This window comes from Aphis gossypii, chromosome X (genome assembly GCF_020184175.1).
Source record: "Aphis gossypii isolate Hap1 chromosome X, ASM2018417v2, whole genome shotgun sequence".
NCBI lineage: Eukaryota > Metazoa > Arthropoda > Insecta > Hemiptera > Aphididae > Aphis > Aphis gossypii.
The window spans coordinates 62,097,535-62,241,713 of record NC_065533.1 but is presented as its reverse complement, the minus strand read 5'-3'; the positions used below and the strand labels follow the sequence as shown (position 1 = coordinate 62,241,713).

Here is a 144,179-nt window from a genome sequence, read left to right as displayed (position 1 = left end):
ACGTCGTGGACGGTAAACAAAGGGATGCACAACACGGGTCGCACTGCGTTTATAGCTTAAAATTTAAATACCATTTTATAACGGACGAGCGACTGCACAAACAATACAAAATCGCGAAGTTCGCGACTACATGTTCGCACTGCGTAGAACGGACGTAGCCATGGTGGCTAACGAACCAAAAGAAACAAAATCGCCAGCATGGCGCGGTGCGTTACAGCGATCAGCTCGGATGAGCAAAAGTTAACAAAACGTAAGAAAAAATGGCAGTGTGTAACGCCGATGATAGGATACCGGATCGTAGACTCACGGGTAAAAACTAAAAACACTAAAAACGGCTAGCTTATATCGTGAGTGATGGGTCCAAAGGTTGAACAATATGCGTTGTATCGGTGACAGCGCTTTGGCGACACAATGTTGTGGCATCATTGCTTCAAATTGATGAATTCAAAAATATTAAGTTTTATATCCAACAGTCACATTCCTGTTGTTTTGATCTTTGAGGTCGGCGAACGGAGACACGGAGTATGGGTTATATCATAATGTTAGACACTGCACACTGGTATTGAATGGGAGATTCGTTACTAGTGTATGGCAAGGCCACACATAGTGGTTGAGTCGCACAAAAAATTCAAAAATTTTTGATTTTTACTGCAACTACCTGATACGCGGTTTAACTGCGTCATGTCACGATTCAACCGCTATGTGTGGCCCCGACCTATAACTTGTATGCTACTAAACTGTCGACAGTATGTTACATAGATACAGTAGCTAAATACAGTATTTTTAGTAATTTCAATATAATACCCATGTTTATTTACATTCCTATTTTACTTGTTAAACTTACCAATTTTCTTTTGTCATTGGTTTATAACTTATAAGTAATATTATTTGTAATTATATTATAATATAATAACCTGCTTAGCTACTTATTTTGTTTGCAGTCATCTAAAATGTGATTACTTAAATTTAAGCTGTATTCTGTTCTACTTATTAGGACAAGGACTTAAATACATTTGAATGTTTTCTGAAAATGTTGTTGTTTGCTACTAGTACCTGATAAAATTTTTAAATTATGTTTGTAGTTAAATCTTAGTCTACAAACAATTTTGCTCAAGTGGTTAAAAAAACTCTTTACAAGCAAAAATAAATATAATACTAACTAAAGTTTATAATTTTATAGGAAATTACAATAAATAAATTTGAGTTTTTACTGATAATTTACGACACTTCACATTATTTAGAAAAGTGTAAAATGATTTTAAATAATATAGTATTATAGTGTATATAGTGAATTTATCTCCAGCATAAATTGTTATTACCTACAGGTTTAATAATTTATGTGGAACTATGTATAATATGTAAATCACCATACTTTATAAAAATAAAAATAAACAAAATTCTATGAGTAATGAATTGCTAAAAACACAGTATGATTGCATAATATCAAAAGTAATATTTTATTAGCTATAAATTTGTATTTAAAATTAACATGAAAATCAAAAAAGTTTAAACATGATATTAAATATTTTATATGTAAATTCAGCCAGAAAAAAAAAAGTAATGCGTTTTACTGTTTATATAAAATAGAAAATAAATACATTAATTGTTATTGTTTTAAATAAAAATCTAAAACAGTTTAATAAGAAATGATCATTTTTTTTTATCAATTTTATGAATTATTTGTTTCTTTATTTTTTCCAAATATCACCATATTTGCAGGTTCTGAAACAAAATAATTATACATAATTATAATAATATTTTGAGTTAATAATAAATGTCAACATTTATAATCTAATACAAAGCTCTATAAACTATTTAAATTTAATAAATTAAGCAAACATATTAAGGGGATTCGATACCGACCATTTCTATCTTTGTCCAACACGTGCGGAACATAGATATTTAGACATGTTATTTAATGTATCAATTGATTTAGTTAAGTCTTAGAAATTTTAAAACAGATTTGAATTGGTTGTTAAGTTTACTTTACACGACCTACCCAATTTTTTTTTGAATTAATTTTTTTTGAATTTAAGGTAATAAAATCAATAATTTGGGAAAGTCTAGGTCAAGAAGACTTAACGACAAATGCAAATCTGTTATTGGATTTATTATTACTATACTAAATAAATTTGTACGTTTAGCGAAAACACGTCTGAATTTCTATATATATATATATATATATATACTGCATGTACAAGATAAAGACAGAAGCAGTTGGTATCAAATTCTCTCAAGTATAATAATTCAATACTTGTTATAACTAGGGTCCGATTTGCAAGAAAATTCATTATTTATAAGTGTAATAATGTATTCAATTTGATGAGAATAAGAAATATCAACAATTTAGCAAAGAATGCACAATAATATTTATGGTGCATATAAAATAAAATCATTTTATCTAAGAGAATTAAGCATATTTAAAAAAATGTAACAGAAAAGTATTTTATGTTTTATACTGGGATTTTTTAATTTTTGATAAGTTGCTAATTTTAATAATAAGATTTTTAAGTACACAACTGCTTTTAACATGAATATGGCTTAATTATTTTATTATTAACTGGAAACAGGCTACTTTCCCCATGTCAGTGGTTAATAAGGGGAAAAAAGGTAATTTTGATAGACTAAATAATGATTTAAAACAATAAAAATAATTTATTTTTATTTTACTTATGTTAACCAAAATGAAATGTTTTTAATATTCATTAAGGAAACAGTCTAGAATATTTTGAATAAAAACATATTTTTTAATCATTTTAAGAGCACATTAGATGTATATTTTATGATCTAACTAATGCATAAATACATATTATTATTTAATTTGTTTTTAACAAGTCTGAAGAATTCACATTTTTAAATAAATCTTTAGTGTAGAAATTAGTATTCAATAGATGCCTAGTTATACATAATTAACTTATTATTAGTTTTAATATGTTGAGTGCCTTAGGTAGTATTAGATGCACGTTGCTTGTATTACTCAAATTATGTCAAATCAGAACCATGATTAAATATTAACATCACTTAAATACCCAAGCAAATTAGAAAGTCATAAAGGTGCATATACAATTAGTCAACAGGTTAACGTCAGAGTTGTTGACCAAGGCAATCAGTGTGTTAAATAAGGTAATAGTATTAATAGGCGCAATTAGGCGGAACTTGGGGGGTCTTAACCTCCCCTAAATATTTGGATAGCTCCCTCAATTATTATTATTATTTCAGATATTATCAATGTGCACATTCCATAAACAAAATATACACGCATTGCATTTATTCTAGCCCCCCAAAAAATTAACCCTAGTTGTGCCTACAGATAATACTCAATTTTTCTTATAAATGTATATATATAAAGAAAAATATGAAATTAAAATATATAGTATATTTTTATAAAAATTCTACATACGATCTGGCCGTATTTTTCCACAATGTGTCCAGCCACTTGGCAGTTCAAAACCAAGATTTCGCCACTCAGCTTCAGTCATCGTACGGTCCTTGGGTAATGTCTTACTAAATTCTTCTGATATAGCTACAAACCTGTCATAGGTGGAAGTAAACAATTATTCAAACACAAATGATAAATTGACGCCATTTCAATTAAAAATATGTTACATTAAAACCATGTAAGTACCTCAAATCTTGTTTATCCACCTTCTCATATATTCTTGAATAAAATAATATATTTTGCTGTGTTGACATGATGAACGACAATTTAGTGAAACGATTAACGGACGACTGCTCTGACTAAGAAATATCGAAATAATAAATTTATATACGTACACTCAAACACAAAAGACGTATATAACACTGAACACGTCACACACAGTTACTTCACGATTATTTACTCCGGTTGGAACGTGGAGATATTACACTATGGGTTGGAACTGCAGTTATTAAAATAAAAAAACAGTTTAGCCGCTGGTAATAGAATATACAAAAGCGAGTATAATGTTAATGCACTATAACTACGCTGACAGACACCAGTAGCCAGTATTCGTTAGTTGTTACTTGTTAATCGTGTAGTTATTAATCAAATATATCAGATATAGACGTGTAACGTACTATCACAGACTAAGAGATATACTGAACTGGTATCCAAACAATTTCGGTGGATCTCATATTACGTCTGACGTTATCATAGTGGTAGGGACTAAACTGTTACTAGCGCGCACGGTGGTTTAATTTTAAACTACTGACAACGAACTAATAAGTATATTGTGAATAGTTTAAAATTAAACCACTATTCGCGCTGGTGATAACGCCAGACATTTGCGAGTCCTACTCCCTACTCCCCTCACCTTATCGATACCAGTCCATTATATTATCTTGGGCCGTGGTTAAGTCACACATTGTCATCACAAAATAAAATTCTTTTCGCATAAGTAAATTTTAATATTTATTAATACGAACTAAGATATAATATATATATATCAATGGTTAGGTTAGTGTGTGATATTTATGAAATATTTAAATCAAATAATAATGTAGCGCGACAGTAGTGGCGCGAAGCTAAGTAAAAAAAAATAAAAGCGGAGCGGTCACTACCATACTATATACTACATTACACGAGCCTGAGTTTGCCCATTGAATGTGTGTAAATTTGCCCACTTTCTTTAGCCAGGGCTACAGGCCTAATGAATGAACAGATTGGTCTGTTTGTGGTATCAATAGATCGGTCATGATATGCAGATTATACCTTTGTCCTTTTTGAAAAAATTGGTTGAATAATATTCTAGCAAAGAAGTCAAGTATTTTTGAGGTTTTTAGTTATAACGTTTCATGCAGCAGCGCCAGTGACCCTCTCTATGCCATATACGTATACGTGACATTCAGCGTGTATTCGCCGGCGCGCCGTGATATTGTTATATTATATAATGTTATTATCGTAATAACCACGTGTAATTATTGTTGTATTCCGTTGTTGTAGGGGGCCATGTGGATCGTCGACAATTAATAATTATTTATTTTGAACAATGGTTACGGGGTGAGGGGGGGGGGGGTTAAGATGCTCTTATATTATAATAATGGGGAAAAAATTGAATATAATTAAAAAAAAAAAAAAGTGATGATAACATTAAATAAACAATCATAATAATAATATAATAAATAAATAAAAACATAAAAACCTGTAAATTATATTACATGCTGGTACATAAAAATATGTTATAAAAAACTACTGATATCCCAACTTCGTCGAACTCCGTGTAAAAAATTGCTAAGTCAAAAAAAAAAAAAATAGCCATCCTTAGCACTAAAAAGATGTGATATCATTAATAATTGCTAAGTACACTAAATTTAAAAAAAAAGTTATTTATAAGACTTAGGCATTATAAAGATCTGATATCATGAATAAATTCTAAGTAAATTAAATTTGAAATAAATGTATTCTATCTCAATAATTTATTTACTTTGCGAGAATTTATTTTATTTATAAATTAATAATTAAGACTTTTTTAAAAACAAATTTAGTAACATTTGTCATGGAAATTTGTTAAATAGTCCAATTACGAACGGACATGTTTATTTTTCGAAATAAATTCTATCAAAGTAAATAAATTATTGAGATAGAATACATTTATTTTAAATTTAATTTACTTAGCATTTATTCATGATATCAGATCTTTATGATGCCTAAGCTTTATAAATGACTATTATTTTTTTAATTTAGTGTAATTAGCAATTATTAATGATATCACATCTTTATAATGCTAACGATGGCCATTTTTTTTTTTTTTGACTTCGCAATTTTTTACACGGAGTTCGACGGAGTGTTTTTGTTGGAATTATTAAGTAGGTATAATAATAGTTAAAATAAAATAGATAAATTTAAATTCACTGTCATTACATGTTAATAATAATAACTAATAAGTATATAATATACTTAAATATACTCGCATAACAATACTAGGACCGTCGACAAAAACCAGTTAGCAGATGTAATGCTATATATATATATATATATAATCATCGGACAACGTTTTTCGACGAATATTATGATACAACAATCTCGGTACTAAACACGTTTCACCTGCCCGGTCAACATTCCAGGGTAGAAAGAGAAGCCAAATACATATGTGTGTGATGTATATATATTATTACACACACACACACACACACACACACACACACACACACACACACACACACACACACACACACACACACACACCTACACTAGCACTCGGAATTTTGCTCGGCGAATCCGTCCACTTCTCTCGAGTCGCTATATACACATACACAGGTCGGTCGGTGTGTGCGTGCACCGCACGAAGTAATTGGTGACCAAGCGCGCGTTTATTATTATTATTATATGCTACTTGGCCCGAACACCAAGGGGGGTAGAACACAATTCCGTACCTACGGTCCTCATCAGCGTACCGGATCGTGCACATTTTAAGACACACGATTCCGTACGTTTTGTACCCAAGAGTGTAATGCAATGTTGCCAGATTTCCATATGGTATTAGTCTTTTTGACTTAGGCCGGGGCTATATACACGTCGTTTTCCTCCGCGTTTCGTACGTTACGCATTCCGCGCCGTTTTCCGTCGAATTGAAAGTTTATATCGGAGTAGTTAATAGTACACGACGGACGTAATCCGTGGCGGAAAACGCCGTGTATGGCCCCGGCCTTAATTAGAGCGTTTTATATACGTTTCGCTTATACTTAACTATAAGTACCTAAGGGTCCAAACACACGATTATATTTTGCCGACCGGTCGCCCTGTTTCTCCAAGTACAGTGTGCCGGAGCCGGCGTCCGGCGTACTGGGTGAACTTACTGATTCCAACGAAAAACGGTACTGTCAATTGACCACAATCTAACTCTATGTATAAAAAATCGGACTGTAAATCCGGTCGTCTGTTTAGTAACATTTATATACTTGACGTACAACAGTGATATATACCTATCAGATAAGTTTTTGTTGTACATCATAAGTATATAAATATTTATCAAGTATTATATAATTATTATTTTACAATTTTACAATTTTTTATACGTATATATTTTTTATATTTATACAAATTGACTATAAATATTAAATAACGACATATAAAATATTCATCAAAAATTTGTAACAAATATCAAAGCATTAAATTATAATTATTTTTTTACATTTTTACAATTTTACAATATTTTATATTTTTTTTATATTTTACACAAATTGACAATATATATTAAATTGCAGAATTGCACAGACTATCGTACGTAATCATGTTGTTTTTGGGGTGTTTTTGATAATCTATTGTTTGATCAAAATCGTACGGAATCGTGCTTTACTGCACCAAGGGATCCGCAATCTTCATACTTCCCTTTCTTGTTTATTCTTAACCTTGAAATACTGGAACGTTGTCGATTAAGATTAGACTTATACTTTACTTATAAGCTTTTTTTCAGGAATAATTGATTGTCCTGATTTCTTATCTCACTTTTCCTTTCCTGTTCCTACACATAGTACTCGAACTAAATAAACATTTTATATGAATATGAAAATTACAAACTACGCTAAAAACTGTCCCAGCAACAGAATAATGCAATTCTCTAATGAATTAAATATTGATTATTTTTGTCTCACACTCTCACCACACTTTCACTTTTTCAAAACTTATTGTAATTTAATTTTTAATAATCTCTCATAACTATGTTATATGTACCTACTATAATATGTTATTTTCATTTTATATTTAACATTATGTTGTATATGCATATAGAAATATATATATATGGTAGGCTTACCCATACAGGGCATAAGAATGAACATAATGCATAAGAATGTGTTGAATCAGGGTATATCGGTAGTGTAACCGAGTCGGTTCCCACGATGGCCTACGTGACCGTTCCGGCCAAGTCAGCACGTTCCAAAGGCCATGGATGAACCGTTGCTACAGCCCCGTCGGGTGGCAGGGCAGTTGTGAAAGGTCTATCGAGTGTGTAACTAGGACGTTACGGAGCAGAACCTCATTATATTAGGATTGGTATATCGTATACTAGTTATAAAACTTATAGTAGCCGTAAATAATTGAAATCAACAGTATTAAATGTTGTTGAGAGCAAAGGTGATGTGTGTGTGTGTGTTTTTGTATATAGGTAAGCGTAAAGACTTAGGCTGGGGCTATACACGGCGTTTTCCGCCGCGTTTCGTACGCCGCGTATTCCGCCGCGTTTCCCGTTGGATTAGCTATACAAGGCGTATCCGTCGAGCGTATTCCGCCACGGATATCTGTACAATATCTAAAAAATTATGGTGCAAACTCGACGTTTTCCGTCACCAGTATAGCCCATCCTAATTTAAAACAATGTAAAATTAGGAGTTTGCGTTTTTATTACTTCGACGTTCGTCCGCCAAAACGCAAGCCGGCCGGCGTTTTCCGCCGCGGATTGAAACGCGGCGTATTACGTCCGTTGTGTATAGCTACCACTCCGATATAAACCAACGCATTTTCGATTCGACGGGAAACGCGGCGGAAAACGCCGTGTATAGCCCCATCCTTAAAGGCAGTAATCGTGTTTGGGGCGCCCGAGAACACGTTCCGTTGACCGGTACGATGTACCGGTGTACGTTAGGTACCTAACCTATAGGTACCTACGTGCTTTATAAACCATTGTCACAGCAGACGGTCGACAAAATACACATTAAGGTTAAGGTACAAGACGATATTGTAGTATTTTATAACACACGAGTGTAGGTACATCATTATGTAGAAGTAGAATATATATAAAATAATATATAATGCATAAAAATATAGATTAGGAAATACTGCGCAGTTTTTCGACTTGCAGGAGAGAAACGTATTGTAATAATACATTGCAGGATGCGTATTTTAGTTGTTCGATTTCATTTTTAAGCTGAACTGTGACCCAAATCGTACACGTGTGACAAGCGTTTCCGTCCCTTTTGTATCCTAAGTGATTTATATGGCTTACCGTCATCCTCGCCCACAGACCACTCAGACCTGCAAACCTACTGCAATCGAAATAAAAGAATAAACGTTAATAAACATAGAATATTGGAATATACTCGAAGAGACGGTTTTGCCACCAAAATACGAGACCGCGTCTACACTACAGCTATCTGAAATGAAAATTATATTTATCTAATTCGAGTGTCATCATGAAAATATAATAACAATTGCTCTGTTCGAAATAAAAAATTAAAATGTCCGCTGCACCGTAACTGCGAATGCATTGTGGTAATTTTATAATACATCACCTCAACCTTTACTCCGCACATTTCTTTTTCATTTTTTTTTTTTTTTGTTTAAGTACAATATATTGTGTAAATGAAGGTTAAAAACAAATAATATTAAATAATTATAACCGGAAACAGCATAATATAAAATATGTATCACTAACATTATTAGGTATTATACCAATCATTTTAAATTTAAGTAGAAATAACTAAAATCTATAATTATCTAATAATAATAATAATAATAATAATAGTGTATAGACGATATAGAAACAAGTCGAATATTATGTCTTTAAATTGTCTCATATAACATTATTTGATGAATTATAGAGCAGAATATTAAACTACACGCGTAATTTAAGTAACGAGTACGAGTACCTATACTTTAATAAGTAACTTCTGTTGACGTTGTAGAAATAATAATATAACAAATATATTAAAACGTTAACCTAGCGACGGAGTCCTGGTATCGCGGTCTTAATTTCAATATCATACACAGCACAGTAAATCGGCCAAACAAGCGTCTACTTCGCAAAGGTCCCCCGACCCCCACACAGCCACACTGCAACGGTGGCGATATAGCATTAAAATGGGACACAATTTTGCCGCCACTGTTGCATTACGTTTGTATAATAAACGTTTTTGTATTCATTTTTTTACTTATTTAATTGGAAATGGAAAATATTTCTGTGTGCCAGCGTAAAATTTCTTCGATTGACTTATTACAAATGACTTTCTGGTTCATTCCAATGTAAGTACGTAGTAAAAAAATTTAATAAAAAAAAAAAAAAACTAAAAATATATTTCAGCATGCCTTACATGATTTTATAACTGTTTAACATTTTAGCGGCTTCCGTAATCTATAATACGGATCTATCAGTAAATTTATGAATTCACAAGTGGTAATTTTATAAAATAAACACTATTATCAATAACGACAGCTTAACTAAAGCTAAAACTACTATGAAAATATTCATTAATCTTAAAATAAATACATTTCATCACAATTTAAACTAAATGATTTTTTTTTCATAAAACTTCAATGAAATAAAAAATAATAAATTTATTAAAGAAGCATTCAATAAAATGAATAATTATAATAATAATATAAGCAATTAGACCAACTAGATATGTTATTAATTCACTTACTGTAGATAAAACGTATGAATTCATACATCCACGGAACAAATATTTATTTGTCATAACTCATAATAATATAGTATTTATAATAGATTTTATAGCAAAATGTTATTTAAACAAGAAGTTAAGATTCTTGTACACATTGATATACCTAATATTATGCAATTATTAAATACCGTTCACAACATAAAAATATTTTTTCGGAAGTTAATAATCAGTATACATGTAGTTTGTTTATCTTACATTTTTCTACACTTATACTTTGTATACCTACTACACATATCTTATTTTATAATATATTCATTAGTTATTAGTATTAACATCATTTAAATAATCGAATGTATAATTGTATTGAAATAAATCACCTTATTTGTAAATTCAATTGTAATTGTTATTTTCAATGTAATTTATTACAAATTTGTATAGTTGTGTTCTATAGGTCTAATATATCTAATAATCTAATAGTGTATCTAATACACTTATTATTTTATGAAATAAGTTTAATTTTAACACAGTAAACAATATATATTATATAAAAATTATGTTTAAATGTTTTTCAAGGGATTTTTAATGATGTTTATACAAAATTAGAAGACTCTATTTTTGATATTTAATTTTCAGAATCCATAAAAATGTTTTTTTTTCACTTATTGATTTGTGAATAATTGATATAATAATTAATTATCAAAAATCTTACCTTATTTGTTAATATATTCAACTCTCCTCTTTAACTTGTATAGGAGGTGTTTTGGTCTAAAACCAGTCAAGTTTTTAGATTTAAAAAAATTTTTTTTTACTCACAACTGCAACTAACATGTTTTTATGGTAATGCATGTCTATTTGATAATTTTTTAAAATATAAAACTATAATATCTAATCATATTATGTGTAAAAATTCGCAATTATTAAATTTTTAATCGTTAACAAATCATTCAATATTACACAATTGAAACTTTTACCATTGATTTAAGAATAAAATTTAACATTAGCAATAATAATTATTAAATTCACCGTGTTACTAGCGGTACATGTAATGTGGTATAATAAGATAAACTTGTGATATGGAATGGTTTCTCAGAATTTATTGAAGTACCCTAGTAGAAGATTGGATATAATTTTCATACAACATTTTTATTTTTATAATCAGACTTTATTTTCTCAAAACATGCACTTTAATTTTAATGTTAAGAAGTAATATAAAAATAATAAAAAAAACATATGTATGTGTCGTAGGCATATAGTCAAAAAATTAAATTCTTTTACTATACCTATTCCTACGACATATATAATTTTATTAATAAAAACAAGTATAATTATTAGTGATGGGAAATTTATTTATAAAAATGAACTCGTTCATGTTAAGTTCATGTAATAGGAACACATTCTTTCCCATCACTGGTAATTATACTTACATTTTATGAGACCATTTTGTAATTCCTTCATAATATCTCAACACGAGTGTATGACAATTTTCACTAGCATGTTTAGTCTTAACAAGTGTTGTTTTTTCGACACCTTCCCACTTCATTAGGAAATACAGAATGTCATCGAGATTCTTAACTGTGATTATTTTTTCAGCTTTGAGTCCATATTTGAAACCATTAAGAAATATGGGCTCCTCATCTGACATTTCATTAAGTTTCTTCATCATTGTTTTCTTGTCCATGATATTCTGTTAAGAAAAAAATGTAAATGTATTTAATAATTTTATTAGTATTTTCTACATGAACTAACAACTAAAATTATTGGTCTGATAATTTAATCTTTATTTTTAAAAATTGAATTGTATTATAGGCACAAATTAGGTACTGAGAGTTTAGGACTACATGATCCACTCGTTCTATTATTCAAATCACTAAAATCATTACAATTTTTTATTCAATGAATGAAATTTTAAGATAGCGCTGATTTGCACTATAGAAATAAAAAAAATGTAAAACTTGATAGTGAATATTTTGTAGATAGTACCTAGATACTGACTCAGTTTACGCATTGTTACTTAAGTACATTTTAATATCTTATTGTGATTTACCTATTGAATATAAGACGGTATTAGATCATATTGGTATTTTTATAAAATATTAAATTTTCATAAAAAAAAAAATTACACACAATTTAAAAAATTAGCTTTGATTATAAGTAATAACGAATTGTAAACAAGAAAACAATGTAAACACCCTAGCTCAATTTCATATGGAATTTTCTAAACATTTTCAAAAATAAGAAAATCACAAGTTCAAGTACCTATTATGTATAGCAAAACATTTAAAAAAATCCAATTTTATTAGGAAATAGGTTTGAAAATGTATTATACAAGATTCTTCATCAGTAATTCATACTGAATCTGTAAACATATTATAATATTGATATTGAGAAATGTCAGATAACATTGCTGTAATGATTTATACATTTTGAAAGTATCATTGGATTAGATACTTCATTAATTATTTATTTATGCGTTCTGCTCCAAAAATATTGGTAGATAATATAAAATAATATTATATTTGTTTTGTCTTTTTATGTAATTGTGACGGGTGTCCTATGACATCTATTCAGTGGCAAATGTTTACTCTGGAGTATGGGCATGCTCATTTACCATAATGCATTATAATTTATAGTTCTATTTAATTTATAATTGACAAACAATACATAAATTTGTATTTATATAAATTAATAAAAATGCATACAATGGCCACACACTCTTACATGTAAATTATATAAATCATTGTCGGAGCACGACCCACATTGAGCATGCTCAGGGCGGTTTGTACTGCGGCTGATGGTTGAGCGAGTCTCAGAATAAAAAATATTTTACAGCAATAACAAGCGTTGCATAGCTTGCGCACACAGCTATCGCATGCTCTATCAATGAATGCTACGATCAAAATAAACATAAATTTAATAAAATAAATAATAACTTGATTTTTACATGTAGGTAAACAATTTTTAATATAGAACCAGAAGTTGTTCATCCGATACAATTGGAAACAGAACACCGTTTGGGAATTTGTAATGACAAAGGTGAAAGATAAGCAATATATGCATTATGCAAAGCCAATCAACAACTACAAGTAGAACAACGGTTTTGGTTAAACAATAATATTTAGGTATGCCATATCAAGAACTTTCACGCAAACTAGTAGAATATTGAGTAAAAAACACAAGACAATGTTGTATACATGGAAGGAAGTGGCATTAAAATAAGCAACAATACCTGCTATAAGAGTGACTATGAAAAGTATATTTTCCAACTTCAAAGACTGCTCAAATTATGTCGGCCAGGTGCAACAGATTATTGGCCAAAAATCTGGATACGCTTGATTTTCTTTATAAAAAATATGTAGAATCACTATAAACACAACTAAATCAACTTGTTAATTTTTAATATTATTTAATAAAAGAAAAGTTTTTTGTATCTTTCAAAATAACATATACGAGTGACAGGTCGTTCATGAACGAGTCGTTACAAACGAATGAGTCCGACCGGGGAATGATCAGGAACGATTCCACGCGATTATTTTTTTTTTCGTTCCATTTCGTTCCTACCTTCCACCCGTTAAATATACATCTACCGTGACTGAGACCCACTGAGATAGATAAGAATATACTTATAGTATATTTACTACTACTATAGTATATTTTTATCTATCTCAGTGCACGAGAGTAACAGGTAGACAATTACATACGTTAATTCCTACATATGTGATATGTAAGTTCCTACACGAAAAAAAAAGGTACGTATGTTACTATGTTAGTTCCTACACGATGGAAGACAGGTACATGTGTAAGTTCCTACAGAGTAAAAAAAAGGTACACGTTTAAGTTCCTACACTAAGTATATTATAAGTTATCAATCCACGTCTATAAAATAACGCATGCGAAAGTTTTCATTCGATTTTAATTCAAATTTTTATCATCAACATCAGCATATTTTTAAAATTATCGAAATTCTCAAATTATTTCAAGTTAATACATACATAAAAATAAGAACAACTGAGAGTAATTTAGTAATTAAAATAAGTCAAAAACATGCCGAAAATAAAATTGTATAAATCAAAAAATAAAAGAATATTTAACTAAACAATTAATCAATATGACACGTTAAAGCTATAAGCTTCAGAAATAAATCTCATAAAATAAAATATATATTTTTTTTTATTGTTTTTATATTAAAATTATTAAATTGATAATATTTATTAGGTTAATTATTAAAATTGTATAGAATGCACTGCTTTATATTTTTTACAATAAATGATAAATTATTATTATATTACAATTATTATTTTTAAAATTATTAAATATTATAAAGAACTATTATTTATTATAAGAATAAAGGGTTAAAATGTATGACAGTATTATAATATGATTTAACTGATATTAGATTGATAACTTATAATATACTTAGTGTAGGAACTTACACGTGTACCTGATTTTTACTGTGTAGGAACTTACATATGTACCTAATTTTATCGTGTAGGAACTAACATGTGTATCTTGTTTACCTGCCAGGTCTAGTGTAGGAACTTACATTCGCCCATTTATGAAGATTGTTTAAATCATTTTATGACTCTAAATATTGCTATGGCTATTTTATTAAAATATAAATATGCAAGGCTATAAACAAATATGAATGAATATACATCAGTTATGCCAGAAATGTCTTACATTATTTTGTTAAAAACTTTGAAATAATTTATGGCAAACATTTAATATCCCACAATGTACACAATCTACTTCATATTGCTGATGATTATGAAAAATTTGCTCCTTTGGACAATATAATCGCATTTTCATTTGAGAATTTCATGAAAAATATAAAAAAAAAGTTGAGAAAACAACCCCTTCAACAGGTTATAAAATGATTCAATGAAGAATTTAATCAGGCTGAAGAGTATAAAATAGGTCAAAAAATTATTTCTTCAAAGTAATCTTATTTTAAAAAAGAGCATTAAAATGGGCTAATTTTAACAAATTTGATTGGACCTCAATATAGTATAGTGCATTTAAAAAATATGGTTATAAAAACAACAAAAGCTGCTGACTGTTATGTCTTAATTATTAGCAATGATGTTGTTAAAGTAATAAATATTGCATATTTATATACAATGTGTATTATCGGCAACAAATGTTCATCAAAAAAACCATATTACGAACAACCAATCAATTTAGAAATTTTTAATATAATATATGAAGTAGACAAATTATCAGAACATACCTATATGAATTAATCATTTTGAACTTTTGAAGAACTTCAAAAAAAAATTATGCTAGTAGATACATTGGACAAAAAAAATAGCTACCTATACGTATGTATTATACATACAAATCATTGTTAAACATAACTTTAATAATAATTTATTATAATTCTTTTTCTTCTGTAGATCAAACAAACATGTGGTCAATTGTTTGTTTTATTGAAGAAAATACTGTTGTATGTGTCCCAAACTTTTGAATTTTTTGGCAGCAAGATTATTATCTACTAATGTAAGTAATAAAAAATTTATAATTTATATTATATTAATATAAAAAATTTTATTAGTTTTATATTAAGTAATCTAACCAAAGCGTACAAAAATTTAAAAAAGTTGAGGATACTTCTGAGATATCCACATTTGAAAATGACATTAGCGAAGAATATTCTAAATCGTCAAGATCTGTTAAAAATTATTCCAAATGTATACTGTTCATAAAAAAAAAAAAAATGATGAAGGTAAATGTTAATAGAATTCCATCAGTTCTGAGTAGTCCGCTTAAACAGATTCCTAAAGCTACAGGTAATAAATAGTTCTGAGTAGGTATAAACACTTACTTTAATATAGATATTTCTAATAGTATTTTTTTTTATCATTTTTGAAGGTATTAATAACGAAAAAAATCTAAAAATTATGGTCAGGAACAAGTCACAAGTCACTAATGAACTTAACACAGCCAAAGGTAATATTAAATAACAGAAAAATGTGATAGAATTAATTGTAAATAATAAATAAGGTATAAGTTACTTATTTTTAAAACATTTTGAATGTTAGATAACGGTAGTGATGAAGAGTTTGTTGTAAATTCTGATGGAGATAACTCTGCTCCATTTAGTCAGCAATGCAATGGCTACAAGTATTCAGATTTAAAATCAAGTATTTACAAATTTGTTCAAACAATTACCTAATACATAATTAACACCTCATAGAATCATTTTCATTTGGCTCTGGGTAAAAAATATTTTGTAAATTCATTCATCATCAAGTAGATATAGGTAGGTAATGATCATAGAATAAACTATTATATTCTATAATCGACGGTATGAGTAATAAATAAAAATTTTATATAATTTTAATCAAATAAACGATAACGATAACGATACGATTACTTTCATTGACAGGAATCTCTGTAAATAATCGCAGTTTTTTATTCGGTATATATTTAATGTCGGTATTTATTTAAAATAATAATATTTATCCGGTATTATCACTATAGATTAGAGTAGTTACGTCCAGACGCAAAACATGTGTTATATTCATCGAGATATATAAACTAATAAACTATATATTGTTACTATACAGTCATAGTACTGTATAGTTTATGTATGTCGATGGTTAATATATTTATTACACTGACCATGGCTAAGTAAATTATTTAGCTATGATGTTATTAACGATATTTTGGCGATACTGTCGCCTGCACTGCCTCGCCGAGCGATAACAGTCCGGCCCAACCGCTTTTTTATCGTCATGTATATTATAATACGACTACGGGCGGGGGAGGAGGGGGTGTTTCTGTTAGTCCGTGCGACACTGCGCATCGCGCGTTCGCACGTGTTAGTGTGTTTACCTGACAGTCCGGACACTAGTTGATAGTGATTGTTTGTCGCCTCCGGGACGCGTGGTCCGGCGTACCTGCGTGTAGTGTAGACGCTCTTTGAGTTTTTTTTTTTCTTTTTTTTTTTCTTTTTTACAGGCTAATGTAGTGCAGTCTGTGACATTTCTCATGCTTAATTGTTTGCGGTACATTCATCGCTCGTGGGCAGGTGAGGTTAGGTAGAATTCTTAACGATTTACATTTGTCGTTTGAGACGGTGAGCAGTGGACTGGTGTGATCGTATTTTACTTATTTTAGTCGAGATTCGCGACTCGAAACCAATCAAATCTTTTAGCCACAGGTAAATATGAATGATTTTGTTTTATTTTTTACTTTATGCCTATCGTTATGTTAAATCTTTCTATGATTTCAACTGTGGTCGCAGTGTTTGCCATATGATCTGCGTACCGAATGTATTTCGTGCACGCGCTTTTGGCAATTGTATTATATCTTAACGGGCCCGCAGTCACTTACGTTTTACAACTAAACACCACAATGGTTGCTTAGTGTTAATTGTTTATTTGGTATGTCTAAATATACGTTCCTTAGCAGATTTCAATAATGTAGAACAAACAAAAATACAATAGACACATTATTTATTTATCATTTACAGATTATATTTGTGAAATATTAACTACTTACCTAATTATATTATGGTGAGCAAAATCATATATTAGTTTAAGTATTACTATATCTTCCTGAAAATTCATAAGTTCTAGGTTACTTACTGGTTATTCTTACTATTCAATTCAGTATAATATGCTTACGGAATAAAGGGAGAAATCTGTTATATTTCAGATTAGTGTCTTATTACATAAATATAGGTATATAATTTGTCGTATACTCCGATTACTCGGACGTATACCAAAATAAAGTAAAACCAAAAATGATGTGAAATACTTTATTTAACGCGACGTCCAGTGGTAATCGAGTCGTACGATCACCACCAATGACCCCTTTTCTGCCTTAACCATATCTCTTATATACTAAATTTACAATTGAGTAATTATCGATTGTATTATACTAATTTACACCTTAACTTACGTAATTATTATTTTAACCTAATTAATAACTAATTTTATTTACATTTCTTACTACTATGTTTTGATTACTATGCTAACTAAAATATAAAAGTTTAACAACACTATATTTCATAATTGTTATCTTAACCTATTTAAATTCTATTTTTTATTATTGCTTAATTATTAAAATTCATTAAATCCTAATACAATAATATCATATTGAGTATTCAAAGGATTAGTATTTTGTATACTTTTGTATTTTAATTTATGCTGGCCTTGTTAATGTTTTTAATTGAAAATCAGGGCTAACTAATAATGTAAGGGGGATCTGGAAAATGTAGTTTACCTGGTCATGGTAAAGATAAGTACTACTTCGAGTGTTTATAACTTAAGAAACTGTATTGTAATTAGTGTTATGATAGTCAGTTCAAATCCTGATAAAATTTATGTATAACGTAAAACTTCTAAGTTAGTTTTAACACATAAAATCTAAGTTTTGAGTGTCACAATAACTTCGATATACCAATCTGAATACTTTGCTAATGAAGTTAATGTAATATAAATAATTATTGTGTACTTAATATTAATTTTATTTACCTAATGTATCATTTAATACTGACTTATAAGACTTAACATTAATTTTTTTAATTTTAGAATTGAAATTTATGATTCAACATGCCATTCACCGGAGACTCTGAAGACTCTGATGTTGTGGAGTTGTCATCAGATAAAGAATCGATAACACCCCAGACAAATAGACTTCCTAATCCCAGAGACCGCTCATCGTCACCAGTTACAAATTGTTCAATTTGTCTTGATGGTTTAACCAATAAATGTTATACAGATTCATGTTTGCATTTATTCTGCTTTGAATGTTTAAAACGATGGTCATTTGTAAGTTTAGTAAATCCTTAATAATGATTAATTTTTATCATAATATTATTGTCTTTAATATTTTAATTTTTTAAATAAATACTGACTATATTATACAGTTTAAGTTGGAAAAAATACTGTTTTTGTATCAATTTAAAAATGAAAGTTAGTAAATTTTTTTGCTAGGAATTTTCCTTTAATTATTACTACAATCTATTTTAATAACATCAAATGTTTTATATGTAATTAAAAATAGTTTAAAAGGTTTAATAATTAAGTTTAAAAAATAAAAAGAATAAATTTAAATAAAACTTTAGAAAAAAATGTTTATTGCCTGAAGTCTTGATTAGATACAATCAAAAGAAATATATAGTTTTTTAGTTTATTTACTCAATACAGATAATGTGAAAATACTTTTTGATTAATTAGGAATTTAATTAAAAGTTTTATGCTCTATATCTTAATTACAATAGTCATAGTTTTATATATTTATGATTTAGTACGAACCATCTTGTCCATTATGCAAGCAAAGATTCAACACAATTTTTCATTCATTTGATGACCAGGGTGACCATCAAATATATAATGTTCCTTCAAGATACCTCACAGAATTTATTTTGTAAGAAACACATAATTTTATAAATTTTACTTATTTTGTTTATTTTTATTTTTGTATTATAATGTTTGTTTTCTAGAACAAGAGCAAGAGAGACACCGTCAGGGGCTGATATAGCATTGAATGTAACGATGGAACTTCTACGTATGCATGTGATAGAGATACGTAGGTCGTCGTATGACTCTAATTCATCTGGCTCAAATAATGGCAATGATCAATATAATGTGATTGGGAATTTTATACGTCAATTACCAACCCCACACATAAGTATGTAATATTTATTATAATTTTCTTGAGAGAACAGCACTCCCACTAGTGTCATCCTCATCTCACAAAGGTACAAAAGAGCATAATGTGAACATACGTTTACAATAATCCATTTTACTTCGTTATTTTTAAAATTAGAGTGAGTTAAGAGGATGTGTCAACGTAATATTTTTTTTCTCTCTCAGACCCATGGGCAACATAGATAAAACTTTCACCTAAAAATTTTTTTTCTGAGTAATCTTAGAGTAAAAACACCTATTAGAAAAACTATAGAAGATAATATTTTTGAAGTATGACATATCAGTATTATATTTTATTGTTATTTGATTTTGTATTTGACTTTCAAAATAAAATTAAAAAGTTTTGTAAATTTAAATGATGTTTAAATTGTTTTGAGACAATATTTAGAGAATTGATATGTCATACCTTCAATAATATTATTCTCTATCATTTTTTTAATGGGTAATTTTACTTTAAGATAACTCAAAAATATAAAAAAAAAAAAATGATTCTTTGTAAATGCGTTTCATCTGTTGCGTATGAGTTAGCGAGAAAAAACAAACAGTGCGCCGACATCCTCTAAACCTATTATAAAATTTAAAAATGTAGTGTAACTTGAAGGGTTTTATAAATATTTTAATTTTGAAGCAAGTTTTATCATTTTAAAATGTACTATCAATTTACGGTTTTAAAAAGTTCATTATTTGCTTTGTAATTTAAGATATAAATAAAACCCTATTAGTATCCCTGAATAATAATCTTATCTTTAAATTTCTAAAGAAGTCAATTTATTTTAATTTTTAAATTACAGACTAAAATGGATTATTGTGTATGTAAAATTAACCATGTTTTTACATTTGTAAGACTGAGACAACACACATGGGTTGCATCCTCTTAAAATTATAAATTTTATTTGTTTATACAATTCAACATTCTTTTTAGCGATAGGTCAAGTATTGAGAGTACAAGTGTATTCTGAAAATGCGTGGGCTCTACCATTACCTGATCCATTTGGCCATTTTAGAGAATGTGATGCAGCTTACTTTCGGTAAATCATATTATACTTAATTTTGTTTTTTTATTTAAAATTTTACTCTTAAATAATAAATAATTTTAAATATTATTTTTTCATATGCATACTTCAGATATTATTGGTAAAAATGCATCTAAAAAATAATTCACAAAGACTTGATTTGAGTTATTATAGTTGGGTCTTTTGGTGGAAGGTTTTTACCTCTGTCTGATTTTATAGTATTTTTTTATTATTTTTTTTTTTTTTTGCTTCACATTTTATAATTTATGTTTAACAAAAAAAATGTATTCTTTCAGAAATAATCCAGCTCAAGTCCATAGATTACAACCATTCATCGCTAGAGATCTTATCGCCATAAAGAAAGCTGCAATACTAGCCGGTGACCGCACAAATATATCTAGGATTAATGTTATTGCTGTGGCAAATATGATATTACAAACAGTAACATCCTTTGACATAAGAGAGGGGTTTATTGTTAACAGCTTAATACCTCTTCTGCATGAGCGTACATATCATTTTTGTCATGAATTTTATAATTTTGCTAGTAGTCCATATGACATGGATGACTATGACCGCAATGTTCGATTTACTTTTGAATTTGAGACTGCACCTCCACTTAGAGAAAATGTAAAATAAATAAAATATTGAAAGTTAGGAGTTAAATAATAGTATTACTTTAAAATAAATGTATGTATATTTTTAGGTATCTAGTGATTTATCAGCGTTTGCATCACCACCACTAGCAATTCCACTGGAAAGTCCTGTTACAATTGTATTGGATTCGGATGATGAAGAAAGTCAATTGCAAGAAGTTATCATAATTAGTGATGATTCTGATGATGATATGTTAATAAACTTAATGGATACTTCTAGTAGTGATTCCGATAATTCCGATTTTGAAATTCTATCCTTCCATCCTAGTGGATCACTGAATTCTGCTTTAGTAAACCAACCATCTACATCTACTGGAATTCGAGATTTATTAGATCAACCATCTACATCTACTGGAATTCGAGATCCATTAGATCAACCAAGCTATATGGTTAGGTAAGTAAATTATTGTGTTATATTATTATTTGTAATACTGTATATTTAAATATGTATGATTGTATTATTTTTACAAATGAATAGGCGCAATTTAAAGAGACGGAGACTTAATGAAAGGTTCGATGCAGATTCTTCATCATCTGATGAAGACTGAATTAATGCTACTTGAAGTTCTGAAACTGATCGTATGAAATCTTGAGATATTAATAACAATAAAAGATACCAAAAAAAAAAAAAAAAATAGAAAATTAAATAATGATTCGAGGTCTGAATTCGCAGCATCAACAGAAATCATTCATCTTCGGTGATACAAATATAAGACCAAATAACAATTTTATTCATACTGATATTGTACTATAAACTAATATTCATTTGTTAAAAGGAAAAATTTTTGTAATTATCTGACCGTGGACCTTAAAAATATTAATACTATGAAGCTTTTTTATAGTCACCACAAAAATCAGTTACTAGTTTAATTAAATAAAGCTATAATACTAAAGAGTTATGAGCGAAAAGTAATAAATAAGTTATTATTTATATGTTATAAATAACTTAACTAAAATGTTATGTTTTACTATTTATTATAATTTAAAATGTATGTATTGTGTAATCACAATAGAAGTTTTAATTGTCAGTCTATGTAAACAATAATAGACAATTTTTGATTTTATTTAATTAAACAATTTGTGTGATTGACCCTTAAAAATAATACAAATGAATCATATTCTTATGATTAATATGTTATGTATAAAAATGATTTAATCATGATTTTTTTTTTAAATTATAAACCTATTTTAATTTTTTAAAAAATGGCATTTTTATATTTATTAGATATTTAAATATGTTTTATTCTTAACTGTGTTTTTTACGCTGCAATAATAATAATAAAAAAAGTATGTAACGCTCTGCTGTACAGTAGGTATGAATCGCGGACGTTTCGTCCTCGGATGTTTTGTCCCCGGCAATTTTTAAGATAGGACTTTTTGTCCCGAAGAGTTATAAGCCATAGGACGCTTGGTTCCCGGCATACTTTGATAATCTAAATACATTAATTTTAAATGAACAGTTTGATGTTTAAATGACAATATTATAAAATTTCAAATACATACCTAATCAATATTCATGCAATATACCCAATAACAAATAGTCAACATTTAAATAAATCACAATTATATTAATTCGTATTAAATTTCTTAAAAATGAATAAATGTATAGGTCAACAGTTCAAAATAAAAATAAAGTTTTTATTTTTATATTTTGTAAATATAAGTTTGAAGTACACATAAAAACAAAAATTTTGATAGCAAAGTTAACGTAATACGATAATTTATCCCAGAGTTATGTCAAGTTAAAATGTGTAGTCTTTCAATGTTATTGGTATGGAAGTTCAATTTCTTGCCATACAGGAGTGGGGGTAACGAAAAATACGTCGGCCCGTTTTTACATCATAGTCCGCGCTCCAGTATATTTTTATCTATCTCAGTGCTGAGACCTAAACAAGGCGTAATATTGTACAACTGAATAGTGAATCCTGATAAAAATTACAGATAAAAATCCTTCGTTATCTCGATTGACGATTATCGAATATTGATTATTACCACGGACTAAGATAATAAAAAATAAAATAAAATATTCTTTGATTATTTTATTATATTTTTTGATAATTAGGCTGTCATATAGTATGCGGTCTACCGATGAATTTACGAGTATAATATACGGTCTACCGTAAATTAATTAAAAATTAAATCATAATATTATAGTATAATTAATAATTATTATTGTAGTAGTAATAGGGTAGAGAGCCTAGATAATAAGAGAGTGGCCAACTCGGTGATAACTTTCTATTGGTCGACTGTGATCAGTTTCCCTGGACGCCGTTTTTCGTTCAAATATTTAATATTTATTAATAACCTCATATGAAACACATGTAAAAAGATAATTTAATTAATTTGTAATTAAATTTTTAATGTGCAGGATAATAGGCATTATTTATTTTATTGAAATACATATTACAGGACTTACTTAGTTTTTAACATAATAATAAATATTATTTATATTTGGGTCACTGAACTATACTAGTACCTACATTGAAATTTGAAAGTAAGTTATTAATTAATATTTATTATCTACTAGATTTAAAATTAATATTATTTTCTAGTGCATACCAACTAAATGCAATTATTTAATTAATAATTAATAATTTCTCCTCGCAGAAATTGATGTATAATGATAAAAAACCGGATTTATATGCATTTTAAATTTAAAAATATGCATGCAAACATGCACTAAAAAAATCAAAACATGCAAAATACAATTTCAATTATTATTACATTTTATATTTGATTTTTTTTTTTTATAAACCAACCTAAAAATGTTTCTTTTTGTTAAAAACAAATATCTATAACTAGCATTTTCTATACATGAAAATGTTTTCAAAATATTTTTACTTTTGAACTATTTATTAATAATTTTCAATTTTTTTATCATGTAAATTAAATACAAATTATGGGACTGGATCCTATTAACAACTCAATGGTAGCATTACACAAAAATAAATATGTATCTATAGTTTTTGAATACTGTATCATTAATCTTATGCCTATTAATCTAAAACATACTAGTACAACAGATATGTTTTAGAATTTTATGTGTGCACGGTGTAGGTACTCCACTTATTAGATAAAGAAAATTATATATATAGATTACCCACATAAGTTGAAACAAATCCTAAACAGTAATGATTTTTGGAATACGATAATGAATTTGAGTAATACATACTCCACTGCCAAAGCCTAAAATACATTATTTTCCCAAAATATATGTTTATCACACTATAATACTATATACTGATACAGTTATACATTTATAAACTCTTTAACCATAACTTATTATTTTTATAATAGCCCATTTATAAATATTTTCAGAAGGTTATTTGTAGAACCAGAGGTTGTTTAGGTAATCAAATAGTTTAGTAAAGAATTACATAGAAAAAATCTATTCAGTACAGAACCTTAAAATTTACTTCTACTACTAGTCACTTTACAGGCATATTATCCCAAACAAAATGACATATTCGCAATATTTTATAATTAATAGACTGAGGTTTATTATTGATCAATGATGTCAATATGTATAAAAGTTAATACAGGATAGGTTAACTAACCTAACCGACATAGGCGTAACTTGGACTCTTTTCACAATTTCACATGGAGGCAAAAATATTTTTTGTAACAAATGAACATAATATTATGTTTAAGTCAGTGGGGGCAATGCCTTGCCAATTTTTGGCCTGGGGGCAGTTGCCCTCATTCGCCCCCACCAAGTTAAGCCTATGCTAACCTAAGTTAACCAAATGATGTCTTACATAATGGTTAATTATAAGAATATTTAAGAAATAGAAAAAGAACATATTCAGATGACTGTTTTAAAAAGGTAGCAACATTACGACAGATCAATAATTTTGCAAAGATAACTTTTACATATACAGATTTTACTAAATATTGTAATAAACTACCTTTAATTATGAGAACAATAGAAGTAGTTATGTTCAGAGTTAATTTACTAAATTAATTATTAAATCAGAGCTATTGGCAAAACTGGTAATTAAATAACATTAAAGTTGGTTAAATTTATTTGAATTTAATATTATTTATGATTTAGATTTGTATAAACTGTTACCAGTACATTATTGTAATTTAAACTTCATACATATAAAATAACTATAACCATTTATATCATTAAAATAAATAAAACAATTTTTATCTGAATAGTACACACATTTTATTATTGCATAATATATTAAATTTAATATTGTACAAGATAGTAAAAAGTTTGATATGAAAACTATAAAGGAAATTCAGTGATTGGTAATTTAATTATTTTTTCTATAAATATTAACTTTAGGGAGATTTATATAATACTTTAATTTTTATTATGCATATGAGGAATGAAAAAATGTAAATTAAATTTGTATTTCAAATTTATTTCTATTAATGACCGTACTTCTGGAATTCCCATTCTCTATTATCAAGTGGGCATACTTGACGAGTTTTTAACCAACGAGATATGCAGTGAAAATGAAAAGCATGATTACACACACCCCATGCAACAGTACATTCTTCACTAGTAGCTGATGTTTGGTTAGCTTGACATTCAATACAAAAATCCATGATATGATTACGACAAATGGCACAATTGTCTACAACAATGTCCCAAGCCCATAAAGCCACAGCATTCCACTTCTTTACTTCAAATCTTTTTTTTTCTCCGCGACTACTGGTGCTCGATGATGGAGCATCAACATCTTCTTCATCAACTTCCATATTTCTTATAAACAATAAATGTATAATTATTTTAATGTTAAAAATATTAACTACTGTATTCAAATATTTAAAATAATGAATTTGAAATTCTTTAAAATAGGAAATCCTTTTTAATTAAGAATTTAACCATAATTTGCGCATAATCCTACATTTTAAATAATTGAGATGTTTACATTAAAATAATTTGTGTAACTTCTTTTAACAAACTTAAAACAAACATCCAATAACATTGAAGAAATTGGCTGTTCTTAGTTCTTACTACTTAGAATGATTGGGAAAAATTTAAAATTTGATCCATGTAAAAACAATTTTAAAAACATTTCTCAATTCAAGCATTGTTCTTAGTAGAAATACAGTTTAATTTTAATCTTTTTTCCAAAAAAATCAATAATATTTTATTTTATAAGCTAACTTTGAATATAAAATACATACTTAAGATAAGCATTATACACCCGAAATATTGATTAGATCATGTACCTATTATTTCTTTAATTAAATTAGAAATTTGATCAATATTATTGACAACAATCTAACCAAGGTGATAATTAACCATAATTGGTAAACGTGCAAACCTATACCAAATTTTTACAACAACCTAACTAACTAACTAACAATTTTCTTTCTTATTTGAGACAATCCTATAGTTAAAAGGAAACAACAACCTAAACGAGAAGTTGTTTATTCAAGATAAAAAAAAATTATCATGTCAGTTTAAAAATAAAAGTTAAACTCGTTAATAATGGATCAGCAAATTAATTCTTCTAAGGTAATTACACAATCCAATGTTTAACCACAGTAAAAATAAATATAAGTATAATGTTTGTACTTCAAAATAATATAGTTGATAGAAATGGAATTAAAAAATTAAGAAAAATTACCTTCAGTCTTTAAAAATTGAAAATAATTCTGTAATCTGTACTACTTAAATATTATGATTTTATTTTTATAAAATAACAGTCACAACTTTTTCAAATGTCCAGCCATCCAGGACTCCAAAATCAGCCAAGCAGCGACCAGGAGACAGAAAATATTATTTTGTTTAATAATGATGATAATGCAAAATAATTAATAAATATAACTTTAAAAAAAAAATTGTATTATCTATGATATATTTTGTTCCACGATCTTATATAATAATCACGAATTACCGCGAATGACCGTGCTTTACACTCCTTTTGTGAAGAACACCTTGAAACCAGCTGCTGGTAAATAAATTATATGACGGAGGTAACAATACAATATAGTGATAAACTGATAACTGATAATGATAATAACAGATATAAATTATTATTTTAAATAAAAAAACCGATACTTAAAGTGAACGAAAATAATAAATACACAATAAACAACAAAAAATTATATTCTAAGATTCTTGAAACAGTACCTGATCGCCTACAATACAATTCAAAACGTTATTTCTTCGACATTCGCCAGTCAAACAACATAATATGAGCAACCACGAATGGTGAACGGTTGTTGTCAAATAAACAAATGGTAAGGACTGAGGAATAAGAATATAATTTTTAAATATATAATCATTGTTTTGTTTGTTTCTGATCACGAGTAGATAAACGTGTTTCTGATAAATAATATTATTCTTTCGCCGTCGTTGATTAGGCCTGTTGCCTGTAGCACGTTACCCTTATAGAATACTCAAAACGCCGACGGGAATGGAACCGTGACTTATCCTAACTCATTATGTTTTTTTTCTTCATTAGGTATTATTATTCTGTATATTTAGAGGTAAATTAAACCCTTACGTGAATGGATTCCATAACAGGATATCGGACTATCGGAGCATGTAGCAACATCTCGAAAACCTCGGACAGGCCTGATAAATACCAACACCATTTACATTCTACAGAGAGAATCAGCAACTACCGCAATAACAACTACTAAATGTTTTTCACGCAAGTATGACTCAGAAAAATAAATGACGACATAACTGAATAAAAAATTTGGTACTAGACTATTAATAGCTTAACAATTATATTATTAAATTAACTAAAGGGACCATGTAAACACAAATTAATCATATTCTGTTTTAGATAGTAAAGACAAACAAGTGGATATTTCAGGATTATCCAAACAGCAGTAAAGCAGTAATCAAGGAAAATATACATCGAGCAGTGCCCAACAACAAGAACGAAAGCCATAAGAAAAAGAATCCCAATATGGTGTAAAACGAAATCGAGCCAATAAGCAGAATACCATTTTATTTTTTTAATACAAAATCCGTAAGATTAACCCAAACAATTTTATTGTCCTATTTAGATATGACATAACAAATAAAACTATAAAACATAACTAAATATAACAGAACTTTTTAAATAACATTTTTATATGGAAATTTTACAAATTGAAAACAATATTTTTATCATATATTATATGTATATATACTGCAATAATTTTAATTTTGCTAATAATTGATTCAGTATACGTCTCACACATTAAAACCTTTTACAATTCAATTCAGATATAAATGGAGGCAAAACATAACATAACATTTTATATAATATTTTTACATAAGATTTTTAAAAATTGAAAAACATTATTTTTCTTTAAAATTATAAGTAGTTATACTGTAACAACTTTTATATTGCTAATAAATAATTCAGTACTAAACTCACACATTAAAACCTTTTACCATTCAATTAAAATATATATGGAGGCAAAACATAACATAACATTTAATATAATATTTTTATATAAGATTTTTAAAAATTGAAAAACATTATTTTTGTTTAAAATTATAGGTAGTTATACTGTAACAACTTTTATTTTGCTAATAAATGATTCAGTATTCATTGCAAATATTTAAGTCTTTTACCATTCAAATAAGATATAAATGGAGGCAAAACATAACATAACATTTTATATAATATTTTTACATAAGATTTTTAAAAATTGAAAAACATTATTTTTCTTTAAAATTATAAGTAGTTATACTGTAACAACTTTTATATTGCTAATAAATAATTCAGTACTAAACTCACACATTAAAACCTTTTACCATTCAATTAAAATATAAATGGAGGCAAAACATAACATAACATTTAATATAATATTTTTATATAAGATTTTTAAAAATTGAAAAACATTATTTTTGTTTAAAATTATAGGTAGTTATACTGTAACAACTTTTATTTTGCTAATAAATGATTCAGTATTCATTGCAAATATTTAAGTCTTTTACCATTCAAATAAGTTATATATGGAGGCAAAACATAACATAGCTTTATAAATATTATTTTTATATAAGATTTTTAAAAATTGAAAAACATTATTTTTCTTTAAAATTATAAGTAGTTATACTGTAACAACTTTTATATTGCTAATAAATAATTCAGTACTAAACTCACACATTAAAACCTTTTACCATTCTATTAAAATATAAATGGAGGAAAAACATAACATAGCTTTATAAATTATGTTTATATAAGATTTTTAAAAATTGAAAAACATTATTTTTGTTTCAAATTATAAGTAGTTATACTGTAACAACTTTTATTTTGCTAATAAATGATTCAGTATTCATTGCAAATATTTAAGTCTTTTACCATTCAAATAAGATATAAATGGAGGCAAAACATAACATAACATTTAATATAATATTTTTATATAAAATTTTTAAAAATTGAAAAACATTATTTTTGTTTAAAATTATAGGTAGTTATACTGTAACAACTTTTATTTTGCTTATAAATGATTCAGTATTCGTCTAACACATTAAAACCTTATACCATTCAAAAAAGTTATAAATGGAGGAAAAACATAACATAGCTTTATAAATATTATGTTTATATAAGATTTTTAAAAATTGAAAAACATTATTTTTCTTTAAAATTATAAGTAGTTATACTGTAACAACTTTTATATTGCTAATAAATAATTCAGTACTAAACTCACACATTAAAACCTTTTACCATTCTATTAAAATATAAATGGAGGAAAAACATAACATAGCTTTATAAATATTATGTTTATATAAGATTTTTAAAAATTGAAAAACATATTTTTTTTTCAAATTATAAGTAGTTATACTGTAACAACTTTTATTTTGCTAATAAATGATTCAGTATTCATTGCAAATATTTAAGTCTTTTACCAATCAAATAAGATATAAATGGAGGCAAAACATAACATAACATTTTATATAATATTTTTATATAAGATTTTTAAAAATTGAAAACATTATTTTCTTTAAAATTATAAGTAGTTATACTGTAACAACTTTTATATTGCTAATAAATAATTCAGTACTACACTCACACATTAAAACCTTTTACCATTCAATTAAAATATAAATGGAGGCAAAACATAACATAACATTTAATATAATATTTTTATATAAAATTTTTAAAAATTGAAAAACATTATTTTTGTTTAAAATTATAAGTAGTTATACCGTAACAACTTTTATATTGCTAATAAATAATTCAGTACTACACTCACACATTAAAACCTTTTACCATTCAATTAAAATATAAATGGAGGCAAAACATAACATAACATTTAATATAATATTTTTATATAAAATTTTTAAAAATTGAAAAACATTATTTTTGTTTAAAATTATAGGTAGTTATACTGTAACAACTTTTATTTTGCTTATAAATGATTCAGTATTCGTCTAACACATTAAGACCTTATACCATTCAAAAAAGTTATAAATGGAGGAAAAACATAACATAGCTTTATAAATATTATGTTTATATAAGATTTTTAAAAATTGAAAAACATTATTTTTGTTTCAAATTATAAGTAGTTATACTATAAAAACTTTTATTTTGCTAATAAATGATTCAGTATTCATTGCAAATATTTAAGTCTTTTACCATTCAAATAAGATATAAATGGAGGCAAAACATAACATAACATTTTATATAATATTTTTATATAAGATTTTTAAAAATTGAAAAACATTATTTTTCTTTAAAATTATAAGTAGTTATACTGTAACACTTTTATATTGCTAATATATAATTCAGTACTAACTCACACATTAAAACCTTTTACCATTCTATTAAAATATAAATGGAGGAAAAACATAACATAGCTTTATAAATATTATGTTTATATAAGATTTTTAAAAATTGAAAAACATTATTTTTGTTTAAAATTATAGGTAGTTATACTGTAACAACTTTTATTTTGCTAATAAATGATTCAGTATTCATTGCAAATATTTAAGTCTTTTACCATTCAAATAAGTTATAAATGGAGGCAAAACATAACATAGCTTTATAAATATTATTTTTATATAAGATTTTTAAAAATTGAAAAACATTATTTTTCTTTAAAATTATAAGTAGTTATACTGTAACAACTTTTATATTGCTAATAAATAATTCAGTACTAAACTCACACATTAAAACCTTTTACCATTCTATTAAAATATAAATGGAGGAAAAACATAACATAGCTTTATAAATATTATGTTTAATATAAGATTTTTAAAATTGAAAACATTATTTTTGTTTCAAATTATAAGTAGTTATACTGTAACAACTTTTTTTGCTAATAAATGATTCAGTATTCATTGCAAATATTTAAGTCTTTTACCATTCAAATAAGATATAAATGGAGGCAAAACATAACACAACATTTTATATAATATTTTTATATAAGATTTTTAAAAATTGAAAAACATTATTTTCTTTAAAATTATAAGTAGTTATACTGTAACAACTTTTATATTGCTAATAAATAATTCAGTACTACACTCACACATTAAAACCTTTTACCATTCAAATAAAATATAAATGGAGGCAAAACAACATAACATTTAATATAATATTTTATAAAATTTTTAAAATTGAAAAACATTTTTTTGTTTAAAATATAGGTAGTTATACTGTAACAACTTTTATTTTGCTTATAATAATTCAGTACTACACTCACACATTAAAACCTTTTCCATTCAATTAAAATATAAATGGAGGCAAAACAAACATAACTATTTTATATAATATTTTTATATAAGATTTTTAAAAATTGAAAACAATATTTTCTTTAAAATTATAAGTAGTTATACCGTAACAACTTTTATATTGCTAAATAATTCAGTACTACACTCACCTCACACATTAAAACCTTTTACCATTCAATTAAAATATAAATGGAGGCAAAACATAACATAACATTTAATATAATATTTTTATATAAATTTTTTAAAAATTGAAAAACATTATTTTTGTTTAAAATTATAGGTATTATACTGTAACAACTTTTATTTTGCTTATAAATGATTCAGTATTCGTCTAACACATTAAGACCTTATACCATTCAAAAAAGTTATAAATGGAGGAAAAACATAACATAGCTTTATAATATTATGTTTATATAAGATTTTTAAAATTGAAAACATTATTTTTGTTTCAAATTATAAGTAGTTATACTATAAAAACTTTTATTTTGCTAATAAATGATTCAGTATTCATTGCAAATATTTAAGTCTTTTACCATTCAAATAAGATATAAATGGAGGCAAAACATAACATAACATTTTATATAATATTTTTATATAAGATTTTTAAAAATTGAAAAACATTATTTTTCTTTAAAATTATAAGTAGTTATACTGTAACAACTTTTATATTGCTAATATATAATTCAGTACTAAACTCACACATTAAAACCTTTTACCATTCTATAAAATATAAATGGAGGAAAACCATAACATAGCTTTATAAATATTATGTTTATATAAGATTTTAAAAATTGAAAACATTATTTTTGTTTAAAATTATAGGTAGTTATACTGTAACAACTTTTATTTTGCTAATAAATGATTCAGTATTCATTGCAAATATTTAAGTCTTTTACCATTCAAATAAGTTATAAATGGAGGCAAAACATAACATAGCTTTATAAATATTATTTTTATATAAGATTTTTAAAAATTGAAAAACATTATTTTTCTTTAAAATTATAAGTAGTTATACTGTAACAACTTTTATATTGCTAATAAATAATTCAGTACTAAACTCACACATTAAAACCTTTTACCATTCTATTAAAATATAAATGGAGGAAAAACATAACATAGCTTTATAAATATTATGTTTATATAAGATTTTTAAAAATTGAAAAACATTATTTTTGTTTCAAATTATAAGTAGTTATACTGTAACAACTTTTATTTTGCTAATAAATGATTCAGTATTCATTGCAAATATTTAAGTCTTTTACCATTCAAATAAGATATAAATGGAGGCAAAACATAACACAACATTTTATATAATATTTTTATATAAGATTTTTAAAAATTGAAAAACATTATTTTTCTTTAAAATTATAAGTAGTTATACTGTAACAACTTTTATATTGCTAATAAATAATTCAGTACTACACTCACACATTAAAACCTTTTACCATTCAATTAAAATATAAATGGAGGCAAAACATAACATAACATTTAATATAATATTTTTATATAAAATTTTTAAAAATTGAAAAACATTATTTTTGTTTAAAATTATAGGTAGTTATACTGTAACAACTTTTATTTTGCTTATAAATAATTCAGTACTACACTCACACATTAAAACCTTTTACCATTCAATTAAAATATAAATGGAGGCAAAACATAACATAACATTTTATATAATATTTTTATATAAGATTTTTAAAAATTGAAAAACATTATTTTTCTTTAAAATTATAAGTAGTTATACCGTAACAACTTTTATATTGCTAATAAATAATTCAGTACTACACTCACACATTAAAACCTTTTACCATTCAATTAAAATAAAATGGAGGCAAAACATAACATAACATTTTATATAATATATTTATATAAGATTTTTAAAAATTGAAAAACATTATTTTTGTTTAAAATTATAGGTAGTTATACTGTAACAACTTTTATTTTGCTAATAAATGATTCAGTATTCGTCTAACACATTAAAACCTTATACCATTCAAATAAGATATAAATGGAGGCAAAACATAACATAGCTTTATAAATATTATATTTATATAAGATTTTTAAAAATTGAAAAACATTATTTTTGTTTCAAATTATAAGTAGTTATACTATAACAACTTTTATTTTGCTAATAAATGATTCAGTATTCATTGCAAATATTTAAGTCTTTTACCATTCAAATAAGATATAAATGGAGGCAAAACATAACATAACATTTTATATAATATTTTTATATAAGATTTTTAAAAATTGAAAAACATTATTTTTCTTTAAAATTATAAGTAGTTATACTGTAACAACTTTTATATTGCTAATATATAATTCAGTACTAAACTCACACATTAAAACCTTTTACCATTCTATTAAAATATAAATGGAGGAAAAACATAACATAGCTTTATAAATATTATGTTTATATAAGATTTTTAAAAATTGAAAAACATTATTTTTGTTTAAAATTATAGGTAGTTATACTGTAACAACTTTTATTTTGCTAATAAATGATTCAGTATTCATTGCAAATATTTAAGTCTTTTACCATTCAAATAAGTTATAAATGGAGGCAAAACATAACATAGCTTTATAAATTATTTTTATATAAGATTTTTAAAAATTGAAAAACATTATTTTTGTTTAAAATTATAGGTAGTTATACTGTAACAACTTTTATTTTGCTTATAAATGATTCAGTATTCGTCTAACACATTAAACCCTTATACATTCAAAAAAGTTATAAATGGAGGAAAACATAACATAGCTTTATAAATATTATGTTTATATAAGATTTTAAAAATTGAAAAACATTATTTTTGTTTCAAATTATAAGTAGTTATACTATAAAAACTTTTATTTTGCTAATAAATGATTCAGTATTCATTGCAAATATTTAAGTCTTTTACCATTCAAATAAGATATAAATGGAGGCAAAACATAACATAACATTTTATATAATATTTTTATATAAGATTTTTAAAAATTGAAAAACATTATTTTTCTTTAAAATTATAAGTAGTTATACTGTAACAACTTTTATATTGCTAATAAATAATTCAGTACTAAACTCACACATTAAAACCTTTTACCATTCAATTAAAATATATATGGAGGCAAAACATAACATAACATTTAATATAATATTTTTATATAAGATTTTTAAAAATTGAAAAACATTATTTTTGTTTAAAATTATAGGTAGTTATACTGTAACAACTTTTATTTTGCTAATAAATGATTCAGTATTCATTGCAAATATTTAAGTCTTTTACCATTCAAATAAGATATAAATGTAGGCAAAACATAACATAACATTTTATATAATATTTTTACATAAGATTTTTAAAAATTGAAAAACATTATTTTTCTTTAAAATTATAAGTAGTTATACTGTAACAACTTTTATATTGCTAATAAATAATTCAGTACTAAACTCACACATTAAAACCTTTTACCATTCAATTAAAATATAAATGGAGGCAAAACATAACATAACATTTAATATAATATTTTTATATAAGATTTTTAAAAATTGAAAAACATTATTTTTTGTTAAAATTATAGTAGTTATACTGTAACAACTTTTATTTTGCTAATAAATGATTCAGTATTCATTGCAAATATTTAAGTCTTTTACCATTCAAATAAGTTATATATGGAGGCAAAACATAACATAGCTTTATAAATATTATTTTTATATAAGATTTTTAAAAATTGAAAAACATTATTTTTCTTTAAAATTATAAGTAGTTATACTGTAACAACTTTTATATTGCTAATAAATAATTCAGTACTAAACTCACACATTAAAACCTTTTACCATTCTATTAAAATATAAATGGAGGAAAAACATAACATAGCTTTATAAATATTATGTTTATATAAGATTTTTAAAAATTGAAAAACATTATTTTTGTTTCAAATTATAAGTAGTTATACTGTAACAACTTTTATTTTGCTAATAAATGATTCAGTATTCATTGCAAATATTTAAGTCTTTTACCATTCAAATAAGATATAAATGGAGGCAAAACATAACATAACATTTTATATAATATATTTATATAAGATTTTTAAAAATTGAAAAACATTTTTTTTTGTTTCAAATTATAAGTAGTTATACTGTAACAACTTTTATTTTGCTAATAAATGATTCAGTACTAACACATTAAAACCTTTTACCATTCAATTAAAATATAAATGGAGGCAAAACATAACATAACATTTAATATAATATTTTTATATAAAATTTTTAAAAATTGAAAAACATTATTTTTGTTTCAAATTATAAGTAGTTATACTATAAAAACTTTTATTTTGCTAATAAATGATTCAGTATTCATTGCAAATATTTAAGTCTTTTACCATTCAAATAAGATATAAATGGAGGCAAAACATTACATAACATTTTATATAATATTTTTATATAAGATTTTTAAAAATTGAAAAACATTATTTTCTTTAAAATTATAAGTAGTTATACTGTAACAACTTTTATATTGCTAATAAATATTCAGTACTAAACTCACACATTAAAAACTTTTACCATTCTATTAAATATAAATGGAGGAAAAACATAACATAGCTTTATAAATATTATGTTTATATAAGATTTTTAAAAATTGAAAAACATTATTTTTGTTTCAAATTATAAGTAGTTATACTGTAACAACTTTTATTTTGCTAAAAATGATTCAGTATTCATTGCAAATATTTAAGTCTTTTACCATTCAAATAAGATATAAATGGAGGCAAAACATAACATAATTTTTAAATATATTTTTATATAAGATTTTTAAAAATTGAAAAACATTATTTTTCTTTAAAATTATAAGTAGTTATACTGTAACAACTTTTATATTGCTAATAAATAATTCAGTACTACACTCACACATTAAAACCTTTTACCATTCAATTAAAATATAAATGGAGGCAAAACATAAATAACATTTAATATAATATTTTTATATAAAATTTTTAAAAATTGAAAAACATTATTTTGTTTAAAATTATAAGTAGTTATACCGTAACAACTTTTATATTGCTAATAAATAATTCAGTACTACACTCATACATTAAAACCTTTTACCATTCAATTAAAATATAAATGGAGGCAAAACATAACATAACATTTAATATAATATTTTTATATAAAATTTTTAAAAATTGAAAAACATTATTTTTGTTTCAAATTATAAGTAGTTATACTATAAAAACTTTTATTTTGCTAATAAATGATTCAGTATTCATTGCAAATATTTAAGTCTTTTACCATTCAAATAAGATATAAATGGAGGCAAAACATTACATAACATTTTATATAATATTTTTATATAAGATTTTTAAAAATTGAAAAACATTATTTTCTTTAAAATTATAAGTAGTTATACTGTAACAACTTTTATATTGCTAATAAATAATTCAGTACTAACTCACACATTAAAACCTTTTACCATTATTAAAATATAAATGGAGGAAAAACATAACATAGCTTTATAAATATTATGTTTATATAAGATTTTTAAAAATTGAAAAACATTATTTTTGTTTCAAATTATAAGTAGTTATACTATAAAAACTTTTATTTTGCTAATAAATGATTCAGTATTCATTGCAAATATTTAAGTCTTTTACCATTCAAATAAGTTATAAATGGAGGCAAAACATAACATAGCTTTATAAATATTATTTTTATATAAGATTTTTAAAAATTGAAAAACATTATTTTTCTTTAAAATTATAAGTAGTTATACTGTAATAACTTTTATTTTGCTAATAAATGATTCAGTATTCGTCTCACACATTAAAACCTTATACCATTCAAATAAGTTATAAATGGAGACAAAACATAACATAGCTTTTTAAATAATATTGTAATATAAGGTTTTTAAAAATTGAAAAACTTTATTTTTGTTTAAAATTATAAGTAGTTATACTGTAACAACTTTTATTTTGCTAATAAATAATCAAGTATTTAACCTACAATTTTAAAACAAATGTCATTCAATTAGGTAATGAATGGAGACTAAATATAATATATTTTCTTTACTTATATGTTCATATAGAATTTCTAAAAATTGAAAAACTATATTGTTATCCTATATTGTGTTCGAGCGAACGTATGAAATTAATACATTGTAATATGCCTCACCGCCGACCGATACACACACATTCAAACAGTCACAATGTACCTTTTGAATTTTATTATTGTTATTTATGGTTAATTTTTATCTGTTCAGTGTATTATATAACAATGTGCCAAGTATTATTGTAATATTTATTATCTCTAAAGCTGCTGCCGCGCCGGTTAGGCGAGCTTCGCGTTAACACGGCCGCCGTGATACTTTTGTCTCTCTCCGCCCGACGTCGCAGTTAGTCTGCCGTGCATAATTCTATATACATTATACATTTAACAAACGCCTATACGAATATAATTTAGTTTTATATTAATATTGTAATATTATACTTTTACAGTTCGCTAATTTATATTATTATTGTAATTCGTACTGGCGCTAATCGCCATAATATATTATATTGCCTTACCTTTCTTTCTATGTACACGTATGCAAATCGCCGCGTCGTTATTCAATTATTATTATATTTCATTCCGTGTTAAAATTTGTTGCCATATATTTATTTATTTGTTTTATTGTAATTATATTAATTGTCGTTTGTGGACCTTATGAGTGTGTAGGTAGGTAGCAGCTGGCCAGCAGTTCTCCGTCAATCTGTGAGTTTTATTTTTTATTTTTTCTATTTATTACTATTGTTACCTATTTGTCTGTATTATTGCGTATATCTTCTGTTGTGCCACAAGGGCTTCTGGGCTTATATACATTTATAATTATTTTGTCGCGCCATAAGGGCTCATTATATTTATCTGTTGGGCCAGGAGGGCCACTTATTATTACGTTCTGTCAGGCCGTACAGCATATTATTTATATATATTTTATATATCGTGTTTGGTCATAAGGGCTGCCTTTTATATTAATATTAAAGCTTTACAGCTCCGCAGCCTCATCAGCTGACATATATGATTATATTATACTTATACTATTGTTTACCAGCTATATAGCTATAATAGCTGCTTATAATATTATTATTTATCTCGTTCGGCCATAAGGGCTTTGATATATTAATTATTATATTTGTATACGATTATAATATTGTGTTGCTGTGATGTTTATATATTTGTTAATTTATTATCGACATCGTGTATTGTACAGCAATGAATTATTTACCTGCAACGTGTTATCGTTTTATTATTATTTATTTGTAAGCACATACATACATATTATACACCGTCACACATTCACCATACACTAAAGCACTCTCCGGTCTTGCTCGGCGACCCCATCCATCTCCTTTGAGTCGCTATACATACATCCAGTGATGTAGTCGTAATTTGTTTAGTGAGTATAAACTCTTAAATGTGCTTGGTAAATAAACTTGGGGGACTTTTCCCCCACAACCCCCACAACCGTCAAATATTTACTATACTTTAATATATTATTAAAGCGTGGGTTTGTATGTATTTATTGTAATTACAAATTTATTCTGGTTGATAGTATAATATGCTAACTGCTAAGTGATCAAAAAATTTGTTTCTTGACATAACGATTTAAAAAACGAAACTTTTAAATGCATATTTTTTGCATTATTTTCTATTTTAGGGCTTATTTTAAAATTTTATTTGTGTATTCATCTTTTAGCGCATGTATTTCGATGTTTTGTTTTTAAACATTTTTAAATTTATACTATTGTTTTTTTATGATATAAGAAAAAATTATTACATATTTATACTTTTGATTAAAATAAAAATAAATTAATAGGTATATAGGAATACTTGTAGGAATAAACAGTTTTTCCAAAAATGGCCTTAAATAGGGCTTAGATCAATCGGGGAAATAAAATAATAAAATATCGATTACGACCATGATTGTCGATTGACATTATTTTATATGATCATCATTTTTTTTAGCATATTATTTATTTTTATGATTATTTTAACATTTTAATGTAGGTGTATATATTAATACATATTTAAGCCTTTTCAGCGCATGTTTTGTTGGTTTTTAATACATATACCTAAATTCACGCTTTAAAATATAATTCAATTTTTTATTATTATATCTATATTATGAATTGATGACACATAGATAGTAAGTAATTATGTAATATAAACAGCTGTTTTAATTATATGAAAACCGTAAAATCAATAAGGTTAGGTTATATTTATTTATTAATTCAAAATCATATATATATCAAATTTGGTAAGTATGTAGAATAACTAATGCAATCCCATACGGGCCTACGCGTATACCCGCGTATCATGTGTTATTCTATAAGTATACGCACTTCAGAAAAACTGAGAAGTGGGTATACGCCGGGGCGAATGTAAGTTCTTACACGAGACCTAGCAGGTAAACAAGATACATATGTTAGTTCCTACACGATAAAATAAGGTACATATGTAAGTTCCTACACAGTAAAAAACAGGTACACGTGTAAATTCCTACACTAAGTATATTATAAGTTATCAATCTAATATCAGTTATATCATATTATAATACTGTCATACAGTTGACCCTTTATTCTATATAATAAATAATTCTTTATAATATTTAAGAATTTACCTAAATAATAATTCATAATTTATTGTAAAAAAAAATATAAGTAGTGCATTTTATATAATATTTAATAATTTTAAAAATAACAATTGTAATATAGTAATAATTCATCATTTATTGTAAAAAATATAAAGCAGTGCATTCTATACAATATTTAATAATTAACCTAATAAATATTATCAATTTAATAATTTTAATATAATAAAACAATAAAAAAAATATATATTATATTTTATGAGGTTTATTTCTGAAGCTTATAGCTTTAAAGTGGTCATATTGATTAATTTGTTTAGTTACCTAAATATTCTTTTATTTTTTTATTTATACAATTTTTTTTTCGGTATGTTTTTGACTTATTTTAATTACTAAATTACTCTCAGTTGTTCTTATTTTTATGTACGTATTAACTTGAAATAATTTGAGAATTTCGAAAATTTTAAAAATATGGGGATGTTGATGATAAAAATTTGAATTAAAATCCGAATGAAAACTTTCGCATGCGTTTGTCGTGTGTATTCTATCAGAAGATTGTTTAGCCCATATTTTCGGTGGAAAAATACTATTATTTGTAATATAACTAAATTATATAAATTAAATTAGATAGATAGCTTATAAATTATATATTATACAGAATAAAGGGTTAAAATGTATGACAGTATTTTATAGACGTGGATTGATAACTTATAATATACTCAATGTAGGAATTAACGTACTATGTAATTGTCTACCTGTTACTCTCGTGTAGGTACTTACGATTCCCCATACGCCGTACACCCGCGTATATGCTCCACTACACCACTGGCCACTGCATACATCACACACACACACACACATATAGGTCGGTCGGTGAGCAGTGGTGTATCGTGTACCTGTAACGCGCGAAGTATTTCGGTGACCGGGCGTCGCGTAGTATTGTTGTTCGTACCCGACCCGGCTACTGTGTATACTGTAACAATTTTTATTTCACTAAAAAATAATCATGTATTCAACCCGAACTTTTGAAATAAATGTCATTCGATTGAAAAAGGAACGGAGACTAAATACAGCGTAACTTTATACATAATATTGTTATGTGAGATTTTTAAAAATTGAAAACAATATTTTCATTGTATATTATACGTGTTTGTATAATATACTGTAACAACTTTTATTTTTGTAATAAGAAACTCGGCGGTATTCATAGCCCATACTTGAAACGTATACCACTAGAACAAAATAGAAATGGAAAATGAACATAATATTACACTATAAAAAATTCGTTTTTATGAGATTTTTAAAAATTGCTGTATCATAATTAAAATCATAATCGTGTACTAATCATTATTATAATAACATTAAAAATATTATGTTTATATGAGATTTTTAAAAATTGAAAAACAATTTTTTGTTAAAAACTATGTGTAGGTATACTGTAACAACTTTTATTTTGCTAATAAATAATCAAGTATTGATCTCACAGTTTTGAAGCAGTTTCCATTAGAATAAGATTTAAATTTAAAATAAATACAATGTTAAATTATAAATAATATGGTTAAATGTTAATAACCATTTTTTTATATTTTGCTATTAAAAATCAAGTATTTATTTCACACATTTGTGACATTCTGAACATTTGAATCACTTATTGTCTTCACATTCCACGAGAAAACGATGTACTTATTGCCTATTCACCATTGTCGTGTAAATTTGTAATATGCTCTTTGTGCTCTAATGCAAATGTGCCAGACAGTTTTCTAATCTCATGGGTGGGATCATTATAAATATTTGAATTAAATACTCATAATGTCATAAATTTAGGAAACGGATTTAAATGCTCTAAAATGCTATAAAAATGAGCTCAATAAGTACATTGTAATGCACTCATAATAGATTTTTTTTTTTTAATCCTCTTAAAATTATTTTTAATTAATTTGTTTTATTATATACATTTTTGGAAGTGAAACTATACGCGCGCTGGGATTAAATTTTCAAGGCTACGACACACGAGCCTTTGGACGAAAATCTCTCACGATTTACAAAGCTATGGCTGTATATATATATTTGTCATTATGATTATCGGCGGTCAACGGCGTCGGTGCCGTGTTCTGTTCCTGAATCGGCTAGCTGGTGCACTCCGGTGCGTCACAGAACACGGGACCGGCCTCAACATTCGCTACAAGTCCGGCGACTCGTGTGCTCCGTGTTTGTTTTATTGTTAAGTATAATAAGTAATCTGATTTAATTTTCATGAATAATAATTTATAACAATCAAAAAAAATGTACATATTATGTTGGACACACTAACGTATTCGAAATCAATAGTTTTGTCGTTTAAATTGATTGTTAATGACTATAATGACTAATCGATTGGGAATTAAATAACTGTTACTATCACATCATGTAGTATTAATAAATTTAATTATTTGCAAATTGGTTATTTATCGTTTTTCCGAAAATATAAACATTATCTTTGCTTAATTGGGCGTAGAAAACGCTGTACGCATTTGTAAATTATAACCGATAGTGAAATAATAATTAATATTATCACCAAATTCAATTTGAGTTGTCGTTTAATAGCAGTTTCCTTTGAATTATTGATATTATTATATTTGTCTAATAAGTATAAAAGAAATCACATATTGTATCGAGTCCTTAAGAATATAATATATTTCTATAACTAAGTAAATTTTTTCAAAAACGCTTAAAAATGTTACAAATTAAAATTATATCGTATACCTACTCGATTGCATGTAGAAATTGACATAAAAAAAAAAATAAAATAGTTTTTATGTATATTATGATATTATTTATTTTTTAATTTAACTACTTATTATTAATATAAACATTATAATTTCGAGCCATATACCGATAATAACTAATAAGAATCACTGGAAATATATATTTTAACCTATAACCTGGAACGCAATTACGTATATTTGGATGATTAGTATTGAGATGTGTTAATATAACACGAGGTTAACTTAAATTGGTGATATTTACCACTAATAGACACCCGCAATGTAGTATAATGTGCGCGGGTGTGACGCAATTGTGGATTTTTTACCTTTTTCTTTTGAGAAGAACGATTGTACTTTTTCTCCTAGTTATACTTAAGAAAACACAACATTGTGATTGCACATTTTGTGCACATAGAAAAATAAAATTTATTATAATGTTGGTTTTAAAGTATTTCACAACATTGTGCTTTAAATATCATAATGTCTATAATGATTTGCTTACGCTATACCAAAACTTAGTATAATAATGTAATATAATTAAATATGAATAAAGTATGCACATTATATTAGGATTGGTATATCGTATACTATGTTATAAAACTTATAGTAGCCGTAAATAATTGAAATCAACAGTATTAAATGTTGTTGAGAGCAAAGGTGATGTGTGTGTGTGTGTGTTTTTGTATATAGGTAAGCGTAAAGACTTAGGCTGGGGCTATCCACGGCGTTTTCCGCCGCGTTTCCCGTTGGATTAGCTATACAAGGCGTATCCGTCGAGCGTATTCCGCCACGGATATCTGTACAACATCTAAAAAATTATGGGGCAAACTCGACGTTTTCCGTCACCAGTATAGCCCATCCTAATTTAAAACAATGTAAAATTAGGAGTTTGCGTTTTTATTACTTCGACGTTCGTCCGCCAAAACGCAAGCCGGCCGGCGTTTTCCGCCGCGGATTGAAACGCGGCGTATTACGTTCGTTGTGTATAGCTACCACTCCGATATAAACCAACGCATTTTCGATTCGACGGGAAACGCGGCGGAATACGCGGCGTACGAAACACGGCGGAAAACGCCGTGTATAGCCCTATCCTTAAAGGCAGTAATCGTGTTTGGGGCGCCCGAGAACACGTTCCGTTGACCGTTACGATGTACCGGTGTACGTTAGGTACCTAACCTATACGTACCTACGTGCTTTATAAACCATTGTCACAGCAGACGGTCGACAAAATACACATTAAGGTTAAGGTACAAGACGATATTGTAGTATTTTATAACACACGAGTGTAGGTACATCATTATGTAGAAATATATAAAAATATATATGCATAAAAATATAGATTAGGAAATACTGCGCAGTTTTTCGACTTGCAGGAGAGAAACGTATTGTAATAATACATTGCAGGATGCGTATTTTAGTTGTTCGATTTCATTTTAAGCTGAACTGTGACCAAATCGTACACGTGTGACAAGCGTTTCCGTCCCTTTTGTATCCTAAGTGATTTATATGGCTTACCGTCATCCTCGCCCACAGACCACTCAGACCTGCAAACCTACTGCAATCGAAATAAAAGAATAAACGTTAATAAACATAGAATATTGGAATATACTCGAAGAGACGGTTTTGCCACCAAAATACGAGACCGCGTCTACACTACAGCTATCTGAAATGAAAATTATATTTATCTAATTCGAGTGTCATCATGAAAATATAATAACAATTGCTCTGTTCGAAATAAAAAATTAAAATATCCGCTGCACCGTAACTGCGAATGCATTGTGGTAATTTTATAATACATCTCCTCAACCTTTACTCCGCACATTTCTTTTTCATTTTTTTTTTTTTTTTTTTTGTTTAAGTACAATATATTGTGTAAATAAAGGTTAAAAACAAATAATATTAAATAATTATAACCGGAAACAGCATAATATAAAATATGTATCACTAACATTATTATTATACCAATCATTTTAAATTTAAGTAGAAATAACTAAAATCTATAATTATCTAATAATAATAATAATAATAATAATAATAGTGTATAGACGATATAGAAACAAGTCGAATATTATGTCTTTAAATTGTCTCATATAATATTATTTGATGAATTATAGAGCAGAATATTAAACTATACGCGTAATTTAAGTAACGAGTACGAGTACCTATACTTTAATAAGTAACTTCTGTTGACGTTGTAGAAATAATAATATAACAAATATATTAAAACGCTTAAGGCCTAAGGTTAAACTAAAAAACCAACTAACCGTTTGAACTCAATAGATTGTAATATTATATTATGTATTTAACAGATGGTATGTTAATGATGGTGATGGCCGTTGAACAAGTAGCTACCCACTGCCGACGAAGTCTAATGTCAAAAAAAGTACATAGCGACGGAGTCCTGGTATCGCGGTCTTAATTTCAATACCATACACAGCACAGTAAATCGGCCAAACAAGCGTCTACTTCGCAAAGGTCCCCCACACAGCCACACTGCAACGGTGCCGATATAGCATTAAAATGGGACACAATTTTACCGCCACTGTTGCAGTACGTTTGTATAATAAACGTTTTTGTATTCATTTTTTTACTTATTTAATTGGAAATGGTAAATATTTCTGTGTTCCAACGTAAAATTTCTTCGATTGACTTATTACAAATGACTTTCTGGTTCATTCCAATGTAAGTACGTATTAAAAAAATTTAATAAAAAAAAAAAAACTAAAAAATATATTTCAGCATGCCTTACACGAGTTTATAACTGTTTAACATTTTAGCGGCTTCCGTAATCTATAATACGGATCTATCAGTAAATTTATGAATTCACAAGTGGTAATTTTATAAAATAAACACTATTATCAATAACGACAGCTTAACTATGGCTAAAACTACTATGAAAATATTCATTAATCTTAAAATAAATACATTTCATCACAATTTAAACTAAATGATTTTTTTTTCATAAAACTTCAATGAAATAAAAAATAATAAATTTATTAAAGAAGCATTCTATAAAATGAATAATTATAATAATAATATAAGCAATTAGACCAACTAGATATGTTATTAATTCACTTACTGTAGATAAAACGTATGAATTCATACATCCGCGGAACAAATATTTATTTGTCATAACTCATAATAATATAGTATTTATAATAGATTTTATAGCAAAATGTTATTTAAACAAGAAGTTAAGATTCTTGTACACATTGATATACCTAATATTATGCAATTGTTAAATACCGTTCACAACATAAAAATATTTTTTCGGAAGTTAATAATCAGTATACATGTAGTTTGTTTATCTTACTTTTTTCTACACTTATACTTTGTATACCTACTACACATATCTTATTTTATAATAAATTCATTAGTTATTAGTATTAACAACATTTAAATAATCGAATGTATAATTGTATTGAAATAAATCACCTTATTTGTAAATTCAATTGTAATTGTTATTTTCAATGTAATTTATTACAAATTTGTATAGTTGTGTTCTATAGGTCTAATATATCTAATAATCTAATAGTGTATCTAATACACTTATTATTTTATGAAATAAGTTTATTTTTAACACAGTAAACAATATATATTATATAAAAATTATGTTTAAATGTTTTTCAAGGGATTTTTAATGATGTTTATACAAAATTAGAAGACTCTATTTTTGATATTTAATTTTCAGAATCCATAAAAATGTTTTTTTTTCACTTATTGATTTGTGAATAATTAATATAATAATTAATCATCAAAAATGTTACCTTATTTGTTAATATATTCAACTCTCCTCTTTAACTTGTATAGGAGGTTTTTTGGTCTAAAACCAGTCAAGTTTTTAGATTTAAAAAAATTTTTTTTTACTCACAACTGCAACTAACATGTTTTTATGGTAATGCATGTCTATTTGATAATTTTTTAAAATATAAAACTATAATATCTAATCATATTATGTGTAAAAATTCGCAATTATTAAATTTTTAATCGTTAACAAATCATTCAATATTACAAAATTGAAACTTTTACCATTGATTTAAGAATAAAATTTAACATTAGCAATAATAATTATTAAATTCACCGTGTTACTAGTGGTACATGTAATGTGGTATAATAAGATAAACTTGTGATATGGAATGGTTTCTCAGAATTTATTGAAGTACCCTAGTAGAAGATTGGATATAATTTTCATACAACATTTTTATTTTCATAATCAGACTTTATTTTCTCAAAACATGCACATTAATTTTAATGTTAAGAAGTAATATAAAAATAATAAAAAAAACATATGTATGTGTCGTAGGCATATAGTCAAAAAATTAAATTCTTTTACTATACCTATTCCTACGACATATATAATTTTATTAATAAAAACAAGTATAATTATTAGTGATGGGAAATTTATTTATAAAAATGAACTCGTTCATGTTAAGTTCACGTAATATGAACGCATTCTTTCCCATCACTGGTAATTATACTTACATTTCATGAGACCATCTTGAAATTCCTTCATAGTATCTCAACACGAGTGTATGACAATGTTCGATTGCATGTTTAGTCTTAACAAGTGTTGTTTTTTTGACACCTTCCCACTTCATTAGGAAATACAGACTGTCATCGAGATTTGTAACTGTGATTATTTTTTCAGCTTTGAGTCCATATTTGAAACCATTAAAAAACACGGGCTCCTCATCTGACATTTCATTAAGTTTCTCCATCATTGTTTTCTTGTCCATGATATTCTGTTAAGAAAAAAATGTAAATGTATTTAATAATTTTATTAGTATTTTCTACATGAACTAACAACTAAAATTATTGGTCTGATAATTTAATCTTTATTTTTAAAAATTGAATTGTATTATAGGCACAAATTAGGTACTGAGAGTTTAGGACTACATGATCCACTCGTTCTATTATTCAAATCACTAAAATCATTACAATTATTTTTATTCAATGAATGAAATTTTAAGATAGCGCTGATTTGCACTATAGAAATAAAAAAAATGTAAAACTTGATAGTGAATATTTTGTAGATAGTACCTAGATACTGACTCAGTTTACGCATTGTTACTTAAGTACATTTTAATATCTTATTGTGATTTACCTATTGAATATAATACGGTATTAGATCATATTGGTATTTTTATAAAATATTAAATTTTCATAAACAAAAAAAAATTACACACAATTTAAAAATTTAGCTTGGATTATAAGTAATAACGAATTGTAAACAAGAAAACAATGTAAACACCCTAGCTCAATTTCATATGGAATTTTCTAAACATTTTCAAAAATAAGAAAATCACAAGTTCAAGTACCTATTATGTATAGCAAAACATTTAAAAAAATCCAATTTTATTAGGAAATAGGTTTGAAAATGTATTATACAAGATTCTTCATCAGTAATTCATACTGAATCTGTAAACATATTATAATATTGATACTGAGAAATGTCAGATAACATTGCTGTAATGATCTATACATTTTGAAAGTATCATTGGATTAGATACTTCATTAATTATTTATTTATGCGTTCTGCTCCAAAAATATTGGTAGATAATATAAAATAATATTATATTTGTTTTGTCTTTTTATGTAATTGTGACGGGTGTCCTATGACATCTATTCAGTGGCAAATGTTTACTCTGGAGTATGGGCATGCTCATTTACCATAATGCATTATAATTTATAGTTCTATTTAATTTATAATTGACAAACAATACATAAATTTGTATTTATTTATAAATTAATAAAAATGCATACAATTGCCACACACTCTTACATGTAAATTATATAAATCATTGTCGGAGCACGACCCACATTGAGCATGCTCAGGGCGGTTTGTACTGCGGCTGATGGTTGAGCGAGTCTCAGAATAAAAAATATTTTACAGCAATAACAAGCGTTGCATAGCTTGCGCACACAGCTATCGCATGCTCTATCAATGAATGCTACGATCAAAATAAACATAAATTTAATAAAATAAATAATAACTTGATTTTTACATGTAGGTAAACAATTTTTAATATAGAACCAGAAGTTGTTCATCCGATACAATTGGAAACAGAACACCGTTTGGGAATTTGTAATGACAAAGGTGAAAGATAAGCAATATATGCATTATGCAAAGCCAATCAACAACTACAAGTAGAACAACGGTTTTGGTTAAACAATAATATTTAGGTATGCCATATCAAGAACTTTCACGCAAACTAGTAGAATATTGAGTAAAAAACACAAGACAATGTTGTATACATGGAATGAAGTGGCATTAAAATAAGCAACAATACCTGCTATAAGAGTGACTATGAAAAGTATATTTTCCAACTTCAAAGACTGCTCAAATTATGTCGGCCAGGTGCAACAGATTATTGGCCAAAAATCTGGATACGCTTGATTTTCTTTATAAAAAATATGTAGAATCACTATAAACACAACTAAATCAACTTGTTAATTTTTAATATTATTTAATAAAAGAAAAGTTTTTTGTATCTTTCAAAATAACATATACGAGTGACAGGTCGTTCATGAACGAGTCGTTACAAACGAATGAGTCCGACCGGGGAATGATCAGGAACGATTCCACGCGATTATTTTTTTTTTCGTTCCATTTCGTTCCTACCTTCCACCCGTTAAATATACATCTACCGTGACTGAGACCTAAACAAGGCGTAATATTGTACAACTGAATAGTGAATACTGATAAAAATTACAGATAAAAATCCTTCGTTATCTCGATTGACGATTATCGAATATTGATTATTACCACGGACTAAGATAATAAAAAATAAAATAAAATATTCTTTGATTATTTTATTATATTTTTTGTTAATTAGGCTGTCATATAGTATGCGGTCTACCTCAAATTAATTAAAAATTATATCATAATATTATAGTATAGTTATTATTGTAGTAGTAATAAGTATCTAGAAAAAAATTCGGGATGGGTCGGTTCTTAAAAAGTTATCGGTTCCGGTTCTTGTCCGGTTCCAAAATATCCCCCTCCTTTCTCGATACCGGTTCTTCTTTAAAATAAATCTTTAGATTAAGAATAATAATTAATTAGCATATTGTATAATACTACAATTTATAATTATGTATACTAATGAGTTATTATATATTATATTTATATAGTGTGTCCCGTTTTATATGTACCACTAAGTATCTCAGCTCAATGGCCTTAGATTGAAAAACGGTTTGCTGTGGTATATAGGTGGTACTGAAGTGCACATTTTCGGAAAATTTCAAATTTTGAACTCCTTTGCTAACGCTCATGCACAATAGAAAAAACAATTTTTTCGAATAGCGACCTTTATTATTGATATCAAATATGGGTAAATAATTGTTGCCTTTAATTAATTTTTATTTAATAATGTTTCTTACAAAAATTATTATTAGGTAATAATTATTAAGATATATAACGTACATCGAAAATGTGCGCAATACACGTTATAAAATTGTTCGGACTACAATATTTTATACGGACATTCGACTCCGGTTAACTAATACATTTTATCGTCCGAGTATAAAATGATGACCAGTTGTTCGCATACGACATTTTTCCGCGGGGGGACCAATTGTCCGGGGACGACTGATTGTCCTAGATCCAAATCACTCGTTACCACCGCGTGACTGGACTACAACCGTCCAGCTCATGCGGTCTTGGTATCGCGGACTCGATTTCAGTGTCATACACGGCCACGGACAAGAGTCCACAGCTGCACAGTAAATCGAACCGTCTACTCTACCACCACTCAGGTCGGTGGTGGCGTATCCGTCGCGTTTTGGACGTTGCATATTCCGCGCCGTTTTCCGTAGAATTAAAAATATTATAATAATATATTCGTCGGTCGCGCTACTCTCCGATATAAACCAATAATGCGTTTTTAATTAGACGGACAACGCCCGCGGCCTTGCATAGTTGCTCCAGCCTTATCGTCTTTTTACTAATCAGCTCGGATTTTATAGCACTAATATTTACAAAAATATGCGCTACAATATATTATTATGTCCTTTAAAATAATCTTAAAATAACCGGTAAAAACATGAGAAATAGCAAAAATGAAAATTTATTTTGTTCACAAATTAAAAAATTTAATATTTATAAATTAACATACATTCAAAAAAAAAAAAATAATAATAATAATAATAAATAAAAGAAATTGTAAATAGGTAATAATAACATTTTTTTTTACTTTCATAAATATCAAATAAACATAGAAAATGTTAAGAAATTGACGAATCATAAAAATAAACGTTAAAAAAAATTTGACTTCTAATTTAGTTTTAGAATTGAAGTGGTACGGCGTATCGGTCGTATTAAAACATGACGTCTGGTGGTACTTGTGGGTAAAAGGTTGGGAGCCCCTGCCTTAAGAAGACGTGTGTTCTCGGCGCCCGGAATGCACCGAGGTGCACAGTTTGGGAACCGCTGAATTGTAGATTTTATTATATTACATTACGTAGCACTGTAGCAGTGGTATCGGCCGTCGAAATGCGTAATTTACGACTGAAAACCATAATATTATTTTCGACCGCTCGTCATATACACACACACACACACACGTGCGCGCATACGAAAAATACGATCTTTACATAATATTATGATAACATCCAATTACCACTGAGTCACTGATCGCTGTAACTCAAATACTACGGAACGTAAAAACTGAAATTGAAAAATAGAGGTTCTTCTCGTATATTTTCACCGTGCAATGAGAGAAAACATTTTCAAAAATGTTTTAGTGGAGTATTATAACATTAACCGTAATGATTCACCGCCAACAAGCATTGTGCTGCATGGCACGGCGGCCCGAGGGTTTCCGGCTACCTAGAATCTATCCCTTTTGTCCGATGAGATTTGTTCCTTGAAGTTAATCGATAAAAATAATCTCGTGGCACGTACAACAAATTCCTACTCTTATATTATATACATATACATGAAAAAAAAAACACAAAAATACGCATGGGCGAAGCCTACAAATTCGGCTATAGTAATACTATAATATAAGCGATATAACGTACGACCGGTCCGCGTATCGGCGACGGTCGGTTCACAGTTCAATCGAATTTCGATAAGGTCGATCACCAGAAAACCTACGATTACCTAAATATTCTATAATTTATTATTAATAGTTCTACAAAATATTATTAATTTTACTTTGAATATTTCGTTGATTCACTCGACTATGAAATAAAAACGCTCTTCGAATCTGACAACCAGTGGCGGATCGTGGGCGCTGGTGGTGGGGGTGCGACTCTAACATATAAAATATGCCTAATTCTGGTCATATGCATAACAAATCGACGAATTAAATGTAATATAATTTAATATTTACTATGTTATGAGCACAATTCGACGTGTTGAACTAATTAAAATTAAAAACAATACAATTTATGCTTAAAACAAGTATACATTGACTATCTACTTCCTTCTATTTGCAAGCAGCAGTAGAAAATTAATTTAATTTAATTAACCTATTAATTATTAGTTATTACTATTATAATTTACTAATTGTTATTATTATTTTACCTATTTTATTATTTATATTAATAATTATCACGGTTGTAGTATAACATTAGACTTACCAGAATTTAATTTTGAATTATATATATATATCATTTTTATAATTTTTTTTCTTATTATTTTAATGAAATAAGTTTCAAATTCCCATTTTTCCCTTTTATAAATCTTGACGTAAAATTATTTGTTTTGTGCAGCATGAAATACCTATACATAATAATATAATGTAATTATAGATGAAAATGTAATAAAATATTTTAATTATATTTTCGGACTTTCTGTCCGACAATAAAAAAATGAATCCGGACATTTTGTTCATTTTTTTTTCAAAACGGACTTTTTGTCTCCCGATTTTTGACCGATTACCGTATTTTACCGTATGGACGACGCTGCCTGTCGTCCTGAATTCGAATATAAGATCGCAGCTTAAACCGCACGCACACTGTTGCAGCGTCTCCGCCTACGTACCTACATTGTACGTGTTCGGAATTATTATTGCTAAATGCACAGACGACGCTGCTGGTCGTCCAAACCCTGCTCGTGTGTGTATGCTCCTGTTATATTATTATGAGGGGAACAAATTTAATGTTGGCCAACAACAACTATTTATTTTCTTACAACTATTTTGCTAGTCGAATACGAAAAAGCTTGCAATAGCGCGTGCGTCCTTTAGAATCGCAAACGGTTACATTTTCGTAATTTCGTGAGGTACGCTACAACGATTTCCGCAATCGGTGGGAATCCGTTCAACACGCCATGCTTTTTAATTTTTTAGTAAAATTCAATTATTAATATTTGCACAATACACTACAATATTACACGACGACCGTCGACCTGGGTGGCCTTGTTCAACACCTGCACAGTATAATTGCTAGCGGTTTATGTGCGACTACCTGTGTCCTGTATACATTGTCCCCAAAGTATAATAATAATTAAAATAAAGTAAAATGACATAATACAAGCAGTAAGCAATGCAAAAACTATAGATGTCTAAATTTAATAAAAATTGAAACTTCAACAGTCAAATTAAATAAAAACAATTAACAATATAAAGCAATACAATAGATATGCACAGAATAAACAGTAAAATTTGTGGTTACTAGTAATAATCAAACAACGGTTGTTTTGTGATTATAAAGACGTTATCAATCAATCATTTATCAACTATAATAATATTTACATATTAATTAATTATTTTAATATAATTTTTATTTTTTTTGTGATGTGGCCGAGCGGGCCATGTGCATGTGCCTTGCGGGCCAAAAATTACAATTTAAAATTTTATGTACGCAAATGTATACCCTGCGACCCTGCTTTAAATATGCACAACTGTTTTTATACACAACTTTTTGCAATTAGACCTGACCCATTTAAAATTATATAAATAAAATAAATAAGTAACATTGCATTAAATTCAAATTAAACTTTAGCTACATAAATAATAAATTAATTAATATTAAAATTTTATAAATTGTTATCGAATAATTAATAATAGGTACAACATACTATACGAATAATGTAATATTTATTTAAAGAAACACCACGTCATGGCTATGGGTATGAACAAAAAAAAACTATCATAACGCCTTAAACCATCCATGATAGATAATATTATTTCTTATCGGCTATATCTTTATCCACTTTCACCATGTGATTGAAAAGATCTATAAGTCTTTTAGAATAGCCCATCTCGTTGTCATACCATGCACCAATCGTCACGAATTTGTCGCCCATGACCGACACTTGGTTGAAATCAACTATGGTCGAATATTGGTGGCCAACAAGATCAGAGCTTACGATTTTTGTCTTATCTTCAATGTAGGAATACACGTCATTGTCGCATAATGTCGCAGTTTCCCAGATCGCACACTTGATTTCTTCTAGTTTCGCGGGATTTTTAATGCTGTCATATACATATAAAAAAAAAAGTAAACAAAAAAAAAATAACAATTTGAAACATTCGTTGCATAAGTATCCCTAGACACTTTTTATTAAGAAACAAAATAAGTATATATTTTCATAGTTTGCGACTCACAAACGTGATTGCATGAATACTAAAAAAATACTTCCCTCTTTTTTTCATATTATATTTTACCCACATGCGTAGCTCTCACATTATATTTCACTTTGACTATTTAATGATCTATACCAGTGTTTCTCAACCTTTTTAGAGTCGTGACCCCCAAAATAGGTATAAAATATGATAAATCACTTCGTGACCCCCTATGTATATTAAGTACAAATTTAAACGATAAAAATATCATATCATTAACCAAAGGAAATACACCACTTACAAACACCATGTGCAGTACCTAATTCAAACTTGTTACAGGTATAAGTATTTTTTTTATTCAATAAAAAATTTTAAATAAAAATGTTTATTTTGTAAATTATCGATTTATTATTGTTGACTTACGTGAGCCCTAGTTAAGGTTATCGCGACCCCTAGGTTGAGAAATACTGATCTATACGATAGAAGTATAATACATAAAACGTTACTTTATGTAAAGTTTTAGAAGCGACACGTCCAGTGTGGGTACTCTTATTGAATCACCGGTTACTTTCCCTTTTAGTTCTGGAATGACAATTCCCACGGCTTTCGCAGCGCCCGTCGAGCTGTGCACAATATTTCCAGGAGCTGATCTCTAACACGCAAAATCAAAAACATAATGAGTATCTAAACTGTGATAAGGATATGATATTCTAATATTATTAGATTATTATTATCGTCTGATATTCTAACTCAACCCTAATAAAACCTCCAAAAATAGTACTTTTTAATTTTTATTAATGATATTTTGGTGATATTATTTATCTATTATGTGTGGTAAATGTTACACTTGTTGTAAGTGGTTCATAATTTTACACAATATAGATGCAATATACCAATAAAATCGTCTCATACAGACTATTCTATAGTTTACAACTATTCGCAGTCACAGTTTACCCATAATTGTTAACTTTGGTTTTTAGTTAATTTAATAGAAAACAGTAAACATATTTTTATTTTTTTCATATACATGTTTTTTCTATTACTTACTTTTGAATAGTTTTGACATAGTTACGTAAGCAGTTACCCAAACAGGTACACCATGACATTCGTATTAAAACGAAGCAGAAAAGTTGATAAAATAGATAATATTGTGATAATTTATCATGTTATAAAAAAAAGCTTCTCACGTCTTTTATTCTGTCAAGGACAGCCTGGCTAGATGTCATGGCATGAACTGTGGTCAACAGACAGTGTTCTACACCGAACTTTTTGTTTATAATATTCAACAACGGTGCCGCACAGTTAGTCGTGCACGACGCATTTGACACCACCGTCATACTCTTTTTATAGTCATTGAAATTGACGCCTTTTACGAACATAGGCGCGTCTTTGCTCGGCGCGCTGATAATAACCTTTTTCACTCCCGCAGCCATGTGTTTCTAAAAATATAATAACTATGTCAGTAGAGTACTAGATTATTGTAGAACAGAACTAGCCATGTATTTTATAGCGTACTATAATTAATAAGTACTTGGTAGTATAAATAATAGAAATATCTATTCTATAAAGACAAATTTTATTATAAAGAGTATTAAGATAAATACCATAAAACTTCTTTATTAGACGGAATCATTCTTATAACGAAAAATTTCAATAGTCCCAATTGAAATAATATAAAATAATTCTACCTCCTTATACGGAAAAAATTGTTGGTCCCACGCGATTTCGTTATGGACAGAGAGGTTTTACTGTATATAATATTATATCTCATTGTAAAATGTTCTTTATATTTCACGTACCTTGGCCGTACTGACTTCAGTGAACCTTCCAGTCGAATCAATCACGTAATCTACTGGTAATTCATTCCACTTGATCTTTTCTGGGTTTTCTTCTCCATACACTTTCAAGACATTGCCTGTAGAATACAAATGTACACATTAATAAAAGTAATATTCGGTTATGTCGACATCAATTTTTATTATCTTGGCAATATCAAAATAGTTTTATAATTATAACCATTTATGTCAAGACTGTTCCCGAGTACGCAGACCTTCCCTTGAAACGTCCCATGAACCGTGTCGTATTTGAACGAGTGGGCGATCGCCGCTGCATCGGCACGTGGCTCGTTCACAGCAACGACCTGACAATAAAAATATATACATATATATAGTCAAACAACTAACGATAAAGACAAATTATGTGTGTATTGGTCCAATACTCCAATTGTTTTTATGGATAAATAAGTATGTATTATAATCCATCGGGGCCGAGACTCACATTTACGTTATTCTGGATGGCCAACCGGAGTACACATTTGCCTATTCGTCCGAACCCATTTATCGCGACAGTAGGTAAGTTGCATGCTCGTCGTATTTTTTGCGCACCCGCCATTCCGGATGTTATAAACCGCAAACCGTTTTTGAACATTATAATTCTAATGACAAGACAAATATAATAAAAACTTATTAATACAAAACTTGTAATAAAGAAAGTTAGGTTTATAATAATTGTTTGTTGATTTACAAATGTCATCGGTAAATTGTATATTATTTTATCAAGCATTCAAGCCATGTATTATTTTTTTTCTTACATTATCTAATATATGGTAAAAAATACACTTTTTGACTAAGTCGTACTCACAACTATTATTTATTTTACTTTTTATTTATAATACCTAATACTGCCTATTTGTTGTCCCCGTGGAGTAGGCTGATATGCGTTATTACTTATTGTTGTCTCTGTTGTAACCAAATAATTTCACATATTTTAAAACTTTTCTTATATAATACCTATATCAGTATGTTACAGGTTAAGTACGAAAATCGGATAATTTACATATTTATGCATTTTAAAAACAATGAAAGGAAAATTAATTCAAAAGCAACATCCTATTTCAAATATAAAACATTATTCGACTAAAGGATCCATGAAAATCTTTAAAAAAAAAAACAAGATAGATACACATCGGATACAGATAAACCAATAGTGGCAATAGAAGAACCGAATTTAAAAATATCTGCAGAAACAATACAACCACAAGACAACAAAATATGTATTTTTTTTCAGATGGATCAAAATTTCGTTTTCATCCTATAAATAATAAGTGGCAAAAAGAACAGTGCAAAATAATGAACCCGGCTTATGTTCAAAACGATGCTTTTAAAACGACAAGAAACAGTATTCTTCATTTTCCCAATGTATGTGCTTCAACTATACCTGATGGTTATTGTTTTTTCAGAGCGATTTCGTTGTGTTTCACAGGAACTGAAGTGCAACACTCTGAAATTAGGAAACTAATAATACAGTTTATGAAAAATCATAACAAAAAAGTAGATGATTTTTCGAACACCCAGAATTATATGACTAAAAGTAAAAGTAAAAGTAAAAGTAAAAGTAAAAGTAATATGGAAAGTGACAAAGTTTGGGCCACTGAAGTAGAAATGCACTTTACTGCTGCATTTCTTAGTGCAGATATATATTCCTTCACGGCAAATCAATGGTTACGATTTTCACATTCGTTGTAATTATCAACTAAACCAGACTACAACAAAATGGCAATATACCTCAAACATAAAAATTCTAACCACTTTGAAGTTGTGTTGAAAGTGAAAAAAATAGCTGGTTTTGATAAACAAGTAAAGTATTTTAAACTTATAAGTACACTATTACTACATTTCAGTTATCTTATAATATTATTTGCTTTCAGGATGATGATATTTACCTGACAATCACAAATTATTAATTTATATGTTTATTACTTTTACTTTGTATTTTTCATTGTTTTGATTATTTTTATTATTTAGATAATTTAACTTTTTTTTTTCATTATATTTTATACACATTTCAAAAATTAAAAAAAAAACTAATTAGTATAGTTAATTAGTATAGTTAATTTGAGAAGTAAATAAACAAATTTAACATAGTTCCTACTAATAATAAATTAACCTATAATTTGTAAAATATTCATGTTAAACTATTAAAATAATATATCTAGTGATATTTTACCCCCAGAATTTTTCGCCGGGAGGTAAAATTTCACGGGGGTAAATAATCCCGGTTACACTATAATAGACATTAGGAGGGATTAAAGCATACTTCTTTTAATCACAAACATATTTCCAAAAACCACGAGGAAATTGAGAAAGCTGAACTGAGTAGTATTAATAAGAACCAGGTAGTTAAACTTAGAGGGGCGCTTGCAATTAGCTCTTAATTCAGAGAATTTGTTGTAATCATCCGGAAGAGACGTTCTTTTATAACTGAGATGAACAATTTTTTTTTAGAAATCAAGCTTTTTAGCTCTTTAGAGGCTCAGCGAGGAAACTAAGAAGTTTTATTAGTTTTTAGGAGAACAAAAAGGTCGATACAGTGAAGTATAAAATCATTAAACACGGTTGCACTGTCATTAGCATTATACTGAGAAAAAGTATCATTCCAATTGATTGATAGAAAAAACTCTTGTAAGTCAAGATAGCTTACATTCTTGAAGTCTAGATAAGAGACAGAATCAGAGAATTAAGGTCGTTTGGAGAGGGGGAAAAGTTGATAAAGGAGAGTGATACAAATCAACCGGAACAAGAGGTAATTCAGCGTTACACACAGTGATATCATTAGAGCTGGCAAAAACAAGATCAAGAAGACTACCAAAGAAGTTTAAGACAGAATTACACTAAAAAGTTATTCAGCGAAAAAGAGTCTGCCAGATAGGAAAGTGAAGGAGTTAAAGCGCCTGTTGCAACAAACTCTATGTTATCAGAAGCCCAGTTGATGTTAGGAAAATTATAGTCTCCACACAGGATAAAGGAATGAGGAGAATGAATTGAAAGTACTTCTTCAACTGAAGAATTATGTGATTCATAAGACTGAAAAGGACTGTTCAGAGGTAAGTGTACACTGCGCCAAAAACCAAAAACAAGGTTTATGTTTTATTGACCTAAATACCCCAAAATTAAATCTTGTAGATACAAAAAATGACAATTCAAACAACTGGTGTATATTTCAAGTTTCTATGACTAGTAATTTTTAACTATAACAAAAATATAAAATTATTTGATTGTAAATCGTTATTTTACGAGTGAATTTTGGATTTAGTAAAAATTTAACATTTTTTAATTGACCAACGCTCAACTTCTTTTATACCTAATTATTTTATGCTAAATTTATGGAAAATCTTGTATTAAATTTTCAACTCTTAGATACTTATATAACATTTTTTTATAAATTTTTAACTACAAAATAATTTACAAATATTCGTGATTTTGACATATTTCGTAAAAATTTGAACTTTAAACGCTTATAAATATTTTTGACGATTTTTAAAATAAGAGTAACTTATAAGAAACTCTGTGGGACACCTGCACTATGCTTTGTTTAACCAGAATAATATGATGTGAAAACTTTTTTTTTGTATAGTTTCTTGTATGGTAAACAAGCAATTTCTACACCACGTTTTTCCAAATTAAAAATTAAATATGTTATGCATTGTACATTCTATCCCCATATATCTTTATCAAAGCCAATCTGTTTTTCAAATAATAATTCAAATACCCCATCAATGTATGGTATTTCAAAATAAAAAATTATAGATGGGCACTTTCCATTAGTTACCTAATTTATAGTATTTATACTACCAACTACTTGGGTAGACAACTAAAGCTGGATTTTGAAATATTTGTGAAAAATATTACACCTACCTGTCATTCTGGTTGTAGAGAGGAGATTATGTTCTCAGTGGAAATCAAAGGTGATGTATGCGCCGCCGTGATAGTAGGCCTTAATTCACGGTCACACCGCCACCGATCCACATACACACACCCATAGACATAACATATTAATTTATTTTTATTATTGTTTTATCTTTGTTTAATTGTAATGTGAATTATATAATATCCGGCGCGAAACTAAGTAAAAAAAAAATAGCGGAGTAGCCACTAACATATAATAACAGGACACCGAGTTTTAACATTGAAAAATCGTCCTAATTTATGTCAATTAATTGCCAAGCTCTACAGGGCACACGGCTGAACATATAAAGTAATATGTATGAGGTATCAATCGATCAGAAATATTGTGCAGGTGGGAACATGCAGAGGAATTCGCTAGCAGATTGGTTAGATAGTTTGTAACTTTGTAAGTTATAAACAAAAATGCTCAAGTACTTTTAAGACCGATTTTGCGTACGGAACAGTGGGAATGGATAAGCAGTGGGTCGGGGAACGAAAATATCGTAAATATCCCCCGACCCTCCGCTTATACATTCCCACTACTCTCATCGCGGCGGCAGCAGCGACGATCTACTACGACGACGCACGAACAATATTATTAGTTATTACTCTATGGTGACAACTGACAATTGCAAAAACAAACCATTTCTTGACTATTAGTTGCAATTATTATAATATATATATTATATTATATTATATTATTGTACTATTAGTCGATGGCCAATCATTCACTCTAAATTTTGTGATTTGCCATTTGGTCCATCTATGTTTCAAGCCCATTATACATCAATTATTCAACACAATAAGAAATGGATTAAATGCAACAATATGTAAACAAGTATATTGAACGCTGGCCTCGAGGGGGAAAAGATGTCTACATTATAATTATGGAAAAAATAAATTAGCCAGAAGGCCAGTGGTTATTAAAGATTATTATTATTATTATTATAGAATACCAGATAATTAACACATATCATTAAAAATAGTTGATATCACACCAAAAACACTTCGTTATAACTCCAAGTAAAAAAAAGCTAAGTTAAAAAAAAAAATTTAGTAATGATTAAATCTTTAAAATACGTGATATAATATGGAAATTAAGTAAAATGCCATTTTATAATATTACAAATACCTATAATGACAAATAAGATCAATTGTATAATGTTAAATACTTAGTCAACATATTATGTTTAACTATTTGACAGGACGTAGAAGTATACGTAAATAAATACAATTAAGTAACCACTACAGTATTTACAGTAATTAATAATGTATCAACAATATGTTGACTTAGTATTTAACATTACAATTGATTTTATTAATTGTCATCATAGATATTTGTAATATTATAAAATGGCATTTTACTTAATTTCCATACTATATCACGACATCACGTCTTTTAAAGATATTATAATTACTAAATTTTAGATTCTGAACGGAGTGATGAATGTATTGATTTTACAATGATGCATGTTTTTTTTTTTTTTTTTTTGTGTCTGTGTACAACATAACTAGTCGAAATAATGCTTCAATTTCAAACTTCGGGGGTGGTTTCCGATGGAAAAGTGAATATCCTTGGTGCATTATAGAGGTAAAAAGTAAACATTTTCCAACAGTTTTCAAAAAAATCGAGAAAAATAAAAAAAAAAATGACGGAAAAACTGGAATTTTTACGCAAAACCAGTTTTTGACCGAATTGATTTTTTTATATGGTTGTAATTCAAAAACTAATCACTGTAAATACTTGAAATTTTCACCAAATGTTTATGTTAGTGTTATCTATAAACAGTTAAATTTTTGACTTTTGTTGAGTTATTTAAAGACCACTGAAATTTTCGATTTTTATGCGAATTTTTTTTTGAAGTGTCGGTAAAAAAATTTTGGATGACCAAAAAAACTTGAAAATTTAATACAAGGTTCCTTATGAGTTGTTCTTATTGTAGATAAAAAAAAATAAAAATCGTTAGTCACAATATTTTTTTATAAGCGTTTATAGTTCAAATTTTTACGAAATCTGTCGAAAACGCGAAAATTTGCAAGTAATTTTGAAGTTGAAAAATCATAATATGTTTTGTGTTTATAACTAAGGATTAAAAATACAACACTAAGTTACACTAAGTTTTCCATAAGTTTTTCTTCAAGTAGCTATAGAGAAAACTCGAAACATCATTATAGGAAAAATTTTAAGTGCGTTTGAATTTTAAATTTTTACGAAACATCGTAACGATAACGATTTATCCTCAAACGATTTTAAATATTTGTTATTATTCAAAAAGTATTAGTCGTAGATACTTGAAAATTTTACCAGTTATTTAGATTGGTATTTTCTTTACATGATTTAATTTTCAAAATATTTTGACTTTTTTTTAGCTATTTATAGACAACTGAAATTTTCAATTTTTCTGAAAATTTTTTTTTGAAGTGTTGATAAAATTTTTTTGGCTCAATCAAAATACTTGAAAATTTTATACAAAGTTTCTCATATGTTATTCTTATAGTAATTAAAAAATTATAAGAACATATAGGCACAATTTTTTTTTTATTAGGATTTGAAGTTCAAATTTCGATAAAAATTCGTCCATATCATGAATATTTGCAAATTATTTTGAAGTTTAAAATTCATAAAATTGTTTGTATTTTTATCTAACGTTAAATATTCTAGACTGACAAATCATCTCCGTTCAGAATCGTTTTTCGTATACAAGGATACCTATCATTGCATTCAAATTTAACCTACTCTAGTCCGAGGTCCACCCCACCCTCTAATGTACAGCAGAGCGGTACCCACATGCCGACTTTTTTTTTTAACTTAGCTTTTTTTTACACGGAGTTATAACGAAGTGTTTTTGGTGTGATAATATTATAAAACAATACCTTATCGTCTCTGCCTCAGGAACGCCGGTGTACAAATTAGCACGACCGCCAAAATTCGTCAGTCCGAAAGTCTCTTTCGTACCGTACGTCGATGTACAAAAACCGGCCAGCACATAGATAATTTTTTATTAGTCCTTTAAATCGGTGATCGAATGTTTTGGTGTTAAAATATTGGTTCAGGGCACGAATTGCTTATTTTATTATAACGTACTGCAAAGCGCGAATCGCCACTATTGTTTTTATTATATACCTATATTGTGTGCACTGTGCGCCAATCTCCACATTTTTTACTATTATATTTTACTTTATAGGCGCTAATCGCCACATTTTACTATAATATTTTATTATATAGTCGCAAATCACCTAACGTGTTATTTTATTGTTTGTATATGTGTGCAATTATTATATATAGCTATACAGGTTGCAGCTGGCCAGCCGTACACCGAAAAATTGTAAATTATTTTATATTATCATTTTATTTATATTATATTTTATTAGTTGTGCCCTATTGACATTTAGAGCAATTGATACATTATTATTTTATACTAGCTGTTTAATATTATTATATTATTACTGGTTGTGCCGAACCGGCAACCTTATATTTATACATTTTACAATTTTATTTGTTGGACCAAAAGGACCGTAATTTATTATCAATTATTGTTTTATTATACTACCTAAATCTTACCAAATCTCTACTGCATTACCATTTATTTTTAGTTAACCGTGTTCTATAGTTTTAAGTCTTACACACTCACAAATATACACACATACACATACCATCCACATACTAGCACTTCACAGGATTTTCTCGTCGACCCTATCCACCACCTGTTGAGTGCTATTTACATATACACACACAATTTACACAGGTCGGTCAGTGTGTGTGACGCGCGAAGTATTTTGGTGACCGGGGTGCGCTTAATACAAGGTCATCCACTCCCGGCCCGTTCAGGTAATTAAATAAAATATTTTTGTTATTTATATTATTTGGACTCACAAAATTAACTTCATTGGCCTTCAACAAACATAATAAATAATACATTATTATATGAAATAAAAAATGAATAATAAAATAAATAATTAGTAAGATAATCAATAAACTAAAGATAAACTAGCATAGCTTATAAAAGATTTATACTTATACTGGGGTGGTAGGCTCAGCCTTTTTTTTTAATAATAAAATCTTAAATATCACAAAACTAAAAAACGGTACCTACCTACATGAAATATGTATGTATGTATAAAAACAGGTATTTCCAATATATACATGTGTACAAAGAACATTCAAGGTGACACAGTCATACACATTACAAAGGAATGCAACAACCCTCGTTTATACTCACACACAAATATATACCGAGTGTTTAACATGTTTGGAAACTCTTAATTACCTAATAGTATTTTAATACCTACATAGATAAATTATATGTAGATAATACTAGCTATTATAAATTTATAGCGTAGACAATTTAATAACTTAAATATTAATTTATATTATAATATTGTCATTTGTCAGTTCCGACTAGCCTTATTATCGTTTCCAAATATTTTGAACACTCTGTATATTTAATGTAGCCCGTGCTCGTTTTGTTGTGTACAAGAGAAATTTCAAACTAACAATACGGATATTATTGTACTATCCCACATTATTTTAAAAGTGTCGGTCACGAGTCCAGACTGCTTGAGGTGGAAGATTAGTTGTCGACGAATACAAACCATATAGGAGGGGGTGGCAGTCATTTGGTTACAATGTAGCTATATTTCCCATTTCTACAACCCCTCATTCTTTTTCGTAAACCAGTTACTGACTGTCTTATTTTTCACATTCGATGATTTTATATTTGTGCGCACCACAAATCTAGTGATATTTTAAATATTTTATTTCTTTTATTACAGGACATTATTTTTGTATTCAATTAACATTCTTATTCCTCCGTTTTATTACATTAATTTATAATTTTAATATAAAAAGAAGTTATTCATTTTTACATTAAAATTCATCATTATCTGATTAGTTTCGTCTGTTTACAGAAGTACAAAACATCAAAGGTAATATATATTTTAAATAATTATTAAATGTTATCATCGTTCTTTACTGAACTTACGAAGACAATAAATCATATAAAATGAACGAGTTCATTTAAACTATATTCAGTGATCAAACAATATATATATATGTATATTATATGTAGTATGTATACACAATTTCAACTGTTAAATTGTTTTTGTAGTAGAGATGTCTCCCGCACTTACTGATTTTTTCATTATTTAAAAAAAAAATATAATGCTTATTATTTATGTATCGATTTATATATTATGGATTTATTAGTTATTATGTTTAACTTTATGTAATTGTGTGTATTACAGAATAACAATGAAGAATTTAATTTTAATTAGTGCGATTATTATTATCGCAATCAACATAAAAGTATTGGGCTTGCCAATGACAAAAACTCAAGAAAAACTTGATCCGTTTTGGGACAACTTAAATTCGCACTGTGGGTCAGAATTAGCAGATGAATTGGAAGGTATATGTAAAGGAAAATATAACGAGTTGCCAGGTTAGTCGAATGTGTCCTCGTAAAGTTGATTTAATCTTTGTTTGTAGATATATTACCTATCTAATATAATTTGCGGACCGTGTTTAAAATTTATATAGATATTTATAATGAATGAAATTGTAATTTCTGAAACTATCTAATACTAACATACCTAGTTTAAAAGTTTAATATCTCTATAACTGCAATTTTACATTTTTCAATGTGTTTTTATTTCTAGCTGGTGTATCCCAATCAATAATACATCGCCGAAAAATGGGCATACCACTTATAACAGAGGAATGCTGTTATAATCCATGTACCAGGCGAACATTAAAGGAGTATTGTGCACCAAGTCAACAATAGGTAAATATGTCATAGGTAATAGAAATTAATATTAAATAAAAAATAACCGTTAAAAATGCCAAAATTGTTTATATAAATATTAGGGCGATTGTAAATTGCGCCCATAGTGAGCAGGTAGTGAAAATAGTATAGTAAGTAAATTGCGCCTGGTAATTTTCAGGTACAAATTTTTACGTAGTAAAACGCGTCCATAGTATCTAATCTAAGTGCACTGTACCATGCACAGTATGGTTAGAGTTAATTTTTTGGATTTTGTCTCAAAAAAATAAAATAATATTCTTTTAATCGCCTCGATCATTTTTTCCACTCTGGGTTCCTTTGTTTTATAGCTACACAAGTACACAACTGTTCATAGGTGCTGCTGGGTGGATTATTTTTTCAATTTCTGCTTTGCAACTATTGTGAGTTGTCACTGAATTACAATTACAGTTGTACCCAGTTTATTCTCTTAACTATCTAAAACAGAGTATAATTAATTTGTGTTCACTTACGTTCCTACAATTAATTAATTTATTAGCTGATCATATTATATTATTATATACTGTACTAGTATTGTTTAATTAAGAACATTGTTTTTTCTAATTCTCATGATAAGACTTAGATTTGTCAGTTTTATTATTGAAATTTAGTAAGAAAATTAACCAATTTTGATAATATAACTAAGTTATTATATTACAATTTAAATTTAAGTAGCAAATGTGGTAATACTTTAAGATTATGGAAAATATTAAAAACATAAACATTAATACATATATTTTTATAAAGGAATCTTTTTTTTATTACAATATTTAAATTGTAAACATTCATTAATAATTTAAAAACATTAATATAATATTATATAGGTATAAGGAAGCTTAGAAAAACATATCACAATATTATTATCTATGTCATATTATATTGTCTGGTTCTCGTAGACCTAGAATGAAATTGGATAGGAAACAAGTAAATTATAAATTACAAACATTAAACATATACTCCGAGTATTATTACCTAGAACATCTTTAATGTTAAGCTGAAGATAACATTTAGTATAAGATTTTATTTTTATTGTTAAATGTTGTTTATATTTTTGATACTAAAATGAACATGATATTGAGGGAATAATAAGAGTATACATTTGAATTTTAAATTTTAACTGTTTTAAGTATGTTTTTACTGCACTTGATATAAATTGTCAGTGTCAGATGACCAAGGCTTGTTAATTTTGTCAACGTTTTTGATGACTATATCACACAGTGATGAATAATGATTACAGATTTGGTACAAGGTTAGGGTGATAGCTAACTATTATTTTTTGTCCAGATTTTCAACAGCATACAGATTGTCTTCAGTGTACTGGTATTTAATCATGAAAAAAGTCATTTAAATTATTAATAATCTCATTTATTTGTTTTCAACAAAAATTTAAAAAGTATTATTTTATATGTGTTTTATACCTAAAACTAAACTTTACAATGAATATTTAAAATTTGAATAATAACTTTTTAGTATTTAAATAAAATAAAATAATTTACCTATATCTTAAATCTATCAGTTATACATTAAATTCATATAGAAAATTTATTCTTCTAAAATCTAAATTCTAAATTATCTTAATACATGTATCGTATAAATTCTTATTTATTTTAAGATAATGTTAACTATTTCAGACTTAAATATTTAACTTATTCAGGGTAATAATTGTATTAATTATAACTGTCAGATTGGCGAACATCCAAGACATTATTTTCCAAAATTATAAATAATTGAAAATTGCAAAAAAGTTTGGAATTTAGAAACTAAAATATGGGTTTTATTTTTGTAACTCAAATGAATTAACAAAAAGAAATAAAACTAATAATAAACTAATCACCATTATTAAACAAGATATAATCAAGTAGATAACAAAAACTCCATAAAAATTTAGTTCAATCTTATCAAATACCACCAGTAAATAAACCCATAAAATAGATTAGAATTTTTATTATTTATATGTTTATAAAATATTGATTATAAAAAGTATGTAAACTGTATATTTTTGTACCTAAAATTATGAAATTTTAATTTATAAGAATGCTGAAATCACAAATAAGTTTTGTAGTAGATTCCAAGCATATTGTATATAATCAATGATTCAGCTTCAAATTCAGTAACCTTATCATCTTTTCTTTATTCCAGATATTTACGACGAGACTCAATACAAAGTCCAGGAATAACCATTTCTTACTCACGTTCATTTTCTAATTTTAATCATTTTGCTGCTTCTTCATAAGCAAATCTTGAATCTCAAATTTTTATCCATAAAAATAAATTAATTAATAAACCATAAAAATCATAATATTTATCTGGCAAGTAGATATTATTATGTATATTCAAATTAAAAATTGAGTTAAATTGAAAATGGTTTGTACATACAAAATAATTTTTTTAAATTTCATTGTGTGCATTTTAATTATCATCATTTAATTAATTATTCAATACAAATGTGTATTAATTGTATTATTATTAATATATCTAAGATTTATTTTAAATTAATATAAAAGAAATACTTATGAAAAAAAAATCAATGGTTTTATATCCTCTTTTTACCTTTTAAGTGACATGCTACTTTTTGGGGACTGGCCCCATTTCACATGTAATTTTCTTTAACAAATCTAGTTACCCAAACAGTAATTACTGACCGGCTTGATCCAGAGTTGTAATGCTAACACGCTCAAAAATAGCTCGTAGCTACCTTGGAATCAAACACAGGACCGCATGCGCCACAGGTGACTCAAAAATAAATACTTATGTACTGATAAGAATTAAATAAACATAAATTGAAATATCATTTATAAATAACATTTTATATTCTATTATTAATAAGTATTTTAGAATTTATTTAAAATTGAATTAATATTTCAGTTCTTTGTAGACATTTAAAATAATACTATTTTTATATTTATATAAATTGAAACTTCAAGAGTAAAATTTTTGTTTTTATTATATTAAATACATAAATGTAACATAATTATAAAGTATTAACTAAAATATTCATACAATGCGCACTTGGACCTAAATAGTGTTTTATTCATAAATAATTTCAAAGGTTAAGATTCCAATTCAAATCCAGATATCTTACAAATATAAATTTTATTATTATGAATTGAAGCTAATAATTATTCTTTACTAGGTCAAATTTGGAAAAACTAATTACAAAGTTTCATTTTAAACATAGATTTTATATTCCAAAATAACAATTTAGTTATGTTCTATATAGAATATTTAAAATTGTATGAAAACAACAAATTTATCTATAAATAGATATTATTGTAAATTAAAAATTGTTTATAGGAATGAAATAATTTCAAATTAAACTTTGATTAAAATTCCAAAACTACATTTTTTTAACATTCCAAAACAATACTGAATTTTTCAAAAGTGCAAATGAAACATTTTCTATGTTCTTGTTATTTTTATAACTGGCCAAGTTTTATTAAGTATTATTTTATCACTCTTACGCTGAAAGTCAAATTTTTATTCCAGTAAAGGATTGAAACTAAAATACCTTTTTAAATCCAACAGTTAATATTTATTTTTTGCCCAAAATCTAGATTACTAGATTACTATCAAAATCAGATTTAAATACATAAGTCATAAATACATCAACACTTTTTGTCTAAAATATCAAATAGGTACTAGGTAGTAGACTAGCTTGGCTAGTCACCCAATATATTATTGAATTACACAAATAAAATGTATCAAATATTGGATAAATAAACCACTAATGCATGAATCAAAGTATAAATCGATAATTTCATTATTAGTTTAATAGTTTAATTTGTGTAATTAACAAATAGACCTTAAATAACTTTAATTAATAACCATCGAAAATTACCTGACCTAGGAATAGTAATATTACGAGTTCTGTCTTTATCTTTGTTTTTTAGCTTTTCGGTAAACGTATCCTGCTCTCTGCGATCCTCGTCGCTGTTACTAGAACCCATCGTAAATCTAAATACTTCACAAAAATAAACAAAACAAATTATTTGGTGAAAAATTAAAATTTATAAGGTACGATCATAGACACATAAAAATTGTTTTATATGTCTATGGGTACGAGTAATTGTACGATAATGTACCTATAGTATGATTAATGATTATATTATACTGCAGATAAATTCGGCGTTCAAAATTCTTATCGTATTTTTTATCAGGTTAAACGTCGTACAATGATAACATTGATGGAGCACGCATAGATAATAAATCTTTTATTATCTATGGGAGCTTGCAGTTATTCTGTTCAAAATGATTATATTCTACCGATACTAACCAACAACTACTATTATAGAAATACGAGTAGGTATAGGTAGTAGTGTAGTAAATAAATGTTAATTATTAATTATTATTATTTCATATTTCCTGATTATTGTTCCATTTCAAATTTTGACGTTGATTTTCTGCTCCAGTGAAATAACATAAAACACTTTTATAATATTAAATTAAAATTAATTTTACCTACATTTGACTTGTAATAAGTTTTATTTTAATAATCAGAGAACTAGGTTGAAGTAATCAATTATTTTCCAAAAGGCATTCAGAAGAATGCAATTAGATAACTGGTCAACTGGACCAAGTAATAAAATACTAAGAATAAATATATTGTAAAGTTATTAAAATTAAAAATAAATAATTTAGGTATATAATTTACCTATCATTATACTATAAAACAATAGGTACCTACATACTATTCAAGGTTTGGCAAGTTAAATAAGTTTTTTAACTCGTTAAATGAATATAAAAATGTGAATTTAGTTTAATGTTAATCCTTTTTTAACTCGTAAAAGTAACAAATTATTAAAAAAATAAACTTAGTAAAAATCAATTATTATTTTTTTATATAAGATTTAAAATGTTGCTCTTTTTTTAAAAGTTTAACAATTGCACAAATAATAGGTTATGCAATTTATAAACAATAAAGTTGTAACGTCCAACGCAAATTACGCAAATTACACACATAAACACGTCATATTATACTCATTATCCATAGAAGGCCTAATTACAGGTATATTACGAGCGCGGCGTGCCGGCGTGCGATAAGGCAACTTATCATATTATGGACCTCGAGTCTCCACCGGTCAATGACGTCACCGCCTGGGAAAACATCGCACACACGCACCACTCCTAGTGCCCATGGGTTAGGGGTAAAGGTCTCCCCGCACAGACGATCACCAATTAATTACATAATTAGGCCACTGTAACGTATCGGCCACGTAACAGAGAATATTCATATTATTATAATTAATTATCCGCACGTATGTGACTCCCTCTGTCGCCTATCGTCTGTTCATGCCAACCACATATCATGGTATGGGCCGACAACGCAAAGGTACGGCACTCCATTTTTTCCTGCCTTCAAAAGATGAGCTACTGCAAGTAGAAGCCGTTTTGCTGGTGCGCCGAGGGGCGACACATCCTTACACACCGTATTTGGTATCTGGTAATGTTAATGGTCATTTTTTATACATAATAATAATATACCATGGCCGGTACCTTGCATGTTTTTATAACTATTAATTTATGATTATTTAAAATATAATGAATTATCATTATTACATATTCATTATTTATGTTCTGACCGAGTTTTGTGCCAGGTGGCTTTCTCGGCACCAACTTACGTTTTACGCAATACGCAAATAAATTTAAAATCTTTTATCTCTCGCAAATTGGTGTTTTCATCATATTATCGACTATATGTACCTATATCACTGTCCAAATGTCGCTACAATGTTTGTCATCATATGTAACAAAACAAAACAAAAACACACGGCACTCCGGCTGTCGGGCCTCGGTCCGTGGTTGGCGACCGTACAATCCTATTCGAGGCGGCCACATGACTCTCGACAGGGAACAAATCGAGTCGAGCTGTCACAAAGCTTATATTAAAACTAATGCCTAGGTACTGGTATCTACCTGGTACCTTATTCATAGATACTCAAAAAGAAAATCCAATAAAATATTTGAATTACATTAAGGTACTATTTTACCTAGTCAAACTTTCTAAATTTTTTTTTTAACTTATATAATTGAATTCATTATTAAAATATAATTAACTTCTTATATAAATATTAATCAATTAATAGTAAAAATAAAATATTTAATTCAACTATTTTATTTTACTATATTAGCTGACAATACTATATTACAAGTAAAATAATATAACTTAACTATTTAGCTTAAGGAAAAATGTAAATATTATAAATGCAAAGTTTCATAATAATTATTCAATTTTTTCTTAGTGTAACTTATGTAAAGATTTTTAAACTACCTATTTGAAGTAAAAAATATACATATTTTAGCAGCTAAAAGATTATTAAGAAAACATTTTAAGATTTTTTTTTTTTTAGAATACATAATAACCAAACTTTAAATTTCTGAAAATCTGAAAATCTTTTCTTTAATTATGATTATTTAAAAAAATTAAACAAATTTAAGTCAATATCATAGATAATGTCAAAAAAAATTAGAAGTAGGTATATTTATTTGTATTTAAATTTACAACATACTTAATTATAAATTATTTTTATTTTATTGTTATGCCTATTGAGCTTAATTAATAATTATATTATAATATTTATATAATACATTGTATATATCTACTTGTATATTTACCGTCCTGTGAGGGCCGCGGGCTGTGGTTTTGTGACCCCTAATCTATTGTATGAACAGTGCATAATAATACAATTGTCAAGTATCAAGTTGGAGGAGGTTTTTGGAATAATGATAGTTGATATAGATTATATATTTATATTTATATCTATATGTGGGTCAAACGTCCACTATAATTGTGTATGTGAAAAAAAATTACAATATAATAATATATTATTTATGTATTATTATATTATATTTATTATTATAATTATTAAACCTAGAGCCGCTTTAATTAATAATATTTTATGTGATTGGAAAATAGAATAGTTTAACTTGACTCCCTAACTATTAGTAGGTAGTGCAAAAAAAAAAAAAATTAAAACCAATAGCTGTAAAGTTGTATACAAACAATTATTACCCAGTGGCTAATATTAGGAAAACTAATTAATTATTAACTATAATATATAAAATGATTACAATAATTACAATTTCATACATTACTGTTTTATATTGTAGTGATGATGTTCAGAATAGAAAAAAAAATTATTTAAAAAAATATAGTATCTCAAATAAAATTATATTGAATAAATCAATTATTTGATATAATTGATAAATTAGTATTATAATTAAAAAAAAAAAGCGGGTAAGTGGGTACCGCTCTGCTGTACATTAGGTGCCGTATGGATCATTATTATGTATTATAGGAGTATTAAATTTGAATCCGATGATAGGTATCATTGTATTCGAAAAACGATTCTGAACGGTGATGATTTGTCAGCCTAGGATATCCTTTCGAATGGTTGGTGAAAAAGGTGGTTTATGTTTCAATGGCCTGAATACACCAGAATTTAAGTTATTTTATAATTAATAATTATTATAAGCTAAACTTATGGAAAATCTCTTATTGAATTTTCAACTTTTAGCTGCTTTTACAAAAATGTTTATGAATTATACCTACAAAATAATTTGCAAATATTCATGGCTTTGACGAATTTTTGTCAATATTTGAATTTCAAATGCTAATAAAAAAAACTGTGCCTATGGTATTCTTATAATTTTTTAATCACTATAAGAATAACTTATAAGAAACTTTGTATTCAATTTTCAAATATTTTGATTAGGCTAAAAAAATTTTATCGACACTTCAAAAAAAATTTTTCAGAAAAATTGAAAATTTCAGTTGTCTATTAATAGCTCAAAAAAACTCAAAATATTTTGAAAATTAAATAATATAAAAAAAATGTCAATTTTAATAACTGGTGAAATTTTCAAGTATCTATGACTTATACTTTTTGAATAATAACAAATAATTAAAATCGTTTAAGGATAAATCGTTATTGTTACGCTGTTTCGTAAAATTTTAAAATTCAAACGCACATAAATTTTTTCCTATAATGATGCTTCGAGTTTTCTCTATAGCTACTTAAAAGAAAACTTATGGAAAACTTGGTGTTGTATTTTCAATCCTTAGTTATAAACACAAAAAATTTTATGATTTTTAACTTCAAAATTACATGTAAACTTTCGCGATTTTGACATATTTCGTACAAGTTTGAACTTATAAACGTACGCTTATAAAAAAAAATTGTGACTAACGATTTTTAATTTTTTTTAGCTACAATAAGAACAACTCAAAAGAAACCTTGTATTAAATTTTCAAGTGTTTTTAGCCATTCAACATTTTTTTATCGACACTTCAAAAATAAATTCTCATAAAAATCGAAAATTTCAGTGGTCTATAAATTACTCAAAAAAAGTCAACATTTTTTTTAAAGTTCAACTGTATATATATAACACTAACATATACATTTGGTGAAAATTTCAAGTATTTACAGTGATTAGTTTTTGAATTACAACCATATAAGAAAATCGATTTAGTCGAAAACTGATGTTACGTAAAAATTCCCGTTTTTCCATCACTTTTTTTTTGTTTTTCTAGAAAACTGTCGGAAAATGTTTACTTTTGACATCTATAATGTACCAAGAATATTCACTTTGCCATCGGAAACCACTCCCGAAGTTTGAAATTGAAGCATTATTTTGACTAGTTATGCTGTACACAGACACAAAAACAAAAAAAAAAACACACACACATCATTGTAAAATCAATAGATTCATCACTTCGTTCAGAATCTAAAAAAGCCTAAATACAAATAAATCGATAGTATAAAATATACAAAAAGATAGTATATAATTAACTGTATTGTAACTTATAAGTATATAAATATGTACTGACTGAAATATTACATTACAATGTACAGAAAAATGTTCTACTATTGTACGTGCTAATATGACTGGTAGTCTGGTTTATCATAAAATACAAATGTAGCCATGTAGATAGGTAGGTATATAATATGTCCTTCATGAAAAATACTCTTGTAAGCACGGTAACTGGTAAGCGCTTAATTTTAGTGGTAAATTAACTTACTATAATTTGGTTCGACTCTATAGTATAAATACACTTAAATTAACTTTTAAAACAATATAATTTAATATTATAATAACATAACACATTTTTAAAACACACTTTAAAGTTTGTATTCCTTTTTCAAGTTCAAAAATTAATATGTTTAATATTAATGAATGCTTAAATTGTTAAGTTATTTAATTTTTCAACAATTTAAGTACCTAGGTATACCATACATTTTTGTCATCTGAATTGTAATACATTTTTTTTTCGAAATTATCATAACCTTCAAAGTAAAAATAATTATTTTAAAATTTTAAATTAAACTAATGTAATACAGGATTTGTAATGAGATTCTTTTAACATTACTATTGGCATGTGTTATAAATAATTTGATAAATTTGGTATTAACAATCAACAAAAATTTAATAGTTATAAAACATGTGTTACCTAGTAAAAAACTTAAATTTTAATGTAATATTGTTTTGTTATAATTTCTTATAATTATGCTTATTATTAGAAATTTTTTTTGTTATTGATTGTATACCTATATTAAGAAATTTTTGTGTTTAAACTAGTTTAAATATTATTCGATTTATGTAGGTATAGAACTCTTCATAGTATCTCCTTCACAAGCTTGCTTTTTAGTCATCATAATTTCATAGTAAACTGCTATATTAAATTTATGTTTATTCGTGAAATTAAATTAAAATAAAATAATATATTATAACAAAATATAATTATTATATTTTATTGTTGTATTTAAAACTATATTATAGTGCAAATTTATTTGGGGATTAGAAGTTGTATAATATAGTGTACAAGTGTACGACTGACTATTAAACTATTGAATAATATAATAAATGTTGACAATCCTTTCTTTTTTTCATAATCATTATAAAAATGACTAAGAATTCATATTGGTACAAGTAGATATGAAATAGGTGTCTACTATATATTATATTCTTCCATTAAATTAATAATAAGATTTAAAAATTACTAATTTATCGTTTATCTCAAATGAGCCTGAATTTTAAAATGAATTTGACCTAGGTAAATCTCTTATCTTTGATATTATTCAGACTTCAGTCAATCCCAATTTATTTGATGAACATCACGACTTTTGTCCTCGAAAGTTCTTTCGTTCTTTTTGAGGAATGTTTTTTGTCATTAAGGCACAAGTCAATTTGTTGTTCATATACTTGATGTATGCTATTATAGCCACGCAAATACTATAAAATATAAATACAATCACGTATATATTAATTTATTATTATTAAGATCATTATTTGGTGTGATGTCAATCAATTATCATTACCACATTCTTCTGCGTAAGTATGTATTATATTATTGAGTTTTTGGCATGGCTTTATGGTTAGGTTAGGTATAGCCTATAGTATATTGAAAATGGTAACCGTATTTGTCATTGCGCAAGTTCGACACCCGTAGCTCGTATGTGGTGTGTGGTGGCCCAGATCTTCAAGAGTGCTCAGACTCACATGCCTCATTTTTAATTAGATTAAGTTAATCTTAAGATTTCCCTAATCTTATTGTTTGCACCTTATGGTCATTGAACTAGACTGATTCGACTTAATAATGCTGAGTCTTATCCCATTGCGTCGTCGTTGGGTATCGAAAGGATTGCATATCCAAAATCATTCGAGCGTTGCTGTTAAACCTCGACAAAAATTTTGTATCGCACAAATTATTTGACAATTATAGCCGCAGAAAGCCTGATGATCAACTAATGTAAAAAATATACAGAATGCATCATCCAAAATGAGCAAGTTTTTTCTTTATTTCTTTTCTGCTTACCAATATATAAATGATATATTTTGCATTCGCCGTTCATAAACCTCATTCAATACTAGCACATCAGTCATCACCCACCGACATAGTGTCAACTATTGATTGTCGTTGGTTATTACGTTCGAGTTATAACCGTTATCAGATAACGTCGAAATCAACATCGCATCTAGTTACCCACGTTCCGCGTAAGTTTACCAACGCCCATTGTGAGTTATGTGAGAAGCCACCGGCCACCAAGGTCGTGCAGTTGCGTCACTAACCAGAAAACTATTCATCTACCTTATTTTAAACTAGTTTTAAGTATAGCTTCATTTATTGTTTTTTTACATTATGGTCATTGTACCAGACCGGATCTACTACAGGGTCTTAAGTATCCATAACTTAACCGTCCTAACACTCCTAACTTATACTATCTTAGCTGTATCCCTTGTTGTACAAAAGTACTATTCTTCTGAGTCGTCGATGTGCGGTGTATTAGGTTGCATATCCGCCATAAACTGGGCATACATGTCCATTTGCCAACTAACACATTTATAGGAGCCAAACATTGTTCTCAGAATTACAGGTAGTGGTCCTTCAGCTGTCCCGTACACTTTCTCAGGAGTGCAAAATCACTAACATTTTATAAACACCACAGTTCAACAATTATGTAATTATAGGTCAACACAACTCAAAGAATTAATATATTATAAAAGATTAAACCTAAAGAATCCTTTATCTGAACACACTTCTCAGTTAACTTAACGGCAAACGCAAATCGATAGTATCGAATAAATAAAGTAAAAACAAAGTAGGTAAAATTATGACCTATATTATTATTAATAAGCAAAATAATAAATAATAATATTAATAATTTATGACGCATATGAAACTATGAAAAATGTTTAGCATAGCTTAACTTTCTGGTGCTACAGGAAGCGTTTTGACAAACGTTGACTCTATTCTACCTTAACAAAGACCAAGAAACCAGATACACGCAAAACAATCAAACTAATTACTAAACTACAAAATGACAGTGTCTACTGTCTAGAATGCTGTACACATTTTGTATGAGCCACACTAAAACTGAATTTTATGTTCTAAATCTAAAATTCAATACTTATAGAATAAATATAAAAAATACTTATTTATTATAAGTAAGGACCAGATTTATATGTTTATGAGAAAAAATATTAGTTTTAATATTGCGATACCTAGAAAAATATTTGTTGAAAATTTTTTTTTTATAATTTTGATAGAAGGGTAAACCACATAGTGTTTTATAATAATAGGTACTTATATCATAAGTTGCCACGCCGTTTACTAAACATGGTGGCTAACCTGCAATACTAGCCGTTGTTTTCATACTAATAATTAATAAGATCTACGTATTTATTTATCAATTAAATGTATAAATGTTTTATTTTATACTTTTACAATACGTTAGCACAATATTTAAGTTTTTAAAATGAACTCAATAAAACACCTAATTAATTTTATAAGCTTATAAACCTAACGAATAAAACCATTCAAAAAAAAAAAAAATTATATAATAAATCGATAGTTATGTGTATGAATAAATTAATTATAAACTATAACAGTATAATATTATACTGTTGCATTATCTGTTTTGTCAATACTACCTACCTATATGCGCCGTGGCGGTCATAAAATTATTAGTAAATTATTTTACTGATAAAACGTAATAATTACGCGTTCGGGGAACTCACACAGCATATCACAAAAATTATAGAATATTGCCTTTATTCAACCCCTTGAAAACGGTCCGCTTTCAACAGCCTTTAGATGACGGAGTGCCTGCATATGTTGTCTACTTGTCTCCGTCTTACACACGTAAGACATGGCAAATTTTCGTTCACCAGTTTAAATAGTGTGTTGTTAGTTTTGATATCACAGTGAATTATGACCTTTTGAAACTGTAGTACTGTACATATTAAAATTATCATTATTTACTTAAAAATAATAATAGCAATAAGTCTACGTGAGGTTCTAGATAATACTTTTACCTTTAATATTATAATTATTAGAAATTGTATAATTCACTGTTAATTGTAATATCAAAACTAAAAGCACACTGGTGAACGAAAATTTGCCATGTTGTACGTATGAAAGACGGAGACAATACATACGGGTACGACGTCCTCATAACAATGTAACGATTGTGTGGTGTATCGTTATATTTATATTATACTCCTACTCTTACCAAAGTACAATATTATTCCATTAAAATAGGTACGCTAAAATTGTCAAAAACTGCCAAATTCATTAAATTGTTTAATGACTTGTTTGATGTTTTTAATAGCATAAAATTAAATGAGCCAATTATTCTTAAAAGACCACTTACTAAAAACTCTTTACATTAGGATTTTTTCAAAGAAGCTTTAAAATTTTTATCAGAGTTGAAAATAAACAATAAAAGAGGAAGTTTACCATCTTATATAATAGGGTAGCAAGAAAATATTATTTTTGTACAAATGTTGTTTAAAAGAATTAAATGAAAAATATGATATTGAATAATTATTAATGAGACACTTGACTCGAGATTATATTAAATCTCTATTTTCAGTTTTAAGAGCTAAAGGAGGTAACAACTTAACACCTGATGCATTGAAAATTCAAACAGCAATACATATGAATATATTGTATAATATGCTTATTAGTCCTTCAAATAATGCCAACTGCGAAAAAGATGCTTCTGAATTTTTGGCTTTAACAAAAGACATAAAAACTTCAATTATTACACTAGAGAGATCATATAATGAATCAAAAGAAATAGATAATATTGATGATTATTATAGTTCAATGAATATTGAGTATATTTTAATGAAAGATAAAACTGCAAATAGTGTGGCCTATGTAACAGGTTGGGTTTGTAGTCAACTGGATCATAAACCGTGTATTGAAAAACTGGTCACAAAAAATAAGGATACTTATACAAAATTTGATCTTGATAATACGTACATTGGTATAAAAGAATATGAAGGCTGTAGTTTGCTTTATTCTCATGCCAAAACATTGGAGTTTACTAACCATGTTTCTGCACTCTTTCATGCAAATATTGAAAACCTTCAAAAAAGAAAAAATGTAATTTAAAAAAGGATCTTAAACTAATAATAGGCCATGTCTGTAAAAGGTACTCACTAAGTATATGCATAGATTGCAATACACACTTTTTAGATAATTTTTTAAACGTAAGTATTAATTGCTATGTAAAGAGAAATGCAATGATTTATTCAACCAGTATAAATATTCAATAAATAAAAAATTGAAAAAAGTAGTTCATGTTTGAGTACCTACAATTTTGATTAAAAATCATAAATTATTATTATTTATTTGTTTTAACTTTTATGCACTTAAACTATACACTACTAGGATTGTATATTTTATATGGTATTATAAATTAATATATTATTTTGTTTTCATGAACATTTCAAGGAGTAAAATAGGCAACTACTTTAACATCTCGGGGAGGGCCAATGTTAAAAAATAATTCGCCAGTTTTTATGTATCACTGTCCTGTATTATCTAAAATAATATTTGGTAATATACTTGTACAATATAGTATTTATTATTAATGTAATATTATATTAGCTATAGGATATGTAAGTACAGCTAGTATAGGGGATTCGGGTTTTTTGTATTATTTCTATAAAATTTACTATATTATAGTAGATGTGTAAAATAAATACACAAATGTGATGTTTTTAAAAAAATTTAATGTGATGATACGATACCAAAATCCTCTCCCCATAAGAATTAAAAACAAAACAACATTTTCCTTATAAAAAATATTTTTATTATTTTTATATTTTTAACCTACTTATATACTTAAAAATCAAATTTTGGACGAATGGTTTATGATTTATAAGTATTTTAAGTTTAAATGAAGAGAGTAGTACAAGGATAACCCGGAGTAAACTACTCCCCTTGTATTATACACGCATAACAATACGTCGACATAAACCAATTAGTAGCTGCGTCGTAGGCCGTAGCAGCTGCGTCGTGACCGGCATATATATATATGTGTGTGTGTGTGTGTGTGTGTGTGTGTGTGTGTGTGTATGCCGGTCTCGAAGCAGCTGCCAACTGGTTTATATACATATACATATATATATAGACATCGGACAACGTTTTTCGATGAATACTCGTATTATGGAACAACAATCTCGGTACTAAAACGCATTTCACCTTGCTCGGTCAACATTCCAGGGTAGAAAGAGAAGCCAAATACACATGTGTGTCATATATATATATATATATATACCTATATAATATAGAATGGGTATAGAAAATCAAACATTGTACCATGTGGCATGTACATTAAATTATATAATGTTTTTAGCACTGTATTTAAGATCATATTCAATACATTCAATACATTTAAAATATTAACAATTGTATTTACAGCCGAGGGTTAGCCGTCCATGGTATAATATATTGTGTATAATATGTACGTCTTAAATAAGTCTACATCGTCGACCACAGTCGATTTCAAACAGTGTTGGGTAAATTTGGCTATATCCTTGTAGCATTTAATATTTTAATCATATAATATTAAATACTAAAAACTTTAAAAAATATATACAAATCGAAGTTCGATCCACACGTTTGATATTTTAATATTTTTCGCCATTGGCCAAAGTAGGAATTCAAAGCTTAATGTTTTGAAAACGATGAATGGGTAGGTAAAAGTGGTAATTTTTAAATACAAAATTTATTGATTCACGACGATTTTTAAAAAACTAACATTTTTATTCTTCGTTTAAATATTAAATTTTGCCAAAATTTTAACTTCAATTAATATTTACACAACTAATTGAGTTTATTAAATGTTTCAATTGTTTGATTAGAGTAAGAGCTATTCGTGTGAAGAACCTTATTAATTAATTATTATCCTATTAAAAACTTGTCTATTTTAAATTTTTCAAATTTTTTGAACAAACAGAATAAAAATCTGTGAATTTTTATTTTTATTTTTGAAAAATTACTAACGAGTGCATTAACTCGTACACGTATTCAAGGGTAGTTGTGTAATATACCATTGTTATATACAATGCATAAACACTTTTCGTATTGATTACTAATCAATATGACTACACACTTCAAACTATTACATTAGTTTTAAAGTTTAATTCCTCTTTACTATAATATTACTTAATGCATGATAAGTTTATTTGAGGTTTAAAAAATTATTTAACCTTATTGTATTATATAATAGCAGTGAATAAAATAATTTTATTTATTATTTTGCTAATGAAACACTCAATATTGATCTCACACACTTATAAGTTATAAGTATTACCATAAGTTTTAAAATTTAATTTTTCCGTATTATATTATTACGTATATATGATAAGTTTATTTGGTATAAGAATATTAAATAGGTATTAATATATATATATATATATATATATGTATACGTAGACACCCTTTGCAGTTCGCAGAGATTACAATTCCGATCTCAGTTTCTATAACGATTTCATATTTAATCTTTGTACGCCAAAATTGTTAATACCTTGCAGCACATAGGTATATAACCGTATAAGTAAAATACATTATATACCTAATAAAAGAATATTATACATATATAAATATATATAAATATATTATTGTAAACTCAATAAAAATGTTGAATATTTTAATATTTTGTAAATCTTCTAACTTTGAGTCTTGAACGCTATATATCAGGGGTCTCCAAAGTCAAAACTACGGCTCACAGGTCGTGCTCTATAATATAATATAATAATATATATATTATACATACGTACGTATATATACATTATACATATTAATATTTAATATTTTTCTTTTATAAAATGTTATGTATAGATTAAATATTAATAATTTGGTAGTATAATGTTAAACGGACCATTTGATATTGTTATATATTATCGTTATATGAACACCTGCAAGACGTGTCTTTGAATAGATACAGTCCCCTTTATATGATATACATATATGTATAGCATTAACATGTGTAGTCTCTATATTATTCTCAGAGTTGAATGTGAAACGAACAAAAAAACAATATAGCAACCCCTAGCATTATTCTATAAAATTTCTTACAAAGCATGAGTAAGGTCTCTCTCTCTATATATATACTATATAATATATAATATACATATATATATAAAGGGTGATTCTTTTATCAAACAACACTCATTATTTTCAAAAGTATTCATGTTTTTGAAAATATTTTTTTACATAGTTTCAAATTGTTAAAAAAACATTTTTATAAAAAAATTATAATATTTTTTATCCTTATAATTTTTTCAGTTTTTTACTTTTTTGAATGACAACATAGATTTTTAATTTCATATTTCAAAGCAGAATAATTTTTTAAGTATTTTGATACATAAAAATCGAATTTAGGGTGAGTAGTTTATGAGTTATACTTATTCAAAGTTTAGACAAGCGGAGTATAGTGGACAAACATTTTGCGGGGTAGCCCCGTACCACTCCACTCCGCGCAGCTAAACTTTAAATACGTATAACTCATAAACTACTCACCCTAAATTCGATTTTTATGTATCGAATTACTCAGAAAATTATTCTGCTTTGGAATGTGAAATTAAAAATCTATGTTGTCATTCAAAAATGTAAAAAACTTAAAAAATATTTAAAAATATAATTTTTTTATAAAAACATTGTTTTTTTAACAATTAGAAACTATGTAAAAAAATATTTTCAAAAACATGAATACTTTTGGAAATAATGAGTGTTGTTTGATAAAAAAATCACCCTGTATATATATATTACCTTTCATATGTTTCCATAACGATTTAAAATGGCCAGTTTAACATTGTACTGTAAAATAATTTATACCTTGGAGTAGTTATCTGTACATAATATTTTATAATATAAGAATATTAAATTTTAATATATATATATATATATATATATAGAGAGAGAGAGAGAGAGAGAGAGAGAGAGAGAGTGAAAGAAAGGGTTAGTAGTAAACTTTAGTTACCAGTAAAACTTACCGTGTATTTCCTCCCAAATAGCATGGAGTAAGTTATTATATACCTATTTGATAATATAACTGTGTAATTAACCAAGTAACACATAAACCTATAAAAAAACCTGTGCTTATTTATTGTTTACACCCATTAGTTATTACTATAATTAATAATAGTTCCAGCGCCACAATTGAAAATTACAATTTACAACAGCCAGTATGATCGTTAGCCCATACATTGCACCTACTCGCAACTGATCAGCACATACAAAAAAAAATTTCAGAAAAATTGAAAATTTCATTTGTCTATAAATAGCTCAAAAAAAGTCAAAATATTTTGAAAATCAAATCACGTAAAGAAAATGACAATCTTAATAATTAGTAAAATTTTTAAGTATTTAATTTAGTATGTAATTTATTTACTATTTGAATAACAACAAATATCAAAAATCGTTTAAGGCTAAACCGTTATTTAACGCGGTTTTGTAAAAATTTAAATTTCAAACACTCATAAAAATTGTTTGTCTGAATCCGGTAGAGTTTTTTTTACAGATATTTGAAGAAAAATTTATGGAGAACCTTGTACCAAATTTTCAAAACTTAGTTATAAAAGAAAAAATGTTTACGATTTTCCAACCACAAAATTACTTGCAAATTTTCGCAATTTTGACATATTTCGTATAAATTCGAACTTTAAGCACTTATAAAAAAAAATGTGACTAACGATTTCGGATTTTTTTTATCACTTTAAGAACAACTTATAAGAAACCTTGTATTAAATTTTCAAGATTTTCTGGTCAGCCAAAAAATTTATATCGTTATTTAAAAAAAAATACTTAGAAAAATTGAAAATTTCAATTGTCTATAAATAGTTCAAAAAAAAGCCAAAATTCTTTGAAAATTTAACTGTGTATGTATAACGCTAATATAAACATTTGGTGAAAATTTCAAGTATTTATATCGATTAGTTTTTGAGTAATAGCAAAATAAAAAATTCGATTTTGACGAAAACTAGTTTTAAGTAAAAAATCCTGTTTTTCCCTCATTTTTTTAGGGTTTTTCCCGATTCATTTAAAAAATATTGAAAATTTTTAACTTTTGACCTCAGAAAGTACCAATTAGATTCAATTTCCTTTTCAAAGAGGGGCTGAAGTCAAAAATGGAAGCATTTTTACTGCTCCAAATGTGGTCGACAGACACAAAAAAAAAAAAAAACACACATCATTCAAATCATAATCAATACATTCATCACTCCGTTCAGAATCTAAAAACACTGCACTAGAATACCAATATTTTATGCAAACATAAATAGGTATAGGTATTTTTATAAAGTTGAAATCAAGTTTTCGTTTAAATCTTTTTTTATACTATGCAACCATAGTAAAATGTTTGGTATGAGTCATAATATATTACAAAAAAAAAACACTGCACTAGAATACCAATATTTTATTTTAAATCAGAATTACTAACTTTAGTTAACACTCTGCAGTATACAATACCTACATAGTATTTTATATTTCAAATATTACTCGGAAAATATAGATTCATAAGAATAGTCACCTTCACAGCTGCTGATAGGTATAGAAATCATTGATAAAAAACTGTTGTTGTCCTGGCGCATGTTTAAGGCTTGGAACATAGAAAATTATCCTGGAGTAGATCCAATAATCGCTCGTCGTTGTATAATCATAATTCTAATCTACGCGATAAAATTAGTTTGAAAGATTGGTGGAACATTTCTTCTTTACGGGACACCCCTTTTTTTTGGTTATTTTTTGGAGGAACTTGGTCATATTTTTGACTAAAAAAATTATGGTGAAATCAGAATTTAGCGCACGAACTTACTTTCAAAGTTATAGCTAATTGAAGTTTTCTTTTTATACTAGAATCCTTAAATATCGATTTTACATAAAAACTTTACCTATCGAACTGTGGTGCAGTGGTAACTTTACAATTAAAATTAAGCATTAGGGTCGTCAGCGTTCTAACCCTGCTAGGACGAATTCTTTTTTGCACTTTTTTAAAAAAAAAAATATGTTATTTATTTTGTGTAACGCCATTAGACAGAACGATTTTTAATTCGACGCAGTCTTTTCAATTTTGTAGTATTAAATAATGGCGAGTAATTACTCCGTACGCCTACCGGCTCTGGTCGCCGGGATGTAAAATGTAAAATGCATAAAATTTGAGTGCGCGTATTTCGGCATTCGTCGCTCCGCTCCGCACAAATCGAAAATATCCCTCGACTTGCTATGTAACGCCACCTCAAATAGGCATTGGGTTAAAATACATTTTAGGGTACTAGGTACTTTTATAATTCAAAACATTAAAAACAGTAAAAATAATTGAGAAAAATCTCCAAATTAAGTAATTACCGAGGTATTTAACATATATACTATGTACAGTAATAAATAATAATTATAAATCGTCATAACTTAAACAGGTACATTAATAGTGGTAAAATATAAACAATTGATTTGATATCAAGAAATCAACAAAAAAAAGTTTACTAATAAATATTTTATTATACATTTTAAGAGGTCTACACTAATTGCTGCAGATAAACATCGATAAAATAAAATGACAAATTCAAGCTTTCAATACTACTTATATAATATGATAAATGTGTTTGAATTTTTTAATTAATTTAACACCTATGTAAATAATCGAAACTCAAAAGTCGATAAGTTCACGGTTGAAGTTTATTCTCTAATAATTTGATAATTAATAATAATAATAATAATAATGAAAATAACACAGTACTATCAACATAATAATAATCGAACAGCCCTAAAAACTACAAATAAATAAAGCAATGACATTTATTCATTATTATTTATTAGGTCCCATTTACACAATGGGAAAAAGTGCAAAAAAATTTTTCATATGACCCGAGATTCGAACTCGTGATATACAGCATGGTATCGTAGCTCTGGTAAGATAAGGCTACGATGATCTGATGACACTAGGGTATCTTTTAAAGTTATTTAATATCATATCTACTAACTTTGGAGTGCCATAACTTTATAATTATGTCCGACGCCAAATTCTGACTTCACCATAGTTTTCAGTGGACTTAACTACATAAGTTTCAATAATAAAAATGCAAAAAAAATGTGTCCGTAAAGTAGAAATATACCAGATTGGCTATACTGATCGTATTATGATATGAGTGTACTGTAACAGTAACTGTGTAACCGTTTTCTTATAGGTTATAGCGTCAGTCGACTCAGTCGTCACTAGTCACTAAGCCAGCACTTGCTTCTCTGTACCATCGAGAAACGGACGATCAGATCGTTATGAAATAAACGAGCCGTCGCCGTGCTGTTGTCCACCATTTTTATATTTGATTTCTTCGTCTTTATCGTATTTCTGCTAGCGTCTTTTGGTCGACGCGCTTCATAGTCATGTTTCTTTATGCCATATCATAATCGATTCAAATCATAATTTTTGAAGGTATGTAATATTTCATTTTTATACTTTAAATAATATACTGTACACAATCCCACGAGTCCATAGTCAGTTGCTTAATTTGCATGTTTTTATTGGGCTATTCAATTTATTGCTAAGTAAGCTTGAAATTATTTTCAAGACACTACGAAAAACATATTAAAAGTTTTTAGTGCATATTTGATGATTAGTGATAAGTTTATAACTAATAAAATTTTACAATTTTACAATAAAAAAAAAAAAATATATTTATTTTGAAATTTAATTAAGTAGGTATCATGATTCTGTGAGGAGGTAGTAATGCGAAAGCGGTTCCCTCCCGGTCATCGGTTCAAATAGAAAAAAAAAGGTATCATGATTCTAAAATCTTAAGTTGACATAAAATTTAATTTTTTATTAATAAATATTTACCCACACCACTGTTTATAAAACTATAAATACTTTGAAATTAATTTAATGAGTACTGTCAATTGCATTAATAGACCTAATCATAATTAAAATAATTAGCATCATATCGTAGCAAAAATCAGTATAGTTAAGCAAAATACATATATTCATACAAATATTACATATTTGTCTATTATTAAGTACATAAGTGTATGTATATTTAGTACTTTTTTAGTGCATTATTATGTATACTATTACACTGTTCTATAAAATTAAATATAGATATCTTTTATTGATAACGATTATAACAATAACATTATTCATTTGTTAGAGATGCTCGGCATCCTGATTCTTAGCAACACTCGATCCAGAGGACTTTATACATACCAACATGTAGGTCTAACTTTGCCGTTAATGCACCCCTCCTTAGAATAATGCACATATACAATTCAAAAGCTCTATGACAAATTTGTACCTAGGCTATTTATTTATTCTAATCTTGTTATTACAGTTATATCACTCTTATATATTATTTTAATACTTGTCTACATACTCATATACATAATATTATGTATATGTTATGTTATGTATCTTCATTATGTTTTATCTTGTAAAAGCCAATTGGTGTTTTTATGTAAAATAATGAATAATTAAAATATAAGATTTTATTACTATAAGCCACATCATTCAAGAAACATTTGATTTACAGTTACAATTATGTCCTACTTTTGTTCTTAGCCATTAAGTTTTTACAAGTAAACTAATTTTATTTGTTTGATATTTAATTCTGAATTATATTTATTGTTGAATAGTTTTTGTATAGAATACAGTAGGTAATACAATAAAACAATTATATATAATAGTCATTTAGTAAAATATCAATATTTTTATCAATGAATACTAACACTTTATTAAGATTATACTACTTTTTATTGAGGTTGGCATTATATTTATTTTTCAATTTTTTTTATTGAAATTTTAACTACTTATTATGTACCTATAAATCAAAAGACAATCATCATCATTCTCCAATTGAGATGAAAAGGTATTAGGTAATTACTTCATATAATGTAGGTAGTATGAGATTTATTAACGTATTGAAAAAAAAGTATGTTATTTTATTAATTGTATAATTGTGAAGTTCTACTGAGTATTCAATATTTTAAAGTGTTGAAAACTTGTTATCTTAAGATTAGTTTTATATTTACAAAATATAAATAAATAAAATTATGATTGACTTTAAAAATATTATTGAATATTGCAATAGTATAATTAATATTATACTTACCATTTAATGTTTATTATTACTTTTAGGTTGATACTTATAAAAACACCTCTGAACTACTAAAATGGCAGAAGTTACTGATGTGGAAAGTATCAAAGGTAATCAAATTATTATGAAATACATGTTTTTCAAACTTACTATTAACAGTTTTTATTTTACATGTGCAATATAGGTAGATTTGGTTGGATAACTATTGAAGAATGCGATGTTTTATATATCACACGAATAATTAATGGAGAACATTTAAAGTTTATATCTGTGTTGATGGCAGAAACTCACCTACTCAGGGAACACTTACAATATTTTAATCCAGACATTTATAAATGTTTATCTGTGATAGGTCACAATATTACCAATACCGAAGCAAAATTATTAAACAAGATCAATTTACAGCATTGTGAATGTATGTTTGGAATACATAAATTCATTGCTGGAAAAGATTGCATTGTCTGTTTAGAAGATGCCCAAGAGTTAAAGAAATTTTTAGTCGCATGTTATAATAAAATACAGTCAAATATTAATGACCAGACAATACAATTTGGTTTTATTAAAATTGGTTTATATTTTATTCCATACTATATTAAAGAGGACCAAAAATATCTTCCACTTTTCTACTTTGAAGGTTCAACAGATGACCTATTAATAGGAGCTGTGGAACTTAAAAATTGGGATTTGGCTTATCTTAAATTTTGTTTCCAAGTTATGGGCGTCTACGATAATTTATATGATAAGGACTATTGCACTGTAGTCAGTCTCAATGATGTAAAGAAATATTATCCACCGGAAACAACTTATGAGGAGTTTTGGCCTAAAAACGTGTCTACTGAACGTCATGTAATCAATCACAATAAAGATCACCATAAGCCAGGTGTCTGGATTAAAAACTGCGCTCAAATAAATCATCCTTAACCAGTTAATGTGTAAGTGGAATAAAAATAGTAATAAAATTAAATAAATATCTAAAATAGAAAAAAATTATTTTTGTTTTTAGTAATTATATTCAATCCACCAGTCAAGTCCCACAATAGCAACAACAACAAATTGTGATTATTCCTCTTCAGGAATCAAATAATGGACAATTTATTGACTTAACTAACGACTGACTCTAAAACCGGATTTATAAAATAATGGGCCTTGGGGCAAATAGTTAAAATGGGTCCCATGAAGGTACCAAAAATGTAGCATAATAAATAACCTCAAATATTTTTAAATTGTATAGATGTTATAAATTAAAAACATTTAAAAACAATAATTGTAATTATTACACATAATATAATATTTAAAATAAATTTATTAATTATTAATTAATCTTTAAATATAAGCTAATGATCGTTGTTGTTGAGGCTTTAAATGAATTTAAAAAATAAATAATAATAAATAACATTTAAAATGTCCATAAGTTATTTTTATGTTCAACCAAAATAATTATTAAATACTTCATACAAATTATTTATACACATTATTAAGTACTCTTAGTTAAAACATTTTTTTCTTGATTTGTCACGAACAAAAGTCAGTATAGTTTCTAGAAAATCAATTGATGATAACAAATCATATTCAGAAGATAATATTAACCAACTTTGAAAATGCCCGTTCAGCAGAACAATTTGCAACAGTAATTGTTAAGTATAATCGAATTGCAATTAAAATATTAGGAAATATATCTTTTATTTTTGTTTCTTCAAATCATTCTAATATTTTATGCACATTTGAAGCATCAAATGGTGGTTTACTGAGATCCCAATACTCTAAATTGAACCAACTCATTTTTTATAGAAGGTTCTATGTCATCTTTTAACATAGAAATTAAATTGTCCAAGCTTAAGTTAATATTATTATCTGGCTATATATTGAAGTTAGTGATAAATAAAAATTGCTGAGATTCATAGTTATATACGGTTATCCTTTTATTTAATTCTGTTATAAACTTATCTACAACAATAATAATTTATATGTGTTTCTACTTTAAATTTGTCGCTACCTTTTAACTGAGTTGAATTTTGAGATCCACTTGTACACTTTCTTTTAATTTGTCTTTCATTATCTTCAGTTTTAAAATGTTTTTTAATTTTAAACTTAGTTTTGTAGTTTGGTTTGTATAAGTGTTATACAAATTTCTTAGACTAGCCATATAATTGTTCTAAGATATAAGTAGGTTAAATGCTTTTAATGGATCAATCATTTTACTTTGAAGTTCAACAGATGTTTTATTGGTCCTTTCTAATATATCATTCCATAAAATAGCCAAATATCCGGTTTCTTTTTTTAATATAGATTTGAATAAAATTTTTGCATCTTGTCAAGTATCACCATTTTCAATATTACTATCGCAAATGAACTCCAAAACATTGATAATGGTATTATAATTTTTTATCAAATCATAACAAGCATCAAAGTGACTAGACCATTGTGTATTACTTAATGACTTTAATACGCTTAGTTGATTTTTACTATTTTTTTCTAATCTTTCTGTTAAAATTTTCCAACGATCTGTAGAACCACTAAAAAAAATTGTATAACATTTGAACAAATCCAAAAACAACGCATAGCTTCAATGCAACAATCTACATTATGCATATCAACTAAATTTAATGAGTGGGCAGTACATGGAATATAGACAGCTAAATTATTTTTATTTTTCACATAGCTTTGTAAACCTTCATACTTGTCACTCATATTAGCAGCATCATCGTAAGACTGGCCCCTACAGTCTTCAATATTTAGTCAAACACTCTTTAAGTAATTAGTTTGTTGTTAATAGTTTTTGAAAGGTATGATGGATGTCCACTACCTTTGTTACCATGCATTTCAATATGATTTCTTATAAAAGGATCTTGTTCTGAAATAAGTTCTAAAATACCCAAATAATTACCATTATTATTTACACCGAAGACTTCTTTATTGCCTCTAAATGGTAAGCCTCTTGACACAAGAAACTTGATTACAGAAATTACACGTTTAAATACTTCTTGCCAATATTCAGTTTCCACAGAGAATCGTCTTAGCATTTTTTTATTAATTAAAATAGTTGAATTTACTTTTAATAACCATTTTGTAGTAGCATTTTTGTGATCTAAACTATTTTCGTGTTGAGTGATTCTTTCATTTTTTTTCCACTCATCAAATCTACTGCAGACAAATGGATTGTCTTTTGATCAACTACAACTACTTAACAAATTGCTCACGAAACAGAAAATACTTCCTTGACTGAGAGAATATAACATTCATTGCCGATGACATTTTTCACCATTAGACAGTATTCATACAAACATTCTATTGGCTAAATGTCTTGTGTACTTTTTATCTGTAAATTAATTATATTTTCTGTTTGAACAGTATTTAAATAGGTATTATTTGTATAATGAGATTACATTATAATTTACTATCACAACGGGCAGATTGGTTAAAATTATTATTTTTATTTTGGAAGGATTCTGGTCCTTTATCTACACAAAATTGTAGAAATTTATAATAAACTTCACTTGGCCAGTAATATGGATCAATATATGAAGATAAATTTACATTATAATCATTCAATTCAACACTTTCAGGAGTAGGATCACATTTTTCAGGTATTTGTAACTCTGCCTCATTTGCAGTTGAATCAATTTTATCATTATTAACTGAAAATTGTTTAAACAATGAATAATACACTTATATATATATAATATTATATATGTATAATATATAGTAACTATATTATACATATATAATTAATATTATTGATATTATATTATAGATCTTGCTTAAAAATTTAAATTATAACTTACTTGGTAATAAATTGCAATTATAACTATTAAAATATCCAATAATCTTTGGCAATGCAGCAGTCAATTCATTTTTTTCTTTTAGTTTCCTTTTTTGATATCCACTCATGTATTTTTTTTTTCATTCATTGTGAAATAATACAAATAAAAAAATTCGTAAAGCCCGCATATATTTAAATGTTGATGTGTCATGTTTATGAGCTATGCGTACTCTTGTCGTTTGATAGAACATCTAACAATTAGTACACAACAGAAATACAATACTCGTAAGAAGTACCAATAGGAAATAATCATGATTTAAAATAATAACACAATAAGTATTATTATTAGTTATCATGCATTATTCTGTTAGACAGAGTAATCACTATAGTGGCATTTCCCACACGCGCTACAAGGATCAACAATCTATAGGTAAATAGATTATTCTTCAAGAAGATAATGGGCTCTACTGAACAAGTTTGTGTGGGTGCCCATGAGTTCACAATTTGAAATACACCTACTCGTAAATTCATCAAATAGGTAGTTAATATAAAATTAAATAATTACAATTTGCAATTATCATTTCTCACATGACTAAAATATCTACATAAATAAATACATATTTTTTCTTTGCTTATAGGTATTGTGTAATATTATTATATAATATAGTGTCAAAAATTGTTTAATTAAATAATACAATATTTCAATTTAGCGAAAATAAATAAATAATAATAATGACAATTGATAATAGTAATAATACGATACCGTAATCCTTGAGGTAATCCTATACATTTATTATGACTTATTAGTCTATATTTTGTTTTTGTAGTAGCCAAAGTGTAATTTTTTTTAAGAATCTTAAAATAGTTGCTATCTTTAATTTATAACGGTAATATATTGGAAATTTTTGGACCGATATATAAGTAAATATGTGGATTGTGTTAATTTTTTGTGTATGGTAACTATTTTGATATTAGATATTAATTGTTGAGTATTATGTCCACTTTCAGTTTTAAAAGTTAGGTTATTCGTAATTATATAAAGTACTGAAGCTTTATAAAATAATTTTTTTCTGGTAGTACATTCATATCATGCTGCATTTGTAAAATACTCTTTAAAGCAGTTTGATATTTATTTTGATCTATCTGAAGTGTGCAGTTTTTCACCAAATTTGTTATTAATAGTTTGAATAAGTGAATTAGTTTTAGAACGATTTTTCACATTTTTAATAATTTTCCAGTTTAGTTTAGAGTAATTTCCAACTTTTTCTAGTTCTGCTTTATATTTTTATAAGTCTAGTAGATAATAAGTATAAGAATTATGAGTATATTATTTTATTTCCTAAACAGTAATTATAATATTTAATTTACACCAATTGTCAAAGTTAAAGTGAATAAAGAATTATATTTATACACTATTTTATTTTATTTATTTATTATTTATGAAATATCTAAATACATACCTTCAATACTTTTATTCATATTTAAAATAAATATGAATTACATGATTATTTTTTTTTTAATATTACCATAACGTATTTTGTGCTATTTAAGAGAACAATTGAGAGCATTTATACTTAATTATTTGAATTAATTTTGTACATTTTAATAGTGTGTATTAATGATAAATCATAAATATATGTAAAGGCATCTTTATGGAAATATAAACATTTATTGTAGACAAATATAAGTACTAAAAAACACATTAAACGAGTATAACAACTTGCAGGTGATAACAAAGAGCACGTAAATAAAATAAATCTAAATATGAAGGATTTGAAAAAAATCGATAACATATTAGAAACTCCTAATTTGAAAAAATATTATTACCCAATTTTTATAACCCAGCTGCATTAATGAATGTGAATGGAATTTAACATTCATAAAATTCACTTCTCTGCCGTCTATCAAAAGAGCAAACTGTGTAGAAAGCGTTAAAAATAGGATTACAATTATACTGTTATTTTATTTAACATGATTAATAATTATTGTGGGGAAAATGGTACTATTTTTATTATGCATCATGTTTTTGCATAATATATTGAGCTTAATTCATATTTTTTTTACATATTTAGTATGATCGTATTTATTGTATTTAAGCTAATAATAATTAAACTGATCTTATTTTTATAAATCATTAAATCCTTTGATACAATACCTGTCAGTATACTACTCGTCATTCATTTATATTCAACAATTTAAAAAAATATGCAGTCGTTGCATTCAACACACGAATTTCTACTATTGAATGTAAATTATAAATTGTGTTACTTAAATAATAATTAATGTGTGTGAAAAATAAATAAATAATTTTTCATTTTTAATCTCAATTATATTATACCAAAACAATCAGCTAATCATGAATATATATTTTTTGTAACTATAGGTATTTTGTGCGAATATTTTAAAAATTAAAATGCGTATTTTTGCATACTTTGGTAAATAAAATATATATTTTTCAAATTACAATTTTTCATTGCATATAAATCCTAGCCCTGCTCATAATACTCATAACCTGATATAATTCAAATAGTAAAAATGTATGTATAACCAAAATCGTAATATAGTTTTAGGAATAATAATAACTTTATTCAATCATTCAACCAAACACTAATAAATATTTTGCAGATTATCGCAATGGAAATAAAAATTCATTTAGATAATAATCCTTGTATCAAAATTATAACAATAATTCGGAGTAAAATAAAAAATATAATAAAATCGAGTAAATCGACATCTTAAATCAGATAACAATATGAATCCCAATCAACTAAAACACAAATATAACTTAATAAAATGAATATGATGATTCGTCAAGTACTAATAAAAAAAAAAAACCGCATAAATAGTGAGGTAAACGTTAGGCCAGAACTGATATTAATGAAATTGTTAACTCTAATAGACAAAGGGATTTATAGTTGTATTAAAAATTATAATGAAATACCTATGACTTGAAATAATAGAGCATACAAATAAATAACAATTCATAAATAAAGATTCAGGTGCAACGATTTCTGTTATTAACAAAGATCAAGTCAAATCATCTGATTACTAGAATTAGAATTTTAGAAGTAGTAGGTAAAATAGATATTATGGTATAAAAATATTAATACTGACCTTTAAAAATGCGTTTTCCCAATTAAATTTATGATAATAATTAATAACAATGGTAATTTTACCACCTTGGTATAGATATTAGATATCAAGAAGATAATGTGTGTGTTTTTTATAATTTAAGCAACCGAATGCCAAGTGAACTCTCAAATAAAATTACGAGTATGAAGATAACTTTGACCTTTGATTGCAATCTACGTGTTTCGATCGTTAAAATCTCGACACACCATTCTACATTCTCGTTATAATTGTATTAATCGATTGAGCTGTACGAATATTTAGTATATAACTAATGATGATGATATGCATAATAATTATCGAACGATAGTGAATTCTAAGAAACTTGACAACAAATTTCCCTGTCCTTACGGATGACATTATTACCCATATTAAATTAACAATACTAAGCAAAAAAGTAAAAACTAATAAAATTAAAAAATAAATATAAAAATATTGCTTCACACAGGGAATTAGGTAAAATTAAAACATTTAAAACTGAATCCAAATGGAAAATATAATTAAATTGTAAAGTTTATTAAAATCAGAATGAGGTGCAAATGGAATGGTGTAGGTAATGTATATTAAAGTATTTAAATCATTATTCAAACCGTTATGTACCTATATATAAATCCACTACAAATAACAAATGTTTAATTTGTTGTATTATATGTATGAATATTTTATAAGAGATGTTAGTACGTAAGAAATAAGTTAAGAAAAACTATAGATAATAAGTAAAATAGTAAAATTCAATAAGTTAAGCAATAGTTAATTATTCACAGAAATAGGTTAAAATAACAATTGTGCAATTCGGTGCCAGTAAACTTTATATTACAGTTAGCATAGTAAGCAAGATATAATAATAAGGAATGTAAATAAATTTGTTTAATAATTTACTAATCGGGTTAAAATAACAATTACACAATAATCATAGTATCTATAATTGTAAATTTAACGTAGTAATAGAAAAATGTAGAACAATCGATAAGTAATTCGATTGTAAGTGTAACATATAAGTGAGATGGCTAAGACAGCAAAGGCAGTCAGTGATGGTGATCGTGTGACTCGAGCACCACCGGACGTCGTGTTTAAATAAAGTTCTTCATTTGCGTTATTTTGTGTTTAACTTTATTTTGGTATACGTTCGAGTAATCGGCGTATACGACAAAGTGGCGCCCAACTCGTGGCTCGTTAATCTACGGCTTTCTTGTGTGTGTGTGTGTGTGTGTGTGTGTGTGTGTGTGTGTGTGTGTGTGTGTGTGTGTGTTTTGATTATACACGATTTTTCGAGAGATCAGTGTGTGTGTTGAGTATTAAGTACACGCGAAATTTTTTTTTAGATTTCTACAGTTGTGTGCGTTGAGTACACGTGAATTTTTTCAGTTGTGTGTGTGTGTGTGTGTTATAGATACACAATTTTTCGAGAGACCGAGAGTGTGTGTATGTGTGTAGTAAGTACACGCGAATTTTTTTTTTGGGGGATTTCTCCAATTGTGCGTATGCGATATAATATACGAAACCGATTTCCTTTTCTTTCTCTCAATCCAGCATTTGTGTGTGGAGTGATTATACACAATTTCGTCTGGATCTACAGTACATGTTTTCAGACAACGCAGCAAGGTTAGTACATATTATATATATATAATTATTTTCATACCTTTAGATGAATGATTTAAAAAACACCAAATCCGATCTTTCAATTACAATTAATATAGCAACAGAAATATATACAAAAAAGAAACCATTTCTAATACAATATTGTATCAATAAAAAATTAAAGTCAACTGGTAACACTAATGAATTGAGAGCTAGGCTTAGTAGATATTTGAAAGGCACTATAACATTGAACGACATAGATAATACCTTAAGTGAAGAGGAACGTAATTTAATTTTAATTGAGGCAGGGGCTAATAAAATCGATTTTAAGCAATTAGAAAGAGCAGCAGAAATATCCGAATCTAGCGATTCAAGCCCTGACATAATAAGTAAAGACAATAAATCAATTCCAGGCAGTTTTTCGGATATAACAAAAGATAACTTAAGGTTATATGATAACCTAAATACCAGTACAAGTTCATTTTTAAATAAAACTGAAAGTATATTAGAAAACGCAAATACAACTTATCAAAATTTACAAAAAGAAAAACCTGAGACTTATCAAAATATATTTAAAGATCTTAACACCGATAATACTTCTAATAATATATATGAAAAATTAATTTTCAATCAAACAGAAAATAGTGAAAATAAGGAGGGACAGCTAATAAATTTAAATAAATCTACAAACAATTTTAATTCTAATGAAACAACAATATTCGATGACAAGAGTACAATAATAATAACAAATAAACAAACAAACAATAACTTAAATTCCGATATTCATTCTATTTCATTGAATAAAACAACACAAAAAATGAACGATAAAATCCTAATGATCAGACCAGACCATTTCTCAGGTAATGAGGATGTGAGAAAATATTTTAAGCAATATGAAAAAGCAGCAGATGTAAATGGTTGGAAGGACGAGGATAAAGTAAGATTTTTATCAGCCTTCGTAAAAGGTACAGCTAGTACATTTTTGGAGAATTTGGAGGACAAACATAATAATTGGACATGGAATAATTTGAAACAGGAGTTTCTCGACGAATTTCAACCAATTGGGTACGATACAATTTTAAAAGCTAGATTAGAAACTAGACGACAAGGAGATACAGAGTCTATAATGAGTTTTGTAACCGAAATAGAAAATATATGTAGACAATTAAATAAAAATATGAATGAAGACGAAATTTGCACATATATTTTAAAAGGATTAAAAGAAACAGTCTTACATGCGATTTCATTACATGACAATAGTAATTTAAAAGCATTAAAAAAAAATCTAAAGAAATTTGAACTGATGCAACTTCGAATCAATAATCGAGGAACAGAATTAAGTGATTATACTGAAATTCTTAATGAACATGTATCTCAACTAAATCAAAAAACAAGAGAAAAGGGAAAAGAAATTGATGAACTAAAAAGACAGTTAATAGAGAGAGATAGAGAATACAAGAGAGAGATAAACCAGCTAAGGGAAAATATTCAACAAATCAACATTACAGGAAGGAAAAATAAATCGGTAAATTTCGACGATGAAGAAATAAATAATCGATATAATAATAACAATTATAATTATAATGAAGACAGGGGAAGAAGTTATAGAACAGAAACAAACTATCGGGGACAACGACGTGAATACAGAGATAAGAGTCCATACCCAGAAAGAGTTAACTACAGAAGTAGAGAATCCAGCAGAAATAGACAATATGGTAGAGACAGATCACTTTCTAGAGAGAGACACTACTATAATAATATACAAAATGAGACTAACACAAATCAAGATTATGAAAGGAAACCAAGTTATAGATACGTTCAAAAAAATTATGAACACAGAGATAATTCACGTGATAGAGATCCTAATATAAATACAAACAACGGTAGAGGTTACAGAAACAGATCACATTCCAGAGATCGAGACAATTCTAGAGAGTACAATTACAGCAACAGACATCAATACAGCAGAGAACATAGTCGAGAAAAAACACCAGAACGATACAGGGGAGATCGCTATAGTAAGGAAGCTGAAAGAATTATATGTTATAGATGTGACGAAAAAGGTCACTATGCAGATAAGTGCACAAATACAAAAAACTAAAAGCTACCGGGTTGGATGAAGATTTCGGAAAATTAACTCGGGAAGAAAAAAAAACAATTAATAAAGAAAATAATACATATCTATACTTCGTAAAAAATTGGTACGAAAATAAAGCTATAAAATTTGAGTCAAATAAACAAGAAGAAACAATTAGGAAAAATAGAGTTTTATCAATAAAAGCGCAATTTGAAAATAAAATAGAACATGCAATACTAGACACAGGTTCAAACATTTCATGTATAGAATATTCCTTAATAAAAAACAAAGAAGAAATTGTTCCAGAGAAGCAAACAATTATCACTAGTGCAAACGATTCTGAGTTGAAAAACATGGGAACGATATTATTAAAAATAAATATTCAAGGTACTGAATATGAAATAAAGGCATACGTACTTAAAGGCTTAACATGCAGGTTGTTATTAGGAAATAATTTTTGTCTAAAATATGGTCTAGTAATACATTTCAAAAAAAAAGAAATAAGTTTTTATACAGGAGATAATATAAATAATATAAAAATGGACAAGATTTGGGCCGAACACAATGGACCACCTACGATACTGTATAAAACAGAGAACGTAGATAAAATGACAAATGAACATATTTTACAGAAAATAATAGTAACGGAAGACACCTTAATGCCACCCAAAATATTAACAAACATAAAAATTGAAACAAATATAGGTGCACTTGATGAACAGTCAGTTATTCACCCGGTGGACCGTTTAAGTCAGAAACACTACCTAAAACTGGAAACGAATAAACTAGGGAAAAAAACCACAGAAATTCAACTATACAATTTTTCAAATTTATATACAAAGGTATACAAAGGTACCGTAATAGGAACAACAGAATGTTATACAAAAAAAGACAATTTACTCACAATTAATAAAACAAATAACGATGTATGTGATAACCAAGGTACAATTATTAAAATTTCTAAAGACCTAACAAATGAACAGACCGAAAAAGCAAAGGTCCTAATAAGGAAATTCCAACATTTATTTACTTCGGAACAACTGGATCTAAACTGTGCCAAAGTAGAGGAATGTGAAGTTAAATTAAGCTCGAAAGATCCGGTTTTTCAAGCGCCATACAGAGTATCTCCAAAGCAAAGAGAAAAGTTAAAAAAAATAATAAATGAAATGATTAATGCAGATATTATTGAACCAAGCAAAAGTAGCTACGCAGCACCCGTTTTTCTCATACCAAAAAAACAAAAAGGGGAATACCGGTTCCTAGTAGATTTAACTGTAATTAAAATTGTAAAATAATAATATTAAACAATTGTTGAGGACTAAAACTACTTATACAGTTATATTATATTCATTCATTTTAAAATGATAAGTATTATAAACATACTTCATAGTTCATTGTATATTATTATTTTTTAACAATCTGTAAGAGTATAAAGCTGTTTTTTTTTGTGAACATGGGTTAAAGTCAGTGTGAATAATTATTAAAACTTAAATAACTATGTTGATATAGATTTATTTTACATAGAAATCAAGTAATCAACAAGAGTCAAGAGTTTCCAGCCAAATATAGTAAATAACACTTAATAAAAAAAAATATGTAGGTAAGTATATTTACATAATGTAGGTAATAATTATTACTTATATGTATATCCGACTATCGAACTATCCAAACCCAGTCATTTATCTTAAAAATATTTTCCTAAAAAAATGTATTTTAAATATAAAACAATTTTTTATATTATATACATTTATCTTGGAAAACTTAAAAAATTCACTAGGCTATAGGTACTGAATATGAATCGTCGACATGGTCATAAAAACAGACTTAGATACGTGATGTTTAAGTTGTAAGACCGTGATTGTAAGCATTGATACTTAATAGGTTAAATTGAAATTTAATACGTCCAATTATATTTAATACACAAATTATAATAAATGTCTTTGGTTTAATAGTATTAAATTACCTAAATATTAATACCATATCAAATATCAATGCTCATGCATGAACATTTTTTCGTTGGGATAAGCAGGTTCTACCATACTACGATAATGTATAATGAGATACATGCTACAAAACATGGTTTTAAAACAGTTTTAAATGGGTATTTTTAATGTGTAAAAATCATGATCGGGCTCAGGTTTTACAATAATAAAAAAACCCCCAATGAAAAGAGTGAAAGTAAAATAAACTTATACCTAGTCGAATACATAATTAGAGAAAAAATAAAAACATAATATATTAAATTAAAGATAAATAAAATAATAAAAATAAATTCAACTCATTTCAGTACCTATGAAGACTATCAAAGAATAATCGTAATTATAACGATCTTAAACGATCTTATTATAAACAAATACCTAACATTTTGTTTTTACATATTACCTATATCTAATATTTGTGACTCTGCCTTTGCTCGTTGTATTACAATTATATAAAAACCTATAACTTTCCATTTAAATATTTAAACATCTAAAATTTAGAAAAACCATGATATTTACTATAAAATATGCCAACTATCAAGTTAAATAAATGTCCGCATGTGTTGTCTCCATCTTACAAGTACGTAACATATTACCTATGCAAAATTTACGCTCAACAGATTACGTGTAGCTCCATTAGTTTAAAAATTAGAGTGAATCGGCTTATTATGAAACCTGATGGTTAAAAAATTATCTGTGTTCGTGTGTTGATTTTTACATTTGTTCAATTTTTTAGCAAGTTATGCGTGTATAATATGTATAGCGTAAATTAAAAATTCGTATTACTCACTCAAAAACTGAATAATCGTAAAAAACCAACATACGAACAAAGATAATGTTCTTACCATCAAGATTCAAGTTTCATAATAAGTCAATTCACTCTAGTTTTAAAACTAATGGAGCTACACGTGTTCTGCTGAAAGTAAATTTTCTATGTTAAGTACTTGAAAGACGGAGATAGCACATACGGGTGTGTCTTAAGAGTATGTCAGCGCACTGTTCGTTTTCTCTCTCTGACCCATGCGCATCATAGACAAAACGCATTTACGGAGAATCGTTTTTTTTACGTTTTTGAGTAATCTTAAAGTAAGACCACCCATTACAAAAACAATAGATAACAATATTTATGAAGGTATGGCACATCGATTTGTCTAAATATTGTCTATTGGTTATAGGAATCATATTCATATAGGTACTAGTCTATGATCGTACTTATAAAAATTATCCATAAAGAATATAATGATATTTTTTTAGTTCACCAACACCCAATATATAAGAGAGATTTATCCAAAGAAAAATTTAACATTCTATTAATTATTTAAGGTACTTTTCAATAATAATATAAAAATTGTAAGCATGTATAGTATTTTATTGTATTAATATACTCTTGTGTAATAAGTAACAATATCCTAAACTAAAATTCATACATGGGAGGCCTAATGTCAATTTTAAACTATACTGAAGCTTAGTTCTGACTACTCAATGTCACTTGTTGCATGATTATATGGGGTATAGTTTAGAGTTTAGAGTCCAAACTTTAGACACTACACAATTTAATTCTTTTAATATTGTCCGCCTTAATTATCCATGTATTTTATAGGGTACTCGTTATTTTCATGTTTTCAGTCTATTCTTTATATATAAATAATATAACAAATTGCCCACTACAAGTAAGTCTTGATTTTTTCCACTTAATTTTAAACCATTCCATAACGATCAACGGTGGAAAAAATTTATATATATGTTGTACGTTATACCTATATACTAATATACTATAACCTGTTGAATCTGCGTCCATCACGAACAAAGTATAATAATATGTACTATATAAGTACCTAAGGTACCAAGACATAATTATTACTATAAATAATACTAAATATTAATTTTATAAATGTCCTAGATAATAATAAAAAAAAAGTCAACCCTAATTTAAATGATGAAAGTAAAAGTAATGTGTGCATTGTGCAACATCTGCAAATATTATTATAATGTATCTACGATTTATTATTTGAAATAATATTATAGCTTAATAACCACTTCGATATGTGTATGTACCTACACAATACTATATAAAACTATTAAACACTAACTGTAATATTATAGTTCATAAAATTGTTTACCTAATTTAAGTTGATATTTTAGTTTGTGTGTAATAAAACTATACTAACACAATATCACTGTCGACGTAAAATCGTTAAGTGTGGATCACAATAGGTACCGTTAATACATCATTGATGCGCGATTCATCGATGCATGCACAATATTCGCAAAGGATAATATGTCGGTACTCGGTAAGTCGGTAATACCATTGATTTTAGAATATACTAAAATCAATGGTAATACCATAAAATAGATAATAAGGTATTATGACGTGTAATACGTGTTGGAAGTTAGGGTGTGGAAGTGCAACGGTGATTATGATCGGCGGGGGTGTGGGACGTGGGTACTCCCTATCTGCAGATTAACAACAGCTGCTATTGTTTATACATATATATAATATAGATATATAGATAGATATCTGTGGTATAACACGATTGAATAGATTATAGATTAATTATAAATTATAAATTGAATAATTACCCAGTTACGCATTACATTTATTAATGTTTACCCAAATATTAAACGAAAATTCGATCCGGTGTTGAGACAAGCTATGTTTAACATAATAGGAGCAAAAATTACAATTCAATATTTTATTAAAAAAAAAAAAAAAAATGTGGACTGACCGATCTCAACTATAGTTAGACTTAAAATATACGTAAATTCTTATGTAATTTTGACCAACCAATAATTAACATATCATTAGAGCGTGGATTTCTATGCAATTGCATATTTTTTTCCTATAAATATTTTTGGATTTTTGTCAGTTATCTCTACGAATCATCATAATATGAAGCTAATGGTGAAATTTTTTTTGCATATTTCTGCATATTTAAAGGTTATTGCATATTTTTGCATATTTTGGCAAAATTCAAAATTTATTGCATATTGAAGCGAAAATTTAAAAAAAAATTCAAAAGAATGTATAAAATAATATTTTGTCAAGTAGAAAAATTAAAATTAAATTTCATAGTCACTAAATAATAATATATATATATTTAGTTATAAGATAAATAATCGATTACGACGTAAACTTAATTGCTCTTGCTGTATTAGTCAGTTATCGACATACCAGTATACAACTGAGTTTCGTCGTTTGTCAGTTGTCGTTGTCCGTAAATTGTAAATATGCCAATATTAAGTAACAATATTAAGTTGCTTCAAATATGCCCCAATAACTTCGGTTGACGTCGAACGTTCGTTCTCAGTCTTTAAAAATATGTTAACCGATAAACGACACAGCTTCAAGAGAAGAAAAACTTGAAATGCATATGATAATAAATAAAATTTTAAAAATAAATTAAGTTCAGAAAATTTCTTAATTTTTTTTTTATTAAGTATTTAAGTAATTAATTATTATAAGTTTTATTGTACATTTTAAATAAATAAAAATTCTTGCATATCTTTTACATATTTTCATGATTTTGACTGCATATTTTCATGATTTTGACTGCATATTTTCATGATTTTTACTGTATATTATATGGCATATTTTGATACTTTAAAGTGCATAAAAATCCGCGCTCTTCATATTATCATCAACGTAGAATAAACGTAATTTTATCGCGAAAAATATAGACACGAATACGTATACTGGTATACCAGTATTGTCAACGTAAAATCTATCTTCTTTAACATATTATGTTATACCATTATTATACGAATAATGACTAGGTCTAGGTGTATACACTATACATACACCAAAGTTATCCTTATTATAAACATAGATTTTAAGTGCTATATTTATTGTTTACTGGATATTAATCGATTTATTTTATACTGTATGTGTAGTTCAAAATGTTCAAATAGTGAAATATTACTACAAGCAGAACAAACTAAATTTAACCATAGACCAGTGGATTTCAGTTATTTATATTATATTTATTCATATATAAGGAATATATTGATCGATGTCAATAATTAATAATTTCACACGATATGCGTATAACGATAAAATAACTAGATAGGTAGTAAATACTAAATGGCACCTTAATTTTAAAAATTGCTATGTCAAGAAATACGTAGGTACCTAGCTAATATTATCATCGTTGTCAGCAAATTGGGATCAAACTTCATAAAAATAAAATAACAAAATTTTTTGTTATGATTTAATATTTATGCAGTTTGATTGCATTCTATACGATATTTTACAGCCTTACAAGAACTTACTTTTTCGATTGAAAGTGATTATTTTTATTTTTAAGCTGCGACAGACAATGGCTATAATTAGTGTGCCCACTGCCCGCGTTTATTTACAAATTTCTTTTTATAAATACCTACTAAAAATATTTAAATTTAAATACTACTAAATTACTTTAATTTTTAAATTTCAATCAAAAAAATAAAATTGTGGCAATAACGAGTTATGTTGTATTTAATACTTCACGTGAAGCAAGGGAACACAACGAGTAGATGAACTTTGAGTTTTGACATACCGATACCAGTATACCACCGTGAACATATATTACAAACAATATAAACTAAGAAGATTATATGCGCCTCTACGGACGGAGGATATCAGCTCTCAGCTTACCGTTTGTTTTCTCTCGCTGACCAATGCGCAATACATACAAGACAAAATGCATTCATGATTTATGCTTTAAATGAATTATATTAAAATATAAACAGCAGTTTACATAGGTTTATTAATCAATCAAAAATATTATTCCCTATAATTATTGTAATACTTAGGTGGTTAGTAATTATTCAAAAATCACGAAAAAAAACGATTTTACGTGTATGTCTTTTGTCAATGTTGCGCTTGACAGTGAAAACACTGAAAACAAATATTGGGTCGAAATGGTCTTAATATTTCAAAAAATTTAAAGTATAACTGAAATCGGGAAAACTCAGTAAATTAAAATCCCGGTCGACTGTTTAAAAATAAAAAATAATATGATAACTGATAAGGCTAATGATAACATTTTACATTATGACGGTTGTGACAGTGTGCGTTGTAGACAACATGACAGTTAGTCGTACTGTATTACTGTGGTCTGTGTCTTGTCCAAAATAGTCTAATCTTTTAGAAACATTGCTCGCGAAGTGTAATCGTGTAATGAAGTATGTAGGTACGCGACGGAGATACAAATAATATAATATTATTGACAAAATCGTACGTCTATACATTGTAATATTGTGCCGCGAAATGTAAATTAATGTGTGCACAAGGTGTAATTATTGTGTAATGTGTTACGAAGTAGTCGTAGTACAATCGGTCCAGTTTTGATTGTCATTACGTTGTATACCCATATTCTCTATATTCGAGAATAGCCAGATCAGTCGTGAATGGTAGGTATTTTAGTTTTTGTTTTATTTTTAAAATAACTGTGGTATTATTGTTTTCTATTAATCTCAAAATGTTCACTTGAACGATTGTATTGTTTATTTACTACTGGAGTGGTATTTTTATTATTAATACATATAATATGTATTAGATTTTAATAACTTTGAGGTATTTCTTATATTTTTATATTGTTTTGTAAACTAAAATCAATATTTTTGCATGTATTTACAGCTTGAATTAAAAATAAATCAATCCAACAACATCTATTATTTAAATAAAATAATTAAGAAAACATATAGGTATTGTTTTGAAGTAAAACAATTATTCCATTAGGTAGTGTAACATGCCAAAGGAAAATTATTGTTTACAAGAAATATAAATACTTAATGCTTTAACAACATTTCTAAAAGTGCTGAAATATTTTTTATTAGGATAAAAAGTCTCACTGAAGTGTTTTTTTCTGCAATTTAGAAGCATGTTTTTGATTCTAAAAAACAACATAATTTTCTCAAAAACTTAGGATTGTATCAAATAAAATGGTGTTACAATGTTTTTTATAAGTTTTAGATAGGTTGCCGGGAGGAAGTAAAGCGAAAGCGGTTCCCTCCCGGTCGTCGGTTCAAACAGAAAAAAAAAAAGATAGGTTAAATAAAATTTATATTTTTAAAAACTTAACAATCAACTTTTAATTTCTTTGTACTGTATTAAAATAACCATATTGTATAACTGATAAGTGATATATAATAATTAATAAGTAATAAACTAATTAGGTAATAAGGTGATTTTTTTTAAACTTTACTCATTTTTTCCATATTACAGATAAGTATATAAAAATATCAACTTATCAACTGTATATCTCTGAAAACTTGATTTATTATTCTTCTATACTATGTATTTATAAAATTATGTATAATATGTTATAGATAGACTTACCCTTTTTGATTGTTGAATTATATAAAAATTGGCAACATTTACCTATGTTTTGAATATAGGTTATAAATTAGAATACGGTTTTTATTGAATTGTGTATGAAATCTATTTAAGTCAGTTAAATTGTTTTTAAAAAAAGTGTATGGCATTTGTTTCATATTAATTAGTTGTATTTCTTATACATATTATATATCCTGGAAGTGTATATTTTTTTGTGGATTGGCCATATTTTATAATGTCTGGGAAAGTATTTTGAATAGAATAATGTTTTTATTGTATTTTTCATCAAAAACTATAAAAACATATTGGTATTAGATATCTTTACTTTTTATACAAATTTATATTTCTATCTAAATATAAGTTTACAAATTGTATTTATTGAAAGATATTTTATTAGGACTCTTCTATTCTTTATAAATTACTTTTACTTATAATGTTGTTCAGTATATAGGTTATTATATTTGAATACATTCAAATTCCCAAATGTAGCATATTATTCAAATAAAGAACAGAAAAATAGGTAACCTTTTTTTAAACAAATTATAAAATGGTTAGAGATTAAAATTACAATATGCTTAGTACTTATATTTACATAGGCATTAATAATATTGATGGTTATCAAACACAACGATATGTTCCTAATTTTTCAGTTTTAATTTTAAATATTATAAATCTTAAACTCAGATCTTATTTGCAAATTCAATTAACAATACATTTGAGGTAAATATATAAGATATACCTATGTTGATATATATTGATCTGGGATTAATAATCATCATTATATAATGTAATACTATATAATAAAATAACATATATCTATTACCTTTATATACAGATATATTATTATTAATATTAATCATTCCAATTTATTAATTATACAATAATTTGTATTTTATACTTATAGCATATTCATGTATAAAATAGTGCTATTGCAGTAGGTATCTCTCTTCATGATACCTCATGATCTGAAGTGGTTTCAAAAGTCAGCTGACTAGTAGTGTTTTCTTTATATTATTATATAATGGTAAGGGCGGTTTACCATATTGGGGAAACTAGAAACATTCCTGATAAAAGAGGTCATCTAAATAAGAACTAATTTATTACTATTGTATTTCAAACCATTTATGTTTATTTAATAACATTTAATGAATTCAGCTAACAATATCTACTTTTAAATAAAAAAGTTAAGCTAAGTTGATAGAGATATACAATTTGTTCTTTAAAATATTGTCAATTATTATGGTGACACAAATATTTACATAAATTCTTGCAATAAAAGCAATAAGTAAAAACTGTTCCGCTTATTGTTTTAATTAAGTATACGCACATAATATCAACTATTAATATTTCCTCAAGTATTTTATAATATTATCTACATTTGCTTACATCATATTAATTTTAAAACTAAGTGCCTCATCAACCCTCATTATCATTTTAAAAAATTAATACATTTTTCTTACAAATTTCGCTGGATAAATATAAAGTAGAGTTTTTTATGTTTTGCTTCCAACAAAATGATTTCCAATGATTACAATTCTGATAAATCTATTATTGAACAATTAAATAGTAATAGTAAATTTTATTGCTTTACTGGTAGCTATTATTTATTATGTGTTAGATGTTTTAACCTTTTGTGGACAGACGGGACTTAAAGTCCGGCTAAAAAAATATTCGCATAAAATTACATACTAACGTGGAACACTTAGATCATAAACTATGGAAGTAGCTACTCGGTATATTGTGCTTGTGTATTCGATTGATCGAATGATGCGTTTGGCCAATGAGCACCCTACCTTTTTTAGTCTATAATTTTATATTATCTATATTTAATATAGATAATACATGTTTTGTTAATTAATAATAACTATGTCTTCTAAATGTTTTATTTTTTAAGTTATTTGTGCTGTTAATTCTAATTTCCTTCTGTTGTTTGATTGTATTCTTTAATTCTATGAAAATTTAATTGCACCTTTGGGCCTTGTGCCCATTATAAAATAATAAATAAAAAATAAATAAATATAGGTATGTTTTCAACTTCATGGTATGCAGGTGTTATGGCTGTCATTGGCAGTGGTTGATAAGAGATGTCTACACAATATTAATATATAGAATTTCTTCGGTAACGTTGGAAGCTCACAACGCCTAGTTGGCGTCACTGCCAACTAACATTTCTTTCCATGCCAAATCGTGAAATAGTAGTACGCGCGCAGCTCAGAACGCAAATGAGTCATAATGAGATCACACCTATACGTACCTAGCCATGGTATAACTCAAGGGTTTCCAAACTTTTTTATTCAAGGGCCATAAAAAATATCATCATCTCTTAGCGGGCCAAAAGATTAATTATAATATATTATAACACATACAATTTTTAATTTTTAAATGTCAGATATCTCCTTGTATACTAAACTATGGGGGACACAGGCCGGTTAAAATTTATTCAAGGGCCGTAGTTTGGACTGTTTGGAGACCCCTGCTATAACCTATTAGAATTATACGTATGCGTACAACAATCGATGTTTTAGGTTATTATATTTGCTCGATGACCAGAACCATAGTATCTATGGCGGAACAGTTGTTATTGCTCGGCAGGACCTCTATATCCCAAATTCTACCTGAAAAAATTAACTTGGAAAAAAATCAGTATCATTGTGTCAACCACGTTTTCTGATTACTACTTTTTACGAACACGATTTTGCGGTTGTTGGATCTTAGAAAACATATTATTCGCAGTTTTAATAAAATTAAGGTAAGCATGCAATTTTTCTTACATGCTAAATGCTATTGCTATATATTAATCAGGATTTTGAAGTTATTATAAATAATAAATAATTTAATACAACTTAATTTTAAATTCCACCGATACGTTTTTCCCTTAAAAAAATGTAATTCCATCTGTTCGTATTTTTGACTTGAAAAACACAATAATATATTAGACACCTACATTATAGAAAAAGCATTATTTCAATCAAATATTTTGTTCAATGTAGCGCTAAATTAAATTTTACTATGAATGCATGCGAGTCATTTCACTTTCATTTAGGTAAGTCCTTTGAAAACGCATATCCAAATACTTATACCCAAATACACATAATTTTACTAAATCTCTAAAGATATTTAATCATTGAAATATGTCAATTTTTTAACTAATATTTTTTAATATATCGTTTTTAGGATTTTTATGGGGGGAGGGGGGGGGGTAATATTAAAAATGTGAGAAAGTCGATATTACGCGAATACAAATTCATATCTGTTTTCAGAATTCTTATCACTTCATTGTATCAAATGAGAATAATATATAAATAATAAATAACTATTATAACCTATATTTACAAAGGCGTCGTGAGGAATTAAATCAGGGGGGTGCATTTTTCCATAGTAGGTATACGGTGATTTCTAATTCTAATAATATGTATTATATAATAATAATAATTTATATTATTATTATTTGATATTATAAGTATTATATTATATTATACCATTCAATTTTTTTATTAATTTTTTTTTTGAAAAGCCAGGTGGGTGAAAGTGCACCCCCTCGCGGCGCCTATGTATATTTAACATAAAGATTAAAGGTATTAAATACTAATAGGTACCTACCGCTACATTATTTATGGCGTATACTGTGTATTATGTTTTAGATAATATTTTTTAATTTTACAATGACGTATGTTTTAAATTTTCGTATACCTACATCATAATTGGTAGATAAAATGCTTTGTTTTTCAATCCTGAGGGCGGTTAAAAATAAAAAAATGGATCTAGTTTGTAGTTTCGACATATCAAAATTAAAAATTCCCAGTACTTTTTTTGTAAAAAAGAAAAAGAAAATAAATAAAAAAGTCAAAATTTTACGTAAATCCAGTTAACGACTAATTTGATTTATTTATTTTGTATTTAAAAACGAATAACTGCAAAAATTTGAAATTTCCCCCATGTGTTGATATTATTATTCTAAAATATTTTAACATTCTTCAGCTATTTATAGACAATAGAAATTTTTGATTTTTCTTTATAAATAACGAATAACGATAGTGTATGAATGGGTTAAAATACTTAAAGAAGTAATAGAAGATTTCTAATGAGTGGTTCATTTTTCCAATTAAAAAATATCGAACATTTTTAGTCACTTTTTTTTTATAAGCATTTAATTTTAACAAAATGTATGAAAATTCGAAAAATACAAATTATTTTGTAGTACTTCGAAGTACATAAAATAAATAATAATTATACCTAAACTACAATAACGGTTAGGTATTGAGATCTGTTTACTACTTATTGCCAAACGATTTGTGTGATATGATGATGAATGATGATATTAATGTACGTTGGTTTTATATAATATTTAAATTGTTATACATGTAATGAGTTTTATTTTAATGTTTGTAGTTAATTGTTGAGTTTAAATTTAAAATGATATTTATTATATTATCGAAGATGGTCTTCTAAAGGTGCATTTTTGTTTTTAGTGGTTTCTCTAGAATAATGATTTTATTGTCGTGAGAATATTTCAGATTTTTATATGATAGGTAATCTTATAATTATGGGGTTAGCGCTAAAACTTAAAAAATGTATTTTGTTACTCATTAAATCATGCGACTTGTTTATTCTTTAATAACTGTTATAATTTATTTAATTATGATTTATTAATTTTTTACAGATCATGGATAAAACAGTTATACCCAAAAAGAATGGAAAATTCTACTTAAATGGGTTTCGTTCTGGATTACAACCCGAAAAGATAATCAGCATGAAACGATTACAGAACGGTAAACATTTCTTCTTAATGCAATGGAAAGAAACTAATGATACGACGTATGTGAAAGCTAAAACTGCTAAAAAACATTGTCCATTACTAGTTATAGAATTTTATGAAAAATGTGTTCAATGGAAAGACAATTAAATGTTATGTATGTTAATCTAATTAAACTTAGTTTTATGTATAAATTAAGTATATATTATTTATATATATATATATAATTAAACCTATATTTTATACTTCTTATATATTACATCTTACCAATATTTATTTTGTTAGCACCTACCTATACTTATTGTTAAAAAAAACATAAAATGATCCTGTAAGTCATATATACTAGTATATTTACTGTAAAAGATGATTCTATTATCGAACAACACTCATTATTTTAATAAGTAGGTAATCATATTTTTGAAAATACTTAATGAGTAGTTTATAAACATAAATAGTAATAGCATAACTTTTATATATATTAAGTTTTGTTGAACGGAGTGTGGGGTACGGAATACCTCACAAAATGTTGATCTACTCCTCCAACTACTTAAACTTTAAATACTCATAATATAAACTACTCGTCCGAATTTTAATTTTTATGTGCCTATCGAAATACTACAAAAAACTATTCTACTTCATAGTATAAAATTAAAAGTTAATGTTATTCAAAAAAAAAAACATAAAAAACATATTACGACCATAAAAAAGGTTGTTTTATTTTAAATTTAATGTTATATTATATACTGGTATAAGAAAATTACAAGGTTTAAAATAAACTTATAATACCATATCATATAGTTTAAGAAAATAATTATGATAATAAAACTTAAAAAATAAAAGAAAAAAACTTTGAGAAATTATTCTTAAAAATATAAAAATAACGAAATATATCAGTGTATTGAATCTTATATTTTGCAATACAAATATAATTAAATAAATAACAAAATATAAATATACATATAAATTAATATTATATTAATAGCTGCTTTTAGAACGCAGGGAATTAATGATTCTCAATAATTAAATTTGTATACTATGGCACTATGCCCATTGTTCAAAATGTTTCCATAAAATTTATTGTGGGCAGCACAATTTTAACAATTTCAATGAAAAATTTTAGTGTAAACACTGTAAACAAATGTGTTTTCTGCGTACCTATATTAAGTTCTAGAGTTTAAACTTTATTCAATGAGAAAGAAATTTAAATGATAAAAAAAAATTTAACTTTCATTATTTCAATTTATTTTGTAAAATGAATGTGTAAATAAATATTTACTTAAAATATCGTTAATCGTAACCTCAAACGATTTTCAATATTTGTTATTAATTTATTAATTATTCAAAAAATATATTGTATAATTTAAAAAAGTATGTACAAATGTATATATTTTACTATGTTTTTAAAATGTGCCTATCAAAGTTTGTTTGTTTGCGTCGAGTAACTCTATGACCATATTTTTGTACCTTTACGTAAACAATATAGTAAATAACATACTATGTTGAAATTAAGTAATAGGCTAAATCTATATCTAAATTTTGATACTTACAACTTTATCTCTTTGAGTAGAACATTCAAGTAACATTTCAAACTGTAGTAGAGTTTCCTCGTTATATATAGGGAGGTTTTCACTATTTAATATAGATACAGTAGTCAAATCAAAATTTTTTGTTACACCTAGTTCTAAGATATTGTTAACATTTTCTAGCATTTTCTTAATTGATTCTGTTATATATGATAAATGTTTAATATCGTATTTCAAATTGGTAAATGATGTTCTTACATAATCATTAAGTCCTTAAAAAAATAAATAAAAATAAAGCACATCAACTATATCATATTTAATTATAGTATTGTGATAAATAACTCACTATTAAAATCATCCAACTTTACTACATCTGGAGATTCAATAAGATTTTGCTTTAAACTTTCAGTATCCAATGGTATAATTTCATTGTTATTACCTTCAGAGAAAAATGAACATTATAGAATATATTTAAAATATATATTCATAAGTAAGTCTTACACAGCTAGTGGAAATAGTAGTAGTAGTAGTAATAATAGTAATTATAATAATATAAACAATGTCTAAATATATTTAATTAAATCAGGTAGATATATTCTTACTGTAAATATTCGAATAAAATTTTAAAAACAAATGTAATATTAAAATGTATAAGTTGTATTTTTTTAATTATTAAATATGATATTTAAATTGAAAAATCATAGAAATTATACTTAAATAATATTTAAAAGTATGGCAAATAATACATCATACCAGCATTTTTCTTCCGCACATCATCATCATCATGATCACTTATAACAAATAGCTTGCGTTTAACCTGTACCTTTGAATCTGGAGTATCTTTTTTTTTTAATGCTATTAAATAAATTATCAATAGTAACTGCTGCAGTATTTTTATCTTGCACTTTCCATTTTCCAACAGGACTATTGATTACTTCTAAGCAATCTAAAAATAGATAAAAAAAAATAAAATAAATAACAACAGGAAAATATAGTATAATAAAATTATACAAATTATATAAATTTTATAATAATGTAGTATTATAGAAATTAGAGATTAATTTACACATGAACCATACTTTCTAAGGACTTTAATAATAATGTTTTAGGAGTTAAGTTTGAATAGCTCAAAATAATTCATTTTTTTTGGAATAGTGAAGAAGTGCGTTAGTTAAAATGTGAGTGTAAAGTGTGAGGATAAAAAAAATGTATTAGTTATAACTTAAAACAGTTATTTTAATTAATCAACTTAAACTATCTGTCATATTCATGGCATTATAATTTATCTTATTGAAAATAGTACATTTAAAAAAATTAATATTATATAAATAAGTAAATATATAGGTAGTATTTACCAATATTATCATTTTCCAAATGATTGAAATTTAATGGAGATGAGACACGTGCTAATACTACTGCTAACTATACTGCTGAACACCAATTCATTACAACTTTCACGACCTATAGTATAAATTTTAACTATAGGTAAATTGATATTCATCTTTAGTACATTTTAGTAACATTAATACTTATATAAATATTAATATTAATTTAAACAATTTAATAACATTTTTATAAATACTTTGATTGATATTTGAAGGCACATACAGCTTATCATCTTGGTCACTATCATAAATGTCTGTATTTTCACTGGAATTTAGATAATTAAACAAATCACTATATTAGAATTAGAATTAGGAGATTTAGATTTTTTTTTTATGTTATAACTTTTTTTATAACATTTATATAAGCTCCATGATAAATGTTAATAAATTAATTTTATAGTTTAGTGTATATTATTATAAGATTGGTTATGATTATTGACCACTGTTATTTTTGCTGTTATTATTATAGTTCTCAATACAAATAATATTTAATTATTATAAAATTTTACTTGCTGAATCTTAATCTGGTACAGAAATTAATAATAATTTTTTTTTATGTTCTTAAAAATATTTTTATTTTGCATTGAAAGTTTTATTATTTTATTTTTAAATCAACTTGGTTCCTATCGATATTTATTGCATAATTTATTAACACTTAGCTGTTTACACTAATACATTATAATACTACACATCTACTAACATAAAAATATATCAAATTGAAAAACTTTAGTTTTCTAGAGTTAAAGTTTTGACAAAATTGTCAAAAAAACAAAATCAAAATCATGAAAAGTTGCAAATTTCTTTGTAGTTGAACATTTATAAAACGTTAAATTTTTATAACCAAGATTTGAAATTTAAATACAAAGTTTTTCATAAATAGTTCATTCTTAAACCAAAAAACATGTAATAATCACTTATTTTGTTATAGATATTTTAAGTTCATATTTGAAGTAAATTACATATTTTAACGATGAATAATGATAATTGTTTATACATAATTTAAAAGCATTATTCGCGATAACTTAAATTTTTTTGTAAGACACATAATTTACTACCTATTCACAATTACATTTTCAAAATATGTAGATTAATTTTAAGATATTTATTTTCACCATAAATGCATAAACCTATTCTAACTTTCTAACAGTATGTGGTAGTATTGATTAAGAGTAAATAAACATTAATAACGTTTACATTTATATTATTAGAACAATTAAACACTAATGATACAATAAATACAATGTTTTCTGCGTAATATAACTAAGTAATACATAGGTAGTTTATATCTGTTCATAGGTTGAAAGTAGTTTAAAAAAATATATTTACTAAAGGATATAACATATCTAAAAAAAATAGCATAATATAAAGGTATAAAAAAATATAATTTACTAAACTAGTTGATTTGGAAATCTATTTCTATGAATTATAAGTTTTGAAAGTATTGAACCTATTTTTTGTTTACAATCTTAATTGAATTACTTATTAAATTAATGGGCCCTTCCCTTTAAATACGCCCCTAATGGTTACACTTCGAAAAAATGTCCTTTGATAACTTACGTATATATTATTATTACTCATGTATAGTCGCACTGTCGCAGTCATATTGTGTAATGTGTGTACATCAATATCGAACCTGAGCACAATAGCGCATATTATTATTAAATTTATTATTAATATTATTATTTGTGTGTCATCGAGTCCTAAGCAATTATACGATACGCAACTCCCAGAATATTAATAAGTAAAAGTAATCGGTAATCAGTAATCACTAAATATGACAGTTGTTGTATAGTAATTATATTAATACACAATAGAAGTACTGTAATGAGTAATGACCATGATTGCTAGTAGTTAAAATTATAGAATTTTAATACTATAAATTATAATTTATAGTATTAACTATAAATCTATAAATATAATATTCTATGGGTACTGTTATTTATTATTATTTTCATTTTAGTGCTGCGTTGGAGACGAGTGTGATTAACTGAATTAATAATGTATCTATATTCTATATTTTATTTTATAAAAATTCACAGATGGATAAGATGTACCTGTGTACAAATTAAGGTACCTTTATAAAATTAAATAATTATTAAAAATAACGTTTGGCGATAATCTTTTGTGTGACTAGATTGCTAGAAAATTATACTTCTGATTTTTTTGGAGCTACTATGGTGGTAGCGGCGACATTAAACTGTTATGTTCACCAAATGAAAAGCATTGTACATCATGGTTATGAGTCGTGACGTTACACATAGACGGTACTCATTAGCGATATGAGTACGTGTACTTTCCAGAAAATCCGATTGATGGTTATAGAATAGAGGCAGTTGACCAGCGGCACTGGTTTTTGTACATAACTTCGTTAAAGATACCAGCTGACTTTTCTTTGTCAGTCTTTATTGATATGAGTCTCAACATCGATGGTAGGTACCAGTACCACATATAGCTAGATGCCTAGATCGTATCTAAGTTCCTCCACTGATTTCCTAAAAATGCATTTATATGAACAAAAATAAACTACAAATATGAACTCACTAAATTATAGAAAAAATTGTTAACTCATCTAGCTATAAATAGAAGACAAGGAAAAAAATATGCAATTTCTGTAACTCTTCATCTCTAGTTATTACTTTATTATTAATAAATAATAATCAACATCCCGATGTTCATTAGTTATTACTGCCATACTGCTATTAGTATATATAGGTACTTATTACACACACACTCCGATGATAATATAATATATACGCTTATAAAGTGATACATAAATAACGAGTTTCTCTTTTAGTAACGAGCGTGATATACAATTAACAAAATAATTTAAGTTTTAACGAAATTTGAAATAGAGGTAAAGTATTATCAAATTTTTAAACGGCTTCATATTTACAATTATATAGTTTCATGTGGATTAGTATACTTGGTACTTACTGTAAATACAGGTTATACATGTTTGTCTTGTAGACGTTTCCGCTGTAGGCCGATGGGTACATATGTATTGTAATTGTATTAATGATTAACCTAATGATACCTACGTACCACAGTGGTCGTACAATTATTCTGACCATTTGAGATTCTGGAGAATGATATATCTGCAGGTCAATATAATATACGTTAAGTTAACATTTATTTTTAAATATTCTGAGAAGTGTCAGGACATATTAAATGGGTGTCGTATTATACCTACAGCTGCTGTAGATAGACTATATAGTATGTGTAATTAAATAATCGACAGTCGTAGTAGTATCTTTATTATCTCACTTACATCATGCTATATAATATCGATATTCATATAAAATTTTATTATTTAATAAAAAGTCCAAACCTTTATATCATAACTTAATATGTATAGTAATGATAAAGTAACATAAATTACTAAAAAATATCTGTTATAATAAATCATCTAGCAAAAATATTTGTACAAAAGTATTGGTTAGTATTTATTTTTATAAAAAAAACAACTCGAAACGTGCAAATTAGTGCAATATGAAACTATATTCAAATTAATGTACATACTAAATATAATGTACATTATAGTATTATAGTCATATGTATATTAATATAAAATGTTTATAAGATGTTAATATTGTGTATCACTATGAATGATCCTAAGATACTTAGGTTTATTTACGTCATAGCTATATGACATATTATCACATTGTCAAAAATATTTTTTTCGTCGCGTACAGAACAATAAATTCAAAATTTACAGTTAAGTATTGTGTATAGGGTACGATCTTTGTTCAGAATAGCTATCGATTTATTATTGTTATAAATAGTTATCTCGTAAAATCGGAACTGTTGGAATTATAAACAAAACACCCTATTTCATGTAGTGTTTAAGTAATATGTTCATACTGTAGTTCAGCATACACTGACTATACATTTTTATAATACTATAGCAACTAATATGTCTTGTGTAGTATAGTCGGTATACACAGTTAGTCGTTGATTACGCCTTATAACACTATTGTACATCGTTTAATTATACTTATTAGTTATTATTATAGGTATTATATATTATGTCCGATCTGATTATTATTTACCATCAGCTTCTGTATATCTGTGTACTTCAACATAATAAAAAAAAATGTATTGAAACATAAGTACGCAGTAAAAAATTAATTAAGCTTGTAACTTTCGTCGCCCGCCTGGATGCCCCATCGGCCCCTAGGGTGCGATATTACCCATTTCGGTTAAACGCTGGGTTATACGTTTCACATTTCTTTAACCGTTGTATTTTGTTTCTAAAATATATGCAATGAGTTTTTGTCAATGACAGATAATGAAAATAATATACGATCTCGTTATAATCTTATTTGTTTTTTTTTTTTTTATTGCTTTATGATAACATGATATTAAATTTTTAATATTTTAAAAAACGTAATTTTTATGCTTCAATATTTTCAGTTATTTTATAATTATTATATATGTGATAGGTTGAATTTTATCTCTATTACGCCTCATACATAAAATCTTAAAACAATGAATTATACTAAAAGATCTACTGGATGACTGTTGGGGGTGGTGCCTTTTCATTTTGAGGTTATCCTTTAGGACATGAATCATGTGCATAGTCTGTGCGTGTACATCTACTATTATTATCATGTCAGTAGCGTGACAGAAGCCATCTCGAGTGGACGTGCCCTGTTTAAACATCAACATCAATCCGCCTACCGCCGCACACCTCATATTGTGAGTACTTATACATTACACAGTATAATTTATTTTCTATAATTCACTCCACTCTAAAGGCCAACACACTGTAGTCTTGGCGGTGGAATTAAAACGTAATAGAAACAACTCAACATATGTCGTCTAATAGGCAAGGCTGGGCAAGTTAATGATATTTTTTAACTCGTTAAGTTAAGTTATTTTAAAATAATAAAGTTAAGTTTAAAGTTACTCATAATATGGTTTTTCGTTAACTCGTTAAGTTAAACGTTAACTTTGAAAAAAAAGTGGTGACTTAAAATAGTTTAAAGTTAAAATTTTCTAATTTACAAAATAAAAAAAAATCCAGACACACAATAATATTTATTAAATAGTTTTTCATTATGCTCAAGAAAATTATTCGGCAAATTTAAAAAAATATATCATAGTATTAACTAACTATCGGAAAACGTACTTTTCTAAAAATATCGTTCTAAAATTTGCATTATTCTATGGACTAAAATTAACTTAGTTAAAATATTTTTGAATAAAATTAACTTGAAGTTAACACGTTAATCTTAAAAAAAAGTAACTTATTAAGTTAAAAGTTAATTTAAAAAAAAAGTAACGAGTTAATTATTAACTTAACGTTTTAACATAATTTTAACTTTTAATTCGTTAATGCCCAGCCTTGCTAATAGATGCCAAACCCCTCGGATTTCATGATTAAAATCGTTTTTCATGTGTATTGAATTTTATAATCGATTTCAAACATAACTGTGATTTACGATATGACGAGGTATATTGTACACATAGGTTACACCATATACATTCATGGAGTAACACAATTAGAATTAGCCAGTGGTGTAGTGGAGCGTAGGCATACGCGGGTGTACGGCGTATACTCACTTCTCACTTTTTCTGTAAGTGCGTATACTTATGGAATAGCACATGATACGCGGGTATACGCGCGTATGGGATTGCATTAATTATTCTACATACCTACCAATTTGATATATGATTTTGAATTAATAAATAAAAATAACCTAACCTAATTGATTTTACGGTTTTCATAATTAAAACAGATGTTTATATTACTTAATTACTTACTATCTATGTGTCTTTAATTCATAATATAGATATAATAATAAAAAATTAAATATATATTAATTAGAACGAGGATTTATATGTATTAAAAACCAACAAAACATGCGCTAAAAAAGATTAAATTTGTTTGATAAATATACATTAAAATGTTAAAAAAATCATAAAACTAAATAATATACATAAAAAAAAAAATGATTATCATATGCAATAATGTGAATCGACAATCATGGACGTAATCGATATTTTATTATTTTATTTCCCCGATTGATCTAAGCCTTATTTGGAAAAACTGTTTATTCCTACAAGTATACCTATACCTATTAATTTATTTTGATATTAATCAAAAGTATAAAAATAAAATATTTTTTTCTTATACCATAATATACAATAGTATAAATTTAAAAAATGTTTAAAACACAAAACACCAAAGTATGCGCAAAAATATGAAATACACAATTAAAATTTTAAAATAGAAAAATTTCAAAATAATGCAAAAATATGCATTAAGAGTTATAATTTTTTAAATCGTTATGTCATGAAACAAATTTTTTGCTCACCACGTGTATACCTACATATATAATATGGCACTGTGTTAGTCTCGATCGTATAAACGATGATCGAGGTGACGCATAGGTAACGCTACTTTCTTATAGTGGGGCTAGGACCTACTCACTCTGGTTGTTATTTCATAGCGTCTCTTGTACCTATTACATGCACGTGTATCTTGCAGTCAGAGTGTGGCGTTTGACCGAAGCGTTTGTAGCAGCAAAAAGGTTAGTTATATAAGTTTATTTTTATGAGCATAATAAGTATGCGTTTTCTTTTATCACACCCAAAACACTACGTTTTAAATAACCCCTATATTATTGTTCATAATTTAATTTTTTAATTGTTCTTATTTGACGTCATAGATAACTATTTGTAATATTACAAAATGACATATTACTTCGTTTCCAAATTATATCACGTATTTTAAAGATTTAATTTGTTTTTATTTTAAATTTTTTTTTTTACACGGTGTTATAACGATTGTTTGCGGTGTGATATCAGCTATATTTTTTTTTATAAAATAAGTCTCGATTTTTTTTAAATGTATATATTTATAATAATAATCCAGCCAGCATCGTTGACATTATAATATTATTATATTATTATAATTTTTATATATTTTATATATTACTATAATATTATTATATTCACCGGCATCCGAGAGACCGCGCTGTCGCTGCCGCCGCCACAGTCGCGAAAGGAATGGTATATTTCATTGCGTAAATCGGCCTTAAATGTACTTGAATATTTTTGGTTATAACTTCTAAACCATCTAACCAATCTTTTTAAGAGTTCTTCTGTTACCATCTGCACAATATTTTTGATCCATTGATACCTTATACGATTTTATATGTTCAGTTATTTGCCCTGTAGACCTGACTTCGTATTAACAAAAATTAGCTCGGCATTTCAATGGTACAATTCCGTTTCCTGTTATTATACGTTAGTGTTAGTGGCTAGTGGGTACTACGCTATTTATTTTTTTTTTATTTACCTTCACGCGTCACTACCGTTGGGCTGGATAATAGTTTTTATCATTTTTCTCTCTTAGTAAAAATTACCATCTAATTTTAGTATAGTTAACTACTTATTCATTGTAGTTTACTATTATTTCTAATAGTATTCTTATAGTTAACTTATTAATCAGAATAGTAATTTTGCATTAGTTTTGATATTTTGTGTATTTAGTAGTAAACTACTCATATTTTATAAGTGAACTAATTACCATTAATAGTATCTATAGTCAGGTCACTAAGAGAGCGCTTCTAGGCGGCGACCAAAATTCGTCTGTTCTCGCGCGTCCCCACCACTAAACCCTCCAAAAACGACGGCAAATTTTCCAAATGCGCCCCTGCTGCCACCTTTTATTATTGGTACGCAAAACAGTACGCTCGCTCAGTTACACTATGTGTTAACTATTAAAAGTTTAAAGTATAATTTTACAGTAGTTTTCAAAATTACCTAACTATTCTTTTAATGGTATAATGCGCATTAAAATCTCATTAGCTATAATTATAACTAAATATTTTAAAATAGAAATAAAATAACTAATAATATAATAATAATATATTTTGTCATATTATAACATTAGTTTACAATCCATATAATATATGACCCCCCCCCCCCCCCCGAAAAAAAGCATAGCACGTGTCGGAGCGGATAATTTCTAAACAGTTATAAAGAATTAGGTTTAAAAATTAAAAGTTAGCAGTTCATTTTTACATAAACAGGGAATCTAATGTTTTTAAAACATAATAATTATTATTATTATTTATATTATAAATTATAGTTAATTTGTAACTTATTATTGTCCAAATAAGTTTTAACTGCTAATAGACACGAGGTAGACAAATTCACAAAGTTCTTTTTTACTTATTTGTTTAGCAATGATTGTACCAACTATATTTAAATAGTTATTGAATTCATTAGTTATTTCATATTTATCGTTAAATAATTATTGTATTATTTAGTCAATGAATTATTTGATTAATAGAAATATTATTATTGTTTTATTTATATTTGTAAATATACTTTAGTATATCTTTCACATCACATGATTTGAAACATTGAAATATTTGTAAAGAATTAGGTGAACATTCATTATAATTTATTATATGTATTAATATTTAAAGTTTGATATTTAAATATATTTTCTACTAAATTTAGGTATTAGTTTAATTTTTTATTCATTTGACTTTGTCTTTTTAGGGCCGTTCTTACAATGTCCGGTTAAGTGTTGGTCAAGATTAACCGGTAGAATTTTATCGGTTAACTCATGATAAATTCTTCCAGTTAACGTTATCAGGCACTAACCGAACATTGTAAAACAGCTCTTACTGTTACTAATTTTAATAATGGTTTTTTCAACTAGGACATTCAAATTTTTCAAAATGTATATCAACTTATGTTCAGACGAAGAGAGTGAAAAAGAGGTATGTTTGTTAAGTTGTTTGCATTATAAATTAAAATCACTTGTATTATAATTTTTTTTTTAATAGTTAAGAGTTAATTTTTTTTTTATTCATACATAAAAATTAACAGCTAATAGTCAAATAAGTTTTAACGCCAGCATCTTATAATTTTATTTTACTAAATAAGTAGTATTATCTCTTAAACTGATTGCGTTGAATAATAATACTAACACATTTTTTACTATTTACGAGCACTCAATTAGTTAAAATGTATAATCTAATTTCAAAGCTAGTTATAAGATGATATGAAAATGTAATAATTTCAAAACTGCTTTAAAATTAAAATATTTTAACAAGTATACAGATAATATTTTAATCTTTTAATTTGGTTATTTTTTTTTTCACTCTAGTAAGAAAAGTAAATTATGCTTGAACTTAAATTAAGGGAACTGATATTACTAAAATTGCCTATGTTTATAAGTATGAACACTTGGAAACTCTGATAATATTAAAATGAATTGATTAAAATTAAATAATATATTTTAGTCTTTATAAATTTATAAATTAGTATTTGTGTAAGATAAAAAATATTTGATTTTTGCCCAAAATTCTGATAACTCTATACTGTGTTTACTGAGATTATGGAATTGTGTATACATCAAAATGTATTGTACCTACCTTGCTGTAAAGCTACTCTATATGTACTGATATCCCTACTTTTCACGTGCAGTCGTGTATGTTAAGTAACCACATTTTCTTGGTAAATGGAGTAAATGTTATTTTACTTTTCAAATTTATTATAAATTAGGAAAAAAAAATTTTAATCATACGTTTAGACATTCATATACTATCAGATTTTGAAGTATTATACAGATATCTGATCAATGATCATTATATCTTAAATAATGGTTCTGCTAAATGTAAATTTGCTATATTGTACTTATAAGACAGATGGGTGAGTGTCACTCAGTGATTACACTACTTTTACTTGTTTTATTAGGCATATTTAAATATAATTATGTTTATTTATTTTTTATATCATTTGAAATAATATTTAATTAATTTATATATTTTAATAATCGATAATATTTATTAAAACATTTAAAATTCAATTTTCAGATTGAAATTAAAGAAGACGAAAAAATGTAAGTTTGAAATATGTTTGACTTGTAAAATTTTATTTTTTAATTTTTTTTATTGTTTTATAGAATACTAGAAGAAGGACAAATAAAAATAAATGATTATAAGATGTTGAATTCATATAAATTCATTAATGATATTCTTATAGACTTTTATTTAAAGTAAGTGATTTCAATTCAAATTTTATAAATAATAGTTATGCGTTATATCTATTATGAAAAATAATGTTTTTTTGTACTATAGTGATTGGTATACTAAAAAATTAAGTGAGGAAGATAGAGAACGAACGTATGTATTTAGTACATACTTTTATACTACTCTGACGAAATCATTTAATGCCTCTGATTATCCAGCACACTACACAGCATCACAGATAAGACACGGAAAAGTAAGAAGATGGACGAAAAATTTAGACATATTCCAGAAAGATTTTGTTTTTATAACTGTGAATGAAAAGTAAGAATTAACATAACTTTATCATCTGTTTTAAATAAAACTTAAAATTATTATCAAATTAATTGTTATTTTTAGTAAACATTGGTTTTTTAGCGGTAATTTGTTTTCCGTACCTATCAGGTAAAGTTAATATGAGAGATGGAACTCCAGTAAATGAATCTGATGATGATGCTGGTAAATATTTACAATTTAAATATATTATAATTTTTAATATTTCATTTTACAATTATGAAATTAAATAAATCCTCTTAAAAGCATGATGTGAAATGTATACAAAAACTCTTAGTTTTATAGTATTCGTTTAGTTTTAAATATTTATGTGTTGATTAGTATGAGTATATACTTCTATTACAATATTTTAAACCGATGTGATTGACAAATAATGTGCACTAAATAAATTATAGATGGATATCCATGGCCGCATTACATATTCTGCTGTTCATGATCGTAGTGAAGCTGACCCTAATGATGAAGATCTTCGTTTATTTGATATGGCATCAAGAGTAAGAATTTTTTTCTATAAATAATTTAAATCATTCAATAGTTTTCAAAAATTTTTTGTTATTATTTAATTTGGATATAAATATTTTTTAGGAAAACCTATTTACAAAACAAGGACTTGATTATGAAACTGATGCTGGGGTTACAAAAATATTCAGACGAATACAAGTTAAACGGTAAAATATTTACATTATTAATCTAAGTTAATGTTATTAAAGCTCATTTATTTTTTTGGCCTTGCATTTTAGTGTTGGATTCCTATTCTGGTGGTGTTGACCGTGCCAGAATCACAGCTACACTACGTGGTTGGTTAGAACAAGAATATTTTGTTAAGCATCCAGGACAAATAAAAGATTTTAGTCCTGAAGCTATAAAAGGAGCTGCACTTAGGGTACCTCAACAACCGAATTATACAGATTGTGGCCTTTTTATGATTCATTTTGTTGAAATGTTTTTTAAAGTAAGTCAACTAATTATTGTATTTTAATACACATGCTAAATCTTACCATATTTTAGAGGCCGATTGTGGATTACACTTTTCCGATTCGTCATTTAGAAAACTGGTTTTCTGTTGATGAAGTTGTTGTGAACTGCCGAAAAAGAAAAGAATTACAATATGTTATACTTAATAGGATGGAAGAGAAACGATCTACTATGCCCGAAGAAATAGAATTGCCAATTCTTGATATAGATTACATGTTATAAATAATTTCACTAACCCGTTTGACGTTATTTAAAATTGTAAAATTACCGAGATTTGTTATTTAAAAATACATTTTAAGTTTATCAATGTTCATTTCAATTCATCTGCTTTAAAATCAGTTTTTAAAATGTATTATATTTGCCTCTTTTAAATTTGATATCCTTATTTGGTTAGAATTTGTTTTGACAATAATGTTATGTATATAAAAATCCATATGTATTAAAAGCTTAAAGTTTATATTTCAATATGCTGTTGTCATTGTTGTAATGTATAATGCTTACGGTTTTTATGGTTTATAACAATGTAATTAATTTTGATAATATAAATTATACTCGTACAAATATTTTTTTTAAATTTTTTTTCATATAATTTTATATTTTTAAAAGCATGAATATGTGTTCTTATTTAGGATTAGTTCCAATGTTGAATAGTTTAATCTACAAGAAATATGTTTATTATCCCTGTCAAAAATAAACCCTTTAACAATATATTTTGTAAATTTTCTAAAATATAATATTTATCACCCTGTAAACACAATACCTAATTAAATATAATAATATACCTTTAAATTATAGTAACCTACAGTTTTATTTTGATACTGCGATAATTTTAATGTAATTATTCAAATTGCTATGCATGCGATGATACTCTCACGTGTCTAGGATATATAATAAATAGTAATATTGTTTGCGCCGAAATGGTTCTTTTTCCTCATGGATCTCATGTCTATCTCGAAAATTTAAATATTTATTTGCATAAAAGGTTTTTTTAGTTTTTGAAAAAGAATAGGTAGTTAAATCTCATGCCATTCAATCAGATTTTCTATACTTATTAAGTAGTTATTATTTATTACTTATTACTGTAAAAAACGCTCTTATATATTATATACATTTTTCATAGAGATACTAAGGGTGATATGGGATTTTTGAAACATGCATTTGTATTTCAATTTTGGATAAAATTACGTATTTTCATGAATAATAACAATGTTAATTATTTTGTTATAATTCAAAAACATCAAACGTGGGTATTCAAAACTTGTACTCATATTGTAAATGTTATTATATTTAATGAAATTTACAAAATATGAAGATTAATTTTAATATATTATCGATTTATACTATGATCATATTATTGTATAGTAGTAATTGTACGTGTGCGGGACACTGAGATTAGTTACGACAATCTTCATCTTTATTATTTATTTTATTAAAACGTCAGGCGTTTTTTCATTGCAGTTTTACTAGACCGTTTTTCATGATTTTTTTCAGAAATGTTTCGGGGCTAAACCAAAATTTCCATCTGCATACCAGGTATTTGCATATGTTAATAACTTCAAATTGTTTAACATACTAAAAATTATTACCCTCTCATTATTTTCACTGTGGTTATCAAATAGTAAACATTTTTCATTTTCGAAAACACTCCATTCACCTACAATACATATATATATTATATCATTATTATATTTTATTATATAACATAATATATTTATGTATAATAATAGGGCTTACGATTTCCTACTGGTATTAAAAGAACACGTGTATTTAAAATCGTATATTTTTTAACGTATACACGGATACTCTTATAATATGGATCACGCAGGGACGCCCGGAAGGGGGGGCCAGTAGGGGCAATTGCCCCCCTGAGATTTTTCGTGTTAGTTACAAAAATGTCCATTTTTTACTTAAAGCTGGTCTTAGGTATTTAGCGACTATTGGACAATTCTTGTATCTAACAAGTCATAAAGGAGGTATTCAATTGTAAAAAAAAACATTACGATCGTCGACGGAAATTGAAACTTTTTGACAGATATTATTACATTATTATTTTTATAGGTACATTTATCGTTAATTTTTAAATAAATTAAAAAATTGATTCAAAATACAATTTTTTAATCAACAAATTGATGATTCATTTAATTTATTTGCTTCAAACAAAAGGAGATTGTCATTACTTTTTGAATAAAATAATAAAATAGGTATGATGTAATATGTAAATTCATTCACAAAAATTTGTTTTTAGTTTAAACTTTATTTTATTTTCTAATAAATATAAAACTAATAGTGTAATTTTATATAACTGAAATTAGTTAAGCTTTTAAACAATTATTAATGATACAGTAATATTGATACTATAACAAAGTATTAGTAGATGAAAGATGAAGCAGTAAATCTTCCCACAAGTACCTATTTATAGTACTTGCAATTTTTTTGCCCCCCCCTGAGTTACATTTCTGCGGGCGTCCCTGGGATCACGTGTAAATATAATTACACGGGTTTTTCTTAATTTAAATTTAAATATTTAAAATTTGGAAAAATATAAAATTTTTAACTTTAAACAATTTATGATAAAATTTATTTTGCCAGAAATTGGTTTGGCGTAAAATATCTTGTTTTTTCTTAATTTTTTAAAGTGGATACATACCTTCTATTTTCAAATCTTTTAGATTATCAGATACTTTTGGAAAGTTCTGAGATCTTTGATTTTGGATGGTTTTTTTTATTGATTTTTCCTTAGGAAGTTCTTCAAGAACACCTTCTGAAAGACCCGTTACAGCTTCGGAAAATAACTGCTCAGGCGTAGATTTTGATATTTTCGCTTGTGTTTTAATTTGCATTTTAATTTTTGCGGCATCAATTTCATTTTGACACGAAAGATGATTATGTTCATGATCTATTTTAATGAAATGTTTTTTATCCAGGGAAGTTTTTAAAATGTATGGACATTTGTAGCTATTTTTTTTTGCAGCATTTCCACCTTATAAAATTTAAACACTCTTTGTGTACAACATACCTAAAATTTTTATATGCCAACTTTTCTTTGCCCTTCTGGCTCTCGAAAATATCTAAACTATCCATAACTATTCAAAAAGAAATTAAAACAAATGCTTAGCGAATTATATAATATACAAAAGAACACTGTAGTACCGAATACAGAGAAATGAACGCACACAAAATTGACGAACTTTATAAATTATCGCATTACATTACATTTAAGATAAAGTTAGTAGTACCTTTCTTATCCGTTATAATATGTCACTGTACTTAGTTATTGTATATCTGATCAATATGACAGACAGATCGTAGAACCTAATCCGTGCTCTTAATCATTTTTATCGTAGGTACCTATACAATAATTTATCATTGAATCCAAAATTAATATTATTTGTGGGAACATAACAATTGTACGTAGGTAAATTATACATTTAGTATTGATTTGAGATTAATTTGCAAAAACTCATATTATAGAGTTATTTTTTCGCGGTACCAACTCCCGCGACGTGTGACGACCGCCGCGAGCGACGGCGGCGCTTGTCTGTTTTAACCGCGCGTTACGCTACATCTTCGTCCGCCGCTTATACAGTCCGTACTTGTCGCGACTTATTATATACAATACCTATTGTATATATATATATTTAAATTTCGTTCTTGTTGTTATATTTTTTTTGTAGCTGTGCCTCCGCACCTCCGGTGGTTATTCGTTATTATTATTATTATTATTATTATAAAAAAACAAAGTTTTCTTTAATATTATTATTATTATATTAATCGCTTTTTCTTTTCTTTTTTCTTCATCTTGTTCTTTTCTTTTCTCCTATTTTATTATTATTATTACTATTGTGCTACGTGACAAATTGGCTCCTCGGAATCATACACCAAGACCACGGATTAAGTACGAGTTCGGCGAAACCGTAAGTAAATTTTATTTTGTGCCACATAGAATAGCTGCTTACGTAATATTTCGCCAAATCGAAAGTACTAATTTAGCTCGCTGGTTAGGAAAGACCCCGATAAGTGCGACTTGGCCGACAACGAGTGTCAGTCACGACGGAAATAGAGAATAAATTGGTTGTTATCGGGATTAGCAGGTTTTCGGTGGTTACCGAACGATATCGGTTATTCGCATCTAATTAACTCATTTTCCCGGCACGCGTACGCGGTACTTCGAGCCGTTCTCGCACAAGTAGACATTAGGCCGGTGGTAACCAGTCGTCTCTACAATTCGGCTCACGCGATAAGCATAGCACTTTGAATCGTTATCGGGTATCGGTTATCGTACCTAATTTCAGTCGGTTCGTGTGTGTGATAGCATCGTTATTTATATTGATTATTGTGGTTATCAACTATAACAAAAGTACGATGTCTAACGTTGCGAAAAGAATTTTCCAAATGTCGATCGCAGGATTAAAGTCGATTTTATAGAGTCGAAATTAAAGAGTGTGAATTACGCGATATTATCAGCACGGGTGCTAAGAATAATATTCTTATTAGACTCGAACAAAGCATTTTAGATGACAGGTATGACCCACAAACTCTGCAATTGCCTGTTTCGACGACGCACCCGTACAATTCGGCAGGTACTCCGCCTAGGACCAACAATCACCGAACGGGTGTTCCCGACTATTCGGTAGTTGAATCCGGGGACGGATACATTGACGACGAAGTTCGGAATATTTGTTTTAATAACGACCAGTGTGACAGACTGTCAGGCGCGGCCAATAATTGCGGTTCGAACAACAGTTCGCGGGTAAATTCGCGGCTATCGAATCGTAATGCACCACCGCTAAACAAACATTTTTCCGACACGACACAGCAATTGGTAGACTTAGGTCACCAAGTTGGAAACGTCGGTGCTCACGTTTGGCGGGAAGTAGAACTATTTAGTATCGAAAACCGCCTTGAGCCAATCGAAACCGCACTAGTCGACATTAAGAACTCTGTGAGGAGTCTCAATGCGCGACAAGACGTGATCGAAAATCGGCTGAAAAGCCACGGCTGTTGTGGGGCAATCGGGCAAATCGTGATTCGTCGAATTTAGCCGAACTTAATAGTCACATAGCGGAGATTGAACTCGACATACGGGAAACAGCTACGGTGCCGCGGCGGTTGTCCGCCGCTCAGCCAAGGCCGTCGGTGGCGTGGGTAGAACACGATTCCGTATGGTCCTTATCAGCGTACGGAATCGTGCACATTTCAAGACACACGATTCCGTACGTTTTGTAGCCAAGAGTTTAATGAAATGTTTTCAGATTTCCATGTGGTATTAGTCTATTTGACTTAGGCCGGGGCTAGACACGTCGTTTTCTGCCGCGTTTCGTACGCTGCGTATTCCGCGCCGTTTTCCGTCGAATTGAAAGTTTATATCGGAGTAGCTAATAGTTATACACGACGGACGTTATACGCCGTGTTGTAATCCGCGGCGGAAAACGCCGTCTATAGCCCCGGCCTTAATTAGTGCGTTTTACATACGTTTCGCTTATACTTAACTGCCTCAACTATAAGTAAGGGTCCAAACACACGATTATATTTTGCCCTGTTCCAGCGAAAAACGGCATTGTCAATTTACCACAATCTAACTCAACGTATAAAAAATCGGACTGTAAATCCGGTCGTGTGTTTAGTAACATTTATATACTTGACGTACAAAAGTGATATACACCTACCAGATAAATTTTTATTGTACATCATAGGTATATAAGTGTTTATCAAGTATTGTATAATTATTATTTTACAATTTAACAATTTTAGATTCTAAACAGAGTGATGAATGTATTGATTTTACAATGATCTATGTTTTTTTTTTTGTTTGTTTTTGTATCTGTGTACAGCATAACTAGTCGAAATAATGCTTCGATTTCAAACTTCGGGGGTGGTTTCCGATGGAAAAATGAATATCCTTGGTGAATTATAGAGGTAAAAAGTAAACATTAAAGTTTTCAAAAAAATCGAGAAAAACAAAAAAAAAATGATGGAAAAACGAGAATTCTTACGTAAAACCAGTTTTCGTCAAAATCGAAATTTTTATTTTGCTATAACTCAAAAACTTTTAAATTTTTTTATTTAACTACTTTTAATGTATTGTAATTTTTGTGTCAATTATTATAACATCTATTTTCATCATTAATGTATAAACCATGTGTGTTTCAGGAACTTTGTAAAAATCGTTATTGTAATGTGGGCCTGCAACACAGCTTTAGGAGCACCAGGGCCCTCTTTTATGCGAGTAGACCCGTGGGAAGTGACTCAAAAGTATTGTGGACAATTACTCAAGGCATCTATAAAAATCGTTTGCAAAGGAAGGTCACAAAAAGGTAATTTAATTTTACATCTATACATAATGAAACCGTAAACTGTATGTGGTTATATGGTTTGTATAATAAAAAATGATAAAATCGTATGGAGATTTATCATCAATAATTTTTAATCAGTATTGATATATTATATTGCTTTTAGAGTTATTGGTTTAGAGTTTTAGACAACACTTTTTTGGAAATAAAATATAGCAGTATTTTATTTCCTTTAAACAACTTCTGCATTTTGTTCCATAAAGTTATAGGCACAATGTTAATCGCAGCATTTTTTCGACTACTTATTGTATATAAAACTTTTTACAATACATACACGAAAATACACATCATTGTAAATTTGCTCAGAATCAACAAAAATTTGTTACAATTGTGTTTATTTAAATAAAAAGGAATATAATTATTACATGCTACATAACTTAGTATCTAATTAATTTTGCTATAGTAATTACTAATTTGTATTTTAAATTAGCTAGTATCCAACACTATTATGATGCACTGTAGTTATGATTGAACTTCCCATAACAGCACAATATTATTATGGTATCTTAATGGTTCTAATTACATTATTGTTTCAGTTACTTTGGCAGAATTTGAAAAACAGAAAGCAACAGATTTTTAATAACGCGTGCTGTACAAAAGAATGCAACTTAAATTTATTCAAGCACATTGTCCTGATCAACGAACAAAGTAACTACCTATACAATCTAATTTATATTTTATTATATTATACAATTCCAATGTTTAATACAACTTAAATCATTTTTAAATTTTTAACTATTAAGAATCGACTGTGGTAACTGTACACACTTCGGTAAATACTAAATATTATTATTGTCATAAGTAACAATAATAATAATTTTTAAATTTTGATTTTCAAAGCACCACATTAAAAATCAATTTTATTTGAAGCAAATTTTGCGAAAAAATTAACACATTTTTGAAAAATGATTTATTGAAGGGAAACTTATTAGGTACTCTAATAAGATCCATAGTTGTTATTTTAATTTTGAATTCTAGCCCTAATTATAATTATTTATTATGGTTACCTATACAGACAATGTGTTTAAAACTTCTTAAGCTCTTGAGCAATAAGTCCAATAAGCCATAGTTTTCATAAACTTTTCAATAATTGACATTATTATGTTCACAGATCACATAACGTCAATTCATCGACTATACGCAGAAACTCCTACTCCAGTTCCAGTACATACAATTATGAGTACAACAACTACCACTACTTCTACAACAACGTCAACAACCACTCGACCACCACCAACAAAACCAAACAACATCACAATACCAGCAACACAAGAAAGTCATGGACTATGGTACTATGTACTATTTCCGTTCACAATCCATTTTATTCTAATTTTTACTTACCATAATCAACTTTTAAACTGTTATTTTATAATATTGTATTTATAACAAATTATACTTTTTCTTTCTCTTTGTACAAATATTTTATTGTTAATAATTTATTTTCTGAAATCATCTTTATAACATATTCATACAAATGATAATAATTTATTTGGCAATATACTTATTGTTAAACAATTATAATTAGGCTACGTCATTAAGATGTGAGTGAATCTGACATAATAAATCTATATAGTCATCTTGATAACAGTCGTAGAAGATGAGGTAAAACAATATACAACTTTCCCATTTTTTACAATATTTTGTTAAATGAGGCAAAAACATATCCCAATTGGCAGCTAAAATGCTTGTGGTTAGATGTATGTGGATGGTTGTGGTTCATTGTTTAAGACCTTGTTTACAGTCATATGCAGTACTAACGCTAACCCAGCGTTCGGACTCATTACCACGTTTATATGCAATAGTTAATGTGTATTAGGGAGTGGATTTAAATGTACCTGAAACATCAAGATTAGATGTTAAATAAAATTCAATGTTATTGCGAATGGTTTTTTAATCTATGATTTATAATTTGGATTCCATGACCAACACGTTTTAGTACCAAGGTTAATATTATGTGTACAGATAATCGAACATCACTCGCTCCAGGCCATTCAGAACAATTTATTTTTATTTTCAAAAACTCCAAGTTTCTAAAGCCTTACCTAAAAGTATTATTTTAAATTAAAGTTCAAAATTAAGTTTAAATGACAAATTTGACATTTAGGTATAAGGGTTAAGTAATAATGTTGAACATTCAAGTTTTAATTTTTAATTTTTATAATTTAATGTTTTTAAATTATGCTAATATATGATTCCATAGTAACATGGTCCACATCATGAGCATACGACATTATGGCATATGGCGTAAACAGTTTAAATCATGCATAGAAATAATCCCCAGTCCTACTTAGTAAATGATATGCTGGTCCACTACTTTACTTAAAAGTTTGAGAACCGGTGATCTGGACCTGAATGCAGATATGTAGAACTTTTAAGGTTTAGGCTTCATGATTTTTGTAGAAAATAACAAATTATTTTGAGATTTTTCAAAAACAACGAGTAATTACAAACGTGATTTTTAAAATCGATGTTAAAATTCAATTTTCCTAGATTGGAACATTTGTATTAGATTCACCGTGATCCGGCAATTACCGAGGAGGAACAGCATTTCCGGTAATAACCGTATACCCTGTAATACCAGAGATAGGTAAGGTAGTAAGCAAATACCGGATAGCAGTATCAACATTTCAAATACCGCCAGTCCTACCTCAGATACGTCGAAAACGACAGATATGTGTAGGTAAGATATTGAAAAATGACAGTGTACACTAATACAATGACATTTAACAAAAATTTGAGTTAATAGATCTTAATTACAAGTAAAACTCACTTTAAAAACTATGAAAATATTTTCTGTTTTATTTAGAGATATATCAATATTGAATAATCAATATTTAGATATTAGGAATTGGTTAGGTCCTAACCTACCCTAAACTTTTAATATTATTCTCAATTATTGCTACACGAATTTCACAAAATTAAATTATATACTCACCAGTAAAATATATTTATTATTTACATCTTAAAAGTTGGAATTAATTTTTCAAGGAGTAATGCCTCCATCACTACGAGGGTAAAGTATAAACTCCTTGCGCTCTCAAAAATCAGGTTAGGTTATCTATAACCGTGGAAGAATACATGACGAATTTACGAGCGACGTATTTCAAGCAGATAATATGATCGCGTTAACTAGTGGGTTAGGTTAGGTTTAACCTACCACGGTAATGAAATATTGAACGCTCATTGATACACGAAAACGGTTGTTTACTGTGGTTGTAGACGTTCCAGAACGACCATTGAGACATTTTCGTTTTCACAATAGGACGCTTGTGGCTACAACATTTTAATCCAAAAAAGTAAGTTTTTTAATTTAATTTATTAATATTAAATAATAGGTAGGTATTAGTGCTTATAATATCTTTATGATAATTAATTTTAAATATTTAAATTCTTACTCCCAACACATTATATTACTTCGTTTTTTTTTTATCGGTAACCAATTTTCCCAGTAACCAAATATAATTGTAAAATGCTTTCAGTTGAAAACCAAGTTGTTTAAATGTTTTATACGAATCATTAAATATTAATTTTCAGTGATTATAATATGGTTTAGGTTAATAGACAACAACATGACGAAGAACCGGCTTTATAATATATTAAATTATAGAGCTTGTTTCCTAATCTTGTCGTTATGTCAAACCACAAATTTACTGCATAGGGGTTATGATCATCCTCCCTCCCACAATAAAAAAAAATGTGACCATACACTATACTATATAATCACATTTTTTTTTTTTTTAGTTTTCACACTATTTTATTTTGCATTAATTTCTGCATTTTTAGGTAATATTTTCTTTTTTTTAGTATTTTCAATTGAACTCTGTCAATTAATATATTTGAAACCTTTTTAAATCCTAATTCTGCATGTCATTTGATTGCTAACGAAAAACATTATAACACATCTTCTTTTATAAAAAAAAAAAACAAAAATACCTATATATTATATTGTTATCCATTTCTGGTTATTCAATATTTTATAATAAATTTATTAGTTTAAATTAATATAATAAGCTAAAATAATTGTTTTTTAATACATTTTATATTTTCATACATTTGACCATATCGTTTAATTAATAAAAGTATAATTTAACTATCTTAGTTTTAATTTTGTTAAATTGAAATGTTTATAAATTACTTAGACTTTTGTTGGTCCAAATACTTATAATAAAAGTCATGTTTAAATACGGATTTGGTATCATAGAAATAAAATGATATAATTTATAACATCAATTGATTTAATATTGTTATAAACAAAGTGTATCAGATAGAACTGACTAAAAAAAAAAATGATGCTAATTAAACGTTATATAATTAATAAATTATTTAATAAATATACTGATTGCAAAAATAATATTTTGAAAGAAGTCATAACACTCCAAATTAATTTATGCAAAAAAATATTGATATTTTAAAAAATTCTAAAAAATAAACTAATTGATTTAGATAAATATTTTTACCATAAAAATTGTTGTTTTAATTAAATTTACAAATTGGCTATTTTGAATTTTTCCAATAAAAATTTAAACAAATTTAAATTTTTTTATTATATTGTACGTGTAGCGCAAGTGTCTCTTAATAATAAACAAAAAAAAATATTAATAAGAACAAAAGTTATTCTAAAAGTCAGTTCAATGTGTTATATGGATGTTTGTATATTTGGAAAATAAAAGTTTGAAAGTTAAGTTTCAATTAATGAATTTGGTACAAATATTGAAATCAAAATGTATATTAGTTATTAGATATACTAATATACACTAATAGTCAATCAATAAATTATTTCTGTAAAATATAAATATGATAACTATCTGATTGAAAACATTGTTAATATCTTTTTCTTTTTTAGGATCTATACACATTTGCATAAAAAAATCATTGGACACCGTTAATTATCATTATGTAAGTACCTCATTAATATTTATTAAACTTAATATAACATTTTTTTATTTAACTACTTTTAATGTATTATAATTTTTGTGTCAATTATTATAACATCTATTTTCATCATTAATGTATAAACCATGTGTGTTTCAGGAACTTTGTAAAAATCGTTATTGTAATGTGGGCCTGCAACACAGCTTTAGGAGCACCAGGGCCCTCTTTTATGCGAGTAGACCCGTGGGAAGTGACTCAAAAGTATTGTGGACAATTACTCAAGGCATCTATAAAAATCGTTTGCAAAGGAAGGTCACAAAAAGGTAATTTAATATTTACATCTATACATAATGAAACCGTAAAACTGTATGTGGTTATATGGTTTGTATAAATAAAATGATAAAATCGTATGGAGATTTATCATCAATAATTTTTAATCAGTATTGATATATTATATTTGCTTTTAGAGTTATTGTTTAGAGTGTTTAGACAACACTTTTTATGGAAATAAAATATAGCAGTATTTTATTTCCTTTAAACAACTTCTGCATTTTGTTCCATAAAGTTATAGGCACAATGTTAATCGCAACATTTTTTCGACTACTTATTGTATATAAAACTTTTTACAATACATACACAAAAATACACATCATTGTAAATTTGCTCAGAATCAACAAAAATTTGTTACAATTGTGTTTATTTAAATAAAAAGGAATATAATTATTACATGCCACATAACTTAGTATCTAATTAATTTTGCTATAGTAATTACTAATTTGTATTTTAAATTAGCTAGTATCCAACACTATTATGATGCACTGTAGTTATGATTGAACTTCCCATAACAGCACAATATTATTATGGTATCTTAATGGTTCTAATTACATTATTGTTTCAGTTACTTTGGCAGAATTTGAAAAACAGGAAAGCAACAGATTTTTAATAAACGCGTGCTGTACAAAAGAATGCAACTTAAAATTTATTCAAGCACATTGTCCTGATCAACGAACAAAGTAACTACCTATACAATCTAATTTATATTTATTATATTATACAATTCCAATGTTTAATACAACTTAAATTCATTTTTAAAATTTTTAACTATTAAGAATCGACTGTTGGTAACTGTACACACTTCGGTAAATACTAAATATTATTATTGTCATAAGTAACAATAATAATAATTTTTAAATTTTGATTTTCAAAGCACCACATTAAAAATCAATTTTATTTGAAGCAAATTTTGCGAAAAAATTTAACACATTTTTGAAAAATGATTTATTGAAGGGAAACTTATTAGGTACTCTAATAAAGATCCATAGTTGTTATTTTAATTTTGAATTCTAGCCCTAATTATAATTATTTATTATGGTTACCTATACAGACAATGTGTTTAAAACTTCTTAAGCTCTTGAGCAATAAGTCCAATAAGCCATAGTTTTCATAAACTTTTCAATAATTGACATTATTATGTTCACAGATCACATAACGTCAATTCATCGACTATACCAGCAGAAACTCCTACTCCAGTTCCAGTACATACAATTATGAGTACAACAACTACCACTACTTCTACAACAACGTCAACAACCACTCGACCACCACCAACAAAACCAACAACATCACCAATACCAGCAACACAAGAAAGTCATGGACTATGGTACTATGTACTATTTCCGTTACACAATCCATTTTATTCTAATTTTTACTTACCATAATCAACTTTTAAACTGTTATTTTATAATATTGTAATTATAACAATAATTATACTTTTTCTTTGTACAAATATTTTATTGTTAATAATTTATTTTCTGAAAATCATCTTTGTAACATATTCATACAAATGATAATAATTTATTTGGCAATATACTTATTGTTAAACAATTATAATTAGGCTACGTCATTAAGATGTGAGTGAATCTGACATAATAAATCTATATAGTCATCTTGATAACAGTCGTAGAAGATGAGGTAAAACAATATACAACTTTCCCATTTTTTACAATATTTTGTTAAATGAGGCAAAAACATATCCCAATTGGCAGCTAAAATGCTTGTGGTTAGATGTATGTGGATGGTTGTGGTTCATTGTTTAAGACCTTGTTTACAGTCATATGCAGTACTACATTTAATTCCATGCAAACAGACTTTAATGTGTTGTGATAGACATAGGCATTTGTAAATTAGATTGAATAGGTACCTATATTTTTACCTTATCTACATCAATTATGGAGAGACTCATTATATATATATATATATTTGTTAATAAGAAAAATTGAAATAAAATAAAATAAAAAAATATATTCTTTAATATATTTATTTTAATTTATATAATATAAATCTTACTCAAAATATTTCATCAATAACCATGCAATTGTTAGCAATAATTGTGTATATTGTCATAATGTCATTTATTATAAATTTTTAACTTACACCTATTATACATGTTTTAAACATGCACTATTTGAATATTCCAAATTTTTTCAAATGTTATGTCTAACCGAATACTATAAACAAAAAACATTTCAACAACATTGATTGCAAAATACCTATGTAATAGATTTAATAACATTTTCAATTTTTGGTAGGTCTGTAAAATCATAAAATACCTACATACAGTTTAATATAAATCCAATTACACATCTAAAATTTGAATTATTTAAATAAATCAAAAAACTTATTTAATTTTATTAAATAAAAACAAAATAAATATTCAAAACAATTTTATTGCCCTATGCAACCATATAGTTTAAAGTTTCTTAAATCTGCCCCTTTACTGATTATAGTATAAACCAGTGGCGTACGCAAGGGTAGGGTTCTAGGGTTCTGACCCCCCCTGAAATTTTTTTATTTTACAAAAAAATCTTATTTACCACCATTTCAATATTCAATACACAGAGTCGATAATTGTTGGTTATTTTTAATAGATATAAATTAAATTATGAATTGTAATTTGTTACAACTAATTATGCAAAAACTGTTAAGCAAATTATTTAAATTATTTACTCATATAAAACCCTAACCGAATTAAAATCCTGCGTACGCTACTGGTATAAACCATTAAACAATATGAAATGAAATAATTAAATACATACTGTAAGTCCAAAAACGATCCATTTTCTTATGTTTGTGAGGATAGCTCCCAAAGATTTATCATTACTTAGGTACACTTTCAACATATGCACAAGACTAAGATTTTTTCTGTATTTTATTGAATTAATTAAGCACTTTAAATATTGTAAAACACAAATCAGTAATTAGTATACTAAAATAGTAAAATATACTTTAGTTATGAAAAATTAGCAATCATTATGCAGTGTTCCATACTTGCGAAGTTGTAAATTTTAATAACTAGTAAACTTCCAATATTTTTTTAAATGAAGAACAATGAAAATTGTTAGCATGCCAATTGTCAAGTGGACTCTAGTGGCGGAATAACTTTATGAAATAGTAATTATTAATAAATGATGGCAGTGTAACACACAATAATTATAAACTAAACATCGAAATTATTAAATACACATTCGTAAGCTACATACTACATTGGTTATATAGTATCTTAGAGTAATATACTTCAGTACAGACTTTTCAAATAGATTTGCAAGGCGGCGGCGGCCGATAAAAAAAACCCTTGTTTTTAGATATTATTACCGAATACAACTAAATATTTTCAAACTGATATTAGTACCTATTCTATATCTTTTTTTAAGTAATATACCTACATGTATAATAATATTGTGATAACTGATAATTATTTATCATCAGTAAACGTTTATTTTTAAACAATGACATAATAAATATGTAAATTATGTTTATACATAATATATACCTATTATACGTCTATAATAGATATCTAAAGCCGTAATTTAAACATCTTTTATAATGATAAACAAGCCTGCTGGCGGTGACTGAAAACCTCCGTCTCATGCAAAATGTTTAATAATTATTCTCATAAAACTCTCGTCTCTCATATTAGTGTTGAGTTCTAATAATGTTATATGCGGCCATAAGTAAGATATAAAAGAAAATGCAGAAAATGGGCAACTGATCCCATGGATCGACTCGAAACACTCTCTACTAATCATATTACTGAAGTGCCATTAGGTTATTTTTTATATTTTTTAGGGCATTAATTTATTTTTTCGTGGTAATTATTGATACATTTTTAGGTTTTTAATATCCTATATCTAGTTATAAGTATGCACAATATTCAAGGCTAGACAGGTTAACGATTTTTTTTAACTCGTTAAATTAAGTTATTTTAAAATAATAAAGTTAAGTTAAGTTAAAAGTTACTCATATTTTTTTCGTTAACTATGAAAAAAAAATTAAACCAATTTAATTTAAAGTTAAAATGTTCCAATTTTCAAAATAAAAAAATCCAGACACAATAATGTTTATTAGATAGTTTTTCTTTATACACAAGAAAATCACTGGAGAAATTTAAAATGATACATCAAAGTATAAACTATTTACCAAAAAAACCTACTTTTCAAAAATTTGCATTATTGTTTGGACTAAAATTAACTTACTTCAAATATTTTTGAATAAAATTAACTTGAAGTTACCACGTTAATCTTTTTAAAAAAGTAACTTATTAAGTTAAAAGTTAATTTAAAAAAAAAAGAAACGAGTTAGGCAATTAATTTAACATTTTAACTTAATTTTTACTTTTTATTCGTTAATGCCCAGCCTTGACAATATTAATACGCAAAAACTATATCATAATTCACTTAAAAATATAGTATCGTAAAAATCTGACGATATAATACAGATGTTCTTACCTTTAGATGGTAGTCTATTAGTTATTACACTCTACGTTTTCAAGCTAAACACGCAAAATTGGGTTTTACTGAACGAAAATTTGAGGGTATGTTATACGTTTGTAAGACGGAGACAGCATTAGTTCAGGTGACACGACAATAATAATGTTGTCGTCGTTATACTCGTACGATAATATTTATAATTACAATTATACACAGATTTCTATAAAGAAATTATAATATTTCTATATTAATAAATAAGTCTGTGCAATAATATAAGCATCTTCTAAACCTTTATAGTATCTTAAGTGTGAACTGAACGGTGATAGCTGGTATGTTTAAAAATGAGCTTTTTCGCGCCCGTCACGATTAACGTGTCGCGCAATTACTTATCTGTTATCAGTTATCACCAAGCTGATTCCTTGACGCTGGAGTGCGCCTGCGCAAACTTTTGTCGACCGGCGTCACCGATCATCGAGTTTTCGGCGACCGTTTTTGCTTCGTTATTGTTTCGCCACCATCGTTTGGCACTGTTCGTTGTGACGTTAAATTTCATCAATTTATATACCACGTGGTTATTGTGCGCCGATCGTATAATTTATTGTGTGTCAATACTCGCGATCGCTTCATTTTTGTTCTGTGTGCGTGTTTAGGGTATTTACCTACACCATCCGTCGCAATATACGTCTACTCGAATTCGTATTTGTCGACGCAAGATTACACGCAATTTCTTTGGTGTGTCCGAGTGTAAACTGGAGTTAACGCCAGCGATATTATATCGTTTGATATTTTTTAATATTTAAATGAAAAATCTAAGGAGAAACCTCCTTTTAATTTTTTTCAGCATTTTA

At 26.9% G+C, this 144,179-nt stretch overlaps 6 protein-coding genes and 2 long non-coding RNA genes across 13 annotated transcripts; 5 read left to right on the top strand and 3 right to left on the bottom strand.

Moving 5' to 3' along the window:
* Positions 1-1,432: 1,432 nt before the first annotated feature.
* LOC126551764 (cyclin-dependent kinases regulatory subunit-like) lies at positions 1,433-4,098 on the bottom strand. The gene is made up of 3 exons (XM_050205886.1): positions 3,626-4,098; positions 3,401-3,531; positions 1,433-1,722 (listed from the first exon to the last, which is right to left on the bottom strand). The coding sequence occupies exons 1-3, from the start codon at positions 3,691-3,693 to the stop codon at positions 1,670-1,672; spliced, it is 252 nt and encodes an 83-aa protein (XP_050061843.1). The 5' UTR covers positions 3,694-4,098; the 3' UTR covers positions 1,433-1,669.
* A 13,047-nt stretch (positions 4,099-17,145) lies between these two features.
* Positions 17,146-22,627, top strand: LOC126552115 (E3 ubiquitin-protein ligase Topors-like). The gene is made up of 8 exons (XM_050206623.1): positions 17,146-17,473; positions 18,849-19,088; positions 19,568-19,686; positions 19,763-19,950; positions 20,893-20,998; positions 21,280-21,610; positions 21,687-22,030; positions 22,115-22,627. The coding sequence occupies exons 2-8, from the start codon at positions 18,870-18,872 to the stop codon at positions 22,182-22,184; spliced, it is 1,377 nt and encodes a 458-aa protein (XP_050062580.1). The 5' UTR covers positions 17,146-17,473; positions 18,849-18,869; the 3' UTR covers positions 22,185-22,627.
* Positions 22,628-25,885: 3,258 nt separating this feature from the next.
* LOC126552116 (RING-box protein 1A-like) lies at positions 25,886-38,839 on the bottom strand. 2 transcript variants are annotated; one of them, XM_050206625.1, is made up of 2 exons: positions 38,825-38,839; positions 25,886-26,356 (listed from the first exon to the last, which is right to left on the bottom strand). In XM_050206625.1, exon 2 carries the CDS (start codon positions 26,350-26,352, stop codon positions 26,020-26,022), a length of 333 nt encoding a protein of 110 aa, XP_050062582.1. In that variant the 5' UTR covers positions 26,353-26,356; positions 38,825-38,839; the 3' UTR covers positions 25,886-26,019. The 2 variants fall into 2 exon arrangements, with proteins under 2 accessions (XP_050062582.1, XP_050062581.1); XM_050206624.1 differs by lacking the exon at positions 38,825-38,839 and adding an exon at positions 27,231-27,396.
* On the top strand, positions 27,639-28,521 carry LOC126552117 (uncharacterized). The gene is made up of 4 exons (XR_007605960.1): positions 27,639-27,846; positions 27,920-28,030; positions 28,094-28,313; positions 28,401-28,521. It is a non-coding gene; the product is annotated as an uncharacterized LOC126552117 (long non-coding RNA).
* A 108-nt stretch (positions 38,840-38,947) lies between the features above and the next one.
* On the top strand, positions 38,948-46,210 carry LOC126552118 (uncharacterized). The gene is made up of 2 exons (XR_007605961.1): positions 38,948-39,011; positions 45,938-46,210. It is a non-coding gene; the product is annotated as an uncharacterized LOC126552118 (long non-coding RNA).
* An 8,447-nt stretch (positions 46,211-54,657) lies between these two features.
* On the bottom strand, positions 54,658-57,666 carry LOC114130423 (uncharacterized). Its single transcript, XM_027995400.2, has 6 exons — positions 57,422-57,666; positions 57,161-57,284; positions 56,944-57,059; positions 56,332-56,583; positions 55,651-55,796; positions 54,658-55,054 (listed from the first exon to the last, which is right to left on the bottom strand). Exons 1-6 carry the CDS (start codon positions 57,569-57,571, stop codon positions 54,763-54,765), a joined length of 1,080 nt encoding a protein of 359 aa, XP_027851201.1. The 5' UTR covers positions 57,572-57,666; the 3' UTR covers positions 54,658-54,762.
* Positions 57,667-62,373: 4,707 nt separating this feature from the next.
* On the top strand, positions 62,374-140,346 carry LOC126552614 (serum albumin SDS-1-like). Of its 5 annotated transcripts, none has more exons than XM_050207325.1 (4): positions 62,374-62,458; positions 133,494-133,657; positions 139,464-139,578; positions 140,046-140,345. In XM_050207325.1, exons 2-4 carry the CDS (start codon positions 133,519-133,521, stop codon positions 140,281-140,283), a joined length of 492 nt encoding a protein of 163 aa, XP_050063282.1. In that variant the 5' UTR covers positions 62,374-62,458; positions 133,494-133,518; the 3' UTR covers positions 140,284-140,345. The 5 variants fall into 5 exon arrangements, with proteins under 5 accessions (XP_050063282.1, XP_050063281.1, XP_050063279.1 ...); XM_050207324.1 differs by lacking the exon at positions 133,494-133,657 and adding an exon at positions 138,725-138,888 and having other exon boundaries at positions 140,046-140,344; XM_050207322.1 differs by having other exon boundaries at positions 62,382-62,458; positions 133,260-133,657.
* LOC114130424 (uncharacterized) lies at positions 87,676-90,860 on the top strand. Its single transcript, XM_027995401.2, has 4 exons — positions 87,676-87,886; positions 89,582-89,650; positions 89,725-90,472; positions 90,544-90,860. Exons 2-3 carry the CDS (start codon positions 89,617-89,619, stop codon positions 90,459-90,461), a joined length of 771 nt encoding a protein of 256 aa, XP_027851202.1. The 5' UTR covers positions 87,676-87,886; positions 89,582-89,616; the 3' UTR covers positions 90,462-90,472; positions 90,544-90,860.
* Positions 140,347-144,179: the final 3,833 nt, after the last annotated feature.

Coding starts and splice junctions, on each gene's coding strand:
- LOC114130423 (XM_027995400.2), bottom strand. CDS start 57,571: ATGTTCAAAAACGGTTTGCGGTTTATAACATCCGGAATGGCGGGTGCG. Junction 57,285..57,421: donor CCATCCAGAATAACGTAAAT/GTGAGTCTCGGC, acceptor TTTTATTGTCAG/GTCGTTGCTGTGAACGAGCC. Junction 56,584..56,943: donor CTGAAGTCAGTACGGCCAAG/GTACGTGAAATA, acceptor TTATATTTTTAG/AAACACATGGCTGCGGGAGT.
- LOC126552116 (XM_050206625.1), bottom strand. CDS start 26,352: ATGGAAGTTGATGAAGAAGATGTTGATGCTCCATCATCGAGCACCAGT.
- LOC126552614 (XM_050207326.1), top strand. CDS start 133,519: ATGTGGGCCTGCAACACAGCTTTAGGAGCACCAGGGCCCTCTTTTATG. Junction 133,658..139,463: donor CAAAGGAAGGTCACAAAAAG/GTAATTTAATTT, acceptor TTATTGTTTCAG/TTACTTTGGCAGAATTTGAA. Junction 139,579..140,045: donor TGTCCTGATCAACGAACAAA/GTAACTACCTAT, acceptor TTATGTTCACAG/ATCACATAACGTCAATTCAT.
- LOC114130424 (XM_027995401.2), top strand. CDS start 89,617: ATGGCAGAAGTTACTGATGTGGAAAGTATCAAAG. Junction 89,651..89,724: donor TGATGTGGAAAGTATCAAAG/GTAATCAAATTA, acceptor TGTGCAATATAG/GTAGATTTGGTTGGATAACT.
- LOC126551764 (XM_050205886.1), bottom strand. CDS start 3,693: ATGTCAACACAGCAAAATATATTATTTTATTCAAGAATATATGAGAAG. Junction 3,532..3,625: donor GTGGATAAACAAGATTTGAG/GTACTTACATGG, acceptor CACCTATGACAG/GTTTGTAGCTATATCAGAAG. Junction 1,723..3,400: donor TGGAAAAATACGGCCAGATC/GTATGTAGAATT, acceptor ATTTTGTTTCAG/AACCTGCAAATATGGTGATA.
- LOC126552115 (XM_050206623.1), top strand. CDS start 18,870: ATGCCATTCACCGGAGACTCTGAAGACTCTGATGTTGTGGAGTTGTCA. Junction 19,687..19,762: donor TACCTCACAGAATTTATTTT/GTAAGAAACACA, acceptor TTTGTTTTCTAG/AACAAGAGCAAGAGAGACAC. Junction 21,611..21,686: donor CACCTCCACTTAGAGAAAAT/GTAAAATAAATA, acceptor GTATATTTTTAG/GTATCTAGTGATTTATCAGC.